Raw genomic sequence first — 108571 nt, 5'->3', positions numbered from 1 at the left:
CACCTTAATTAACACCCGTTTTCATCATGCTAAGTACGATCATTTATTATTACTATTATTATTATTATTATTTATTTATTTATTTATTATTATTTATTTTTTATTTTATTTTATTTTTTGCATTTGTATTTGCATTTATACAAGACGTCTGAGTTATGGAAACGTTTAATCTAATTTTCCTAAAATTAATCCAAAATTGTATTGGGTTTAGCAACTATTTTCGGCGACTATTTTTATCATATCTTCATATTCTCTTTACTAATTGCAGTGCATTTATTTACCCCCCTTTCGTTCTGACACATCCACGGAAAATAGATATTCTGTATGGACTGTGAGTGAAACCATCCGAGCACGGGACTCCCACTGTCTCCAACTGTTTCATAATGGGCCCACGGACTTGCAACATTTCAAATATATAGACCATCAATAACTTATTAGTTAAAAGTTTCCAGGGTTTGCAGAGTGTCCTGTAACCCCACTGTGTGTAGACCCCCGACAAGGCCATGGCTTTACACACTGTTGTCTCCGCATATTGACGAGCCGTGGGCAATGCGAGAGAGAATAAAGACTCCATATTTGTCTCTGATTTATGAGGTGGCAACGGGTGACGCAGAGCAGACGAAAGTGGTAAGCACACACAGCCAAACATCTCCAAATGTTTCTTATTCTTTAATTTTATCTTGGTGTTCCTTTGCCATCTGAGGCACTGGCTGTCTGGTTTAGGCCTGGCTCCAGACACTCAGAGGATAAAAAGAATAAGTGTTTGTGAGACCACAATTTATTTTGACATTTCGAAATTATTTAACAAAACAGACCACAGAACGAATTTCTTACAATTTTGGAATGGGAAAACTGCTAGGAATAAAGTTTTGTGGCGCACAGTTTAATAAAATGTGATTTCTAATTTAGATGTAACATTTATAAACATAATAAACACACTGAGGTCTTCCTACACGTGTGCTTGTTTATGCGCATATGCGGTCTTTAGGCCTTTAGGTATTTGGAACAAAAGAGCCACTGGACAGGCATTTTCCTTTTCAAGAACTTTACAGAATAAGTTACTATATTTCAGTGGTCTAATGCTGCTAATGTGGATGTTAATATTTTGCTGAAACATTTTTACCTTTTTCTCCATACTAATAAAAATAGGGCAGATTCACATGTCTCGAAGTTTCTGTCATTCAGTGACATTCAAGTGTGGACATCAAGACAAATTGTGATCAAGAGTGCCATCTTGTGGTGAAGACTCGTTATGTTCGAAATCTTAGACTGAACCATATATGTCACAATATATCACTATATATACTGTACACATACAGGGTTGGGGAGTAACAGAATATATGTAACGGGATTACGTATTTAAAATACAAAATATAAGTAACTGTATTCACTACAGTTACAATCTAAATTAGTAATTAGAATACAGTTACATTCAAAAAAGTATTTTGATTACTGAAGAGATTACTTTGCATTTTATTGTCATTGGTTTCATTTAATATTTAGTCTTTTCAGATGGAAAACATTTATACATATAAATGATGCAATCCAAAGTGCATTTGAACAGCGGTGAAACACTTTCTTATGATGTGTTCATTCATACGAGCAGACAGAGAAGTAAGTTTGAAGTAAGTTTGGAGCAAAAGAAATAGAAATAAACCTTGTGTAAATTGTCAGCTTTACGATAAGCTAAAATGCTATTTCTAGTCATTTTACATGCACATGTTACCAGGCACGATCATATTTTTTTATCAAGAAAATTCACATTAGATCATAATTTCTTTTTTTCTAGTAAGACCTGTGATATTAGGGCAAAAATCGTATTCTTGATAATCATTTTTGTATTGTTTTCCTGTAAAAATATCTAAAAATCCTTAAAACAAGATCAATTTGATTAATCTTGTTTTAGAAACAACACTGCATAAGATATTTAGGATTTTCAGAGAATGTATTTTTAACATGTGTATTTTGTCTTACTGTACTGGCAGAGTTTTTATAGTCAAAACAAGTGAAAAAATCTACCAGTGCTGAAGAGGTAATCCAAAGTATTTAGAATACGTTACTGACCTTGAGTAATCTAACAAAATACATTACAAATGACATTTTACAGCATGTATTCTGTAATCTGTAGTGGAATACATTTCAAAAGTAACCCTCCCAACCCTGTGTGTGTATATATACAAATCTTTATTTATTATATATATATATATATATATATATATATATATATATATATATATGTGTGTGTGTGTGTGTGTGTGTGTGTGTGTATATATATATATATATATATATATATATATATATATATATATATATATATATATATACAGTGGTGTGAAAAAGTGTTTGCCCCCTTCCTGATTTCTTATTTTTTTGCATGTTTGTCACACTTAAATGTTTCAGATCATCAAACAAGTTTAAATATTAGTCAAAAATAACACAAGTAAACACAAAATGCAGTTTTTAAATGAAGGTTGTTATTATTAAGGGAAAACAAAATCCAAACCTACATGGCCCTGTGTGAAAAAGTGTTTGCCCCACCTGTTAAAACATAACTTAACTGTGGTTTATCACACCTGAGTTCAATTTCTCTAGCCACACCCAGGCCTGATTACTGCCACACCTGTTCTCAATCAAGAAATCACTTAAATAGGACCTGCCTGACAAAGTGAAGTAGACCAAAAGATCTTCAAAAGCTAGACATCATGCCGAGATCCAAAGAAATTCAGGAACAAATGAGAAAGAAAGTAATTGAGATCTATCAGTCTGGAAAAGGTTACAAAGCCATTTCTAAAGCTTTAGGACTCCAGAGAACCACAGTGAGAGCCATTATCCACAAATGGCGAAAACATGGAACAGTGGTGAACCTTCCCAGGAGTGGCCAGCCGACCAAAATTACCCCAAGAGTGCAGCGACAACTCATCCAAGAGGTCACAAAAGACCCCACAACAACATCCAAAGAACTGCAGGCCTCACTTGCCTCAGTTAAGGTCAGTGTTCATGACTCCACCATAAGAAAGAGACTGGGCAAAAATGGCCTGCATGGCAGAGTTCCAAGACTAAAACCACTGCTGAGCAAAAAGAACATTAAGGCTCCTCTCATTTTTGCCAGAAAACATCTTGATGATCCCCAAGACTTTTGGGAAAATACTCTGTGGACTAACGAGACAAAAGTTGAACTTTTTGGAAGGTGTGTGTCCCATTACATCTGGCGTAAAAGTAACACCGCATTTCAGGAAATAGAACATCGTACCAACAGTAAAAGTGGTGGTAGTGTGATGGTCTGGGGCTGTTTTGCTGCTTCAGGACCTGGAAGACTTGCTGTGATAAATGGAACCATGAATTCTGCTGTCTACCAAAAAATCCTGAAGGAGAATGTCCGGCCATCTGTTCGTGACCTCAAGCTGAAGCGAACTTGGGTTCTGCAGCAGGACAATGATCCAAAACACACCAGCAAGTCCACCTCTGAATGGCTGAAGAAAAACAAAATGAAGACTTTGGAGTGGCCTAGTCAAAGTCCTGACCTGAATCCTATTGAGATGCTGTGGCATGACCTTAAAAAGGCAGTTCATGCTCGAAAACCCTCCAATGTGGCTGAATTACAACAATTCTGCAAAGATGAGTGGGCCAAAATTCCTCCACAGCGCTGTAAAGACTCATTGCAAGTTATCGCAAACGCTTGATTGCAGTTGTTGCTGCTAAGGGTGGCCCAACCAGTTATTAGGTTTAGGGGGCAATCACTTTTTCACACAGGGCCATGTAGGTTTGGATTTTGTTTTCCCTTAATAATAACAACCTTCATTTAAAAACTGCATTTTGTGTTTACTTGTGTTATCTTTGACTAATATTTAAACTTGTTTGATGATCTGAAACATTTAAGTGTGACAAACATGCAAAAAAATAAGAAATCAGGAAGGGGGCAAACACTTTTTCACACAACTGTGTGTATATATATATATATATAACACAAAGATTTTTAATCATATTCACTATAAATGTGAATTGCCAAAAGAAGAATGTGAAAGTTTAGATTTATGGTAAAAAAAAAAATAGGACTTAAATACTGATCTGTTTCTCACCCACACCTATCATATCGCTTCTGACAACATGTATTTAAACACTGGAGTCGTATGGATTACTTTTATGCTGCCTTTATGTGCTTTGTGGGCCTTCAAAGTTCTGGCCACCATCCACTTGTATCGAATGGACATACAAAGTGGAGATATTCTTGTAAAAATCTTTATTTAAGTTCTGCATAAGAAAGAAAGTCATACACATGGGATGGCATGAGTGTGGGTAAATGGGGTGAACTATGCCTTTAATGGGGTGGACATGTGGTTATTCTGCTAAGACACCTGTGTGAAATGAAGGTAACTGACTTCATCCAGTACAGTACATGCACTAATAAAAGGATGTATGGAGTCAAACGTTGGGGCCAGTTGGAAAAATCTATTTGCAAAAAGTAGTAAGAAATGTTAGTTTTGAAAAAAGAACAACGAATAGGCATATTTGCTTGCAGATACCACTTGGTTTGTGTTTTGTTATGTAATGCATTGAATTTAATTACCAGAAAAAGCAACTTAAGCAAATTAAGATAGAACTTATAGCAGATGATGTAAATTCTGCATTGATTTAGAACGGTATAATGAAATCAAAATCAAAAAAAATTCTGGCTGTGGGTTTCAGTCAGTACTATGCAGCTGCTTACAGTATTACAGCTTCATCATTTCCCCCCTGCGAAGCGTCATGACGTCATTGCAGTGTAACATTTATTTACACAAGACTCCAGCTGTTACATTGAGTCGTCAAACAGAGTGAAGTGTGTGTCCGTGTGGGTGTGTATGCGTGTGTAATCGCCACGTGATCCAGCTCGCCAATGTCCTTCTACAACCCACTCAGCATCATGGCTGCGGATGCTGCGGATGCTCTCCTCCCGCTCCGCATCCCTGGGCCATGCCTTCTGCCGCTGGTTCTCCTGATCCTCTCCGCTTTGCTCACACCGACCCACGGACTGCTAGGCTTCCGACCGGAGGACACGGGTGGAGGTCTGTCCGTGCAGGACGGGCTACTGAAAGCGACAGAGGGGACGCGGTTCATGTTGCGGGTGTACTATGCAGCAACCGCGCAGAGGCTCAACCGAACTGTCAGCAGCGCCACAGCCGCGCCGTGGATCGCGTTCATAGAGGAACCGGAGTCGGGCAGAGAGGGACAGGTGCATCCCAAAGGAAACTTGTGCGTGGAAGAGAGCGCCAGGAGCTCGGATATAGAACTGCTTGGGTCTTTCAAGTCCGCCTCCAGCCAAAATTCCATCCTGGTGGAGCTGCTCGCCAAAGACCTCCGCAGAGGAGAGAAAATCAAATATTACTCCATGTGCGCCTTTGATGGGGTCAAGTGGGAGCAATATAGAACGCGAGACTTCTTGCTGGCGGTGGTGGAGCGGCGGCCGCATACGGAAGGATGGTTGCAGGCGGGTCTTTCGGTGCTGCTGCTCGCGTTGTCCGCGCTCTTCAGCGGGCTGGTGATCAGCATGCTCGCGCTGGACCCGGTGGAACTCAAAGTGCTGCAGAACAGCGGCACCGAAAAGGAGCAAAAGTATGCTCACAAGATCGAGTCCGTGCGCAAACGTGGAAACTATGTCCTGTGCACCTTAGTTCTGTGCAACGTGCTCACCAACACTTTCCTTGTGGTGTGGATGTGCCAAATCCTCGGGCTGACGCCTGTCGCCACTGCGGCGTGCACTTTTCTCATCTTCTTCATCGGAGAGATCCTCCCACATTCCGTTGCATCCCGACACGGGCTGGCTATTGCATCCAAGACTGTATGGCTGACCAAGATTTTGATGCTGATCACTTTCCCCATTACATATCCCATTAGTAAATTACTAGACAATATGCTGCACCAGGAAATCAGTAACTTCTACACCCGTGAGAAGTTACTTGCCATGCTGCGAGTTACTGACCCCTATCATGACCTGGTTAAAGAAGAACTGAACATCATACAGGGAGCTCTGGAACTCAGGACCAAAACGGTGGAAGATGTTCTGACCCCTCTCAATGACTGCTTCATGCTGGCCTCGGATGCCATACTAGACTTCAACACAATGTCAGATGTGATGCAGAGTGGTTACACACGCATACCTGTGTTTGAGAATGAAAGGTCCAATATTATCGATATTCTGTTTGTCAAAGATCTGGCCTTCGTTGATCCGGATGACTGCACCCCGTTAAAAACCATCACTCAGTTCTACAAGCACCCCCTGCACTGTGTCTTTAATGACACCAAGCTGGATGCAATGCTGGAGCAGTTCAAAAAAGGTAGGCTGCCTGGAGTGCATTTGAATCACAAAGGTATGGGAGAATATAGTTAGTGGCATTATAATTTAAATCTCTGCAGTTCCAGCATAATGGTGATTGTTATGCATTAATATCTGGCTTAGTCCTGTACACAGGGCCATAGCTAGTGGGGTAAAAGGTGGTAGTGTTTCTAGGGACCCTAAGGTCCAGTGGGACCCACAACAAATTCGTAATATTTTAACAGGTAAGGGGCCCAGAGCAATATACTGTATATTCAGGGGGCCCAGAATCCCTTGCTGCGGCCCTGCCTGTACAGTACATAAATCTTCTGTTTGGGGTCTGAGAGACCTCAAGGCCCTTTTAAAGGAATAGTTCAGGTTCAATACAAGTTAAGCGTAATCAACAGCATTTGTGACATAATGTTGAATACCACACACAAAAAAAAGAAGAAAATAATGTTTTTAAAAAAAATAGCTTCGACGACTCCCTCCTTTTCTTTAAAAAAAAGAAAAGAAAAAAAAAGAAGCAAAAATCGAGGCTACATTGAGGCATTTACAATGGAAGTGAATGGGGCCAATTAATTCTTCTGTTAAAACTTATTAAACGTATTATTTGAGCTACAAAGTTGTGTAAATACTTGTTTTTTGCAGTCATTTTATGTTGTCATGGCAACAAAGTTGTAAAATTGAATGTAACTTTACTCAGAAAAGGTTAGTAAGCAAAGTTATTGCTCTAAAATCATGTAAACACACTTATTGTTTACATTTTGTGGCTATACTTTTAAAACTATAGGTATTGTAACATTTATGAATTGGCCCCATTCAATTCCATTGCATCATTGGAGCCCTTTATATATATATATATATATATATATATATATATATATATATATATATATATATATATATATATATATAAAATGAGGGACAAGTTGAAATAACAGTTTTGTGGCAATCAACATTATGCACAAATGAAGTAGATTGAGCTTAACTTGTATTGAACCCGGAATATTATTTTCATAGCTCAGAAATCATACAGAAGGTTGATACTTCATGCCTTTTCCTAATCCTGTAGGAACTGATTCTAAACAAAACATTAAAGGAATTTCCTTTCCTTAAAAATTACAATTCAAACAACTTTACAGCTCAAATAATACATGAGTTTTAACAGAAAAATGTAATTAAAAATTAAATACAAGTGCTTTTATAAAATTATAAGCTTTACATTTCTGCCTTTGAACCCCCCAAAAATTGGCCCCATTCACTACCATTGTAAGTGCCTCACTGTAACCTTGATTTTTGCTTTTTTTGAAAGAAAATTAGGGACGAATCGAAATTATTCTTTTGTGGTAATCAACATTATGTCACAAATACTGTTGGGCTTAACTTGTATTGAACACGGAATATTCCTTTCACTTAATAATTTTCTTTATTTATCACATATTATGCATTTGCACATATACAGTGAAATTCTTCTTTTTCACATATCCCAGCCAGGCTGGGGTCAGAGTGCAGGGTCAGCCATGATATGGTGCCCCTGGAGCAGATAGGGTCAAGGGCCTTGCTCAAGGGCCCAACAGTGGCATCTTGGCGGTGCTGGGGCTTGAACCCCCGACCTTCTGATCAGTAACCCAGAGCCTTAACCGCTGAGCCAGATGTTAAAATGTTACATCCCTTCTGTTTGGGGTCTCAGAGATCCCTGATGTAAAACATGAATACATTTTATACTAAGTGTTTTTGCTAATATCAAATTGATCCCAAACAGAAACAATGTTACTATAATGGTAACGGTCACATTTCTGAAAAGTGCATCCCCACTTTGTGATATAACACAAAGGTATAAATCTTTAATAATTAATGTCTGCTGGCTTTTGTTTCAGTCAGATGAACACATTAAAATAATTTTGGGGAAAAATAAATGGTATATTTTTATACTTTACTGTTATTATTCATACATGTACATCACTGGCGCCTGTGGGATACCAAAATATTAAGACAGCAAAGTCAGTCTCAACAGATAATGAGGTTTATGTGTAACTAAAATACTTTGGAAGGATTAGTGCATCATAGCTTTCCTTCTAAGCACTGACTGGGATGTATTCAAAATATAACTCTTTTGAGTCTTATTTGACGTCATACAAGCCTTTTACATTTGAGATTTAGTGTAAGCTTCATCTTTACAACTTCAGCTGACATCTGCATAGGGGCTGGAGGCTGGACTGAAATAATCAGAACTTGTTCCCATGGCAACAGCATTTATTCTGTCATCGTTACTTACTATTCACCATGAGAGCAGGTATTAGTCACTGTTTGCTTGAAGAAAAACATACTGTATTTTGACACACCTTCTCCAGAGAATCCATAAATTACTTATGTCATGCACTGATATGTGTGGAATGCAGGGAAGAATGGCTATAGTGTTTAGGTCTTGCTCTTCGCCTAGACACTGATCTGATGTATTCTGACTCCTGGCACGAAATCATACTGTGGCTTTTGTGACTGCATCTCAGTAGCAATTACGTAATAATTTTGTATTGAGATTTATGGAATTTTCTAAGGCACAGATTTAAAGCTGAGAGCAGCAGCAGGGTGCAGAGCACCATAATATAGCCTTGTGAAAGAGCCGTAATACAGCAACCCGTCAGATTTACCACTCTTGCAGGGCACAAGGTTTGCCAGATTTACCACCCCAACAGGGTACAAATGCTTATGAATGAATGATTGAATGTTACATTTATATAGTGCTTTTCTGACACTACACTCAAAGCGCTTTACACAGTGAACAGGGGACTCTCCTCAACCACCACCAGTGTGCAGCATCCACCTGGATGATGCGACAGCAGCCATAGTGTGCCAGTACACTCACCACACACCAGCTACTGGTATGGTAAAAGGGATAATCGAATCAGTGCCGGAATTCTGGACACATTTTAGTCCCTGACCAAAAATAGGATTTTGAGCAAAGAAACATAATTTATTGTGAATTTTAACTCAGGGCTGAGCTCAATCTATGTGTAGACCCTCAATTTATTTTCTACAGCAGAATTGTGCTATGTAGAACTGTGCTAGTGACTAAGGTCTAAGTTCACATACAGTAGTTAATTGCACTCTGAGTCCAGTAATCACACCATTCAAAACTACATTACTAAAAATCTCATCAATGTCTCAATGTCTATTTTAAGCCTTTAATTGCTGTTCATCCCTGCTGCACTCTTTCAGAACAAGCAGACTGGCTAACTTTTGTAAATGTTTTGCATCATTCTTGGGTAATTTGGTAATATTTCATCTTGGAATTGATTCTACACATACTGGTTATAAAATAAACATCTACCTACTATTGTTCATGTGTTCCTGATACCAGTTTAAGACTACAAAAATAACATTTATGACAGTTTTCATTTTTTTTTTTTTTTTTTTTTTTTGTGATGAAGCTATAAATAGGCAAATTGTGTGCCTGTGGTGTCATTATTTTTGTAAAAAATATTTTAAATTCGGTTTCAGATTTTCAACTGAAACCTCTACTTTTTTGTGCTAGCCCTTAACATACAAGGCTGAGCTCAGCAAACAATCCATTGATGTTTAATTGTGGTCCCATTTTAACTATCTAATATTGTCACCCTCGTCTCAACCCCGTCACAACTCTCCCATCACTAGGCTACTTGCACCAACATGTTTTTAACACTGTTTTATTCAAGTAAATATAGAGAATTTGTCATGAATAATATATGCACTATTCCATATTTTTGTTGCAATATTCATAAATATAGTGAATGACCCATCACAGGTTGACAGTGAAGAAATGTGTCAGGGTTGTGTGTGGCTCAAAATGACCACTGTCCCTCATGTAATGTAGGACATAAGGCAACAAAGCATACATTAAATTAGTAAATTCTATATATACTTATGGAATAAAATATAATTTCAAAAAGTACTGATTTAATATTTTAATTTCATGTGACATTGTCAAGTTGTGCTTGACAATACCCATCTGAATATATCACACCTTAAAATAATACAAATTATGATATTTCTTACCTGTTTCTGCACCATGCTGTTGAAGAAAGATTAATTATGTCACTTCTGGTTAATAATGTCACATATTGGTGGGATCAAAAAATTTTATGGGCTGAAAATGGTTGGTGTGACATGGTTGAGTTCAAACCAAGTGACAAAACTTTAAAGCCTGTTTTAATCTGTGAAGTGCACAGAACGGGGGCAGCAGGGGTGCAAGCCCCTGCCCCTTTCGTTCACAAATCTAAAGGTGCCCTTTTGGTCGTCCAGAAAAAGGGAGGACATTTTAATAGTTACATTTAAATAATTAAATAAAACAAAATTAAAATCTCATAATAATCTCACAATAACATTAATATGTGTTAATGTATTATTATTAGATTTGTTTGTAAATCGTGGGCGTTAATGAAAATTAAGCAGAGGTGCCTTAAAGAGCGCACGCTACAGCAGACCGGGGGCGTCTTCCAATCGCAAGTGATCCTCCCTATGCACTAAACTCGCTGCAAAGTGCAGAGCCCTTGAAGTGGGTACTCTGATGGAAACATGGCATTCCTGTATGAATGTACCCTTTGCAAACAGTCTTGTGAAAGGCCCTTCGAGAAAAGATTCATTTTCTCACTTTCGTTTTAAACGAGTTTCCGTCAACAACTTTGGGGGCGTGTTGAAGCGGTTTTCGCACAGGGCGCCATACAAGCTAGAACCGCCACTGGTACCAGGTCAAATAAAAAGTCCACTCCACGTGTTGTATGTTCATCAAAAGAATAATACTTGATTGCTACCGCATTTCCGACATGCAGTGTAGACAGATTTATTAATTATAATGGGAGCGGTCACATCACTTTCAGTGATAGAAATTCAATTAGTCTTTTATAGAATGCTGTCATAAACTGAAGGAGCTGTCTGGTCAGCCAAAGCCAGTTTGGTTTTTGTTGAAACTAATAAGCCATTAGACTAATCACTTTCAGAAAAATACCATAGTATTAACATTTTTTGGACATGTAGTCTACCATGATAACCATTAAAAACCATGGTACCATCTTGACACTATTATTGTACCATGGTTCCGCCATCTTATTGCTGTAAGGTCCTATATACTGTATTTATAAATATTAATGACAGTAAAATAACATTATATTAATATTAAAAGATATGAAGAGAAAGTAATATAAGAAGTGTCAATTATATAAAGAGAAGATGAAGTGAGGGAGCAGAGATGAGAGAAAGTGAAAAGAGGGATGAGACAAGAAAAACATTAGAGCCCTATAACAAAAAAGACACCGTGCCGTTACCAGGGTAATACCATGGTACTGAATGATTATTATATTAATTGATGATACCGTCATGGTACTCCAAGGTACTTTAAAAAAATCCATGGTTTTACTATGACACATGTCATAAACATGGGGTTATCGCAGACCATGTTGGAAAATAAATAAATAAACAAGTGTATTACCATAGTCATGTGAACTACATTTGTGCTACCCATATGGTGTTTTTGGAAGCTTAACAGCTGTGGTCCCTATGAACTGTTGTTTTATAGAAAAGAGCTGTGTGAATATTCTTAAAAAAAATAATAATTAAAATAATTGCAGAAATCTCATTTTGGGGTACTGTATTCCTTTAAAATGGAAGTTCCTCTCAGTGCTTGTCTGTACAGAAACATCAGGGCAGATTAGCTGCAGCAGTGACCTTTTGGTCCAATCAGCATCTCAGCTTGGGACCATATGGACAAAAAGAGCAGAGAGAAAGAGAGGAGGATCTGTTTCCTCACACTGTGAGCACCCGACCTGCCACTCTTTGAAGACTCTGCCTCCAGTGAACATATTACAGCTGAGATAATGAAATATGTAGACTCAACCTTCCAGTCATTGAAATAAGGCAGATGCTGAACAGCATGCAGGTAATGGTGAGGCTGGTTATTTGCAATATGAGATTTAAAAGGACACCCACCTGATTCTTAGCACATCAAAACTGTTCAAACATAGACTCAGTCTAAGCTCTGTTATTCGTTTAGAGACAAGAACCAAGTTGATTGATCATGGGCTGGCTGCTGACTGCTTTCATCTGTCTCCAAGTGATTTTCTGTATAGTGTCTGTATCAAGGTTGCCCAGGAAGAAGTTTTCAACAGTAACAAAGCCCTAAACAATAACATGTCTAAGGTTGAGTTGGTTTGTTTGGGTTTTAGAAAAAGTAGTTTAAAGGCTATGAGTAGATAGTACCATCATCTAGTAATCAGCATCATAATGTTCACAAATATCTTTTTTTTCTCCCATTTTCTCCCCAATTTGGAATGCCCAATTCCCAATGCGCTCTAAGTCCTCGTGGTGGCGTAGTGACTTGCCTCAATCCAAGTGGCGGAGGACGAATCTCAGTTGCCTCTGCGTCTGAGACCGTCAATCCGCGCATCTTATCACGTGGCTTGTTGAGCGTGTTACCGCGGAGACCTAGCGCGTGTGGAGGCTCACGCTATTCTCCGCGGCATCCATACACAACTTACCACGCGCCCCACTGAGAGCGAGAACCACACATTATAGCGACCACGAGGAGGTTAATCCAACGTGACTCTACCCACCCTAGCAACCAGGCCAATTGGTTGCTTAGGAAGCCTGACTGGAGTCACTCAGCACGCCCTGGATTCGAACTTGCGACTCCAGGTGTGGTACAAATATATTTTTTTAATTTAACACCAAATTGATGTGGTATTTCAAGGGCATTGTGAAATGACCTACAAAGTTTTGTGTCAAAATGCAAAAATGTTGCCGAGATATGTCCTCACTTTCTGTTTGATGTCTTCGCCAATTATTTTGTTTGGGTATATCTGAATGACATCAAAAATCCAATTGCTCAAGCTTGTGAGGCTTCGAATAAAAATGATATGAGCCAGTTTTGGTGAAGATCGGACAAACTGTGTAAAAAGAGAAAACAGTGCATTAATCCAGTGGTTCTCAACCTTTTTGACTCCAAGGCCCCCCATTGTCAGAAAAAATATTCGAAGGCCCCCCATGTAGGCTATTTGATATTTCTATTATAAGATATTACCTTAATGAGAATTCTTATTACCGTAAGAGTCATATTTTTCTGTATTGCAATAAAAAAAGTTGCTGTTGTACAATGATTTTCTTAATTAAAATCAGCAAAAATTAAAAGCAGTACCAAGAGAGAATTACTTTGATTTAAAATACTTTACAATTTGTCATGTTGCGGTAAAAAGAATATCATAATTACCTTTTTTTTCACATTGTGGTAATGAACATTGGGGGCTAAAATGTGTGTAACTGTCTTGAAATAATGTCTCAATTTAAAAAAAATAAAATTACTTTTCTATAGGCAAAATATAATTTCTTAATTTTTGAATCACCCTTAAAATGATTTGTCTGTTTTATGACGTTTTGATCTGTAACTGGAAACAGTATTTTTAAATGGGTGGAAATTTGAACCACTTTGTTTCTGTTTGTTATTAGCTAAAATGTACATTACATTTTTTAACTGTAAGTGGTGCAAGAAGGCTTGAAAGACTTACCCCAAAATTGTATCAAATAAGCAGATGGATAGCTGTATTTTATATATTTCTATCTGTATTCTGTATGAATAAATATGTATAACCAATATCTACAAATCAACCAGAAAGCTCAGCCTAAGGCCAAATGGATCCTTCACCACTAATAATCCTAAAACAATTATTTTCATATTTTTTAAAAGCAATAAAAAGGAAAAGCATGCATTTACTTATGCATTACATCCTAAAGTGCCTTTTGGTCAAGCTGTGGCATGTTGGATTCTTTATTAAATATGGTCAGGGATTTAAATTAAACTCCTTACACAGTGTCTGTTTTTAGTAGTGTGCTGTGCTTTATTTAGCATTTTCACTGCTCTGTTCTACCATGCATCACGAGTCGAGTAGTGCTAGCTTTAATGAGTTCATTTGCTGGCACTGCAGCAGAAGAGGGAATCACAGGGACATCCGTGTGGGCTCAGACCCCCTGGCTGTGTGCGTGTGTCTGTGTGTTATATAATAACGATGTAATGCAGTTCCCTGAACATCAGTTCTGAGGTGTTTCATGCTGCATTGCCCTTGTTCTCCACCTGACTACTGCAGAATTCTACACTATTTCTCAGAGTGTATCACTACCATGGAGACCAGAGAGAGAGAGAGAGAGAGAAAGAGAGGGAGGGTGGGGGTGGCTTCTGTCCGTCTGGATCTCTATCTATCCAAAGGTTGAGGGGGAAGGATTATATCAGTTATATCACTCTGGATGAAATGATATTCCAAATCTGATGATTTGATGGCATCTGATGATTAACAGAAATGCTGGCTCTATAGTGTGTTTATCTCATTGGACTGAGCATCTGTCTGGACATTCAATAAACAATACTGTATATAAGTAATACTGATCATGGCTTCAGATTATGAGATCTAAAGAACAACCTTTAAAGGAATCTATTTTCAAATTAATTTTTTTTATGTCCATTTTCCACCCACCCTCTGACCCCTAGTATTAAATGGGCAATTGTTTTGTAATAATCAATCTGTTTATTTTTTCTGCTGTGTCTTTAAGTGTTCATCATAAACATCCTCTTCCCATGAGACATGAGATACAAGACTTTGCTGTGCTTACAGTACGAGCTGCAGGTTTGCTGTCAGTCCAGTATAGATTTGAATTGCTTCATCTTTCTGGTGTGGGTAATAACTCTGTGGTCTCACAGAAACTTACTATACCTACATTTTTGAAGATAATTTTTAAGTGGCCCATTGTACATGGCAGTTTGCTGGTGAAATGAACACTGTAGGCACTAAAACAACAATCATATTTATTTCCTTTCACACAAATCATGAGGAAAAGACAGATTATCAGTTAGTATACACTTTTTGTATCTAAGACATTAAAACACTTTTACTAGCACATGACTTGTACGGTGATACATTTTAACATTTGTTTTGCATAACCAACTGCGTTTATGAGTTCGTTTAAATCCAGTTACATTGTGCTGTAGCTCAAGTATGTTACACTTGCAATACAAAAGACTGGGGTACGAGTCCTGAAGAGCACTCAAGTCGATGCACTATCCAAAAGTGTCATAGAAGCTAATCTAAATGGCTTGGCTGCTTCAGCAAGTATGTTTTTCATCTTACATTAGCTTTTTATGACACTATCAGTTGGGTTTAGGTTTAAGGTTTAGGGTAGGGAGGTAGGTAGGTAGGTAGGTTTTGTTTATTTAAAACTCGATTGAGTATTAACCTTAAAAACCTCATCTGTTTAGGAGAAAATGTAATTCGCTTTTAGCGTCAGTGGACAATTCACCTCAGAACTGCCACAATGCATGTGTGCAACATAGTCTCATAGAATGAATGTTACTTAAACTACTATACATTTATGCAAACTGAGTTTTACATGCCGCGTTCTATGTTTCGCCGTTGTTTCCTGGTGGCACTACAACAACTGTGTGATTCACTTTCACACAAAGTACAAGGGCTGATTATAAACACTTATTTTTCACTCTATTACTCACACACTGCTATTTTATGATATCGAAACACTTTTACTCTAACGCATCATTTGAAAACGATACATTTTAACGCTTGACCCACCTACATTTACACACTTATTCCTAGCTTGTGCGCTAGCTCACCTGATTTGGAAGACCGAGGCACGGGCCCAGCTAAGCACACAAGCTGACACGTGAAACAAAAATGTCATAGAAACGACACAAAATGATGTGGTTGCTTTAGAAAATCTGCTTTTCATGTCGCATTTGCTTTTGGGACACTAACAGTTAGGTTTAGGTATTGGTTTAGGGTAAAGATGTCTGTTTTATTCACCTCTCATTTGCTTTAAGGACACTATTGGTTAGGTTTAGGTTAAAGTTTAAGGTTAGGAAAATACATTTTAGTCATTGAAATCTAACATTCACCTTAAAAACCTCGTCTGATTACAATATTTCACTTGCTTTTGGTGCCCATTGCTGGACATTTGACTGGGAAACTGCAGCAAAATGTGTAAGCATGTAATTTCGTTTTGCAAAAATGTGCGCCATGATCACATAATGTTCATGAGATCAGGCACAGAATGGCCTGACAGTATCTACTGTATCCTGCTTTCTCCTTGATACAATATAGAACTGGACGGATCAAAAATCTGAATAGCAAACAGGTGTGTAAGTTATCAGTTCAGAATGACCCAATTTTGCACTTTAGTACCATTAAATGGAATTTTTTTTCACCAAAGAGAAAGTTTTGAGTTATGAAAGTTATAATATTTTGTCATGTTTCAAAGAACTCAAAAAAAAAAAAAAAAAACATTACATTTGGCAACATATTTTGTGAAAGGGGGCAACATGACATCAGAAAAGTCATTAATGCCTGAGCGGCTTGTTTCTAGAGACTCAAAAATAGCAGATTCTAGGTTTTTGGCACAGTCAGCTTTATCAGTAGAGCTGCAGGCCTTCTGAAACCCCAATGCATAATCCCTCAGCTCAGTTTACATAAGGCCAGGTCTGAATCTTCAGAGTTGTCATAGTTAATCTTCTCATGAGCTTTCATTTGAAACCTATTTTCATGGCAAGTGACAGTCATGCAAAGATCAACCCAATCAACAATACAGAAGACTCTCTCTGCACACACAAACATCCAAAGGGTAAAATAAATTGACATGACTTCCAACCCGATCTTATGAAAAGTCGTACATAATTTACGAGGTGGTTATTTCGTGTGATGTCGCATGATTTTGTTCGCATAAACTCGTACGATTTCATCATGTGCAAATTCCCGGATGTCTAATGCGGAAGCGCGAGTTTCGCACACGAGGCGTTAAGGACATGCTTATTAATATTATACCCTTACCCAAACCCCTTATCTAAACTTAACCAATCAGTAGAGTGTGTAAACATGATAGGAAGCTGTTGTAAGTGACAGAAGCAAGTCATTGTCGCAAATTAGATGTAAACAATGTCCAGTGACGTCATTGGCTGTAGTGAAAGTCGTGGGAATTAAAACGAGTGCAGTTGCACGATATCATACGAATTAGCCAAATTTAGAAAAGTCATTCGAATCCTGACGATTTCGCCATGAAAGTATGTTGTGACTTCATTGCTGGCTGCTGAAGTTATAAGACTATTGATAGTGTTGTCACAGAACCAAAATTTCAGTAGTCGGTACTGATACCAGTGAAATTTCACAGTTCTTGATACCAATTTCGATACCCAAAGAAAAAATGTGCTAATATGATAATATGCTATTGAACACATTCCTTTAGCCTATTTAAAGTTAAATTTCAATGTAAATAATAAATTAAAGGATATGCATGTTTCCTTCAAGTGTTTCTAACACTTGTTTTTTTTTTTTAAGCAGGGCCCTGCTGAAATCCCAAACTTTTATTCAGTACAAAAGCACTCTTGCTTGTGATATATTGCTTACTTTTTATTTTTATTACAATCATTATGCATTAATCATTAATTATTTTTATTATTATAATTATTATTATATCTACAGTGAGGATTACATTTTACTATACAGTTATAATATATTCCTGTTGCAATTTCTTCAATTTCAGGCGTTTAGCTTTTATTATGAATCGTGGTATTATTTTGATGTGTATTTTTGATGGAAGTTTAACTTCTGATAAAGAGTTCATTACAAGGCCCAGTGTGATCGTTAAACTGCAAATGCTGTTATTTAATAATACAAATTATATAAAAATAACACTTTAGAGTGTATTAATGCTCTGCTCTGTCATCTCTCATACAACGTGAAAGATTCTCATAGTCTGTGGAGTTTCCAGTGTGTGAGCGGTCTGGTTCACACATTCATTTAAAGCTCATGCAGCTCATACAGACTGCAGAATTTTGCGGTTTAATAATCACACTAGGACATATCACGATTTTCATTTGATTAGTTGTGCATTTCAGTGTAAAAAGAGTAACAGAGCACACGCTCAAATAAGCGTGTGAGCATTTGAAAGTAGTCGTGTGTCAGTAAAACTGTGCAGGTACCAAATGAAGTGAGAGGGTTCTCGCTGCAGACTGTAGCGCAGTGACCTAGTGGATTTTGGTGACATAGTGGATGTTTTGGTTTTTATGCATTACACTGAGTACATTATTACTTAGTATTAAAATATTACACTGAGACATTTGTTTAATATAGCATAGCTTTTAAAAATGGTCATAACCATGGATTTCGTAAATTACTTTTCCTTGTATTTCCTCTTCACCCACAGAAAACAAATATATAAATTAAGCAATATACTCACTATAATGTGCTCCTCATTTTAACATCTCCTCCGCTGTACATAAATGCCATGGGGTGAATTATTTGTATTTGTATATTAACATGTAGTGGTCAGGCATACTTGGAAGTATGTAAAAGGTAAATTAAAGTGAATCTGGAGTGCTTTAAAAATTATGTGCTCAGCACACGAACTGAATGGAGCACATTTGTTACTCTGAGCACAAGATGGAGCACAGAAAGGGAGGAATAAAGCAAACGAATATTATGAAATATGAAATTAAATAATGTAAAACACCTATTTTTCGAAAGTACGTTAACACTGTCCAACAGTTACACCAGTGGATAAAGTTTCAGAAGGGGGCAGTGTCTCCTTTGCCTCACTTGAACTCATTGCATTGAGGTCATTGAGGTTCTAAAGCATGGTGTAAATGTGAAGGGGGTAAAAAACTTTTAGTTAGATAAAACACCAATTGGCTGACTGTGTCAATACGATAATGCCTGCCCATTTTAGTAACTGGTCTGCATATCAGCATTAATGTGTCAAACTGGTGGAAATAGTTGGAATAATACAGAGTACAAACAACTCACCCACTCACCAAATCAACACTTTTGGTAACGTCCAAATGGAAATGAACTTGAAATGACACAAAATGATTTGCCTCCTCATTTCAGAAGTTCACTACCACTAGTCCACTACTAGAAGTCCAGGATGAGGATTATCTTTGAATTGTCTTTTTTTAACCAGACACATTAAACTTCATGACAAGAGCAACAGTTTCCCATAAATGGAAGCTTCTTTTATCAAGCAGCATTAAAACAACAGCTGCTAGCATATTCTGTCATGATCCTTGTTTTGTCTAATGTTCATGTGTTAATTTTATTTTCCTGGCACTGTAAAGGGAAATCACATTTGGCCATCGTACAGAGGGTGAATAATGAGGGAGAAGGAGATCCTTTCTATGAGGTCATGGGCATTGTCACGCTGGAGGACGTCATCGAGGAGATCATCAAGTCTGAGATTGTGGATGAAACTGACCTTTACAGTAAGTGTCTACTATTTCTGTGCTTTGAATCTTCACTCTAATTTTTAGCTCCATTTGCTTTTCCATATTTTGGTCAACGTAAACTGTTAGCTGAACATTTGAACACTTAAGAGTAACATACATTTTCTCTTGCTGGTGTATATACTCTTTTAATTGCTTCTTCTGTAGTTTAACACTTCTAAAGTCTTGGCATAGCTGACTCGGCGCACTTAGAGTGTTGGACTGAGTCAAAACTTGCCCTGTTCCCTGCTGCTTCTTCATGCTTAGTCAACTGAGAGATGATTTTGTGACCCCATTGCAAATAATTACTGCAAATAATTACCACACTAATTAGAACTCTAGAATTGGCAAAGCCAGTAATTTGCCATTATCAGATCACATTTAGTCATAACAAATAAAATATAGGGGAGACCAGGGCTAGTTACTTCTCAGGGTAGTTTATTATTATTATTATTATTATTATTATTTCATTTATACAGTGGTGTGAAAAAGTGTTTGCCCCCTTCCTGATTTCTTATTTTTTTGCATGTTTGTCACACTTAAATGTTTCAGATCATCAAACAAGTTTAAATATTAGTCAAAGATAACACAAGTAAACACAAAATGCAGTTTTTAAATGAAGGTTGTTATTATTAAGGGAAAACAAAATCCAAACCTACATGGCCCTGTGTGAAAAAGTGTTTGCCCCACCTGTTAAAACATAACTTAACTGTGGTTTATCACACCTGAGTTCAATTTCTCTAGCCACACCCAGGCCTGATTACTGCCACACCTGTTCTCAATCAAGAAATCACTTAAATAGGACCTGCCTGACAAAGTGAAGTAGACCAAAAGATCTTCAAAAGCTAGACATCATGCCGAGATCCAAAGAAATTCAGGAACAAATGAGAAAGAAAGTAATTGAGATCTATCAGTCTGGAAAAGGTTACAAAGCCATTTCTAAAGCTTTGGGACTCCAGAGAACCACAGTGAGAGCCATTATCCACAAATGGTGAAAACATGGAACAGTGGTGAACCTTCCCAGGAGTGGCCGGCCGACCAAAATTACCCCAAGAGTGCAGCGACAACTCATCCAAGAGGTCACAAAAGACCCCACAACAACATCCAAAGAACTGCAGGCCTCACTTGCCTCAGTTAAGATCAGTGTTCATGACTCCACCATAAGAAAGAGACTGGGCAAAAATGGCCTGCATGGCAGAGTTCCAAGACAAAAACCACTACTGAACAAAAAGAACATTAAGGCTCATCTCATTTTTGCCAGAAAACACCTTGATGATCCCCAAGACTTTTGGGAAAATACTCTGTGGACTGACGAGACAAAAGTTGAACTTTTTGGAAGGTGTGTCCCATTACATCTGGTGTAAAAGTAACATCGCATTTCAGAAAAAGAACATCGTACCAACAGTAAAATATGGTGGTGGTAGTGTGATGGTCTGGGGCTGTTTTGCTGCTTCAGGACCTGGAAGACTTGCTGTGATAAATGGAACCATGAATTCTGCTGTCTACCAAAAAATCCTGAAGGAGAATGTCCGGCCATCTGTTCGTGACCTCAAGCTGAAGCGAACTTGGGTTCTGCAGCAGGACAATGATCTAAAACACACCAGCAAGTCCACCTCTGAATGGCTGAAGAAAAACAAAATGAAGACTTTGGAGTGGCCTAGTCAAAGTCCTGACCTGAATCCTATTGAGATGCTGTGGCATGACCTTAAAAAGGCAGTTCATGCTCGAAAACCCTCCAATGTGGCTGAATTACAACAATTCTGCAAAGATGAGTGGGCCAAAATTCCTCCACAGCGCTGTAAAAGACTCATTGCAAGTTATCGCAAACGCTTGATTGCAGTTGTTGCTGCTAAGGGTGGCCCAACCAGTTATTAGGTTTAGGGGGCAAACACTTTTTCACACAGGGCCATGTAGGTTTGGATTTTGTTTTCCCTTAATAATAACAACCTTCATTTAAAAACTGCATTTTGTGTTTACTTGTGTTATATTTGACTAATATTTAAACTTGTTTGATGATCTGAAACATTTAAGTGTGACAAACATGCAAAAAAATAAGAAATCAGGAAGGGGGCAAACACTTTTTCACACCACTGTATACCTTAAAGGCTTGGGTACAAAAAGCTATTGAACATTTCCACCATTACTGCCAAGCAAAAATCTAATTGTATCTATGCACTATGCTATGCACGCAAATGCACTATGAGGAAAGTTTTCCCAGTGAGAACCATAAAACTGTAAAAGATAGCATACTAAACATTGAACTTGTTTTTTTTCTTTTTTTTTTTTTTTTTTTGGCAAAAAGAAATGGTCATTTATAAATTTTATAAAATTACCAAATATAAAACATGTGAAAACTTGCCCTGATTAAAATGTGACAACTTTCCCAACCTGACATTTATTAAAAATGGTCTTGTACCCTTGTCCACAGTTCACCTCTTTTGGTTAAATTCAAACTTCATGAGGTAATCCTTGCCTGAATGTATGCTAGTGTGGTTTTATTGTGTTCACTTGTTTAAAAGTGTGTTAGGGCATTTGTTTTATACAATCAAGTTCATTTGCTTTTTTTTGGGCCCAGCATTTACTGTTATGCCTTCTCTTTTTGGGACTAAAATCAGGGACTGAAAATGTTCCAAAGAACGAAATATTTTGCAGAACGTAACTGAAAACAGGAACAAAGTCCCTTTCAATTGTTCCAGAGTGAAAACATTATTTTTAAATGTTGGTAACCAATTAATAGCAAGTTATTTTCATTCCGATATTTATTTTTTTTCTTCATGGAACCAAAGTCTAAATGGTTTATCACAGTAAATTTTCAGAATTACACCACTTCCTGTTGCCCAAAGGCTTCTCTCATTTTGGTTGAACATGATATGCTGTATCACACATTTCTTTGCCTTAATGCACATTGTGGATGAAACCTTCTGTGACAGGCTGAAGACCTTTCAGACAACTATATACTGTATAATTAATATGTATACGTGCACGGTTAATCCAAAGTCTTTCTAGCAAGTCAGTCCACTGGTGGCCATCTTTGGAAAACTCCCGGGAGGCTATTTCCAGTCATGACAGTGCAGCTCCTATCTACTGGATGGGGGAACACCGAAATCTCAAACACTGCTTGCCAAGCTTACGTTTAAACAACATATTTCAAATCAGCAGTAAAATCTGGCAACACCAGTATCATAAATTGTGCTTCTTTACCTCATGTTCTCTGTAAATTCCACAGATACTATTTTAGAGAGTGGTCTAAACAAATAATAATTCCTTACCTGTCCAACAATAAGAAGCAACATGAGTATCACTACTCAGGTTTTTCTCCATCATCAAACCTTTCCACCTTGTGTATGCCATACTGATGTTTACTCTAGTTTTTCGCCTTTGCCGGCCTTTCTGTCTTCAGACATTTTTCGCTTCTTCGGCATAAACAGCTACTGAATCTCCTGTTGTCTCTCCTTCTAAAGCATGATAATAAATATGTTCCACTGTGTTCTTGTCACTCTTCGTATCACCAATCAACACTGCGCTTAGCATAGCCAAGCGTATGTACTGTACATAGACGAGAGCCAATGAGCGCGAGGATTTTCTTCTTGGACGTTTAGTGAAACACCACGGGTCATGAGATTTCAACATGGTGAAACACATTGAAGGGGGGGACCCACACCATGTATAATAAAAACACTTTTTATAGAAAACAATTATGAGTACAGTCTTCATCTCATCTGAGTGTATACCATTCAGATCACTCTTCACAAAAATGCAATTCATTCGTTAATGTGTAAAAAAATAAAAAAATTAGCCCCATATTTCTGAATGCACCTTTAACTATTACCTTATCTTTTCCGAGTATCCACAGACCCCAGTTATTGAACTACAGTAATTACATTCACCCAAAAAAAAATACAAACGCTAAGACGTAAACATAAGGAGTCCTCTTTTTATTTTCCGCAATCAAATGTATTGCTCTTCCGAAGAAATGTTTTCAATGTTTATTGTGCACACCTCCCGCAAGCTCGTAAATTCGCCCCTCCATGACGCTTTCTGCAACGCTTGTCATGTGGAGGGCAAAGCGCCGCTTGAGTGTTGACGCCTCGACTCAGCTCATGTGAAATGTGCTTTATAATGACGAAAGGACATTATTAAAACTCAAAATTATAATTATTAGGCTATTGTTGTCTTTTCTGATAAATGTCATGCTCAGCAGTTTAAATTCTGTAGGAAAATGATACAGTAGATCTGCTTTGTTCTTATAATGCTTAAACATTCAGTAGATTTGACATGCAAATTTTAATAAAGGAGAAGTTAAGGACGTTTTTGATACTCATTATTATTATTAGACTATTATCGTTGTCTTTTTGGATGAAAAGTCATTCTCGGCAGTTCACAGACTGAACGGAAATTACAGATCTTCTTTGTTCTTATAATGATTGAATACTATAAAGTCTCTTGGCAGATTTCAGTCGTGAACATCTCAAAATGATTCAATGATTCAACTTATTGCACATAAGCTCATTTGTCAACACATAGTGGCATCTCCAGAAGTGGTCACTAAACTAATCAATTAATGAAAATAAACAAATTTGTGAAACAGAAGCAAGCCACACCAAAATATCCTTTATTTTTGCATCTGATTCTGCACAATTGTGCAGATAATTTTCTATACTTGAATTCATAAAATAGCTTAACTTGGTGCTTTTTGCTTATTCTTTAAAAAAATAACCCTGGAAAACATGTCCGTGGAACAGTGATTTTCTCAACTTTTTCAACCCTCATGAGTTTGCATCCCTGTGTGTTATAAACTTCAGACAACAATGATAGTTGGGCCACTGAGATGCTATTCTTCTCACCACAATTGTACAGAGCATGACCTGAGTGACCGTTGACTTTGTCCGTTCGAACCAGTCTGGCCATTCTCTGTTGACCTCTCTCATCAACAAGGCATTTCCATCTACAGATTTGCCCCTCACTGGATGTTTTTTGTTTTTGGCACCATGGAGTAAATTCTAGAGACTGTTGTGTGTGAAAATCCCAGGAGATCAGCAGTTACAGATATACTCAAACCAGCCCATCTGGCACCAACAATCATCCATGCATTTATCTAATCAGCCAATTGTGTGGCAGCAGTGCAGTGCATAAAATCATGCCAATATGGGCCAGGAGCTTCAGTTAATGTTCACATAAACCATCAGAATGGGGAAAAATGTGATCTCATTGATTTGGACTGTGGCATGATTGTTGGTGCCAGATAGGCTGGTTTGAGTATTTCTCCTGGGATCTCCTGGGATTTTCACGCACAACAGTCTCTAGAATTTACTCCGAATGGTGCCGTAAAACAAAAAACATCGAATGAGTGGCAGTTCTGCGGATGGAAACACCTTGTTGATGAGAGAGGTCAACAGAGAATGGCCAGACTGTTTCAAACTGACAAAGTCTCAGATAACTGCTCTGTACAGTTGTGGTGAGAAGAATAGCATCTCAGAATGCTATTCTGAGATGTGGGTTGGTGCTGTTTGGCAGCACGAGGGGGACCTACACAATATTAGGCAGGTGGTTTTAATGTTGTGGCTGATCGGTGTAAATGGCATTAGCAATTCAACGCAGAATGTCATGGAATATGACATACAGTGGTGTGAAAAAGTGTTTGCCCCCTTCCTGATTTCTTATTTTTTTGCATGTTTGTCACAATTAAATGTTTCAGATCATCTAACAAGTTTAAATATTAGTCAAAGATAACACAAGTAAACACAAAATGCAGTTTTTAAATGAAGGTTGTTATTATTAAGGGAAAACAAAATCCAAACCTACATGGCCCTGTGTGAAAAAGTGTTTGCCCCACCTGTTAAAACATAACTTAACTGTGGTTTATCACACCTGAGTTTAATTTCTCTAGCCACACCCAGGCCTGATTACTGCCACACCTGTTCTCAATCAAGAAATCACCTAAATAGGACCTGCCTGACAAAGTGAAGTAGACCAAAATATCTTCAAAAGCTAGACATCATGCCGAGATCCAAAGAAATTCAGGAACAAATGAGAAAGAAAGTAATTGAGATCTATCAGTCTGTAAAAGGTTATAAAGCCATTTCTAAAGCTTTGGGACTCCAGAGAACCACAGTGAGAGCCATTATCCACAAATGGCAAAAACATGGAACAGTGGTGAACCTTCCCAGGAGTGGCCGGCCGACCAAAATTACCCCAAGAGCGCAGTGACGATTCATCCAAGAGGTCACAAAAGACCCCACAACAACATCCAAAGAACTGCAGGCCTCACTTGCCTCAGTTAAGGTCAGTGTTCATGACACCACCATAAGAAAGAGACTGGGCAAAAATGGCCTGTATGGCAGAGTTCCAAGATGAAAACCACTGCTGAGCAAAAGAACATTAAGGCTCGTCTCATTTTTGCCAGAAAACATCTTGATGACCCCCAACACTTTTGGGAAAATACTCTGTGGACTGACGAGACAAAAGTTGAACTTTTTGGAAGGTGTGTGTCCCATTACATCTGGCGTAAAAGTAACACCGCATTTCAGAAAAAGAACATCATACCAACAGTAAAATATGGTGGTGGTAGTGTGATGGTCTGGGGCTGTTTTGCTGCTTCAGGACCTGGAAGACTTGCTGTGATAAATGGAACCATGAATTCTGCTGTCTACCAAAAAATCCTGAAGGAGAATGTCCGGCCATCTGTTCGTGACCTCAAGCTGAAACGAACTTGGGTTCTGCAGCAGGACAATGATCCAAAACACACCAGCAAGTCCACCTCTGAATGGCTGAAGAAAAACAAAATGAAGACTTTGGAGTGGCCTAGTCAAAGTCCTGACCTGAATCCTATTGAGATGCTGTGGCATGACCTTAAAAAGGCAGTTCATGCTCGAAAACCCTCCAATGTGGCTGAATTACAACAATTCTGCAAAGATGAGTGGGCCAAAATTCCTCCACAGCACTGTAAAAGACTCATTGCAAGTTATCGCAAACGCTTGATTGCAGTTGTTGCTGCTAAGGGTGGCCCAACCAGTTATTAGGTTTAGGGGGCAATCACTTTTTCACACAGGGCCGTGTAGGTTTGGATTTTGTTTTCCCTTAATAATAACAACCTTCATTTAAAAACTGCATTTTGTGTTTACTTGTGTTATCTTTGACTAATATTTAAACTTGTTTGATGATCTGAAACATTTAAGTGTGACAAACATACAAAAAAATAAGAAATCAGGAAGGGGGCAAACACTTTTTCACACCACTGTATTTGGATGAAAATGAATGTTTGAATGTACAATTAATCAAATAAATTTGTGATATGCCCTAGTGTGATAATTAAACTAAAAAAGTCTCTGATTTAATTGAATAAATAAATAATCTGCAAGTGATGCGCTCTTCAAAATGAATGTGAAGAGATGGCCGCTCATACACTGAAAACACCTCATCATGATCGTCATGCGTGTGCTTGTGTGTGAAATGACAGAGAGCACTCTGAAGTGCGCAACACATACAGACTATGTATTTATTTAATTGAATCACAGCTTTACGGGGGTTAATAATCACACTGGGCATGGAGGAAACTGCTTATCTGGAGGTGAGAAACTACCATCAAAAACACACAGAAACACAAAAATAAAAGCTAGATTTAAATGGACGCATGTGGCGCATGTGTTTTTGCTTAAATAATACACTTGTTGGGCACATAAAATGTCCTGGAAATGTGTGCCTTGAAAAGAGTGGGAACCCCGGCCTGCTTCGCTCACTCCGATGACGATTCTTCCAGCATCCCTCCACCTCCCCATCTCCACCTATATATTGCACAATGCCTATACCAATTATTTCAGTTATCTTTCCATTTCTCAATTTAGTCCTATAGTACAGGGGGGAATCTCAGAGCTCAAGCCCAGTCCCGTGCTAGAGCCCCTCCGCTTCGGACAATAGCCAAATACGTTTACCTTAATTTGCTGAAGGACTATATGTACCTGCAAACTCCTAAATTGCTTATTGTCACTTATTTTGGTTAAGGAAAGTCCCTTATTTTGAGCTTGTTTTTCCAGACCAGGTCCCTTTTTTTTCCTTGAGAGATCTGGCAACACTGAAACTGGTTTATCACCCACCCTTAGCACTGAGTACTGTCATTTTATAAGGAACATTATTAATCACTCTTTAATTTAGTTCTCAAACTGGTTATCAATTGGAAAGGAGGCAGTGGAATGCCAGAACCGGAACGAAAAAATACAGTTTCTGCTCAGAACGTACCAAAAAAAAAAAAAAAAAAAATAGGATTGCTCTAAATTGGATGACTAGAAGCCCAATGATATGTAAAGAATGGTTTCATACATGCAAGTGTAGGTTTGATTATCCTGTATATTTAGTGAAATGTGGTGTATTGCTTAGAGATCAGTATAACAGTTCACTGCATTTGCTTTGAATCCTTTATTAACTATATTTTACATTATACTCTTTATGCTCTCAGTCATATAGCTTATTGGTTTAGGTCTGTGGTAGTCAAAGAATGGAAAATCCCATATAATGCATCTGCAGTCAAGGGTCTACACTGTTCTCTCATTATATTGTGTGTCTTGGCAGCTGATAACCGTACGAAGAGGAGAGTGTCTCACCATGAGAGGAAGCAGCAAGATTTCTCCATATTTAAACTGTCCGAGAGTGAAATGAAGGTCAAAGTTTCACCACAGCTCCTGCTCGCAACACATCGCTTTTTGGCCACAGGTACTCTCAATTCACAGTTGTATAATGGGAGAGAGTAATTTTATGTAATCTGTCATTTATTACAGATCTGTTACCACTTTTTTTTGCTTCCAATTGTCCAAGGATCAATTGAGACTGTTTCTCAAATTTTAAAGACCCCATGAACATCCAAATTGGAGTTTTGTGGCTTGCAGTTTTGAGGCCATCTACATGCTAGTGCACTTTTAAAATGTGACAAAATTATTATCTTCGATAGGGGTTGACCAATAGTGGATTTTCCCGCTAACAATAACTAAGATGGTGTTAAAGGCCAATAACCAATTAATCAGCTGTTTGTTTGTTTTTTTACTGATTTATAGAATGTTAAAAACAGGGCCGTCCAACGGGTGCGGTCGGTTCTACCGCCCCCACCCCCGGTCCCCTCGGAGATCACTATCGCAGGGGGCCCCGGCCCGCGATCACTTACGACGGGGACAGGAACGCTTTCCACCAACGTACCCCATTCATATTCTTATTTTAAAATGATGGAGACTTGGCTCCATTACAATGCTCTGTGTTTAAGTATTAACCAAATTAAGCTTTTTATAGCCTATATATTCACCCGATGAAGGGTTTTGTTTATATATCACCAGATGAGGTTTAATGATGAAATGGTTTATTATTATTCACAAGATATAAAGTTGAAGACACAATGTATGTGCAGATAGAGACATTTCCATATAGTCGCATTTTTCTTTGCATGCCCTCCCTTCAATTAAAAAACACTTGATTATCTAATCAAAATAACAAAACACGCATTGAAGTGAGAATACAAATTTGGATGAATACTGTCAATGACGAAAGATTTAATCCCCATGTTTTTATTTCACCTCTAGAGGCCACTGTTATACTGTAGAACAAAGCCATTTTAATGGTAGAATCCTCTTATATGCAGCTATCGGCATAGATTTAGCTTATAACCGATAGTTTCAAAAAGTGGCACGATTAATCTGTAAAACTGTTAAATCGGGCTACCTATAATCTTAGATATGCCCCAACTTCTCATTTTAAATGTATGAAATAAAACTTCACTTGTCAAGCCATTTCGTGGGGTTTTTAAATTTCAGAAAATGGAAAGTAGATTTTGTATTTTCGTTCCCATCTGCTTTTGCAATACATGAATAAATCAATGACGAATGACTAATTATTTAATTCTCAGTACTATTACTGTCTTATTTTGTCTTAATTATCTTTTTTCCGGTAGAAGTAGAGCCTTTTAAATCAACGCATCTCTCAGAAAAGATCCTATTGCGATTAATCAAGCACCCGAGTGTGGTGCAGGAACTGAAGTTTGATAAGAAAAACAAACGCTCACTAAAGCACTACCTCTTCCAGCGCAACAAGCCGGTGGATTATTTCATCCTCATATTGCAGGTAAGTGCACTTCGACAAACTCTTACATATAAAAATGTATGTATTTAAATGGAAGTAAAGATAAGTATGTACAGCGGGGTCCACAAGTTTGAGATCACATTGAATATCTGGGATTTGTTTTTTTTTGTTTTTTTTTTCATTATATAAAAAAGATAGATTAAATAGTTCAGATTCTGCAATATCTCTAGGTCACAAATCAAATGTAAGCAAATATGTGCCACTGACCATGCTAACATATATTTTAAATGTAAATCTCTTTCTGTCTGCAGGGTCGAGTGGAGGTAGAAATTGGCAAAGAGGGATTAAAGTTTGAAAATGGGCCCTTTACATACTATGGCTTACCTGCTATCATGACCACCCTACCCACAGGTCTGTGCTTTTAATTCATATTGCCTTAAATTCACACTGTGGTTAAATAATTGGTCTCTTTAAAAAAATAAACCTGATTTTCCATGGTATTCCTGCAGTAAAATATAATGAGCAATTAAAAACTGTGAGAGGCGTTGAGTGCACAGTGCATACGTGACATTTTGCTCTCCAGAGATAATGAAGATAGAAAATCTAACTAGAGCAGCTATGTAAATCTTAGGAGAGTAGAGTCGGGTAATTACAGCGAGGAGACAAACTCTCGTCTACCCACTGCCCACATGGCACGTTATTATATAAGGATTAAAATCTCATAAGCTTAGAATCACGAAAATGCCAAAATAACTTCAAGGATGGACCCTTTAGCCCTTGTTGAATAGATTAATTCAGAACAAGTGTGTGTTAAATCTAAGCTAAGGGTCTGGTGAGGTTGTTCTCTCAAGTGCTGTAGACTGACTCACACAATAGACATACAGAGCAAAGCCACACAGCAGATACAAACACACATACCAACACACACTGTCCAAAAACTCAGCCTCCTCTAATGAGATTTGGCATCTACATGGGCATGTAAATTAAAGCCGCAAAAAGATCCTGTGTAGCGCAGAATGACTTTTCTGCTCTCACAATAACATTGTCAGTATTAAACAGACACTGAAGGGCTACATTTTTAATTTAGTAAATCATATCAAGATGTCAGTTTTCCTAGATTTTTGAATATACAAGAGGTGTATTTCTCTCAATTAACAATAAATGGATAAAGGTTCCTGTAGCTCAACTCAAAGACTAATGACACCAAGGTCATGGGTTCAATTCCCAGGGAACAATAGCTTAAATGCACTGCATGTTTTCATAAAGGTGTATACCAAATGTTACTAAATAGACCAGCATAGACCATCAGAAATGTCGAGGCTAGTTTACAGTGGTTAGTCCTGGTGCGCCATTGATCTAGGTAATGCATGACCATGTTGTTTACCAGCAAAACTTGGTTTAGCTGAGAAAGTTGGTCAACCAGCATGGTCTATTTAGTGAGGTCTGGTGGCCAGTATCCAATACAAAATTTGCTTATGACCAGGCAGCTATTCTGGTCTTTTCAGCCAAGATTAATTACAGCAAGAATTAACTGAATCACTTTTATTGTCTGATGAAGTCCACAGATCACCATCTAGGAGCAGTGGTTTGAATCATTCGGACACAACGATCCATGGCGGCAGCCTGGGTCAACTGAGTATTAGCGGAGGACCATATTTACCAGACTATACAGTCCGTCAGCTGACCGATCTACAGATCATTAAGGTAAATTCTGACTAAGCTGAGAGAAATGTAAAATATCTCAGAGAGTTGGATAATTTGTCGATTTTTTTCTCTTGTTTAGATCCAAAAGTGATAAACCCTGATTTTTGGTTTTATAATACCATGCAAATATCTATTTTTAAAATGTCTTTAAGTAATCTTTTAATATTTACTTAATGTTGGCTATTTTACACCATTGATATAATGTATTAAGTTTTGGGGTTTTTGGCTTTTAACTCAAGTGTTATATAATACTGTGTGAGGCAGATTCTTTAGCATTGATGCCAAACTTATCATTTATTTGTTATGAATAATCTTATCTTTTGGTTTGTGGCCAAAAAGATTAAAATAAAATGCAGTACCTTTCATTTGTGAAGTACTTAATCATATACACCGATCAGCCACAACATTAAAACCACCTGCCTAATATTGTGTAGGTCCCCCTCGTGCCGCCAAAACAACGCCATCCCGCATCTCAGAATAGCATTCTGAGATGCTATCTTCTCACCACAATTGTACAGAGCGGTTATCTGAGTTACCGTAGACTTTGTCAGTTCGAACCAGTCTGGCCATATTCTGTTGACCTCTCTCATCAACAAGGCATTTCCGTCCACAGAACTGCCGCTCACTGGATGTTTTTTGTTTTTGGCACCATTCGGAGTAAATTCTAGAGACTGTTGTGTGTGAAAATACCAGGAGATCAGCAGTTACAGAAATACTACAACCAGCCCATCTGGCACCATACACTCCTGGTGAAAAAATTCAAGCAGCTCAGCTTTGTCTGATGGCTTGTGACAATCCATTTTCCTTTTGATCACATTCCAGAGGTTTTCAATGGGGTTCAGGTCTGGAGATTGGGCTGGCCATGACAGGGTCTTGATCCAGTGGTCCTCCATCCACAGCTTGATTGACCTGTCTGTGTGGCATGGAGCATTGTCCTGCTGGAAAAACCAATCCTCAGAGTTGGGGAACATTGTCAGAGCTGAAGAAAGCAAGTTTTCTTCCAGGATAACCTTGTACGTGGCTTGAGTCATGCATCTTTTACAAAGACGAATTTGCCCAATTCCAGACTTCCTGAAGCACCCCCAGATCATCACTGATCCTCCACCTGGTCGTCTAATGGTTAGATAGAGGCCTGGAGAGACCTTCAAGCCACAGTGTCTCACACCCACTGTGAAATTTGGTGGAGGATCAGTGATGATACATATTTACTACATATATAGTCATTATTGCATAGTTTATATACAATTCAAAAGTTCAAAAGTTTAAAAACACTATGACATTTTTGTTCTTGAAAGGAATTGATGCTACTCTTTACCTCAGATGCATTAATTTGATCAAAAACACTACCTTAAACATTAGTTTTGTTGCAAATCATTATTACTGTTTAAAATAACTATTATATTTGCATTTATTTTGAAATTTAATTTGACCTGTGATGGGTAAAACTCAACATTACTTCAGTCCACTAAGCAAATAATATGTCACGAAATCCTTGAGAAATTATTCTAATGTGCGAACTCGGTACTCAATATTCAGTATATACACTATATGGCCAAAAGTTTGTGTGCACCCCCTTCTAATTAATGAATTTGTTTACTCCATTAAATCCAGTAAAGAAAAATCTTAATGTTTCTTTATGTAATGGCTTGGGCTTTGTGGGCTTTGTGTGCTTCTAAATTTGTGGCAACTGTTTGGGGATAGCCCTTTTCTGTTCCAGCATGACAGTTCCCCTGTGAACAAAGTGAGGTCCATAAAGAAATGGTTTACTGTGTCTGGCGTGGAAGAAATTGACTGGCCTGCACAAAGCCCAGACCTGAACCCCACTGATCACTTTTGGGGTGAACTGGAACAGCAACTGTAAGTCAGGCCCCATCGACCAACATCAGTTCCTGACCTCACTGATAGCCTTGTGTCTGAATGAGAGCAAATCCCTGCAGCCATGTTACTACATACAGTATAGTGAAAGCCTTCCCAAAAGAGTGGAAGCTATTATTACAGCAAAGGGGGAAATTGAGGCCTAAGGTTTTGAAATCAAATGTTCATCAAGCACATATGGTGTCCACAAACTTTTGGCCATATAGTGTATGTATATATGTATGTATGTATGTATTCATGTATATATTTATATTTATTTTTCATTTTCATATTTATATATCATTTTGAAAATGCTTGTGCTACTTAATGAGGTACGGACATTGCAATCTTTTTTCAGTTGCTGAAATACTTAGTACATTTGCATTTCTTGCAAATTACTATACCCAGTTACAAGTAGAATTTTGGTTTTAAAAATGGCCAAAAAAAGAACATTTTCTCTAGAAACACATCAGTCTGTTGTTCTTTTGAGAGATGAAGGCTATTCCATGCACTACTGACTTGAAAAAAGAAATCAAACTGGATCTAACAAGGATAGAGAGGGAAGTGGATACCTAAATGCACAAGAAGACAAGTACATCAGAGTCTCTAGTTTGAGAAACAGGCCCCTCACTGGTCCTAAACTGGCAGCTTCAATGAACAGAGCACCAGTTTTATCTGCAACAGTGAAGTGAAGACTCGGATGTTGGCATTTTAGGCAGACCATGTAACCCTGATATAAAACTATTCTCATACCATTACATAATGTTACTCATTCTTTTTCTTTCCAGATCACTCGTAACCATTATCAGAATGCTCTGACAGCGACACGCATGGACAGCTCTCCTCAAACGCCCGACGCAGACACCCATGTGCCCGGGGAGAGAATGACCATCCCAGAGACACGTTCCAACAGCATCGCCCTTCCCCTGACAGAACCGCGGCCCTGTCTGACCCGTTTCCACAAGCACAGCCACCACTACAGACAGCCAGATAGCACCACAACACTTAACGAGAGAAACCGCATCGTTCGTGAGTGCATTTGTTTTCCATTTTTAGAGTCTCGAACAGCTCTTGACTTTCTCAGGCTGAGTCAGTCATTTACCTTGCAGCAAATAAATGAACTATGACGTTAAAGCACTGAAGAAAATGTAATCTTTAGCTAGCTGACAGTCAGAGAAGCCTTACAGATGATTTATAAAACAGATTATTTGAGCTCATCTCCAAAGACACTGATCTTTTCTGAAAGTTTTTGATAGCAGCGATTACATAATGATGGTCTGAAGCAAGTGTTTGAAGAACAGTGAAAGTTTAAGCATTGTTTTATGCAGATTAGATATATCCAAATATATCCGAAATATGGCATTGGCAGATGTTCTAGTCTTTGTGAAAACTGACATTGCAGATAATGCATGTAGATGATACATGACTCCAGAAATGGAACTAAGAAGTTGTTGTTTTCAAGTGCAAGACAAAACAGATGGCCAAACACTATTCCTCCTTCCAGAAAAACTAATCAGATTTAGCGTGAAAATGTCTCATTTTTATTGACTTCTTATATCAAAACACAATCACAACAAAGTTCAGTTTTCTCAGTTAAATCAGTCTGACCTAAAGGATACAAAGAATCAAATGGTTAATCAAATTACACTGCTAAATGAACACAACATTTGTATTTATATGCATAAGGTTTTATACTTAAAGGAATAGTTCACCCAAAAATGAAAATTCTTTCAACATTTAATCACCCTCATGCCATCCTAGATGTTTATGACTTTCGTTCTTTTGCGGAACACAAACAAAGATTTTTAGAAGAATATCTCATATCTGAAGGTTCATATAATGCAAGTGAATGGTGAGCAAAACTTTGAAGCTCCAAAAAGCACATAAAGACAGCATTAAAAACCCCATTTACACCTGGTATTAAAATGTGTTTCGGGTAATCCGATCACATGTGGTCAGCGCTAAATACAGGTTTAAAATGTTTTGTGATCATATCACAAAAGCCACATTCGAAGGTAGTCAAAAACGCATGTGACAACATCGCATGAGGTGTAAATGCTAATCTGTCCCGATGTGTCCCAGACAGCAGTGAAGCTCCACCTCTCACCTGTCAGTCAACCACTGTGCTAAAACAAGAGTATATGAGTGGCTTTAAAAGGGGGAAAAAAATGTCAGATCGGAAAATTTGAAAAAGCGGATACATATACAAGCACGAGAACTTCACAGAGCTTTTTCAGTATGTCTGATATCAACATGCAGGGACACAGATGACAAGCACACACATCTGAAGCTCCTTTAAATCTGGTAATCCACTAAAGTAATAGAGAATTCTGCTGGAAATGTTGCATTTGTGCTTACATTTCAGATGCATCAGTGAAAAACAGTGTGTAGTTTTTCTTTAGTTTTCTTTTTCTTTTCTCACTTTTTTGCAGTTTATTATCATGCAGCAACACACTGACATAGTGACTGATGTCTGATGTCATGAAATCAAAGACCCTCCCCTTGAAATCCAAACATAAGTGGTCATAGGAGACACATTTGATGCAACATGGTGTAAACAACCATATGCGATCGGATCACCCAAGACACATCTTAATACCAGGTGCAAACAGGGTTAAAGTAATCCATTCAACTCCAGTGGCTTAGAAAAAGAAACTCCCCCCATTATCCATTGGTTGTACAAACAGATCCATTGGTTGTCCTCACCCCAAACTGACATTATTATTGGAGCAAATGTTTGGTGTGGAGCTGGATGGAAAGCTCAAACAGAGGAATGTTTTGATAGTGCCACATTATTACACTTTTAGGTGAAATCAACCCACAAATGGCTTACATAATGCTCTCTGCGTATTAGGCTGGGATACATTAATATTTTTATTTTTTTTTTACATTAAACTAAATTACACACATCAGCTTTAAATGCACCCTGCCACAGATATAATGCTACAATAGTTAAAGCAGACCATTCAGATACATCAACGTCTTTTCTTGGCTTGAAATACAGTCTTAATCACCCACTGATTTCGGCAAGGTCTACAGTAGGGTGACCAGACGTCCCCATTTTTTTTTTTTTTTTTTTTTCTTTGCTGGGAAACAAGGGACTGAAAAGAAGCATCATAATGCAAATTTTGAGTTGATCAAAATAAAAGGTATAATTAAGAAAAACAGGTCCATATGAGATAACTGATAGAAACAGTTAGGTGAAATAGTGTAATAATAATAATAATTATTATTATTATTATACAATATACTGAATATCTTTGTGTCATGACTACAAATTGGAAAAATCCCCAACAATATGAGGCATCTAAGTGGGGCAATCCCCCCTTCAGAAATGAATTTCAGGCCCTGATATAATACATAGTGTAAGTGTTTCATATGATTTGTAATGCTGAGGGAAATGGTAGTCAAGTAAGCTAATTTCTTTTGAAAATCCTCAAAAAGCAAATTAGTAGCCTACCGTCTTACTTGTGCCAGGTAAAGGTGAAGGAAAAGAGGATAAGAGAAGGAATTTTAGAAGAGAGTGAGAAGAGTGATGTAAAGAGTGTGACCAAGGGCAGGTGTCCCTGTGCTGTGGAGTCAGCTGCAATAGTTCCTATATTCAATCATTGTTTATAAATGTTTGTTTAGTTCACTTTTATGCCACATTGTCATCTACTGTATACAGTGTAGAAAAGAATGAATTCATAACAGAAGACAATTAAAACTATCAACTTTACCTGCGTATCAGAATTTCATTGAGACATATTCAACAGAATATGATATACCATAGTTCATCACATTACTACATTCACCATGGTCAAAACACATAACATCCAAATTGTCCCCCTTTTTTAAATCATAGATAAGTAGCATGTGAAATTTCAATGACATATTTACCACTAAACTAGAAATGTCCCCGTTTTTCATTTCAGAAATCTGGTCACCTTAGTCTACAGGTGTAGCTGTACTGTAGATGGTGGCAAAAGATCCTTTACAGTAGTTTGCAAAGTGTCTTCATTGCTTTTGTCCATGGCACAAGCTGTGGAATGTAATTTTGCTAGCTATATTTGTTTATAGGACAAGCAATTAGACTTCCTCTCCTTCCTGTTTCAAAAGCTAACACATCAACACAGCAAAGTTTTTAATGCCAGAGTCAAAAGACTTTATTAAATGTCTTTGATTACTTGTGGTTTGTTAAGCAAACACTCCTGTAGCACAATGCTACAAAACTCATTCAGTGTAACCACCTGACTGTTACTCTCTGGCTCCCTCTGTAGGAAGTAAGTCAGATGGACAGAAAAGCCCCAGTGACTCTGTGTTTCTGCGGATGGATGACATCCCATACATAAAAGAAACTCATCTGGAGAGAAAAAAAGGAACTGGTGGGTGAATTGAAGGATAAACTCTAAAGCAGTTTTACTCAATTTTTATTTTTTTTACACATGTTCAATCACAACTGTTGTTGTATGGTAAAGATTTGTGAAAAATTCTATATTCAGTTTTTGTGTTCCACTGGGGGAAAAAACAAGGATTTGGAACAACTTGTGGGTGAATGAATGATGACAACATTTTTATTTTGGTGTAACCTACCCCTTTAAGAATGGTGGTGGGGTAAATCCAACACTCTGCTTTGTGAGTAAATGCACCTAAACTTTGAAACACTGGAGTGTCTGTTTGACAGTGAGATAGAAATTTGACAGACTGCAGGGAGAGGAAATGCATAAGCTGTAGTCTCTGTTTATATGACCTATAGAGGAATGTTGACACCAGGCTAGACCTGTCCATTTCAGCTCAGCTTGTTATGATTGGAGGTTAACAGGAATTACTAAATCAAACCAGGATAGAAAAGAGAAGAAGAAGAGAAGAGAAGAGAAGAGAAGAGAAGAGAGAGAAGAGATGAGAATAAAAGAGAAGGGAAGATATGAGGAGAAGAGAAGAGAACAAATGAGAAGAGAAAAGAACAAAAGATAAGAAGAGGAGAGGAGAGAAGAGACAATAACCAGTCACTTTCCAGCTCAGTTTGTCATGTGATCATGGCCCATTGTCCGACTGTGTCCAATCTATTTCAGATTCAATGGCCGTACCCGTGGAGATAGACCTGTCTACATCGCAACTCATCAGCTCTCACTCTCTGGCCGGCTCAGATGAGAATCTGGGGAAAAAACTGCTGCGAAAACTGAGTGTGTATCAGCTGCCAAGCACCTGCACTTGCACCTGTAACCTAGCTGCACACATAATCAGTTGGCAACCCTGACTGACACACAAATGTTAACTGAACACCTGTCCTACTGCAGTATATTTTCAGTATTCAGTCAGCGGTTTGGGCTTGCTGGGGCTTAGTAACTCTTTGCACAACCCACCACTAATAGTACCTATCAAATATCACTCACGGTCTCACGCAAATGTGGTAGAAAGGGAGAAAATGAGTTTCTCTGTTGTTTCCAAGTCTTCACTGGATGATTTGATATGATACTGTTGGAGTTTGATTGAAAACCCGGTTTCACATTTTAAAATGATCTACAGTTATTTTTATTTAGGTGTTATTTTGTGTTACTGTTCGCTTAGATGACCCATCCTCCTCTGGCTTTACATCATGAACATATGCCAATATTATTTATCCATGGTATGTGTAATACAAATCATGTATTCATTAAATAGATAAAGTGATAGCAATTGGGCAATTATCAAGTCATTTTATATATTCAGTTAAAATAAAACCACACTTGCATCCATTTAGGCAACTTTGCTCAGGACAGGTAATGCCAGGTCGTTCACATGTTTTTTAATGTCATACATTTTATGCAATAATATTTAATGTCATAAATAATTACACATTGTATCGATTACAATACTAGATTGCCCAAAATGTTTTTATTTTTTTATTCATTTTATTTTATATGATATATATATATACTATTTTAATAAATAATTATAATAATTTTCATAAAGAGCCATTGAAAAAAAAAAAGAAAGTGTGATAACTAGCCCTGGTGTTGCCTGAATTTCTGAAAAAAAAAAAAAAATCCCCCTTCCTCCAGCTGGAAAACAAAGGGTTACTTATTTTGGGCTTGTTTTCCCAGTCCAAGCTGATTGTTTCTCTTGAAAAATCTGGCAACACTGGTTTACCTCAAGAGGGCGCTTACCGCCTGTAAAAGCGGTAAGTCTTAGATAGGAAATATTTGTACACAAAAAGTATGCTTGCTTACAGTTGCACTCAGTCATTTTCCCCATTAAAAAAGTTTTACTCCTAAAGAAATTAATAGTAATTTTGAAACATATGTAAAAAAACATAAGCACTCACATGAGATGAGGACTCTAGTCATATCAGTTACCTTATAAAAGCTGTTTTATTCTATATGGAGAGGGTCCACACATGGGGACTGCCATTTTAAAATCACATGACCAACTGAATACTACTCGCTTAATATCAGTAACCATCTTGATATTGGACACTTTCACTCTTGGATTAAATAATCATGGCTGACTGTGAATAGTGAATTTCAACAATGGCATCTGTAACTGAAAACAGTTGATTTTGAATGATGCTGTATCCACACCACTAGGTGTCACTGAAAGTCCAAGATGACATGAGCAAAAAGTAACTGAGTGTACCTTTAAATCTATTTAGTTTAAAGGATTGGACATAAAATACAAATGGAAATCCGCCCATGTAATCTTTAGAGAATGATTAAAAAAGCCCTTGTACAGTAATCACTAATGACTGTGGTTGGTGCATCCTGAACAGAGCCAGGAAAAGTAACAAGTGCTGTGTGACAACGCTTTTTATGTGCTGCTTCAGAAAACATCGGACAATAATTTACACATAAATAATATTACTGAGAATTTTTCATAGTCATTAAAATGAAAATAAAAACATATTATAAAGTTAAAGTATTTTCTAAGTGGTAAAATTGCCCAAATGTTGGTCAGTTTTCCCTATCATCCCTACCTAAATCTACGCCTATGGCAGTAAGACCTCAAAAGCCCTCTTTAAACCCTCCCCAACACTCACATTTTAACTTTGGCCAGCTTTTACTCTGTATTTTCAGACTCAAACTGTTTGTTAGCAACCAGACATGCAAGCAGCAACCCACTCTTTTGTTTAATATAAAAATAAATCACTCACTCACTCAGAATGACATGATTTACCCCAGTAGAAGATATTCCTGTCAACATCATTTGTTGGTCCTGGAACAACATTCCTCTCAAGCAATCATGGCCATAACCCAAACCATAGCCCTAAACCAAAAAATCAGAGAATGATTGGTTGAACAGAATGTAATTTAAACCTCAGCCCTAAGTGTAACCCTAAGGCCATGTCCACACAATACATTTTCGTGTGAAAACTCTGTTTTCCATTTACTGACTTCATCATTTTCCAAAGTATATGGTACTAGAGAGCGTTTTTGAAAGTCTCCAGCGTGAGAGTCGTAAACGTATGTGCTTTCAATCAAAAAATTTATGAAGTGTGAAAGTGACCTAAACCAAACCCTAAACTCTACTATACTCTGATTGTTTGACAGGAATGTTGTTAAATGTTACTCGACATCATTGTTAGTCCTAGAACGACAGGCCTATTAAGCAAACTGATTTTAGGGTTAGGCTTAGGACTGGGCTTAGGGACTATATTCTCCTCAACCAATCATTTTACTCTCGTTTTAGTGGTAGGTTAAGGTTAGGGTAATGTTTGTTTGACAGCAACGTTGGTCCAGGGACAACAAAATATTTTGATCTAGGAACATATCAGCCTGGTTGTTGAGTAGTTTTTACGTCATTTAGAAAATTTAGAAGTAGAAAATTCCCTATTCTTGAGGTTCCTGGAACAACAATTCAGATTTAGGGATGATTTATTTGTTTAGGGTTTAGGGTTAGTCTTAGGGCTGACCAGCACCAGACTAGAATAAACCAGCCAAGACCAGCACTGGAACTCCATGACTTGGGAATGTTTGGCAGAACTTTTGTTCCACGACTAAAGGATGTTGATACAGGAACACTTTCTTTGTAAAACCATGGTCATCCATTGTTAGTCATACATGAAAAAGATGACAGAACTATTCATTAATTGGTTTTTGAGAGCTTTTCATCTAAGGATTTGGCACAGATGTTGGGGTCAAATCAAAACAAGTCATTTTACATGTCAATCTTTTTCTAATCTCCAGGCAACAAAAAACGAAAGAAGTCTCGTGACGGAGACAAACCTCTGGAAGACAATCCTGAACCTTCACAGGTGAAGACTTAGCATTTAGTGTGGGTTTGCTTCTCTCTCACTCTCTCCTGCTTCTCCCACAAATGTGAAATGTTCTCCAGCCCTCCTCTGGATCTTGTGTGAGAGAAAGCACAACCCAATCAACACAATCCAACACATGTAGCATTATGAAACCTTTCCTTCAACATTGCAGTGTGCTCCCACACCAGGAAGACACTTGCTACCGAAAAAATATTCTGTTACAACAAGCCTGAAATTTCCACCATCAGGCCTCAAACATGCAGCAAGACACATTACATTTTTTTTTAATTGACGAGATGCTACGTAACCATTGGCATACTACAGTTTTGATGGCGGTTTTATGATGATGACATCTACAGTCACTGTGGTAATGACACTCTGACCTCTGAACCAGGCAAAGCCAGCAAACACAAGCCTGGAGACCCGAAGCCAACCATCTGACCAATAAGAGGACAGAGAGTCCAGTACATCACATTATATGGTCATCTTTTAGAATTATCTGCAATTAATTGACAGTGTAAATTGTGTAGTTTTATATCATTAGATGAGAGATATATTTTAGGCTGTGCCTGAAAACCAATCAAGAGAATTTATCGATATTCATCTAAAATCAGACCCTTTTATTTGATATTCTGTTGAACAGATTTTAGCTTTAGAGGTATAGACAGAGAAACAAAATGCCTATATTAGGTAAGTGCTGTCAGAATTCTTTTTCTATTTTCTTTTTTAAAAGGTTTCATATTTTATGTTGATTCCACTTTAAAGTATGACCTAAACATTTTTTTATATATATGTTTTTTTTTTTTGTTTTTTTTTTTTGCACTTCTGTTCTGCTGAGAACACAGGGTACAAATTGTTTAGCTATTTTAGTCTGGATTTGAATACTTAAAAAAAAAAAAAAAAAATACTGTTGGTTGAGATGCCAGTGCTAAAACTCCCACATCTCTTTGACAAAAGATTTGTCTAAAATCAAAGACGTTTATTACATTGGCATGCTTTTCTCAAAGAGCAGTATTATTATTAGATCAGATTATTAGAGCGTTTACTGTATGAAGTTTAGATAGATAGGACATGCGCAAGCCATAACTTGAAAAAACTTGAAAGCTTTGATGGTAAAATATCACCTCAGACATAAAAAAAATCTTCTAGCATCTCTAGCTTCTCCATGGGCATGTTGTTATGAGAGTTTCATCTTTGGATCCAAGTAAGAGTGGCATTTATACTTACAATGACATCCGCAGAATATCTGAATTTCCATCACTGGTTCACTGCCATCACTTTTCCCAGCATGCCGTGATCGTGATAAAAATAACCAAACAGCTCGTCCCTGCCAACAAGTCACATGAATAAATGTTATCAGGGATTATAAATAGGGGCTTGGATGTGTTTTGCATGAAAAGCTTTTATATTGAGTATGTCAAGTCTATACCTCTCTCTTGCATGCATGCAGCAGACACTAATGATATACATTATGTCTATATAAATTCATAGATGATTGGACTTTGAATTTCAAACTGCAACAAGGGAGATTGGCTATATTCAGAATAGCATATTACCATACTATACTTACTTTTTCTACTTTTTCTGTAGCTTTGTTATGAATAGCTGTAGTATATCTCTTTTTTCTCATTCTTCGATCAGATGGAATTTTTACACAAAATTGTATTTAAAAAATGCAAAATAACCAACATGGTTAATAACTGCTACTATACATAAGGAGTTCATGTGACAACAATGTCGCACTGCAACAATAATCATTTTTGAATCCTTTTTTTTTCCAGTAAAAATATCTAAACATCCTTAAAACAAGATAAGTTAACTTGAAAAGTACAACTGTGTAAGAAAATAAGACTTATTATCAGAATAAGGTTTGTTTAGATTAAAAAAAATTGCCAGTGGATTAGAAGATATTCTAATTTAGTCTAATCCAAAATAAATCGAGTTTATTTTAAGGATGTTTAAATATTTCTATAAAAATATCTTTGTTTATTTATTTATTTATTGGGGTTAACTTGACATTAATGTTGGACTATAAAGGGGTCAATTAATGACTGATAATTCATTTACAAATGCATTATAAATCACTGAAATGTAGTTATAGCAACATGCATAAAAATACTGATTTATGCAATACCTGCCAAATAGTGAGCCATTTTGCCTCACATGTTATAAATGCTTAATAACATGTAGTAACATTAGTCAACAGTAGTAAACTTTGAAAATGTACCTTATTCCAAAGTTGACACCTGTTAAGCATTTAATAAGGAGTTGCCAACTTTAGAAACCTGTTTATAAAAGTTTACTATAGTTAATAGTCTTTAGGCTTTATAATGTGATACTGTTTGTAGGCTACTGTGAATGAGCAGGAAGACCTGAGAAGTGTTCTTGTAGAGGACTTTAGGTAACTAGGACTAGTTAAAACCACTCTTTTGAAAAGGAAAGTAAAATATAAGTGAGTCTAGACATTACAGTAATTAATAGCCTATAAACAAAGTGAACTGTAGCAAAATGACATGATCCCTCCTTTTAATCTAACTATAATAGTCACTATTATAGTATAATTTTGCTACATTTCTGTGACATACATCATGAATTAGGGCATTTTATGTATGCATTATATATATATATATATATATATATATATATATATATATGTGTGTGTGTGTGTGTGTGTGTGTGTGTGAGTGTACAGTATTTGTATATAAAAGTATTTATAAAATAAGTTATGTTATTTAGGATGGTAGTTAACATGCTCACTATTTGGCAAGTATAGGATTAAAGTTACCTTTTTCACATGTTGCTATAACTGCATATAAATTAATTATAATGCATTTGTAAATGACTTATTATTTATTAATGAACCCCTTTACAAACCCTTAATGAAGGTAACATTAATGTAGTGTTTCTTGCAGTGTGTTTGAAACATTAATCATAGAAATAATGCCTACTGTTCACCATTTAAACAATAATATAGTAGGCAGTAGCCCATACAGTTTGTGCAGTATTAAGTAAATAGTAAGCTAGTATTCCATTCGGAACTTAGCCTCTCTTTCCCTCTGAGCTGTTAGAATCAGCTAATAGTGACCTATGATACCAACATGGAGTCTACCACAAAAAGCACAAAGACTCAGGCTTGAAACCACTGGATGTCTGTTTTTCCTCCAATATTTATTACTAGTACTATTTAATAGCAATAACCAAGCTACAAATTATTACTCCCTTTTATAAAAGCTGCTTTCCATCTTGATAATCTGAAGTGAATTAAATGAGCCTGCTTGCTTTCAGGCCACATGGACACTTTGTTTTGTGCAATACTGTGAGCTAAACCCACTGTATGGAGAGCACATGCTGAGAGAGAGAGAGAGAGAGAGAGAGAGAGAGAGCGAGCGAGGGGGGCAGCACTTTGACATCACAGTACAGCATTGCAGAGGGGGAGGAATGAGTGATGCATTCTGATGTCTGGATCAGCCCTCCAAACGAACACATCCAAACAGACTGCTCTGTATCAGACTGACTCAGCTGATGTAGACAAGACATGCACAAAATCCACTCAAACCTTCATCACGCACAGACACACACACAGACACACATTCTTGTATGAGGTGTATATTTAAGCCTTAAACTGTGGGTATTTGTTTAAGACAGGGAGATAATCCTCTCCAGCACGCTCTGTATGGTGGGTAAGCAGAGGGAAAGAAATACTATACGTTTCTACAGAGTTTACGAAGACTTCTATTTAAAATATAATGAATTGTGTATAACTACTTTACAAAAATTATGCTCTGATGATATAAGGACAAAAATGTTATAAGGATATCAAATATTGATTATATTATATCTTGGTGTGGTATTTTAGAATGAAACCCTCTCAATAAAGTGAGCTTTGATGACCCTGACTTATCCTTGAACATCTTTCTTTTAAAACGGGCTTTTAAAGTTCAATCTTTGTTCATATACAACAAACATAGTTAATTATGATTACACAAAAGGGCTTTTATGGTGCACCTTCAAAAATACGTATACACAGAAAACCTATACGGTGGGTACTCAGTCCTGCTAGCTTTAGATGAAAATTGGCAAATTACTACTTTGCGAGTCATTATTATACTTCAGTTCCACGAGTGATAAAGTTCATTGACGTTTTACAACTGCTTGGCTATTTTAGGATGATAACCTCTGCTGGTTGTTATTTTGAGGCAGAACACATTCCTTGAATATGCTCATCATGGTGTGTGTTCACATAGGGCCTCTCAATCACTCAAAGCCAACTGCATTTAAGTCCAATTCTCAGCAAACAGTACCATTTGTGTATTAAAATTTCAGGATTTAAAAACATATAAACATATATTATTTGGAAAGTTTACTGCTGAACTATGAATGCATTGTGTTTTCCCATTATGGATATTGGGGAACCATCAGAGTGGACTCTTTCAAAATAAGAAAATAATTTGTGCAACGGCCATTCAACCATTACATCGGAAAAGTTTTGGGAATAAAGGTCAGAGCAAATATGGCCAATAATGGCTTTAACTAGGAAGTATCAATGCACCATACCACATTATTCACTGTCAATATTTATAGTTTTGTACTTTGTGCCAAGAAAATAAACTGATAACTATGATGTTTTCCATACAGAGTTGAAATATTGAGCTTGATGAGGCCAGTTGAAGTGTGAATTTAATGTTTACTGATAAAGACAGTAAGAGAATCTTAACAGGGTTTAAACAGAGGGACAAAGAAAAAATCTGTATTTTCAAACTAACAACATAGACAAGAGAATTCATTATATATATATATATATATATATATATATATATATATATATATATATATATATATATATATATATAAATGCCTCAAGACACACCATCCCTATAGTGAAGTATGGTGGTGGCAGCATCATGCTGTGGGGATGCTTCTCATCAGCCGGGACTGGGCATCTTGTTAGAATTGAAGGAAGAATGAATGGAGCAAAATATAGGGAAATACTGCAAGAAAGCCTGCTTCAGTCCACTAAAAAAACTGAAGCTTGGTAGGAAATTCACCTTTCAGCATGACAATGATCCCATGCAAAAGGCCAAAGCAACATTGGAGTGGCTCAAGAACAAAAAGATAAATGTCCTACAGTGGCCCAGTCAAAGTCCTGATCTCAATCCTATTGAGAATCTGTGGCACTATATGAAAATTGCAGTCCACAAGCATCACCCAACCAACCTGAACAACCTGGAGCAAATCTGCTGAGAAGAATGGGCCAAAATCACTTCATCACTGTGTGCAAAGCTGGTACATATGTACCCCAAAACACTTAAAGCAGTTATTGCAGCAAAAGGTGGCTCAACCAAATATTAATGTGAGGGGGTTGAATACTTATGCAAGCAAGATATTTCAGTTTTTTTTATTTTTCATAAAAATATTTCCCAACAAAAAACAATGTCACCTTACAATAATTGATTTTGAGTTTTAGTGTTTTAAAATAAAATATCAATCAGAATGAAATTTCAGTGTACCATTTGTAATTCGGTAATATGAGAGAATTGGTCAGGGGTCTGAATACTTTTGCAAGCAACTGATATATATATTATTTATATTTTAATATGTTTTCTGTTAATTATTTCAGTAGCAAGTCATGGGGACAGAAATGGCACTATTAAATATATCAATTGTGATAAAACATGACAGTCAACATGTTTTATTCCAATGCACTTTGATTAAAGTATTTGTGCACACAGAAATTCATGATCATATAGGTTTGATCTTATGAGACTCAGCTGTGGCAGAGTGAACTGTACTTGGTCTGATGGCTGGACTTTCATTAAAGAGCACTGCAATGCAGAAATGAGTTTGAACATATGAATACAGAAGTGAAAGCACTGGACCAGAATCAGCAGATTAAAAGACAGCTTTGAAAGCAGACACAAAAATAAAGTGCAAAACAATGCCTAGGGTCTTCATAACCCAGAGCTGCCAGCACAAACGTCATAAAAGATAAAAAGCCTTAAGGAATATTTTAACCCCAAAAGCACTTAATTTACCAAAAGAGCTTCCAAAGATGACATGGCTTTTCAAACTCTTCTTGACTGCTTGAATATTCTCTTTCTCTCATTTTTATGCAATCAACTTAATGAGACAACTGTCTCTGAACACATTGTTGATGTCCTGGAGCAATATTAAGCAGCATGACATATAATGAGAAAATGTGTGACAGTGAGTCTAAAGGAAAAGGATGATTTCAGGGTAAAATGTTACTTCTAACCATTTAATTTGAGGTATGAGCATCAGATGACAAGTAAATCACGCTGGAATTACCAGTGAAACACAGTCTAATGCCCCTGGTCATTCAAGTTCTATTCAAGCCGTCTTTGTAAGCATGTTTATAAGTTTTAAACAGTGCATATGGAAACATTCACCACAAAACACACACCTTATCCTTCAGTCATGCACTCAATACAATGAAATCTTCGGAGACATGACAATAAAAATGATGAGTTAAGACAGGGCTAGTTCTGCATTCTCTTTCCACCCCACCAGCTAAGGGTTGTCCATATAACTCTAATTCAGTCAAACAAACCTGCTTGAAATTAATTTAAGGAATAACGGACGATCTTAAAATCAGTCACAATGGACCTTTAGGTTACAGAAATCCAGAGAAAGTCATTCAACTGACTGGAAATTCCCTAAATACCACAATACCACCACAAAGTGCTTATTTATAAAAACAAGATTGAAATGAACACTTACAAGAATATTTAAATGTACTCCCTTTCTCTTAAACACAGGAAAAAGCTGAAGTGAAAATGACAATACTGTATATACCGTATATTTACCGTTTCATTGCTTTTTGATTAAAGGAGTTCAAACATAAATGTACAACTTCTGATCATTAAATTAGTGAAGGTGTGAACTAGGTGATGTGTGTGTGACTATGTTCCTGCAGACACATAAACACACACACACACACACACATACACACACACACAGGAAGTGTGAAACAGGTGCTTATTGGACTTTAGTGACAGCCTCATGAATGGACTCAGCCACATAATCGATGTTCTTGGTCGTAAGGCCGCACATGTTGATGCGACCACTCGCCATTAGATAAATGTGCTTTTCCTTCACCAGATAATCCACCTGCTTAGCTGTAAAACAGAAAGCAAAAATAGAATCTATGTTATAGTTCTATGTAATCTTAAAAACACATAAGTCATACTAAAAAATATCAATGCCACTGCAAAGAAATATCAAACCAAGAGGCATCTGCAAACAAATAGCAGACATTTTCTCACAACTAACTTGATTTTTCTTTGTCATTTTTGCTATTACTTTGAACCATGTGGTGTCAAGTTCATTTATCTTGACTTATGAAGTCAGATACCCTCAAAGTTCACACTTCATACAGTTGAAGTTCAACACAGTAACTATGGACATGTTCCACTAGCCTCTGACAAACGGAAAGTGTTCAAATACCATCCATGATTTGTTTTTTCTTTTAAAACCTGACAAACGTCTTTCTGAAATGGAAAGGTGTGGTTTGGCTAGTTTATTTTTTCTTCTTTTAAATAAATGTCACTTGGTTTAATTTTTGTTTTCTAAGGCAATGATATTCATACATTGTCACTGTGACTTAAGTTTCCAAATCTAATGTTTACACTAAGGCAACTAATGAACTGCATTATTTATCTTCAAAATCTTCAGTATATAAGGTCTTATTCTCTCTATCCTCTTTAATCAGACTACACACAAAATCATGCGAGATGATTATAATGTCTGAATGATCAGTGTCTACTGTGTTAAACAGATGTTTCTAGCAGTGGAATTGATGAATACACTAAGAGGGGAAGAGTTATAGATAGAGATGCTAACGATTGAGTCCTGTGAAGCTGAACATGCCGATCTGTTCAGTGATGTGCTCCCAGGTTCCTGGAGTTCCCAGGGCTTTTAGTTTTTCCTTCAGCTGAGCACGCATCAACAGGACCCTCTCTGCCATGGTCTTCACGTTGTCCTTCCTGAGGCAAGATGAAAAATTCCAAACTGTAATCACCCCTAACCCAAACATTAAGAGTAGTTACATATGCATGGGTGAAAATGTGAACATGTCCAGATCACAAAGATTTAAAAAAAATATGTATATATATATTTATATATATATAATATATATATAATTTATTCTGTATATACTGGATAAATAAAATGAAGCCTATTTTTAGGGCTATTAATATTTTTTTTAATTGTTACATTATTTTCAGCCACATTAAGCAAAAATTAGCAATGATTAAAAAGCAAATTTTTCCTTCCAAAATAAAACATATAAATGATCCTAAAAATAGGCCTCATTATCTATGCAATATACAGTATAAACTGCATGTATGTATGTGTGTGCATGCATATATATATATATATATATATATATATATATATATATATATATATATATATATATACATACATACATACACACACACACAGTATGTATATGATGTAATGTATTTGAATTATCTGAATTATTATATTAATTATATATTACATTTATAATGATTATATTCTACCTTTCTCAATAAATATTCATATGCGATTAATTAATTGGCACATCATTTACCGGTAATTAATTTGATATACATAATGAATATATATTACAATATACACTATACATACGGGCTGTTAATCAATTCAAATTTCTTTACCGATTACATGATGTGTCAATATTGACTAAGAAAGGCCCTCAAATTAAAGTAATTTAGAATAAAATAATTAATAGAACTAATTATAAATATTATATACAGTATATAGGTAATATATAATAAAATGAATTATATATATATATATATATTTATGTCATGTGTTTTGTTTTAGTTTTTTTTTGTAAAATGTAACTTGGACAAAAATTAAAACCTATAACATTGTACTTTTTTCATTTTTTTTATTAGAAATTAAATTTAAATTCCCAAAGCATCTGTTAAATAAATGAATACATTTGAAATATGAAATTAGATTCATTAGAATTTTCTTTTACACTTTACCATTCAGCAAAGAGCTCAGGGCTGTTCAGTGTGATGGCAACCAGGCGTGCACCCTGGGATGGAGGATTGGACCATGTGATTCGAACGATCTTCTCCATTTGAGACAGGACACGGTTTACATTCTCTTGGTCTCTGCCTACAACAGTCAGGTTCCCAACTCTCTCATCTGTGGATTCAGGTTAAAAGAATCAAATCCTTCTGCACACAGATACAGCAAAAAGCATCCAATTTAACCCTCATGTTTCCGTCGGACACACTTACTGTACAGGCCAAAGTTCTTGGAGAAGGACTGAGCACAGAACAATTCGAAACCCTGGGACACAAAGTAGCGAACAGCCCAAGCATCCTTATCTAAATTTCCTGAGGCAAAACCCTGATAGGCTGAATCAAAGAAGGCAAACAGATTCTTCCGCTAAAGAGACGGGAAATTAGAAAAAAGAAAAAGAAAATGAGCGAACAACATTTCTACCATTCAAAATGCTGATACTGTAGAAGGCAAAGATGTTTTTAGGGATGTGTTTTAGGGAATTACATCTCCACTGGTGAACTTTTCAGGGACTTTCAGGGTCCTGCAAAGCTCAACCACAATTATAATAAATAAATAAAAAATGTTGGCCTTCGGTAATTAAGCAACAATTTTCTCAGTATTTATAAAGTGGTCAAAAGTTCAAATTTGGACAACAGTAGGCTGTAATTGCAGGCTGTACCTAAATCTTAAATGTCTTATTACTAGTAGATTATGTACAATTAAGATCCATTTTTGTACCAAATGATACAATATTTATAAAAAGCCTGCTGTTTTTGTGGCCACACTTTCACAGTCAAGCGATGTTGGGTTGTTCGGAGTGTCTCACCTTCATGATCTCAGCGATCTGCTTCCATTGGTCCTGTGTGGGGTCTGTACCGGTGGGGTTGTGAGCACAAGCATGCAACACAAAGATGGAGTGTTCAGGTGCACTCTGACAGGGATTAAACAGGAAATACACAGTTGCAATCAGATGGTATAAAAAGAAAATATTCATCTTCAGACTGATTCTTGCGTTACGCCATGAACTAACCAGGACTAAGTTTCAGACGAAAAGTAATTTGTCTGTCCACACTGAAAGCGAAAATGCTGCATGACAGAACACAATCACAGCCAACTAGAAGATCTATTGATGTTTAATATACTTTATAGTCATGTATAGCAGGAATTTGGACATTTGGATTTCACTGTGGGCAGAGCTTCACAGCACAATGCCGCATAAACAGAACCTAAGAGACTGACAAAATGTTCTATTGTAAGTCACTTTTCATGGCTGGTTAGAATGTAAACTCAGATTTACATGGAAGTGATTTTCATTTTTTAATAGACTGTTTGCATTGCACTTGATAAGCACAGTGTTCCATGACACGGACCCATAAAAAAAAATAAAAAAATGTTAAGCGTAGAAAAACAATTATGCTAGAACCCAACCAAAGCCATTTTTACATCTTGGCAATGCTAACTGATTTCATGCACTTCTTTCTGCACATAATCAATGGATTTTATTTAACTTGTGTCAATAGCTGATAAATACACCAGAGAGGAGACAGAATGTCAAAAATCGCTGCTAACCTCCATGTCACCCAGAAAACCTGCCAGATCGAGTCCACGCTTCTCTGCATCCCAATATTTGTATGGCCGGATATCCTCAAATCCAGCGTTAGAGAAAACAGCATTGTGGTTCTCTAGAATAAAAGACAACATCATTTAATGTCAATTGTATGGGGGCTGATTTAGCAATAGAGATGTCATATAAAAGGACAATGCCTATTAAATCAGAATATTTGAGACAACTCAATTTTGGCAACATTTTACAATAAGGTGGTATTTGTTAACATTAGTTAAGTACATTACTTAAAATGAACTAACAAGGAACAATACTTATTCAGCACATAACTATCTTTTTTCATCTTTATTTAAACATATACTGATTCATTTTTAAAATTAGTTGTATCTTACTGTAACATTAGTTAAAAAACTTTTTTTTTAATCTGAATAAATAAAAGTGTTTATAAATTAACATTAGCCAAGATTAATAAATGCTGTAAAAATATATTGTTTAGTTCATGATAACTAATATATTTACTAATGTTAAAAAATACAACATTATTGCAAAGTGTTACCAATTGTTTTAAATATATAAATCAAATATCCTTTTAATTAACAGAACCTCATATTTTGAGGCTAAAATTGTAGCCAATAACATTTAAATATATATTATTTCCAAATAAAATTTCCACAATATAGTATTTCCAATATAGTGTAATTAGGTCCAGTCCTCACCCCATGTTGGTGCAGACACATAAACTTGAGTTTTTGTGTTGTCGGTTCCATTATACCACCGGCGAAGAAACTCTGCTCCAATCTTAAGAGCGCCAGTACCACCTAAACACTGTACAGCTCCAACCTGCGATAAAAAACATCAGAAAGATCATGGTTGAAACAAGAAAACATATGCTAACAAGGTCCAAAACTAAAATTTTGCAATTCCAATCAATGGCGGATGAAAAATCTTTCTTACAATATCATGTCTTAAAATGCAGTTTCTAATAAAGTTACTAGCCAACTCATCGAAGTCAATTTTGTCTACCATTTGGCACTTAGCGAGAGTTAATTTTAGACCCTGGCTGAATGTATCATACAGTATGTTAAGCATCTAAACTTTGCCTTAAGCCAATAATAAAATAAAAATTAAATTTGAATGCATGTTATTAATACAGATTATCAAATCAAGCATGTCATTTCGGACCCGGTTCTCCTTGATAGCAGGACTGTCATCACCCAGAGCAATCTTAGATGCACTGGAACGAAACTCTGGCAGGCCCAGGATGGGCAGGTATTCGTGGTTCAAACTATGATCCTCAGCGATCATCTTCTCCACTTTTCTCACCACAGGCAGAACCCAGGGTTGACATTCATCTGTCCTGTAAGCTAAAGAGAAGATGAGGGTGAGAATAAATATAAAAATGGTTCTATAATCAATAACTATCCCTCCTTAATTGCTCCTTTATATCAGTGTCATCTCAGATCAGGTCTTTGATCTATCTGAACTTTTACCTAAGGGCAACAGCTAACTTAACTCAGCATACTAAACACAAACGTGTATTGCTCATGTCCTAATGCAAAGGTAGCAGGAAAATCCCATACAAATCCTGAGAAAGTTCTATATAAATCCAGTTCCATATCAGTTTTTTGGACTGTGGTTGTATCAAAAAGTTGTTCAAATATTTTATATATAAGTTAATTAATATATTTATATGTTAGTAAGTTTGATGGATATACAGACACTACAGTAAGACAAACAGCCAGCTAGCAAGACAGTAAGATAAACCATCAGGTAGATAGACAGAAGACAGACAGAATATATACTAATATATATATATATAGAGAGAGAGAGAGAGAGAGAGAGAGAGAGAGCAATTTAATGCAGAATAAAGGCTTTATGTGGATTTGTTTACATTAAAAAATGTTGACAGTTGGAGTTAAAATTAACGAGCATTCCGTTGCCTCGTTTGAACATTCTGTCAATGCAAGTCTATGGGATTTTTCACCATTTTTGATTGTCCACTGTGTTTAAATGCTAAGTCTGATCAGTTAGAAAAGACAGCACGCTATTCCAGAACACTAAAGGTTTGTACCAAATTTGGTTGATGTACTGTAGCTTGAGATATGGATTTTGAAAAAACCCTAAACAAAGTTTGTAGAATAACAGTATGTGTCAAGCCAACATAATAATGTTAATGTTCTCAACTAAATTTATTTTAAAGTGTTGCACAGATAATCTTATGTAAAAATATGTGAAGCACAGAATTCCTGAAAATTCCTCATATCAGTACATTGCAATACTCAGCCAAACAACAAGAAAATACAGTTCTTCTGCAGATTTATGACCTAATCTCAACAAAACTGGCATGATTTAGCTGCAAACTGTAAATGGCTTTTGAAAGCACACGAAATCAGACTTCTCTGTGTTGCTCAGGAGGGATTATCATTTCAGCAACGTTGCTGAGAAAGGACCACATTCCAGGGGGAGGCGTTTAAAAACAGTCGACACAATCATGACTCAGGGATTTTTACAAAGATGTGACTCTTCATCCATGCCTTTACCATGGCTCAAAACCGCAGCAGTCGTGGTGTATGAAGGGCGTCAGGAAATGCAGAAGACAAAGATAATCTTTGCAGAATCCTCAGAGGTCAAGCTCTCCTAACACGGATCAGGAATGTCTACACAGCAGATGACAACTGCCCTACCACAAAAATACTGACATAACGCAATCTATTCATCTCCAGCTAACAGCAATTCATACGTGATTGGTCTACAATAGAAACAGCCAATGCCAGAAGAGTTAACTATAATCCCTGAAATACATATATAACCTTCGAATGAGCATTTCGTGGAGACCATTTTTAACAGATACCTTTTAAACAATCATGATCTGAAGATCAAAGGGTTTGAGACAGACTATATATTATCAGCCCATATATATGTATGTGTGCATACGTCTGACTGGTATTAAACTAAAGGCATTGCAGTCAGCTCTAAAGGCACTTAAGGGTTTCTATATATATCTATATATCTATATATCTATATATCTATATATATATATATATATATATGATATATATATATATAGATAGATATATATATATATATATATATATATATAGAAACCCTTAAGTGCCTCTGGAGCTGACTGCAATGCCTTTAGTTTAATACCAGTCAGACGTATGCACACACTTCTACATAATGACAAATTTTCACGTTGCAGAATAACAGTAAAGTCATCAAACGTATGTATAATATATGTAGTTAACTATAGTAATTTACACAAATAATTTCAGATCATTATGGATGACGTTATGTTATTGATGCTGTTCCATCTGTGATCATGTGCATGTGACCATCATCATTATCATTACAACAATACAATAAGTATTGTTATCGTATAAATACAATATAATTCGCCTTACTTTATTCCATAATGAAAAAGACTGGATTTAAATGCAATTGACAGATGGCATCAGGTCTCATGTTTGATCAATGATCATTCTTGACATTGAAAGAGGATGACCGCAATGTGCATGGGTTTAAAAAGAGAGATGTCTCATAAATGTGTGCGTCTATACAGTTTGACTCTGATATACGTGTGTGTTTATATAGGTATAAAAGGCGTCTCACCTCCGACTCCTAGATTCACCTTGTTTGGATTTTGATCTTCACGGAAATCTGCTGTCAGCTTAAATACTGCGACAGGGGCAGCCAGCGGGACTTCAGCAAATATCGACATAGTACTGTGTTTATGTCTGTGTAAATTAAAAGAAAGACAGTAGACTGATACGCGAGTAACGTTAGCTTGTTTAGCGATATGATGGACACAGACTGCCTTTAACCTTCAAATGTGGGATTTTGGCAATGGAGGACAGGCGTGCCGAAACTAACCAATAGAAATCAAGACGTCATGTTTGACTCCAGAATCAACTAATCATCTTCTAGTACAGGAAGGTTACGCCTCTACGTCATCAAAGTACGCGCTCGATAATGCCGATAGGACCAATGAAAAATCCCAAAGCTTTGAGTGACTTGAGTTCTGACCAATGGTAGAGCAGAAAGGGTGGAATTCATTCGCTGCAATGGGCATCCTTGTTTCCGTTCACACCCACCGCAATCTGTGGACCATGTGCACCTTATTTTAATGTGCAATTCATGACTGTTGTCTGTTCTTCAAGTAAGGTTTAATAATATCCTGTTTACTGGAATGTTATGATAGTAGTAGTCTGATTAAGCCTTTGTAAATTATTTTAGTGCTTCCAGAATATGTCGAAATCTATCTAAATGTTATAGTGTGTGTGTGTCTTTTTTTTACAACATAATCTGGAGGTGCTATAATAATTAACAATGTCTGGGTCAGACTACTACAATTATAACACTGAACTAAACAGGGTATTAAAATATATATATACACACACATACATACAGGTGCATCTCAATAAATTAGAATGTCGTGGAAAAGTTTTTCATTTATTTCAGTAATTCAACTCAAATTGTGAAACTCATGTATTAAATAAATTCAATGCACACAGACTGAAGTAGTTTAAGTCTTTGGTTCTTTTAATTGTGATGATTTTGGCTCACATTTAACAAAAACCCACCAATTCACTATCTCAAAAAATTAGAATACATCATAAGACCAATATAAAAAAAACATTTTTAGTGAATTGTTGGCCTTCTGGAAAGTATGTTCATTTACTGTATATGTACTCAATACTTGGTAGGGGCTCCTTTTGCTTTAATTACTGCCTCAATTCAGCGTGGCATGGAGGTGATCAGTTTGTGGCACTGCTAAGGTGGTATGGAAGCCCAGGTTTCTTTGACAGTGGCCTTCAGCTCATCTGCATTTTTTGGTCTCTTGTTTCTCATTTTCCTCTTGACAATACCCCATAGATTCTCTATGGGGTTCAGGTCTGGTGAGTTTGCTGGCCAGTCAAGCACACCAACACCATGGTCATTTAACCAACTTTTGGTGCTTTTGGCAGTGTGGGCAGGTGCCAAATCCTGCTGGAAAATGAAATCAGCATCTTTAAAAAGCTGGTCAGCAGAAGGAAGCATGAAGTGCTCCAAAATTTCTTGGTAAATGGGTGCAGTGACTTTGGTTTTCAAAAAACACAATGGACCAACACCAGCAGATGACATTGCACCCCAAATCATCACAGACTGTGGAAACTTAACACTGGACTTCAAGCAACTTGGGCTATGAGCTTCTCCACCCTTCCTCCAGACTCTAGGACCTTGGTTTCCAAATGAAATACAAAAGTTGCTCTCATCTGAAAAGAGGACTTTGGAACACTGGGCAACAGTCCAGTTCTTCTTCTCCTTAGCCCAGGTAAGACGCCTCTGACATTGTCTGCAGTTCAGGAGTGGCTTAACAAGAGGAATACGACAACTGTAGCCAAATTCCTTGACACATCTGTGTGTGGTGGCTTTTGATGCCTTGACCCCAGCCTCAGTCCATTCCTTGTGAAGTTCACCCAAATTCTTGAATCAGTTTTGCTTGACAATCATAAGGCTGCGGTTCTCTCGGCTGGTTGTGCATCTTTTTCTTCCACACTTTTTCCTTCCACTCAACTTTCTGTTAACATGCTTGGATACAGCACTCTGTGAACAGCCAGCTTCTTTGGCAATGAATGTTTGTGGCTTACCCTCCTTGTGAATGGTGTCAATGATTGTCTTCTGAACAACTGTCAAATCAACAGTCTTCCCCATGATTGTGTAGCCTAGTGAACCAAACTGAGAGACCATTTTGAAGGCTCAGGAAACCTTTGCAGGTGTTTTGAGTTGATTAGCTGATTGGCATGTCACCATATTCTAATTTTTTGAGATAGTGAATTGGTGGGTTTTTGTTAAATGTGAGCCAAAATCATCACAATTAAAAGAACCAAAGACTTAAACTACTTCAGTCTGTGTGCACTGAATTTGTTTAATACACGAGTTTCACAATTTGAGTTGAATTACTGAAATAAATGAACTTTTCCACGACATTCTAATTTATTGAGATGCACCTGTATATATACACATACATATATATATACACATACATATATATATATACATATATATATATATATATATATATATATACACACACACATATATATACACACACACACACACACACACACACACACACACACACATTATATAATTATAAATTTGATTTTACATTTGAAAACCAAAACATGTCCCGTGCAATGTCCTAGCAAGACCACAAGGTGGAGGTCTAAGCTTTGTTACTGTCCACAGTGATTCCCAAACTTGTTCCTGGAGGCTCCCAGCACTACACATTTTGCATATCTCCTTATCTGACACACCCACTTCAGGTCTTGGAGTATCTATTAGCAAGCTGAAGAGTTGAAGCAGGCGTGTTTGGTTATGGAGATATCCAAAATGTGTAATGCTGGGGGGCCTCTAGCAACAGGGTTGGGAACCACTGCGAAACCCTAATCACGATATGTTTTGAAGTCGCTAATGGAAACATAATTCAAGTCCAGGGGAGGAAAGAGGAAAACATGAGCTGTTCTGGTAGCAGTATTTATATCATTAAGGACTCTAAAACCGTATGTTTGGGCATCGCATGATGTTTTTTCCTTTGCTGCTTCATTTTTTTCTTTACATTTTCATCATGAATTTGTCAACAATTTGGCTAATTAATCTTTTCAGATTAATTAGCCAATTACTTCAAATTACAGAATAAAGAGTGGTTTTGCTTGTTTATATTTGTGATTATGTACTTTTGGGGTTTTATGAATTGTCAATATAGGTAGGCGTATTGTTGGACAGCCACACCTAGCTGTCTATCTTGAGTGCATCCTTAAAAGGGAAATGTTTCGTCAGCTTAAGAGATCATATTTACTTTTACTTTACCTGACCTGCTAGTGTAAGATATGAACCTGAAAAAGATATGAAAGTACCATCTTTTAGAGAGATAGTGACAGCACCATCAGCTAACTTATCAACCTCAAATCACTTAGGCCTACACACAAGCCAGACCTGTATTTCAAGTAGTGTGATTGTTTGGGAGAAAGCTGTGAGCAAATTATAGTTTGTGTTGAGTTTCACACTCCATCATAGCTAATGCTCATGGCAAATATTAGACGATTCAGATTATTTAAATGATACACAATACCTTTAAGGATATTATAATAACCCCATCTCTCTGTTGTCTGTAGGGTAGACCAATCTGTCGTGGATCTGTATGACCCCACAACCCCCAGGAGAAGTAGAGGGGCAACTCCTGCACCTGCACCACAACCTCCATCCCCCCCCCCCAATCGCTTAGCTGCATGGAGTAGATGTTTGCATTCTTTGCCAGTCAGTAAGAGTAGCTTACCTGTGTGTTAACTGTCAGCTTTGTAATTATGGGATTTGAAGCTTCCAGCACAAGGTTTGGCTCAGGCTGAGAGAGAGACAGGAGAGAAACGGAGACCACAGAAGTGTATGACACATTGCCTCCTGGGGAATCATTAGCTGCTTCAGTAAAAAAAAAAGTTGGCTAATACCATATCAAAGAGGCATGACCCAACAAATAGGCTAATAACATTGTAGCATTTTGCAATAACATTATATAGGCTACATATATATATAGAGAGAGAGAGAGAGAGAGTTACACATCTGTTCACTGCATTTGAAGATCAGCCATTTTCATAGCTGCGAGAAGTAGGAGTCCAACATCCAAAGTTCTAAAAAGATAATACTCATGCTAGCTAATACTTTAATATAAATAATCTTGATGTGCTATTATTTCAGGAGCTAAGGTTTTCACAAGGATAGTTTTCAAATAGCCAACTATATATTTTATGATCATAACTCTAAATCTGATTTTCATAGAAATGTTTCAATAAATGTTATTCATTTTTTGAAATGTGTGAATAATTGGAGTCTGTATATTTGACTGACACACTTTTGTCAAATTTACACGCATGCTTTAAATTATTAATCCCCCCCCCCTTCTAGATAGATAGACTAGACTGACTGACTGACTGACTGACTGACAGATAACTTTACACATAAGAATAGTAAGCGATTAAATCACACTATAACTGTGTATTTTTATGCTTATGGACTGCCCCCCTTGACTTCCATTGTAAGTGACTTAATGTAACCATGACTTTTGCTGTTTTAAAATTAAACAAAGGCAACTGAAATGATTTTCTGGTAATCAACATTATGCCAAAAATGCTGTCGATGAGCTGGACCTGGAACATCCCAACAGATGGCCTGCTATATTAAACAAAACCAAAGATCAGCTCTATTTCTGATGAACAACAACTATGTACACAACATACTGTAGTGTTCAATATTTTTTAAGTGTCCACTCAATTATTGTTCTATAAAAACAGAGCCAAATTGATCAGCTCTGTTTCTCTGTTTCAGATCTCTAAAAAAAAAAAACGACTAAAGTACACGAAGGTAGAATTTGAGAAGTCTTCTTGACTTCAAAAACAAGCATGGACCATGACGGAACATAAGCAACTCATACCAAACATGTACACAGAGCGACATTCCAGTGCAGGACCTTCTCGTGTTGTTCGTGTGTTACAAGCCTCTCTGCCACAGGTCAGCGCACCTCGCTAAGTGAGGGCCTTTTTTAAACTCCATGTCGGTTATTTTGTTTTCTGTTGCCAGTTTCATAAATTCTGTTTGATGGAGTTGAATGAAAGGCCACCATGTTTTCCTCCATTGCATTCTGAGTTATGTGGAATGTGTCTATGGGCCCAAGACATTCTCATAAGGAAGACCAACAGAGAACAGCTATAGGTGGAGCTCAGAAAGTAAGTAGGCCAGGTTAAATATCATGAGTCACTCTTAAGAGAAAGAGAGAGAGAGAGAGAGAGAGAGAGAGAAGATACTAGGGGAAAAAATTAGTCACAGACCCCCTTAAAGTTCCAAAGTGGACATGTTACAAGAGACACAATGGTAAGAGATATGCTGTTGGTGGGGAAATGGGCTAAATTGTCCAGCAACACATACAGTGGCCCCAAAATATCTTTGGACACTTAAGCCACACTTAAAAATGAATGAATGTATTGGCATTAGATAGCAAAATATCAAATCAAGTGGTATTATTTATTTTGAAGTAAGATAGCACAAGCACACTTTTAAAGCAAAGTATTTCACTAAAAGATGTTTGTTAGGTTTTAAAACATAGTACAATGTTCATCTAATGCAATGAAATTCATTCATTTTTAAGTGTGTTTTAAGAGTCCAAATACTTTTTTGGGGCCACTGCACTGTAAAACATCCTCTTAGATTTACTGAAAAAAATCTGCATTTACTACAAATATAAAGCACACATAATGTAAAGCTCAAATGTAGTTTTATAGCTCTAGCTCTTACTGTTATAGTACATTTCAGTATAACACCATACAGCTGCACAATGTATCAGTACAGTATTATGTTGTCACTTAAGTTCCCTGCATGCACTGCGGGCATGGATTTGTTTTTGTTTTTTTTTTACTATTTACTGGTTTATTTAGCTGTTTTTTTGTTGTTGTTTTTTTTTACTCATATTTCACTGTAAGCTCACCAAAAACAACAAACTATCACGTTGCTGAAATATGATGCATTGTTTTTAATAATATGATTTATCTATAATGACATTCACAACTGCCACACCTTGTGGCATTTGCAAGTTATGATCAGACTTACAGTCAGACCTTAAAGGGATAGTTCACCCAAAAATTAAAATTCTCTCATCATTTACTCACTTTCATGCCATCCCAGATATGTATGACTTTCTTTCTTCTGCAGAAGACAAATTTTGATTTTTAGAATAATATTTCAGCTCTGTAGGTCCTCACAATGCAAGTGAATGGGTGCCAAAATTTTGATGCTCCAAAAAGTACATAAAGGCATCATAAAAGTAATCCATATGACCCCAGTCTTTCAATCCATATTTCAAAAGTGATTTGTTAGGTGTGGGTGAGAAACAGATCAATATTTAAGTCCTTTTTTGCTTGAAATTCTTCTCCCAGCCCAGTAGGGGGTGATATGCATGAAGAATGTGAATCACCAAAAACTTCTGAAGACATTGATTTAACTACTGGAGTCTTGTGGATTACTATTATGCTGACTTCTGTCATTTTTGGAGCTTCAAAATTTATGGTTGAAAACATGACTAGCTTTCACCAATTCACAAATTTTCATTTTCCCATAATATCTTGCAAATAACAGCTATTTACCGTTAAACTAGTCACTTCACAGTGAGCCTGGTCTTGATCTCCCAGAATGCAAAATTTCTGACAGCACACTTGTATTTACCAAACCTTTTTGCAGTGTGTATTTCAGCTTACAGCACTGAAACTTGTTATCTCTCATCAACGATGTATTAGGAAGCAACAATTGAGCAACCCCAAAAAAGTACAAGTTTGAATATTTGGGGGGAATGAACGTATGTTTGAAGGAATAAATACAATTAAACATCTAATGCAAGTTAAGCTTAATCAACAGCATTTGAGGCATAATGTTGATTACCACCAAAATTAGTTTGACTTGTCCCTCCTTTAAAAAAAAAAAAAAAGCAAAAATCTGGGTGACAGTGAGGCTCTTACAATGGAAGTGAATGAGGCCAATCCATAAACGTTAAAATACTCACTGTTTCAAAAGTATAACCACAAGATGTAAACAATATGCCTGTTAATGTGATTTTAGTGTAATAAAATGACTTACTAACCTTTTCTGTGTAAAGAAATTGCCAATTTCACAACTTTGTTGCTATGACGACATAAGGCCAACCCTAATACGACCATAACATTTTAGATTTAATCAACTTTACAGCTCAAATAATTATTTTTTAATTAATTTCAATTAATTATTATTTTTATTTATTTATTTATTTATTTTTGATAATCAGCAATATGCCACAAATGCTGTCGACTGAGCTTAACTTGTATTGAACCCGGAATATGCCTTTAAGTGCTGTTACTGTGTGATTAGTGTGTCATTGCTCAGGGGAAAACAGTAATACATTATAGTTAAATACACACAGAACATGTCACAAAAATCGTAGCAAAATGCAGAGATGCATTAGCAGTTCATACAGAACAGATGGTTCCATACTTACAGCTGTGACAAGAGAGACCTCGACTACTTTTCCATTTTAAACAATAGGAGGAAGTATAACCTAATGTCTACGAGTCTGCTGCTACCAATTGGTTTACATCTTATTGAAAAGAACAAATAAACATACACGAAAGAGCAGCACAAACATTGTCTTAATTCATGCTTTACTATAAACATGGCATAATGTCAGCAGAAACACAGCTGATACACGCAGCTGACTATAGTCACCAGATTTAGACCCTTTGTAAGAATGTAACAAACGAACAATGTCTCTTAAAGAGATGTTTCTATAGTGAAATCAGTTGTATACTGTGCAATAGCTGCACCATTATGCATGTTTGCATTAGCAGCTCTGACAAATGTGTAATCGCACAAATATTTGCAAAGCAGATTTTACAAGGAACCAAGTGAATTATGGTCGCAGATATTATAAATGCAGCACCCTAATACTTCAGATTATTCAGTAATAAATAGAAAAGTCACGGCAGTGCAAGAAATCCATAGCAATCACAGCGCCTGGCAACTTAGCGCCATGGAATATTACAAGTTCTTACACGCCTGCTATGAATACTTCTGAGGTCTTCTCTTTTCGTCTTGCAAACTGATAATGTCACTGCCAATTTTTTTTTTTTTTTTTTTTTTTTTTTTTTTTTCCTCCTCCGTGAAAAGCATAACAAGTCAAGCAAATACACATTTAAGGTAATACATCAGATGTGAACAAGTGCACAGGCTTTTCAGCTTTCATATGATAATAAATGACAATCATTAATTGTTAGATGGAGCATAGATGTATGCATCTGCAATGCACTGTACGTATTTTACCCTTCTCTTTTTCAGAAACTATAGGGATTCCCAGAGGCTGGTCAGAATTGTATATTTCCCAGCAGAAATGAGGCATTCCAAAAAGCGAATCCCCCAGGAAAAAGTAAGAGCAGAAATTAACCTCCTCTTTATTTACAGCTGCGACAGCGTATGAATGGGAACTCACGGTTGAATAGAAACAAATTGTCAGTTTGATGGGAGACGCCACACTGGCTGCACTGTGTAACACAGACTCCCCGCTCGCAACATGTTTATCCAGTGGGAGGTCATGTGGTGTGCATCCAAAACCGAACAACATATAAATCTGAATAAAATTAATTGTATTATTGTTTGAATGACAATCTTTGTAAACTGTGCACATACCAGCGGTCAAATGAACTCGAAGCAACCTTTCCTTTTATTTTTGCCTCTCTGGCACAGCCCAGGGAATGTTTAGACAAAAAAATGGAAATCTAGCCTTTCACATCCCATTTTAAGGTGGTAGCTTCGTGTAGCGACACTGTATCTTAATCACCCCTGTCTGTTGTAATCGTTATTTAAGTTTCAGCCTTCCTCTCTCCCCACATTAACCACGACATATAGGTCACACACATTACGGGCAAAACGCTCAGTAATTTGCACACATGTATACAAACACACACCTGCAGGGTTAAGGCCATGAGGGAAAATGCAGCTGTCTAATTTATTAGTCCCAGGAGGGGGTAGCAAGCACTGTGGATTTCTCCTGGCCTGACTTCCGTCAGCGCGCTCCCAGACCAGACCAGACCTCCCTAACTCAGAGCTCTGCTGTGACAGGGAATGTCTGGTGTTGGAGTACAGGCCCTTGCCTCGCCTCCTCCTTTCCTCCCCGTCTGAGGCAGAAACAGGGAAGGCTATCACTCATACAGCTGGGTCAGATGCACAATGGTGCCGGCGAGGTCTCAAGGCCTGGCGTAGCACACAGTCTGAAACCAGGAGCTGATAAGACTCACCTTCCGGGACCTAACAGGATCTGCACCTCCTCAGATATGCGTTCTGTGTATATGGAAGGTTTTCTCGGTAGCGTTGAGAACTGTGCGAGGAAACTTTCTCCGGTTTTTAATTTTTTTTAATTTTTTATTTAACTTTTTTACCTGCAGTTGTTAAAGAGCTATGATATTCTGGGCAGAATTTAAAGGAATATTCCAAGATAAATTCAAGTTAAGATCAATCCACAGACTACAGCATTACTAAAATAAATAAATAAATCAATAAAAAATAATTAATCGAGGTTACAGTGAGGCATTTACAATGGAAGTGAATGGGGTCAATTTTTTTAAGGGTTTAAAGGGATAGTTCACCCAAAAATGAAAATTCTCATTATTTACTCACCTTCATGACATCCCAGTTGTGTGTGACTGTCTTTCTTCACTAGAACACATTTGCAGAAAAGTAGAAAAATATCTTAGCTCAGTAGGTCCTTAAAATACAAGTGAATGGAGATTTCTCTTTTGAAGCTCCAAAAATCACAGACAGTCAGCATAAACGTCATCCATACAACACCAGCTGTTAAATTAATGTCTTCCAAAGCCATACCATCACTTTTGGTGCGAAAAAAATATGTTTTAACTCTAATTCACGCTTTCACCATAATCGCATTGGCATTTGAAACAGAGAACTGAGGCAGGTGCCACAGCTGGAAGAGCAGCGCTGTTTACAAGTGAGAAGGAGGAAAGCTGTACAGTAGCTTGATTGGTTTTGGTTTAGATCTGTATTTATCTGTTTCTTTACTCACAATGGTGCAATGGTTTGCTTATCCTGGATGTCTCAACTGAGTGGAGAACGTGAGATTCAATGGGACACAACGGGAGATATCATGGCACACGAATACATCACACAAGAAACCACTTGGACTCCACCTTCTCGTGAAGCTTACACTCACATTGGATTATAGTTAAAAAATTACTTAAATATTGATATTTTTCGCACCAAAGGTGCGAAAGAAATGTCTTCTATCACTTTAGAAGTCATTAATTTAACCGCTAGAGTTGTATGTCTTTATCACTTTGCACTGGTGTGTATGATGAGATTAAATATTGCCTTTAAAATTGTAAGATTGTCGCTTCTGTGCATAACAGATTTATTTACATAGAATCAGAAAAGTATATTACAACAACATTATTCTAAATGTTATTCCAAGAAGCATAAACACAATGACGTTTATGCTGACTGTCTGTGATTTTTGGAGCTTCAAATGAGAAATCTCCATTCACTTGCATTTTAAGGACCTGCTGAGCTAAGATTTTTTGCTACTTTTCTTCAAATGTGTTCTGGTGAAGAAAGAAAGTCATACACAACTGGGATATCATGAGGGTGAATAAATGATGAGAGAGTTTTCATTTTTGGGTGAACTATCCCTTTAAAAGGGAGAAATCAGAAGCTTATAATTTTATAAAAGCATTTACATTATTTCTTCTGTTGAAAACGTGTGAGCTGTAAAGTTGTTTAAATCGTTACCTTTAAGGCAATTTTAGGGTTTTAGTGTTCACTGCGTTACGTCGTCATTGCAAAGAAATTGTTAAATTAAATATAACTTTGCACAGAAAAGGTTAGTAAGCGATTTTATCACACTAAAATCATGTTCACACATATTGTTTACATCTTGTGGCTATACTTTGGAAACGATTCTGGCCTCACTGTGACCCAGATTATTTTTTTCTTAAGAAAAGGAGGGACGAGTCAAAATAAATGTTTGTGGTAATTAGCATTATGCCACGAATGCTGTCCATTGAGCTTAACTTGTTTTGATCCCGGGATATTCCTTTGAATATGATATCATTTACAGAGCAAGATTGTACTCCGAAACATTCTCACTCAAGTCAGAATTTATAAACATATTTTTTGCGAAAGAAAAACCAGAGAAAGTCCATATTTCATAGAACAAATGAAGTGTTATTGGTTTCTTGTTCTGCCACTCCATAATCTTTTCTCGTATGACATGGGATATGAGCATAAACAGTGTCCTGATGTTTACAGTGTTCAGTGCTTGAGTTTGCACAGAATGCTGTGATCTAAATGAGCATTTGATGGTCAGAAAAGACGCAGGCCCTTGACCCACTTCTGGTACCTCCACAGCTAGCCTCAGTCAGTGTCCAGATGAAGATGATCTATTGGCTTCTCCCTCCCTCTGCTGACCGCCTCACTGTCATGGTGCTCAGGCCTGGGTTTTGTTAGGTCCAGGAAACAGGCTCTTCCTTTACATAAACATATGACTCAAAATTTGCATCTGCATCGGACTGGCATCTGCACGCAACCATTTTAGTATCTCTCTAAAATGGGGGGTACAAGGCTGAGGGCCAGTGGAGACAATGTTGTGCTTCTGTTTATGAAAATGAAATTATTTGTAATGATACAGAAATCTGTGGCCATATAGATCGTACTGTATGTAAAATTTTAGTTCATATGTTTAAGCATATATGTACATAGAGTCCACTATTATTTAGGAAAATATACTGTATGTCATATATGTGGAAATTGTCTTTTTTTTTTTTTTTTTTTTTTTGTATTTTGAGCTATACAGTATGTTGCATAAATGTACTTGCAGTGAAAATAACACATGAACGTAAAGCCTTTTATGTGTGTGTTTTACATACTGTATCTCTATACATCAGATTTAAACATAAGTGAATATTTTTGTGGTTGTTTGGGGAATTTAAGATAGGCCTAAATATAATTTGATGGATAAAGCGCCTATAAGGGTTTGCTGTGCTGTAATAGCCGCTATAGCCGAAATGCATAATCCAATCCAATATGGGGGGGGGGGGACTAGACGGATATGTGCAGAATGAATAAAAATCGTAGTATGACAAAATGAGCGAACCATGGAAAGAAACATTATTATTAACATGCAGCTACGGGGGATGTGTGTGACAGATAATGACTAAACTGACAACAAGTGGTTCTGCACAGTAAAACTGTCAGTTGCACCGGAGTCTGGACAATATGCCGTTAATTTAATGACTACTAAAGGAAATGCGCCTCTTGCAGATACAATAAATGAATTTAGAACGTATGAGCATCTGAAAAATGTCGAGAATCATACTTCGCACAATAATTTAATTATTAAAATGAAAAGTGTCAAGAAGTGATTAAAAGGCTGTAGCGTCATGTTTAGATAGCCTATACATTTTCTTGTCTTACAGCCTCAGTATACTCGAATTGTTAGATCCTTACAGCCTATATCTAAAATGAATAGGCAACGTCAATAAATTCTCTAGTGCCGTTTATTTCATTAAGGCAATGTGATTTAATAGAAAGCGGAATAGATAGATAAATTATAGGTTTAATCAATTGATGTAGGCTATTATTGGAATATAAAAATGAAATATAGCCTATCCAGTAGTGCTAAAGCCTATCAAAAAAAGGGGGGGGGGGGGGGGGGGGGGGTTAAGTTTTGAGAGTGGACCATTTTTCTTTTTTTCTTTTTCTTTCAGGCACAATCAATCACAAGAGACGAAAAACAAGTAGTGCGTTCACTTACAGATCATAGTTATTATAATAATAATAATAATAATAATAATAATAATTATAATAACTATGATCTGTAAGTGAACGCACTACTTGTTTTTCGTCTCTTGTGATTGATTGTGCCTGAAAGCAAAAGAAAAAAAAGAAAAATGGTAATAATTATTATTATTTGGTCTAATTTATTTTTCCATGTAGGCCTGACGGTGTGACGCATGTTGATAATAATAATGTATCAACAGTGAAATATGAATTATTTTGTATAATATTTGTATAACATCCATAATATGAAACAATGGATAAAGCAGTAAACGGAAGCGTTTCAGGAGGTGGTTTATTGTAATTTTCTTATGTTGATGTCATCAATATGTCAATCCAGACTGGAGACTCCAAAAGAGAATCATGTGCAGACATGCGCTCTTCACGGTCAGCTTGGCTTCATGCTTGACTGAGACTCTCCTCATCCTAATGGTGCTATTAACCAGTCAAAACACTAACACACTTTAGTCGTGTGTGGGGCAAAGATCAACCCCTGATCAGATAAAAACACGCGACTGCATCCAAATTCAGTGATCGAACATTATCCCCAGCTCTAATAATGGGTCTGAAGAATTATTAGATATAGGCCTAGTCATCTGTCTATATTAAAATGTCGTTATTATTTATTATTATTGTATTTTCCCTCTGTTCTCTGTGCATTATGCAGATGATGGCCGAACAAGTCGGATGTTATCTCACAACATCCAAAGCCAAGAGTCTTGACATTTGTTTCAGTGAGAGCAAGTGTTATTCATGTTATGCCTTAAAACCATGACCAAATATGCCATGGAGTTTCTCCACTTTGTCATTTTGTCAGCACACGTGGAATTATCATGATATATGGAAGGAGTTTTTGAAAACCGTGACTCAAAAAATAAATAAATAAATAAATAAAATGAGCTGATCTTTCCGAGGGTAGCTCTATCTAAAGCATTTCATGAACCTGCAATAAATCACACCAGAACAAAATTCATAATGGGTTAGGCCCACTGCCTGTATGAATCTACCAATAATTAGACTGTCATATCAGGCTGTGTAGTATGGCCGACACCCATGAGCGGATTGCTCTCCAACAACAGAGATAAGATAACTGCATCAAATCCTTATTGTAATAAATCAGGGCCACGATTACTGCTCAAATGACAACAAATACCATGAAAATAATGTACCTTCTCATTCGGTTAGAGAAAAGCTAGAACCCGTCCACTCCGACGTTCCTTCTGAGCCATTCGTCTTGGGACGGGAGGACACAAAGCTGATCTAAACAGCTCTGTTGATAGCTAACGGATGAGATAATCTCGTCTCTCCTTCCTTTTCTTTTTCCTTCTTCTAAGTCTCTGGCTGGCTTTTGTCTCTGGCGCCGGAGTAGGAGCTCAGAGAGACACCGTTGCGCATCATTGCGCCCTCAAACATGTTTCCTGCGCGTCCACCTCAAATAAGTGATCGATACCTGAGATACAGGATGGAAAAAAGGAATATTACAAACATGCTGTTTTATTTCTTCTGGTGCTTTTCGGAATTCCACGGCCTAAATGATGCAAATGAGCAGACTTTGTGATTTCCGATAGGCCTCTAAATTTGCTTTGGATATCTGCAAAATTCAAAACAGCAAAAGGTGTTTTTGAATGAAAAAGTCGTATGAGGAGGTCAGGTTGAAATGTTACCAAAATTGGTCTAATTGTAAACTGAAATGGAGCAAACAAAATGTGAAACAGGTGTATGTTTTCTGGAATAACATGTTGTTGTAAAATACTTTTCTGATTCTATGCAATAAATCTGTTATGCACAGAAGCGACAATCTTACAGTTTTAAAGGCAATATTTATTCTCACCATACCCACCAGTGCAAAAAGTGATAAAGAACGCAAAGGTTAATATTGCGATTGATTTACCACGATTCCAAGTATTGGAGATGAAGAAATAATTATGTTCTAAGAACTGAAAATGAAATCAAGTTTCGAAACTTTCATCTCTGGAACCAAGATTCATCTCGATTAAAAGGGAATCGAAAAGTTCTCTAAAGTTCTTTAAAGTCTCCTTACATGTAGAACTACACAGCTCCTTTTAGATTATTTTTATTGGCATTTTTTTTTAATCATAATTAGCTCTGAGGGTATTGACAAGGAATATTTCACAATGATAACAGCAATAAGCAATAAGGGCAAAAAAGACATTGCAATCAAATCATCAAAATTATGATACTAGTGGGTGCATAGTGAACTTATAACAAATACCAAGACGTTTCAAAGGATCCTTATAGATTTACCTTATAAAATTCAAAAAAAAATAATTTTTTTTTGAATACCCAGAAACTTTTTTCATTATTTTTTCTTCATTATTATTTATTTTTTTACAGTAAGTCTGATCGCCTGAAGGAAGCGTGTAAAATTGATTTTAAAATTGATTTTCTTAACTATTTAAAATATATATATTTTGAAAACTAATCAAAGCCTCATATATCCATAGACACACACGCGCGCGCGCACACACACACACACACACACACACACACACATACACAAAGAAACGCACACTAAGGGTGTTCTAAAAAGTTGTTTAAATCCACGTTTTGCTTTGTCAAAAGTTTGCTGCTGCTTTTACTCCAGCTGTCTTCTGGCAAATAAACGTGTGGTGCAGGTCAGCTCTAAACAGAATAATAGCAGTTAAATCTCAAATCGACAAATCTAAAATATGTTTACATGGTAAACAAAATAAAATAAAATAAAATAATAAAAACATATTCAGGCCAACCAAGAACGCATATATTTTCGAAAAATGATTTTAATATTCTGGGCAGATGAATTGCATTGAACACAAGCTTTAAAGCATGACACTTTAAAAAAGTCTTCTTTGTGGATGAATGTATCCTTTGCTCATCAGGTAGGCTACATTTACAATTAATCAGACCAATATAACGAACATCGCTACTGAAAAAGTATCGTGTGATATCGGGGCTCTTTTTTAATGCTGGTATGAAACTGTATATGTGTTTCCTTTGTGGATTGTGGGAAGGATCGTAACATTCCGCCCCGGTCATGTGACATCACCAGAAGAACTGCCTTGTGCTGCCGGACTCAAGGAAAAACACACAACGGTTTCACACCGACGAGTGGCGGTCCTCACCTCTCTTCATGCAAATCAACCAGCCATGACAAAATGGGAGATTAATCGACACATTTAGGTATGTTTACATAAAATTGTTGCTTATCTAAACAATTGTTCAACGGGGCTTAGTTCTCGAGGCTTCCAGTTGATTTAGGAATAATATTGTAGATGTCATCCAACAGCGCCTGATGATGCTTCCGAGCCCGGTTACTTCAACCCCGTTTTCTGTGAAGGATATACTGAAACTGGAGCAGCAATCTCGCCAATTTCAATCTTTGCATCCAGCGCAACACCACGCGCAACTGCATCCGGAACTGCAGGAGAGATTTCAGGCACCATCATCCTGTTTTCTTGGAGGTGGAGACAGCCCCTGCTTCTCAGACAGCGAGGAGAAGATGTCTTTTCTGAACTCGCTCTCCATGCAGGATAGTTTAGTGGAGAGCAGCCTTTCCCCTCCGATGTTCTCCCATCCGGCACTGGGACACGTCGACAAACTTGAAGATGATCTTGAAGACCACGAAACGAGTGGGTGATTTGGATTTTAAAACTTGAAACCGAAGAGAACATCAAATTGCATGTGTCTCTGAATATTGGACGGTGAAAGAAAGAAAGATTAGGCCTGTTGTAGTGACAGAAAACGAAAGAAAACTAATTATGAATTTCTTATTATATTAAATGCTTCTATAAATATGAAATATTACATAAATCATACAGATTTATGATATAGAAGTTGACAAACAGAAACACTGGTCTTTTAGATGTGGACACGCACACCTAAAATTAGGCCTAACAAATTCTAATGTTCGGGATAGTGACAAATAATTTACTTTGAATAGAGAAGACAGAAATCACCCTGTATATTTTTAGATTGCAGGCCTATATATATATATATATATATAAAAAATTTAAAAAAAAATTTTAATTTAAAATATAATGCTATTATCGCATTTGGCTAAAGGCCTGTCTAGGATTAGTTGCATGCAATGTGCAGTGATTTTTTTCCATGCATGCAAATGCATAAAATGTTTAAGTGAGAGTTGCAAGTCAGCATATGTGACTTTTGTTTTTCTCGTGTTTTGTGTTTTTTAGAAAGCTGCGGTGCGATCATCAGATCCCCCGAGTGTGATGGTGATGTGCACTCGGACACGGAGCGGGCGCAGCGGCAGAGGACGCGACGGAAGCCGCGGGTTCTCTTCAGCCAGGCGCAGGTCTTCGAACTGGAGCGGCGCTTCAAGCAGCAGCGCTATTTATCGGCTCCCGAGAGAGAACATCTAGCTAACACCCTGAAACTGACATCGACGCAGGTCAAAATTTGGTTTCAAAACCGAAGATACAAATGCAAGCGACAGCGTCAAGACAAAACACTGGAAATGGCAGGACACCACCATCCGCCGCCACCCAGGAGAGTGGCAGTGCCGGTGCTGGTCCGGGATGGCAAACCGTGTTTAGCGGGATCACAGAGTTACAACGCTTCCTACGCTGTGAACCCTGGCCCATACAGTTACAATGGTTATTCATCTTATAATAATGCCGCTTACACAAACCCATACAGCTGTACGTATCCAAGCCTTCCACCTCTTCCGACAAACACATCCACCAATGCGCTGATGAGCATGAGTCTGAACAACCTCGGAACATATTCTCAAGCTCAGACAACACAAGGGACGCCCGTGTCAGCGTGTCAAGGGACTTTGCAGGGTATTCGCGCATGGTAGTGACATTACAACCCTTCCCTCTGTACATAAATGACAGCTTTACAGAATTATCAGACAGTTACCCATGTTTTATAGGCCTGTAACTTTTATCATTCGAAACATATGCAGGGTTGTGTATAGTCTACCTTTTCAGTATAAGCTTCTGTGAATTTCTTCGAGCAACCTTTCCATGATGCCATAACGAATACATATAAATTCACAGCAGATGAACAAATTAAGATGTGCATTGAAAGCAGACTAGATTACAGCACCGACATCTCACGATAATGCTGAATAACAGATTCGCATCCTATCCACGCAATGCGTGGTAAGACCAGGTTTTTGAAGACATTCCCTGAACATTTATGTGGGTCTTTATGTTGGCATCCATACTCAGAGACTTTTGCTTTCTCAGTCATTGCACTTAGTAATGAACGTTTATTAGGCCTACCAAAGAATGTTACGAAAACTGACAATGTGTGATGTTGTGCAAACCTACCTTGTAAAAAAATAAAACAGTAAACTTTATTTTAAACTCATCATGCTCAAATATTTACAGTTTGATACATGGATATAAGAGTCTACACGAAAATACATTTTCCCATTTGGAACTCAAAATTATACTTTAAATTATACAGGAAGAAAGAGACTGGTAGAAATCGATGTCTTGCAAAAGTTAATATATATATATATATATATATATATATATAAATGGAATCGATTGGAGTAAAGAGTGTCATGATTAACAGTGAACATGCAGTTCCTCGGTTAATAATCGTCATTACATTATAATAAATATTTTAAATGTAAGATATTAACAAAGAAATTAGATTATTATTCTTATTATTTTCTTAACAGTCTGGTATAGCTAATGACTAATGATCACATGAGCAGTCATGAACTGACTAACTTTAATTTTTTTAGGCAGTTTTTAGTATATTCTTCATGCATTACAAAAGTTATAAAATACATTTAACGGAAAGCCTTCTCCCTGACCTACCTAAGTTTGAAACAAATTGGCGTTATTTAATGTAAACATTTATAACATTTACGATCTTACGCATTTTTAAAGCAATTGTCAGTTTAGCATGCTAAAAAAAAAAAAAAAAACACCTCACAGAAATATACACAAATCATGGCCAGGGATACCCGTATCTCCTACTGGCCCGTAAATTAGCTGCTTAACCTCTACGACACGTTTTTCAAAAGCATCTGTATCTAAAGTAATAAGTAAAAACGCTCGTACATTAAAGAGAGCCTCAGATCGCTCGTATAGGCCTACTTCCATTGAGTGCCACTCAAGGAATATTCTGGGTTCAATAAATTAATCTCAATCGACAACATTTGTGGCAATGGCATAATACTGATTACTAAAATAATAATAATAATAATAATAATAATAATAACAATAATAATAATAATAATAATGATTTCGACTCGTCCCTCCTTTTCTTAAATATAAAAATAAAAATAAAAGAAACAAAAGTGGTACAGTTAGGCACTTTCAATGGAAGTGAATGGGGCCAATTTTTGAAGGGTTTAAAGGCAGAAATGTGAACCTTGTAATTTTATAAAAGCACTTACATAGCTTTTTCTGTTAAAACTCGTGAGTTATTTGAGCTGTTAAGTCATGGTTTTTACGGATTTACGGCGTTACCTCGTCGTGGCAACAAAGTTGTAAAATCATAAATAATAAAAAATAACATTGTTTAGGTCTTGTGGCTATAATTTTGAAACAGTGAGTATTTTAACGTTTACAGTGTCTCACTGTTACCCAGATTTTTTTTTAAAGGGTGACAAGTCGAGAATTAATTTTTGTGGTAATTAACATTAATCAGGCATGCTGTTGATTCAGCTTAACTTGAGTTGAATCCGGAATATTCCAAAGAGAAAGATTCGTTTATTAGAAACAAAGAGACACGAAATAAATGATATTCACATATTATTTACACGATAGGCTATACAGTTTGTGCATTCCACGTAATAACCTTGACTTACATGACAGTCAAACCTAGCAAAATAATTTCAGCTAGGCCTAGCTATAGCCTACTTTTATTAATTAGGTTATATTAATTTCAAGAAAAACATGACCATATACAGTTGCCACTGAAAAATAAATAAATTCCTACATAAACAAAGCATCTCCCTCCCTCTTTCTCCTCATCCTCTTCTTCCTCCAATAGCAGGCTCAAATCTGCTGCATGACAACCAAATATTGCATATTACAGTCTGAGTGTAATTGCATTATACCTGAGTTTTTCTTGTGACCCTTATTTTTATTTATTTATTTTTTTTCTTATTTTTTATTTTTTATTTTTTTTTTTTTTTTGGTATAGCTGAGCATTACAGTTCTGAAAATCCGGTCTTATAAAACCCCAAATTGTTTCTTTTTATGTATTTAATAATGTTCAATAACTTTCAACGCCTCTATAAGATAGAATGCCACATTTAGCTTTCGCATATTTTCGTGTTGGTGAGCAAGAATAACATTTTGCGTAAAATATAAAAGTTCTAAGCACCTGCAGACTGATGAACTCGTAAATCAAAAATTACGAGATAACATATAGGCTTATCATGATTATTTGATTATTGCTGTTACTTTTAAAACATCAAACAACAAAAACCACAGTAGAAATCAGACATTTTAGCTAACTGAAATTCAGGGGGAAATCTTAACGGATAACAATAGAAATATTGATTTTACTTTTCCTTTTTTTATTTTTATTTTTATTTTTTTTTTTTATTCCTTTAATAGCCTACCAGTTTAATTAGATTTCATAGTAATACAAATAACACTGTTGGGACTAAAAACAAAGTGAATGGTTTTATTGGTTTGTGGATTACCTTTGGCCATTACGAAGGGACAACCAGTTTGCATGCAGTGCTCACACTCTTATAATGAAGATTAATAGAAAAGTAAACACAGAGTCATCGGGGGATTGTCTCTCTGCTAACAGCAAGGATGAACAGCTCCCCTCGCTACTGCAAGGCCAGTTGGACATACCTGCTGTCAGGGTAAGTGGCCCAGACACTTCAGTGTAAATACTCATGGCGACGGAGCGGCGATGCCTCAGGACGCGTTGTAATAGAGAGTGCTGGACTAGAGATATGAATCTATAGAGAGGATTTCTGGACGACTATCAGGAGAGGGCGTGGTTAGTTTCCCAAAACGGTGTGTCATCACAGGTTTGGATATGGCCTAGCTGTTATGAATCAAATAAAACACTGATGGAAACCTCTGCTGGACTGCAAAATTCTTAAAATACTACAATAGTTTTAGAATTCTGAAACCGAAACCTTACTTGACCTAAGAGGAAAATATGTTTAAAAAGAAGAATTGTTTAAAGATTTTAGATTTGATTAATTTAGTTAATCTTATAACTTTGATGGCTCAGACTTGAAATTCCTAAAAAAAAATATAGGCCTACAACAAACAGAAATTAATGTGACAAGTATTTAAGGAATATATATATGTAGGCCTACTGGTTATCTGTAGAGATATAAAAACGGAAGGAAAAAGGATAAGTTGGAACACAATAATTATTTCAAGAGAGCATGGGTCAAAGCTATAAGGCCACTGGATTCAGCTTCTGAACTGCAAAGACAACGAACAATTTTTTGGATGTCAAGTCAAAAATAGGCAGGGGAGGAAGCTGAGTGAAATTGGGAACACATAAAAATCTCTAGCACAAATCCTTCTGATACCCAGCAATAAATAAATAAATAAATAAATAAATAAATAAATAAATACAAATAAATACAGTTTTTAATTGTACTTTGTATAGTGTCATAAGGCATAAGAAACACACAGTAATTGTTTTTGAAAAAAACAAAACAAAAAAAGTATTCCTATTTTATTTAAGGTCCTCTGTAGAGGGTGCAGGACCCAGTGACTATAAAAATGAAGGAAAGTTTTTTTCCATTAGAAAATTAAGTTTTAAGTTTAAGTTCGCTCCCGGACCACCGGGAAAACTCCCGGTTCTCCCTATGGCCAGTCCGCCCCTGGATGTAACCACAGCTGATGAACGCCACTGTATTTACCACAAATATGCTCTTAAGTGGGGAGGAAAGACACATTTCTAGGTAACGGGCTATCAGCAGCACTAACGGGTCATAACCTACTGATATTTTCACAGATCTCCCACGCTATGTGATATATGACATGTTTTACAATAAAAGTCCACTATAGTTGAGTGCCAAAGCTCATATGTAATTTATACTGTCAGCACCTCTGCACTAGAAGCAGGACGATGGAAAACGCCCCCTGGTGGTGTTGACCTCCCATCCAAGCACGCATTTTGCACACCCAGCTGTTTATGGCTTGGCTGCAGAGCGCAATTACGGCAGATCAGTATTTGAGGAAGAAGAAGAAGAAGAAGAAGAAGAAGAAGAATTGACTGACCTGATGAAATTCAGCAGAATGTTTCTCCAGCGTCAGCGTGAATAACAGAAACAACACTTCAGACCTCCCAATACGGTGATATAACTTACTCATCATAAACAAAAGCAGATAACTGTTTATTTCGCTGATCGTGGTGTCTAGTGGAAGTGCAAACAAAGGAACCGCATCCTATTAAAGTAAAATGGTTTAAACATGAACCACTTATAAGATACGAGTCATTTTGGTTTATGAGCTCTATGTGAAATATTACACTAAATATACAAGTGGCACATATTCTTGTCATATTTTTCTCTTAAGAAATTATGTTTAGATTATGGGGGTGTACACAGATTTTTAAGACGCTTTTTGCACAGGTTTTGCAATCAGACTCTGCTAAATGATCTTTGTTGAGCATTAGCTCACAGGATATTAATCACTTACTATTTGACATAAAATTATAATTTATTTATAACCCAGTGGAGGTAGAATGTAATAAGTTCACCACTCCCAATAGTCTTAATTTTCTCATATTGTAAGCTATAGTGTTGTTTGTCACAATGCTGCCTATGTCAATTTGCGGTAAAGAAGTTGTAAAGGAAATAACTTCCTTATGATATCACAAAAGAACATTAAAAAAAACAGTAATTTATTTAGGAACTGAATAAACGAAATAGCTATTATCCCTAAGCCTAACAACAAGGCACATGGCAGGTGATGGATGGTCCAATGCAAAAAGAACCACAACAAAACACTGCTGCAACACAACTGTTGAGCCTTCAAAGTCAAAGTGTGAGTGGTGGTGGCCTAGTGGGCTAAAGCACAATACTGGTAATCAGAAGGTTGCTGGTTCAATCCCCACAGCCATCACCATTGTGTCCTTGAGCAAGGCACTTAACTGTAATTGTCCCTGTAACAAGTGCACTGTTAAGTCGCTTTGGATAAAAGCGTCTGCCAAATGCATAAATGAATTGTATCCTAGCCCAAGATGCAACGTTTAGCCTACAGTATTGAAGTAGGCCAGAAAAGAATCACCACATTAAGTTTCGAAGTCATCAGATCAAACTCTGTCGCAGTGATTTGCTTACATTTCACCAGGCCTAAACTTGCACCCAAACGAATACAGATCAGACGTCAGCTTACGGTGTCTTTGAAAGCCACTTGGAGGCGCTACAATCGTATTTCTTGAAAACACAAACGGAGCCTATAGGTGCAAAGTGGCTCTGACGAAACATGCACAACAAACTCAGAATATGTGACAAAGCAATGCGCACACTCACAGTAACTTCACAGTAACTACTTAGCTTATTAGAATACCAAACCCAAAAGCATGCTGTGTTTATGCACTCGTGTACGCGTTATACATTATACAGGTAAATATCGTTTACATAAAAAACCCATTTATATTCAACTAAACACAGCGTTTTTTTGTGCTTCACAAATGATCGAATAGAACGCACATGTGAATTTGCATTTAAAACAACATAATTAGGCCTACATATCGCAAAAGTGGAATTTCACCCAAAACTTCCAGTTAATAATAATAATAATAATAATAATAATAATAATAAATCACATTAAATTAAAAACGAACATACTAGTCTATATAAATAGCTAACATCCGTTTGATAAATAAAGCAGTGCACGATCAGTGCAGAGTATTTGAATATTATAAATACAACTCGAGGGAGAATGAAATGCAGAAGAAAATCGTCACACAAAAAACTGCGGAATTTCTAAAGATAAAAATGAACGTTTGACACAAACTCGCTTTTTTAAGTAAAAAAAAAAATACACATTTATTTTAGAAAAAATATAGCAAAGATCACATTGAAGAAAAACATAATAAATTGACATATCTAATGCAACATCTAATTGCAGCACTGATAGGTCATTTGTATCCTTTTGTGCCACCTTAAGTTCATCTGATGGGAAACATAAGGTAATAGTAATTTGTTTAAAAATAAACATCATCTACTATTTAAAGGAAACATCTAAATTATGACTTAATACGTAAAAAAGGAGAGAAACACGAATATGAACAAGAATGTGTGTTTTTTTTTTTTTTTTTTTTTTTTTTTGCTTGTCTATATAGGCTCTTTAGATGTTTGTGGGGTTTATGCTCCTTAACATTTAAAGTGTTGAATACATAAATACTGACATATTGACTATACTTTACTGGACCTTGGTTAAACAAAAGCATGAATAAAACAATGCCAAAGAATTGAATTAGCCTTGTCATAATTGTGCAATAAGAAGAAAGATTTAAACTGAGTTTTGTGGGTATTGTCCATTAACCATTTCATCGAATGTCTACATTAAGCATAATTGTTAAAAAAAAAACATCTCAGTATAGTAATTTTCTGTCCTGGTTTCACGAGAACAAAACATAAGTTTTGTATGGAACGGAGGATTAATGTGGGGGTGTGTTTAAAGGTATGTTTAATAAATGTCCTCAGTCGGGAAGATTTTAAAAACCAGTTCGGCAAGCACAATATTTTAACTTATTAGGCACATTAATAAATGAAATATTAAATACTAAGTATGGTTATGAAAGTACAATAATTTGTCTTTGTGGATATGTGATTTTGTTGATTTTCTTTTTTGGACACACGATTTTAATCAGTGCTTCCTTTTAAATTGTGACCCCACCAAGATGTCAATGCTCACTTAATAGCCTATATAAGAATGTCCACATAAACTAACAACATTTCATCCAGTAGTACATGTGGAAATAAACACATTTCGATGGGGCTTAAATTCGACACATCTACTTTACTGTACACAGGAATCCGAGGGCGGAGCAAAGCGCACCAGAAACCCAATTGGCACCGCGCTTGGAAAGGGAAGAGAGGGAACTGATGCACACATGATATTTTCTGACACTTTGCCTGTTGATTGGGTCAGAAGACGTTTTGCCGCAATTAACGAGAGAAACCATTACACTGTGGACTAATTCATCACCATGAAACAGTCTCCCAGATAGAAGCGTATCGGAGAAGCATAAAACTTCAGGTCGTCCTAATTTGGCGAGCAAGTTACGTAAATGTTTTAAATGGCGAATAACCGCACCTCATTTTCCATTCATAACATCTTAAACCGTGATTCTGAAAAAAATGTCCGTCTAAATGAGGAATACGCTGAGGTAAATGGAGAAACAGAGGCACAGGATTGTTCCAGTTCATCTCTGTCGGTCGGAAAGACTGCAGTGGAGAGCGCAGAAAGGCGCATCTCTCCCTGTGTGTTCACGTTAGACTCATTCTCTGATCAGCATTCATGCGAGGAAGAATCAACGGGGGAAGACACTTCACAACTAGATAGACGACACGGTGAGACATTCTCACAACTACACAGTAAATGAATGCGCAACCTGTTAAAACTTGTTATTTTGAGCGCAAAATTAAGAAACACTCACTATAAATTCAAATTGCTAGCCAAAACTGACGAAGACCTAGCTATACACATGTTGTACACCTAAGATAGATTGATAGGATAATTGTGACTTTGTCAAGAAGACAATAATTCAATAAAACAATCGAATGATTTCTTATTAGGATTCTATTTGTCAAATAATCTTCACTCTGCGTCATATTTTGGTCTGTTTAGTTCTTTGTTAGTTCTATGTAAGGTTATAGCTGCAATAACTGGTCAATATTAAATCAGGACTACCATTAAACAAAATGCACTACATTTGCAAATGTTGGAATCTGATGGGTTAACAGCGAGTTTGTCAAGGCAATTAATATGCAACTCATTTGGCATAATACGCAATTCATAATTTAAATGCAGAATTTCTCGTTATGATTTTAAATATCTATCCAAAATAGATTTTACGCGTCAATTCATATTGTATTTTGCTGTATGAAATTATTTGTGAGTTGTAAGTTGTTTTAGCGCATTGAATCGAGACTATTTTAATCTTGGAAATATGCAGCAGCACAAGGCCGCCGATTTGCCAGACATAGCCTAATCCTGTGCATTGTCCATCTACAGATTACGATATTGACCGAGGGAAGCCACAGAGCTGTAATTTTGGAGATAACTCCAAATCGAGCAAGAAAAGGTCTCGGGCGGCGTTCTCTCATGCGCAGGTGTATGAGCTCGAGCGGCGCTTTAACCTGCAGCGGTACCTGTCCGGCCCAGAGCGCGCAGACTTGGCAGGTGCGCTCAAACTGACGGAGACACAGGTGAAGATTTGGTTCCAGAACAGGAGATATAAAACCAAACGGCGACACGTGGCGACCGAGCTTGCGACAACTCCCACGGCAACGCTGGCTAAGAGAGTGGCGGTGAAGGTGCTGGTAAAAAACGACCAGAGGCAATACAACGCCGAGATTCTACCCAGTTCGTCCGTTCCTCCCTTATACCAGTCTTTCCCTTACTATCCTTACATGTTCTGCTTCCAGCCGTGGATCTCAGGGGACACTTTAAGTGGTGGCTTGTACTGATCTACTGGGGTTACGGCATCAGTGGACAGTGACTACGGAGTTTTGTCAAACACAAACAGACACCAGCCAGCCAGAAGTGAATTTATGCAGAAGGGAACAGAGAAAACACAAATCACATTATTCCAGCAGGGCTGTAAATACCAAACATATCTATAACAGACTGTAGAATGGCATACTCACTCTAACTGCCAAATCGTAAGGATTCATACGACTTTTCTAAATTTGGCTAGTTCGTATGATATAGTAGGACTGCACTCATATGAATTCGTATGACTTTCACTACAGCAAGTGACATTGCTGGACATCGTTTCCACCTAATACACCACAATGACTTGCTTCTGTCACACACACACCAGCTTCCTATCATGTTTACACACTCTGCTGATTGGTTAGGTTTAGATAAGGGATTTGGGAAAGGGCATAATATTAATAAGCCTGTCCTTAACGCCTCACTTATTTCCGCATTAGACATCCGGGCATTTGCACATGATGAAATCATACAAATTCATACAATGAACTCCTACAAAATCATAGGAAATGGCCAACTGTAAAATATGTACGAATTTTCATGAGACTGGGTTGAGAATGGTCTAAAAATCCAAAAGGAAAACCAAAGTGGGATGTGATATACTGATGAAATATTGTTTTATATTGATGATTATAGCAGAGACAATTCACTCTATAGAGATTTTGTCAGGTCTGAAGTAGCCTAAAACTGTTAATGTTGCACAGTAAACTCAAAAAAAAAAAAAAAAAAAAAAATTTAGACACTTAATCCACATTTAAAAATGTATTCTTGTCATTGCATTAGATTAGATGACAACCTATCAAACCAAAAAGTGTCATCTGCAAAGATGAGGTTAGGTTTTCAGAATTCAATTTTTCCTAGTCATTTGTTCTTTGCATTTATTTGTAACTAACTGGTCCAAAGTTAGCTTTTTGTGAATGTACAAAGTCAGTTACCCTCATGTACAGGTGCCTTAATAATCTTTGCATTAAGAACTTTTTACTTGAAAAGTGCTTGTGCTGTCTTTCCTAAAAAAATAAATGCCACATGGTTTGACATTTTGTTCTCTAATGCAATGATATTCATAAATTTATAAGTCTGGCTTAAGTGTCAAAATACATTTTGGGGCCACCGTAGCCTATATAGTTTAATATACAGATTGTATCAAGTTTTGGGATTAAGGCTAAGGGTTAGGATCTTCTCATTCTCATTCATGGCACATACCCCGATCCTGTAATACTCAAGGGCAAAACAAAACAAGTTAAACAACTTATTCTTTCATCAGTAAAAAACACATGAATGGCTGTCTGTTAATAATCCTTTGTTAGCCTTTGTTGTTGATTAAAGTTCTTCTTTATTTCCATCACCATGGGACATTTAAAATGAATCTTCCATATGCTGTAATACAGGCTACCATGTCTTAATATGTGTCAAGCAGACCCAGTGTTTTAATATAATATCTAAATTACATTTATTCTCATAGCCACTGACAACAGGGAAATAATACAAGTCTAAATAAGATATAACATGTTTTAGAACAAATAAGGAAATAATGTGGCATGTCTGAGAAAATCTAGCCACAAGAGCACAAGGCTTACAGAAGGTTTGTCAACATGAGTTACTGAGATTAATGACTTTAGGGCAACAGTTTAAGAGGAAACAATGATTAAAAGATCTTTTGTGGATATGGTTTGACAGGCGATACAGTACAGGTCAACATACAGAAATAAACTCCAACAATCCACAAAAAAAGTGTAAGTCTTTTTTATTTTACGTAAATAATTCAAGACCATTTTAGATTAGCAACCATCACAAATCTTTTAGGGTCATATTTGACTGCGCACTACAAGGTTTTTGGGCTGCCACCTGAACATTTTCACACTCAAATTTAAAAGCTCCCTGTTCACACATACAGTGGACTAATTTCATAAAAAATGTTTCATTTTACAGATAACCCCCTATATTTTAAGAAATTATTGACATAATAAATAACATTGTATTTAATTTTATGATAAGTTTAAAAGCATGCCATTTCAGATCTGTGTCCTCAATTTTCAAGCAAAAAGTCTTATTTAATTTTGCTGGATGCCAGGAAGTACAAGAAATTTTTTTTTTCCCTCTATCACCTTCCATCACTTTATATTGATCTGAAATGTAGGTGGTGCTCACCCATAGACAACAAGTGTATTTTTAAAGTGCTGAGATCTTCCACGTTTGGTTGAATATCTTGGCTTCTGAGTTGTCTAGAAGCCCAATCTAGGTGTCATTGGAAAGCAGAGAATCCCAGCTTTACAGTGATGTACATTTCATCTTCAGTAGAAGAGAAACAATTTTCTGATGATTTTGTTCCTCATACTTTTTCTACCAGACTTCATATTTTGTTGTAATTTTTTTTACACAACTTTGGATTATTCACCCAAGCAAACTAACAAACAAGTAAACAAGTAATTTCTTTAACTCATTTTAAAGCTAACGACCCAAGGTAAGATGATATAAAGTTTGGCATTGGCGCAATAAAGACTTCTTTCTGGCAACTCGGCCATGAAGCTCATTTTTGTTCAAGTATTGTCGTATTGTGCTCCTTGAAACAACCACACCGTCTTTTTCCAGAGCAGCCTGTATTTCTCCTGAGGTTACTTGTGGGTTTTTATTTGTATCCCGAACAATTCTTCTGGTAGTTGTGGCTGAAATCTTTCTTGGTCTACCTGAGCTTGGCTTGGTATCAAGAGATCCCCAAATTTTCCACTTCTTAATAAGTGATTGAACAGTACTGACTGGCATTTTCAAGGCTTTGGATTTCCATCTTTATAAAGTTTCATTACCTTGTTACGCAGGTCTTTTGACAGATCTTTTCTGCTCCCCATGGCTCAGTATCTAGCCTGCTCAGTGCATCCAAGTGAGAGCTAACAACTCATTGACTATTTATACACAGACACTAATTGCAATTTAAAAAGCCACAGGTATGTAACAGACAGTAAACTAATTCAATGTCTCCCAAGCTCCTATTCTTGTCTTTTGTCTGTTTTCTCATTTAGAATTAGATATGACTTTTTTAATCAATTAAATCTTTACATGATGATTGATTAGTAATTTACAGTACTATCATCCTCTACACAAACATCAGCACATACATCAGCTTCTGACAAGGATTTGAGCCATAGTTGAGCACATTATGGATGTCTGTGTTTATACAAACAAATATAGTGAAAAAGTATGTAAAGTTTGACGCTATTTGGGGTTTACAGATCAGTGGTCAGCAAAAAAAAAAAAAAAAGAGAGACTTTGCATTTTATGCCTTACCGAAATAAAATTTCACTTTGTGATATTTTTTATATTAATTCAAACTGTGGTATTATGGCAAAAACATAAACTGTACAGTCCTGTTAAATACCTTCCTGAGAAAGAGAGCTTTCATTTGATATATGACTTGTCTATTTAAGTGCTATGTGAAGGACTTTTATATTCATTATAAAAATTTCTATAACGTAACCTCTAGGTGGGGCCAATTTGCGACACAAATGTTTTAAGGCCTTATTTTGTTATTTTATGTAAATAAATGCAAAGGTGATGTGGCTCTCTGAAAAGCACAGATTCTAAGCTTTCAAATGATACCACATACAGTGCATCCGGAAAGTATTCACAGCGCTTCACTTTTTCCACATTTTGTTATGTTACAGCCTTATTCCAAAATGGATTAAATTCATTATTTTCCTCAAAATTCTACAAACAATACCCCATAATGACAATGTGAAAGAAGTTTGTTTGAAATCTTTGCAAATTTATTAAAAATAAAAAAACGAAAAAAAATCACATGTACATAAGTATTCACAGCCTTTGCTCAATACTTTGTTGAAGCACCTTTGGCACCAATTACAGCCTTAAGTCTTTTTGAGTATGATGCTACAAGCTTGGCACACATATTTTGGGCAGTTTTTCCCATTCTTCTTTGCAGGACCTCTCAAGCTCCATCAGGTTGGATGGGGAGTGTCGGTGCACAGCCATTTTCAGATCTCTCCAGAGATGTTCAATCGGGTTCAAGTCTGGGCTCTGGCTGGGCCACTCAAGGACATTCACAGAGTTGTCCCGTAGCCACTCCTTTGTTATCTTGGCTGTGTGCTTAGGGTCATTGTCCTGTTGGAAGATGAACCTTCACCCCAGTCTGAGGTCCAGAGCGCTCTGGAGCAGGTTTTCATCAAGGAGGTCTCTGTACATTGCTGCATTCATCTTTTCCTCGATCCTGATTAGTCTCCCAGTTCCTGCCGCTGAAAAACATCCCCACAGCATGATGCCGCCACCACCATGCTTCACTGTAGGGATGGTATTGGCCAGGTGATGAGTGGTGCCTGGTTTCCTCCAGACATGACGCTTGCCATTCAGGCCAAAGAGCTCAGTCTTTGTTTCTCATGGTCTGAGAGTCCTTCAGGTGCCTTTTGGCAAACTCCAGGAGGGCTGTCATATGCCTTTTACTGAGGAGTGGCTTCCGTCTGGCCACTCTACCATACAGGCCTGATTGGTGGAGTGCTGCAGAGATGGTTGTTCTTCTGGAAGGTTCTCCTCTCTCCACAGAGAAATGCTGGAGCTCTGGGTTCTTGGTCACCTCCCTGACTAAGGCCCTTCTCCCCCGATCGCTCAGTTTGGCCAGGCGGCCAGCTCTAGGAAGAGTCCTGGTGGTTCCAAACTTCTTCCATTTACGGATGATGGAGGCCACTGTGCTCATTGGGACCTTCAATGCTGCAGAATGTTTTCTGCACCCTTCCCCAGATCTGTGCCTCGATACAATCCTGTCTCGGAGGTCTACAGACAATGCCTTGGACTTCATGGCTTGGTTTGTGCTCTGACATGCACTGTTAACTGTGGGACCTCATATAGACAGGTGTGTGCCTTTCCAAATCATGTCCAATCAACTGAATTTACCACAGGTGGACTCCAATCAAGTTGTAGAAACATCTCAAGGATGATCAGTGGAAACAGGATGCACCTGAGCTCAATTTTGAGTGTCAGGGCAAAGGCTGTGAATACTTATGTACATGTGATTTTTTTTTCGTTTTTTATTTTTAATACATTTGCAAAGATTTCAAACAAACTTCTTTCACATTGTCATTATGGGGTACTCTTTGTAGAATTTTGAGGAAAATAATGAATTTAATCAATTTTGGAATAAGGCTGTAACATAACAAAATGTGGAAAAAGTGAAGCGCTGTGAATACTTTCCGCATGCACTGTATGCCTAACTTATGCATACAATGTTAGTTTGCCTGTTCTTTAACTGCAATGAATATCCTCAAAGTTTCCGGTACGGTTGTTTATCTAAACAATTAAATGAATGTTGTTCCACGTGACAGAAAGGCTGCGCTGCCTATCACACTCCACAAGACAGCTGTTTATCGCAATAAAAAATGTTGCAGCAGAAAAATATACTTTCATTTCAACCATCACAATATAAAGCAGTTCACATAAGTTTAAGCAGGCCTTTCGTGATATCTGCATGATTCAGATACTGTCAATAGACCATATCTGTGTTGCACAACAGAGTCTGGCTAAAGTGCAGGGCACATTAATCATGTACGCTTGAGGAGACAACACCCTCATAGAAGCAAGTGAAAAAAGGTCCAGTATCACCAAAATATAGCATCCATCTGCAATCGCACCCATCTCAAACCTGCATCCACAGATTCAGTGGATGAAATCTTAGTAACACGTAGTTTATCTTTGTTCATTGTGTGACACCATCAGTACATTTAAGGGCAAAACACTGATTTCGGTTTCAGAGTTGGGTGTCACTCAATATCAACCCAGTAATACATTTTAATTTTGATATTCATTTATTTCAGAGATAATGATCTGTGCAGTAAGGAAATGTAGCCTATCTCTTTTTTTTTTTTTTGTTCTGTTCAAAATAGATAAAAACATAGCAAACCTGCATAAAAACATCATCCTGGGTCACCTATATACTGTTAGCTTGGAAACTGCTTGGACAGGATGCCGACTGTATCAAGGCATCTAGAAGAAAATAAATGAAAAAATTCAATATGCTACAGGTATGTTTTATAATGTAAGATTGTATTCTTTATACACTGTACAACCACAACACCCTTGGCAACACAAATATTTTTGACTTAGTAACAGTAAGGCACTTATATTGGAAGTGGATATGGCCAGTCCATAAACATTAAAATACTCACTGTTCCAAAAGTATAGAAATAACGTGTATTTTAATGTTTATGGACTGACTGCATGCACTTCCATTGTAAGTGCCTTACTGTAACCACATTTGTATTTGTATTTTTTTATAAACGAACGAAGAGTTAAATATTTTTTAATCAATATTATCCCACAAATGCTGCTGATTGAGCTTAACTATATAATGATTGAGCTATATACAGTTGTGCTCAAAAGTTTGCATACCATTGGAGAATTGGTTATATATGTACCATTATTAAAGAAAACATGAGTGAGCAGGCAAAACACATTTCTTTTATTTTTTATGGGATTCATATTCAGCTGTAGTTTAGAACAGAATGGCACAATCATAAAACAAAACATGGCAACAAAGAAAAAAATAAAATGACCCCTGTTCAAAAGTCTGCATACCCAAAATTCTTAATACCGTGTATTGCCCCCTTTAGCATCAATGACAGCGTGCAGTCTTTTGTAATAGTTGTCTATGAGGCCCCAAATTCTTGCAGGTGGTATAGCTGCCCATTCGTCTTGGCAAAATGCCTCCAGGTCATGCAAAGTCTTTGGTCGTCTTGCATGAACTGCACGTTTGAGATCTCCCCAGAGTGGCTCGATCATATTAAGGTCAGGAGACTGTGATGGCCACTCCAGAACCTTCACATTTTTCTGCTGTAACCAGTGGAGGGTCAACTTGGACTTGTGCTTATGGTCATTGTCGTGCTAGAAGTCCAAGAGCGTCCCATGCACAGCTTTCATGCAGAAGAATGCAAATTGTCTGCCAGTATTTTCTGATAACATGCTGCATTCATCTTGCCATCAATTTTCACAAGATTCCCCATGCCTTTAGAGCTCACACACCCCCAAAACATCAGTGAGCCACCACCATGCTTCACAGTGGGGATGGTATTCTTTTCACTATAGGCCTTGTTGACCCCTCTCCACACATAGCGCTTATGGTTGTGACCATAAAGCTCTATTTTGGTCTCGTCACTCCAAATTACAGTGTGCCAGAAGCTGCGAGGCATGTCAAGGTGTTGTTGGGCATATAGTAACCGGGCTGTTTTGTGGCACTGGCGCAGTAAAGACTTCTTTCTGGCAACTTGACCATGCAGCTCATTTTTGTTCAAGTATTGTCGTATTGTGCTCCTTGAAACAACCACACCGTCTTTTTCCAGAGCAGCCTATATTTCTCCTGAGGTTACCTGTGGGTTTTTATTTGTATCCCGAACAATTCTTCTGGTAGTTGTGGCTGAAATCTTTCTTGGTCTACCTGACCTTGGCTTGGTATCAAGAGATCCCCAAATTTTCCACTTCTTAATAAGTGATTGAACAGTACTGACTGGCATTTTCAAGGCTTTGGATATCTTTTTATATCCATTTCCATCTTTATAAAGTTCCATTACCTTGTTACGCAGGTCTTTTGACAGTACTTTTCTGCTCCCCATGGCTCAGTATCTAGCCTGCTCAGTGCATCCAAGTGAGAGCTAACAAACTCATTGACTATTTATACACAGACACTAATTGCAATTTAAAAAGCCACAGGTGTGTGGAATTAACCTTTAATTGCCATTTAAACCTGTGTGTGTCACCTTGTGTGTCTGTAACAAGGCCAAACATTCAAGGGTATGTAAACTTTTGATCAGGGCCATTTGGGTGATTTCTGTTATCATTATGATTTAAAAAGGAGCCAAACAACTATGTGATAATAAATTGCTTCATATGATCACTATCCTTAAATAAAAGACAGGTTTTTTGCAATGATCGGTCATATTTTCAAAATCAATGCCAAAATTTCACAATTTCTGCCAGGGTATGCAAACTTTTGAGCACAACTGTATATATATAACATGCAGTAAACTAATTCAGTGTCTCCCAAGCTCCTATTCTTGTCTTTTGTCTGTTTTCTCATTTAGAATTAGATATGACTTTTTTAATCAATTAAATCTTTACATGATGATTGATTAGTAATTTACAGTACTGTCATCCTCTACACAAACATCAGCACATACCTCAGCTTCTGACAAGGATTTGAGCCATAGTTGAGCGCATTATGGATGTCTGTGTTTATACAAACAAATATAGTGAAAAAGTATGTAAACACATTTTTGGAGTACAGCAGACGATTTGTGCAGACTAGAGTGAGCAGGCTTATAAACCCACACAAAGAAAACAAATGTGCTGGATGGGAGAGTTCGCCCAGTGCACATTCATTTTTACCTGCTACAACAAAGCCCCACATGAATTAAACCACACTTTGATGGGCAAAACACATTGTTATTATTATTATATTGCTGTGTTGCATTACAACCTGTATTACATTGATCTATGTGGAAATTTAAATGGGTGGGACAAAGAATTGATTCAAGACACATCAACCGCAAGTTGGACTCCCCCAGCTACTGTAGCTCAGCTTCTGACGACTGAAGAACAAAGCGTTGATTTTGAGCAAAGACACTGATTGAGGTATTTCACACAAAATGCTGTAAATACTTCCAGAATAACTTGGATTAGTGCTCAATTTCCTTGATGAACAATTAAAAAAAGATCACAGGTTAAGTGTTTCTGTGGTGTCGTTCTCATAAGTGGTTTGTGTAGCACAATATATCGGCACAACAAAACAAGTTCAACAACTTATTCTTTCATCAGTGTACAGATGAAGTGAAGGTTCAGTGATCTTTAAAGTTGATGACATTTTTTCGATGTTAAAATACTTTCTCTATTCCAGCTTAGTGTGCAGAGACAACAATGAGTAAACCATTAGTAGGTTGATCCTCCCGAAAAGTGTGGTGCTATCAAAACAGCGTAGTCTAATAGAAGGAACGTTATTATAACTTCATTTTTGCAAACTGAGTTTTATGTGCCGCTTTCTGTTTTGCTGCAGTTCCCTGGTGAAATTAACACCGGATGTGCTACAACAACTGTGTGTTTTATTTACTTCCACACAAATCACAAACACAGTGACTGATTATGACTTTATAAACCTTTATTTTTCGCTCTATTACTCACACATTGCTATGTTAAGATATCGAACACTTGCATTACGCATCATTTGAAAAACTACATATTTTCAAGCTTGTATTAATGACCCACCTACATTTTCACACTTATTCCAACTTGATTTGCTTGTCAGTATCTCACTTGATAGAGTGCTGAACTTTGGACTCAGAAGACCAAGGTTTGATCCCAGCTAAGCACGCAAGCTGATACATGAGGAGAATGTGTCATAAAAGCAACATGAAATGACATGGTTGCTTCAGAAAATGTGCTTTTTATGTTGCATTTGCTTTTAGAACACTATCGGTTAGGTATAGGTGTTGGTTTAGGGTAAGGATGCCTGTTTTGTTCACCTTGCATTTGCTTTTAAGACACTATTTTCTATGCTTAGGTTAAAATTTTCGGTTAAGGAGGTACGTTTAACTCATTTAAACTAATCTTTAATGACAACATTCATCTTTAAACCTTGTCTGATTATGTCAACATTTCACTCACTTGTGGCGCCCCTCACTGGACATTTCACTGGGAAACTGCAGTGAAAGGTGTATTGAAGCACGTAATTTCGTTTTGCAAAAATGTTGCCACAAAAAAAATCATAATTTTTGCAATTCTGTTTAGTGATGCTAGTGCCACAAAAATTACACACTTCACTTTTAAGAAACAGACCTGAATGCATCAAATTGCATGTCTTCAGTACCACAGACCCAGTAGATGTTCAAGCTTCAAGCTGAGAGGGTGTAATATAAAGTTAGTTCTTCACATTGTACTGTGAAATGAGGCATTAATGTGTTCACCCAGGCTATAGAAAGGGCACGATAGAAGAACGAAATGGCCTACAGTTAATACCTTTGTTTGGAGAGAGCACAGCTTCACGTTGACCTTGTCTCATCAGCCGAATCTCTCCCCCCTCCAACACCACCACCAATAATCCGACCCACAGAACTCCTCAGCCTCTTCCAAAAACTATTAGCTGATAACATCAAGGCATTCTGGAATGTAAACATTTACAGTAAAACCATAAGAGATGAACTCTCCTCGAGCATGATACATCTATCAGCCATCAACTCTGCTTCTTTTCTCTGAAAACCCACAGTGAGCATTTTAACCACAAGCAAAACTATGTAACTCCACAGAATTAAATATAAAGGGTTTTACGGGTGTGTGGTTATGGAAAACAATGTAAAGACATGCTCAAAGCATAAATGTTTTATGGGTGTTTTGGGGGGCAAATATAGATGCATGTAAAGATATTGTTTATGATAAAATTACCCTATTGTGCCTTTCAAATCAGTCAAGTCACAAAAAGACACATTTCTTTGTAGCCCTTTATTTTTTAAGGAATTCAGGCAACTTTTGAAATCTGGCCCATAAAATCCATAATAAAATAAATAAACAAATGGGCCTCATTTATGAAGCACGGTCATTTCTGTATAAATCATGTAAAAAACATTCTGATTTAAATCATCATATTCAATGTAATGTTACTATTAACCAGCCTGATCTCATGAAAATGTGTCTGTGGTGCCAATTTTGCAAAAATATGTGATTCATTATATAACAGGCCAGCTGGTCCGTGATAGCTAAGTGGTATGTGTAAACCTCACTCCCCTGGGCTCAAGAGGTGCACTAGCGACTGACGCAAGGGACTTTAGCCTTCTCGTTAGCGCACCCGCCTCCCATGCCGGCTGATGGCGGTTCAAATCCCACTCAGAGCAGGTCAAGCAGGACTGGTAACAATTACATGTATCACAGCACTTCTGATGGGGAAATGTCCACTGTATTGCACTAAAAGTGAGCCAAATATTCTCCCAAACAGATGAGGTTTTTAAGGTTAATTCTCTATCGAATTTTAAAACAACAAAACGTACCTCCCTCCCTAAACCTTAAACCTTTCAAATACTGTCACCAGGGGAGGACTGGGCATAGGGAGAACCGGGACTTTTCCCGGTGGGCCGGCTGCGAAACGGGGCCAAACAGGCTGCGAAACGGCGCCGCGATATGCCGAAGGGGGCCCCGACATGCACCTACCATGCTTATTAAAAAAAAAAAACATGCACACTTGTTTACCATAAAAAGATGGAAAAAGTGTTTTCTCTTTTTGGATGCATGATGAGTTTGTGAGTATGGGAACATGGTGTTTCTTGGCTCCAGTCTGTGAATATCTTTGCACTCCTCTTGCCATAAATGGGCTGCTAAAAGCTCTGATATGCTCCAACCTGTTACATTTCCACACGATGCTTCCTAACAGGTCAGTCTCTCACTCCCTGAGCTCTGTGAAAGGAATTTCAATGTTTTAATTTTCAAAGATAAGGAAAAACAAGGAGTGCATTGAAAAACACTGACACAAGGCAACTTCACTTATTAGAGCAGAGATAGGACCTCCACTTAGAACCTCTTAGGCTGCTCACCAGTTCTGATTTGGCACACATCCTCTCCTCCACTGTCTAGAATTGTGTCCCATTGTCCTTGCTCTCCTTGGATCATGAGCTTTATTGTCAGGCAGGTAACACAAAGAAATTCAAGGACTTCACTATTGCCAGCCTAGAACAAAAACTACCTGACCTTGAACTCTCATGATTCAGTAGAAGGCCTGAGAAAAGGCTTAAAATTTGTTAGTAATAACATCTGCTTCAAGACTACGAGGCTACATGTACTGTAGTTTTACTGCAAACAAAAGCAACAAACCACATACATTATAGTGATTACAACAGTTACAGGTGTTGTTCTGAGACATGATGCAAAGTACTTTAAAGGGAGTAATTAATTTCTCTTATCCCAGATTAATGAGTAAGCCATTCGGAAGATGCTTACTCTGCAATTATTGCAATTTCCTTTTCTTGCAATTCCATCTGAGTGGGGGTTCTTAGCTAGAATAAGCTTCAAACTGGATCAGACTTTATGCCGCAAGGCAAAAGTCTGGCTATGCAAGACTGTGTATGACCAGTTGAGGCAGGCAAAGATATTTCTGAATGTAGAACAACCTCTATTATGTTCCATTAGGATCAGACATTTCTGCCGGGTGCACTTTTGTTCTGTCCAACCAGCTGAAACTCCTGTCCTCAGCCCTGTCCACACCTGTGATAGAGAAGTCACCTGAAGATTGTCTCACTGCATAAAGAGGGTAGGCACCTTTCCTTTCAGGGCTTTATCGGGAGATTTTATGTCCTTGTTTACTTTCTGAGAGGCATTTGTCAAGCAGACATAGTAGAAGATAGAAACAAGAAACAGAAGTGAGATGGTTCTGGACACCTGCACCCAAAATCAGCATACAGTTTACCATCAGACCTTGTGTGGCCTTAAAGGAACAGAACACACTAAAACAAATCTTCTGTCATCATTTTGCCTCATGTGGTTCCAAACCTGTATGCTGAACACAAATGAAGAGTTTTTGAAGAATCTTTACACAACAATTCATAATGACCATGGCTATCAAGCTCCAAAAAGTAATACATGTTTTTTTTTTTTTATATGCAACAGACCAAAATTTGTTGTTATTCACTTGCGCATCCATTCAAATGACTGTAAAAAATAGTGTATGCATCGTGCCATTGATTTAATTACTTTCAGTCATTCATTTCAATTAGTTCTTCTTCAAAGCAATTTGTTTACTTTTTTGAATTTTCAAAAGTCAGCATGCAAGCAGCACATTTACACTAAGATCTTACCTTCAAACAAATTCTGTCTTATCATGTTTTCTTCTCAGGGATTCTGTGTAGATATTTGATCTCAAATTAATAAGACCAGTACTCCAATCCCTTCTTTCATTTTCACAAATGTCTTCATGCAGAAATGCCAACACTCTGTGTGGTATAAATATATCACGTTTGTGAGTCCAAGACCGTGCACTGTGTTCTCAAGACTAGAGGCCATTAAGAATGTCTTCGAACTATAAACAGCTGGATTTATTAAGGGAAGCTCTCTGTTCACAGCAAGCATTGCATGAGTTTCTTTTATTTCATGAAAGGTATTAAGTATCCTGTTTCACATGCCTAAACCAGTGACACAAAACAACACAAGCCTTCATGTATACACACACTGAGCAAAAACATAAGAAAACAGAATCCAAATACACACATTAAATGTCAAATGTATTTCAGATAAGAACCCATATTTCTCTACAGAAAATTCCATGAGTCCTCATATCCTTGAGGTTTTCCTGATCCATACCATCTTCACAGTGATTAAATGAACACTTTGCCAAAGGAAAAATGATTTCGAATTCCATCATGCGAAAAAAAAAAAAGGTAGTTTATGTGTGGACCCTAAAAAGTAATTTGGACACTCTAGCCACACTGAAAATGTATGAATTACAACGTAGATAGCAATATATCAAACCAACTGGTATCTGCAAACAAATGAACAAACATTTTGCTTATCCATTTTCCCAGTTACTTCTAGCCAAATGGTCACAAGGTCATTTTAAGGGGATGTACTGTATGAAGTCAGTTACCCTCAAATTCACACAGGTGCCCTTGTCAAAATCCCTTTCAAGGCAAGTCAATCCATTTGGCAGTCATCTTTGTAATGCTCTCGGGCAGCTTTTTTCTATGAATACAAGCAGCATACGTACAGCTCCTATCTACTTGAATGGGGTAACACAGAAATCTCCAAAATGGCTGGTCAAGGTTATGATCAAAGAACATATTTCAAATCAGCAGTAAAATCTGACGACAATGGTATCATAAATCGTGCTTCTTTGGCTCAGATCACACTTAACAAATGCTATTTTTCAGGCTGTATCAGCTAATGCGCATGCACATTCCCGAGTTGACTGATACCTGTATGTCTGTATGTGAAAGGTGACTGGCTCTTATACCTGTAAGGTGGGACTTCCTTTTCTACACCCGCCATATTAGGCATTCATATTTCTCTCATTCATTTAAATACAAATAGTCCATCTTGGGCTAAACAATCTCTGCCACATTAAAGGAATAGCTCACTTAAAAATGAAAATTCTCTCATCATATACTCAACCTCATGCTATCTCAGCTGTGTATTACTTTCTTTCTTCTGCTGAACACAAATAAGGATTTTTAGTAAAATATCTCTGCTCTATGGGTCCATAAAATGCAAGTGAATGGGTACCAAATGTTTGAAGCTCCTCAGCATAAAAGTAATCCATAAAACACCGGTGGTTTAATCCATAGCTTCAGAAGCAATATGATAAGTGTGGGTGCGTAACAGATCAATATTTAAGTCCTTTTTTACTATAAATCTCCACTTTCACTTCTACATTGTTCTTCTTGTGTTTCTGGCAATTCGCATTCTTCATGCATATCGCCATCTACTTGGCAGGAAGTAGAATTTATAATAAAAAAGTACTTAAATATTGATGTGTTACATCATATCGCTTCAGAAGACATGTATTTAACCACTGGAGTCTTATAAATTACTTTTATGCAAAATAATAAATGCATTAGTCTCTCCTTACGTTTCAGAGAACATTCTCTCTTTCTTAGAGGTGTATAGTAAATAGTAACGCAGATCATATAAAGGGAGGTTTTCATGAAGACACGAAAATAATGCATCATCACACTCTCAGTAAAGAAAGAAGCAGATTTTATTATCATCTCTTTAAAGGGGTCATGACATGCCTTTTTTGATTATTTTAATATGTTCCTTGAGGTTTACATATAATATTAGTAAAGTTTTTGCATAAAAACAGTAATTTGTTTGTAAAACATAATTTTCTGCCCTTATTCTGACCCTCTGTAAGAAATGCTTGGTTTTGGTGCAGTTTCTCCTTTAAGACTTGACAGTAAACGCCCACTGTTATGATTAGCTCTCTGCTATTGACTTACCTGCTCTCTCCTTGTCATCTCACTGCTCACCACTACTGGGCGGGGCAGCAGAAGTGATAAGGTTATTGATATGTTGAGGTGGTCAGATGCAAATGTCTACCACAGTGTGATATCACAATGTGGAGGAAGTAGAGAACGAGCCATTTTGGCATCTTGGTTTCAACAAATGCTCTTTTTGCAGTAAGGAGGAAGTTAACCTTAGAAAAAAATAACCTTGGTTTTACAGCATGGTATTTTTTTGTAAATTTACAGTAACCAAAAAAATTAACCATGGTTACTCTATTACCACAATATTATTGTACTAACAAAATAGTTAATTGCATTAAAACTATGGTTTCTGCCAAAAAAAAAAACATGGTTGCTGCAATATTAGTAATCAGTGATACAATCTACACACAAGTGACGCTGAGCCGCGGGAACGAGTGCGATCGACAGACCACGCCTCCGGATAAAATCCTTCTCTGCACTCCCCGACATTCACAATGACCAAATCACTGCAATGAAATATTTATATTAATTTTTTATCTATTATTTTAAGTAGTATTAAAGGAAATATTAAAAGTGGAAACAGGAAATCGGATGGGAAAAAGAGTGTGACAAAACATGGATTCGAACCCCGGTCGCTAGGACAACACTGCACATTCAAACACCGTCTTTACACCTCATGCAACAGCAGCAACACATATTGTTTAGTTTGTCGTATATTTCTGAGGTTCCACTAGACTATTGGGGTGTAAATAGCTGCACTGTGTGGCAGATACTATTTACACCGGGGTGCAAATAGACAATCCGTAATTTATAAGCTCACATCACTAAATTCTATTAATCTCCTAGATATTTATAATGTGGCTAATAACAACGGAACTTTCTCACACCTGCTGGAAATGCAACCGTTTGCTAACTTCTGCGTTGCAAAATAAAGTGCCATGTAAGTGTCTGAAAAAAGAAACAGTCTAAAAGATTCATTAACCTAAATGACATCAATGCACAAACTGAGACAACTGAGATGTCTCTCGGTTTGGCCAGGAGGTTCATCAAAATGAAGAGAAGTCAGAGACAGGCAGATAGACAGCAGCCTTCAGCACAAGTGGATGGAAGGGAACAGAAAGGAAGGCCAGGTGTGCTTTCAAACAGCTTTCAGGGTTTTTGTCTGTCTCAAGTGTGTACCTACACAACTTACAGACCCACAAGGCTTCCAGGTAATCTGTCAAAATTAACTGAAGACTTGTCATCAGCCCCTCTCAGCTGTAAGTATTGAAGGTATGTCAGGGGCTGTTCACACAGGACACATTTTCATGTTCCGTCTGCACTATTTTAGAATTGCTTGCCTATGTACACATGCCTTGACAGATTTTTTCGGCTGTTGTCTTTTTTTAGCATCTTGCACTATGAGCATTACATTTCTGTGTCAAGTTGATATGTGTAGTTTTTTAAAAACTTTTACAATACTTTCTCCTTTGCCAGCATAAAATGCAGAGACAACTATAAATAGCCTAAGCCATTCATGTGTTGATGAAACTGTAAGCTGCTAAAACTGTAAACACTGTTTGCTCTGTGTCACTTTCAGAATATTGCTTGGTTTGTTTAAGCATCACGACCAGCTGGACATCACAATATTAGATCAATTAATGCTGCGAGTTTGGGGTAGAAATATCCGCTTGCTGGCCAATGGCCAACAGGGTGAGTTTTTGCAGTTCGCTTTGGTAATACTAGTGGAACAGAAATGAACTTTTAAAGGGGACATAAATGCCTTTTTTTATTATTTTAATATGTTCCTTGTGGTTCACTTATAATATTAAATATTTGCACAAATGCAGTCAAAAATTTGTAAAACATAATTTTCCACCCTCATTTTAAAATGTTTGGTTTTGGTGCTGCTTCTTTAAGACTTGACAGTAAACGCCCACTGTTTTGATTAGCTTGTTGACTGACAGCTCTCCAATTGTCATCTCACTGCTCACCACTATTGGGCAGGCTATGGAACTGATCAGGTAAAGTAGGTGTTGATGTGTTGTGGAGATGGTCAGATGCAAATGTCTACCACAGAGTGGCATCACAATGTGGAGGAACTAGAGAACGAATCATTTTGCCGGCTTGGTTTAAACAAAAGCTCTTTTTGCAGTAAGGAGGAAGTTTTGAGTTCTAAAACTTACAGTATGTTTTTATAGTACAATGACCTCTTATATGTCAAAATATCAAGGAACATTTGATTTCTCATGTCATGACCCCTTTAAAAACACGTCTCAACTCGAGACCCCTGCATACTTTTCTATTTTGTTGCACACATGTATTATTTTTAACCCAAGAGTGTGTCCTGTGCTGTGTGAACAGCCCCTTACAGTGGGACTTAGAAACCAATTTGTCAAGTTGAATCTTAATATTCCCTGAAATCATTCACTGTCCCTTGACTGTCAACTGTATAATAGAAAAGTGTTTGACTACTAGTGTGTAAACAAACGGAAGAACTACAGTTTGCTTAAAGTAAGTATTAAAGTCTCAAGCCAATACACATAAGATGGAACAGATTGTCTGTCAGCAGAGATCCTATAAAGCAAGGCAACAGTATCATTGGGGGATTATTTTAGGACTAGACCCACGCAGTGTGTTTTTTGCTTTTTTGTGTGCGAACATGTTGTCAAGGGGTCCGACTCTACCTGGGCTGACAATGCCCTCTTCCACAGGTGCACACACAGAGGGGCTCTGAACTATAGATTATGTTTCCAAAACATCGGTTTATGCACACAACAGAAGATAGAGAGGAGTTGAGAGAGAGAGAGAGAGAGAGAGAGAGAGAGGAGAGAGAGAGAGAGAGAGAGAAAGAGAGAGAGTGTGGTTTATATACTGTAGAAACTTATTGCTAAATGGTTTCCCAAAACACATTTAAACACTTAAGCCACAATTCAAATGTATAAATATTATTGTATTAGGTATCAAAATCTAAATCAAATTCAAACCAAGTGGCATCTGCAAACAAATAATGATACATTTTCTAACTTTCCTTTTTCAGCCATTTTTGCAATTGCTTTAGATTGGTTTTAACTAGGGATGCACCAATGTATCGGCCACCAATATATATCGGTCAATTATTGGCCATATTAAAACCATCAGCATACTGGTCATAAGTGTGAAAAAGCTGAAATGAAAAACCAGTGGTTTATTTATATGTAGCCGGTGGGTTGTAAAGAAACAACACAGAATACAAAAATATCTTTTGGGGTTTTATTTTGATGGCTGTTTATAAAAAAATTAAATAAAAGAAACTGCGGTCAATGGGGCCGTATTGAATTAAAAAATAAAAATAAAGAAAATACAGAAACTGAAATAAGGTAGAGACTAATGTAAAAAGAAAATACAAACAGGGCATAAGCCTACCCATATACATCAGCATACATCACCTTATTACATGCTTATATCATTCACAGCATTTTATGCATTTAACACATGCTTAAATCACTCAAAGCATTCTATGCATTTAACACATTCTTAAACACACAGTATTTTATGCATTTAACACATGCTTAAATCACTCAAAGCATTTTATGCATTTTTAATCAGGCTTTAAGGACATGTATAACAGTTAGTGTTAAACTAGACTAGGGTTAGACACTAGAATCTCATTAGACATGTGTTCACATATAACACATATTACACTTATTCACTAAATTGAAAAACACTCTGGGCTATAAATCATTCAATAAGATATGATTTATTCTAAATGTACATACCCAGTCCTTGCATGTGCACCAAAACGTGGTCAAACTCCACACATGCAGTCCATATGCATCCTTCAAAAATAACCCATAACAAACATTTTAACAAACAACTCTTCTGAACACATACTTAATGAAATTTATCAGCATTTTGTGTCAAATTTGATATTTACCCAATTAATTCTCAACCGATGAACAAAACCGGGAGCTCTCTTGTGCAATACAAGTTCTCACATCTCTAACCAGCACACATCCGCAACACAAGGAGTACCAGAAAGCAGGTGTCACAAAACTCTGGTGTCGGAAATCTCCGGTTCTTAAAGGTGCCACGTCCAATTTATGACTAGAGTTAAATTACATGAAATTTCTCCACTTGGCTACATATAATTAATTGCGTAAATTTGTTGCATTGAATACGTTTTATAATCTTTGTTTCTGTGTATTAGAAAGAAATCCCTACCTAAATAAATAAAATTAAAAAGCATGTCGATATGCATAATATGAATATGTAATGATCTATAATAATATGTAAAATGTGAGTTCTATAGATTAGAACTGCAAAAACAGAAATGTAAAAATGTTTTAGAAGTGCAAAATAACTTTTTTCTCCACATCAATTGTCATGTTATAACATATTTTTTAATCTTTTTATCTTGTATTTCTTTGTGGCTGTCTTAATTTTGGCCTGTCATGTTTTCAACAGATCTAAGCAATTCAATGGAAATGCTTTATTGTTAGAACAATAAAATATATTTTTTACCTCTCATAATTGCTTAGCTAAACAGTGAATTGATGAGTGTGAGGGAATGAGGTCACTGGGACAGGAAGGTTCAGGCCTCAGGTGAGCTTTTAATCACAAACTTAGGGATAACACAGTCACAACTGGCACAGTAACTTCTTCAGCTTCACAAACTCTTTAGCATCACAGGCTCCTAGTCTCAGCCTCTTAATCATCACAAAGTCTTTATCACAACTCTGTAGCATCACAAACTCAGTAGCTTCACCGTGAGACTCTCGTGCCAGACTCTCTCTCTCTCTTCTGGCGGTGGCGTGGCTGTTTATATGCCGCTCTCCCCAAGCTCACTGAATTAGAGACAGGTGTTAGACATAATTTAGCTCAGGTGTAAGCACCCTTACTGCTTTCTCTCTCTCCGGACGGGCGCTCGACCACGCCCCCGCTGCCACATACCCCCACCGTCCGACTCAGGCCGGGGAGCCATCCGGCCTGTCTACCACTCCCCCCCACATTTCTGGAAAGGAAGTCGGCGACAGCCATCTGCGCCCCCGGTTTGTGGACCACCTTGAATTTAAAGGGCTGGAGAGCCAGATACAAACGAATGATCCACGTGTTGGTATCCTTCATGCGGTGGAGCCATTGGAGTGGGGCATGGTCCGAGCAGAGGGTGAAGGCCTGCCCCAGCAGGTAGGAGCAGATGATGAGGACTGCCCACTTGATGGCCAGACACTCCTTCTCCACAGTGCTGTACTTGGTCTCCCTCAAGGAGAGCTTGCGGCTGATGTACAGCACCGGGCGCTCCTCCCCCTCCACCACCTGCGAGAGTACGGCCCCCAGTCCTCTGTCTGAAGCGTCCGTCTGTAATAGGAAAGGGAGAGAGAAATAAGGTGCATGCAAAAGTGGCCCCCCGCAAAGTGCGGCTTTAATTTGCGTGAAGGCCTGTTGGCACTGCTCCGTCCACTGGACCGCATCTGGAGCCCCCTTTTTAGTGAGATTAGTCAGTGGGATGGTAACGTCCGAATAATTAGGTACAAACCTCCTGTAATAGCCAGCCAGCCCCAGGAACTGTCTCACCCCCTTTTTGGTCTTGGGTCGCGGGCAGGTTGCAATCACTGCAGTCTTGTCAATTTGGGGACGCACCTGCCCATGACCCAAGTGGAACCCCACATACCGTACCTCCACCTGCCCAATCGTGCACTTCTTGGTGTTTGCTGTGAGTCCCGCCTGCCGCAGCGATCTCAGGACCACCCTCAGATGCTGCATGTGCCACTGCCAATCATTACTGTAAATGATAATATCTTCTAGATAGGCAGCGGCATAAGCTGAATGCAGTCTGAGGATTTGGTCCATGAGACGCTGAAATGTGGCCGGGGCCCCAAACAAACCTAAAGGATGCGTCACAAATTGGTGCAATCCAAACGGCGTGGAGAAGGCAGTTTTATCGTGGGAAATTGGTGTCAAGGGGATCTACCAATAACCCTTTGTCAAATCCAATGTCGAATAAAATCGAGCAGTACCTAACCGATCGAGCAACTCATCAACGCGGGGCATCGGGTATGCATCAAATTTAGACACCGCGTTGACTTTTCTATAATCCACACAGAACTGTACAGACCCATCATTCTCAGGCACCATAACAACCAGGCTGGACCAATCGCTGTGGGATTCCTCTATTACCCCCATATCAAGCATCGCATCCAATTCCTCCAGAACTATTTTCTTTTTGTGTTCGGGCAAGCAATAGGGACAGCTACGTACCACCACTCCCGGTTCGGTCTCGATGTGGTGCTGGATGAGGTTCGTATGACCTGGTAGAGGGGAGAACACGTCTGCAAATTCCTGTTGCAAGTTGGCAACTCCTGCGAGCTGGTATAGTGAGAGGTGGTCTTCGCAAGTTATGATTAGGTTTTGTATTCACCTCCGGCACGAGCTCTGCCCTCTCTGGAACTACCGTAGCCAACGTCACAGGGACCGCCTCCCTCCATAATTTCAGGAGGTTGAGGTGATATATTTGACATGCTCCCCCTCTATCGGTTCGCTTTATCTAATAATTGAGATCCCCCACTCATCGTGTGACCTCAAAGTGTCCTTGCCACTTGGCGAGTAATTTGGAGCTCAACGTGGGTAGTAACACAAGTACCTTATCTCCCAGTGCGAATTCCCGCAGCCGAGTACCCCTTTTATACAGTCAGCTCTGCCGTTCTTGAGCTTGGTAGACACTGGTGCGTATCGCCTTAATGTCCAATAATTCATAAAGCTCGCGTAGTGCCCATGACATAAAAGTTGTGCCCTGGTCGGTGAGGATTTCTTTCGGAATCCCCACCCAAGAGATTATCTTGAAGAATGCCTCCGCAACACTACGTGCTGAGATGCTGTGCAGAGGCACTGCTTCCGGATATCGCGTTGTATAATCCACTAGGAATAATACAAAGCGATGTCCGCATGCTGACCGCTCTAATGGCCCGACGAGGTCCATGCCAATTCTCTCGAAGGGGACCTCGATCAATGGAAGGGGGCGCAATGGCGCTTTTGGGGTGGCCGGTGGATTCACCAGCTGACATTCACGGTATGCTGCACACCACCTGCAGACATTGCCACCAATGCCCAGCCAATAAAAATGGGCTATTAAGCGGTTCAGTGTCTTCCTTTCCCCTAGGTGTCTCGCCATCGGATTACAGTGAGCCACCTGGAATAGCATATCCTGGCGTCTCCACAGTATTAAGAGCTGGGTTGTATCTTCTTTTGTTTGAGTGCCCTGCGTCACTCTATACAACTGCTCATTTATAATTGTAAAATAGGGATATGAAAGTGTGACACTCGGCCGGAGCGGCTGACCATCAATTACTCTCACTTGGTTGAAGGCGTGCTTGAGAGTCTCGTTTCGCTACTGCTCCAGAGGGAAATCCCCTTCGGGAAATCCCCTGAGGATGGGAGGGGCGGGAGCCTCTCCCCTCACGTCATCTTGATGTGGAGCTGTCGAAGACAGCCCTGGCTCCGCCTCCGCCTCCCCTGCCAGAGCATCGCACACTTCACATTTCCACACTCTTGTGCAGGACCCATCCACGCATATTCCCTTTAATACGTTTCCAAATTCAGGCCAATTAGTCCCCAAAATCAGCGGATGGGTGAGGCGGGAACTAACCGCGGCCTCCACTCTATGATTTGTTCCCCGAAATGTAATCACCAGGGTCACCATAGGGTATTTGTGAATATCCCCATGCACACACCGCACCCTCACTTTTTTAGCGGTGCCCAATGCCTCGCATTGAACCAAGCATTGGTGGACCATGGTTTGATTACAACCTGTGTCCAGCAATGCTTGGTGAGTACCCCCCTTGATTCTTACTGGTATCCGATACACTCCGGCTCGGTCGGGGGCAGCCTGTGGGGTGTCGGGGAGGAACTGGCCTTGGTGGCAGAGCTCCCCGCCTCCACAGGGCAGGAATGGGCTCTGGGGAGAGAGCAGAGTGAGAGGGATGGGGGGAACACACAGGGGGAGGGGGAAGAGAGGGAGAGAGAGAGGAGGGCTCTTCCGCCCTTGGGTACACCACCAAGTGGTCCTCCGTAAGCTGGACAGCTTCCTCCAGCGATGCCGGGTGGTGGCACTGGACCCACTCCGCTGTCCCCTGCGGTAGTCAATGAATCAGCTGTTCCAGTACCACCTGGTCGAACACTCCCCCGATGTCACGATTCCCCGCCAGCAGCCATTTCCGGCACATGTCTTGGAGCCATTGGGAAAAGGCAAACGGGCGGTCAGTCTTCCCCAGCTTCAAGGTCCGGAACAGTTGGCGATACTGTTCCAGGCTACGACCCACCCACTACAGGATGGACTCTTTGAGGTCATCATAGGCCAGGAGATTAGCTACCGGCAACTGTTGGGCCACAAGCTGGGCTTCCCTGGACAGTAGTGGGAGGAGCCTGGCCACCCACTGGTCACGCAGCCAGGCCCAGATCTCCATGGTCCTTTCAAATAAATCAAGGAAGGCCTCGGCATCGTCCTCCGTGCCCATCTTCAGGAGTGTGGGGGGAGGCAGTTGGCTGTGGTGGTCCAGGGTCGCCGCTTGCTCTCTCTCCTGGCCGAGGAGGCTCCAGATCATGAGCCAGTTCTCTGCTTGAGCTCGCAGGATCTCAAAAAAACGTTTTTCCTGGTCTTGGCGTAGCTCAAGCAGGGATTGCTGGTTGGACTGATGCAGGCTGGCGAGGGACTGGAGGATCTCGGCCACATGGGAGGTCTCCATGGGGCGTACTACAATTCCCGGGTTTCGGCACCAGTGTGATGGAATGAGATCACTGGGACAGGAAGGTTCAGGTCTCAGATGAGCTTTTAATCACAAACCTAGGGATAACACAGTCACAACTGGCACAGTAACTTCTTCTTGCTCCTAGTCACAGCCTCTTAATCATCACAAAGTCTTTATCACAACTCTGTAGCGTCACGAACTCAGTAGCTTCACCGTGAGACTCTCGTGCCAGACTCACTCTCTCTCTTCTGGCAGTGGCGTGGCTGTTTATATGCTGCTGTCTCCAAGCTCACTGGAATTAGAACAGGTGTTAGACATAATTTCGCTCAGGTGTAAGCGCCCTTACCGCTTTCTCTCTCTCCAGACGGGCGCTCGACCACGCTGCCACAATGACAAAATATAAAGCGAGTAATTTGCAAAATCTAGGTATTGGCCCATAGATTTTTGTTAAAATATGTATCGGTATGTCAAAAATTTTCATATCGATGCATCTTAGTGGTAGGTCATAACATTAACTATAGACATGGCCCACAAAGTTTGACAACCAGAAAGTGTCCAAATACTTTTTGTCTTCATTTGGAAGATTACAGCTATTATTTTATCATTTAAAACCTAATAAACACATTTTTGTGAAATAATTTATATATATATATATATATATCCTTATACATTTATATATATATATATATATATATATATATATATATATATATATATATATATATATATATAAATTATTTCACAAAAAGACGTTTATTAGGTTTTAAATGTGTATATATATATATATATATATATAGATAGATAGATAGATAGATAGATAGATAGATAGAAAAGTGTGCTTGTGCTATGTTTCTTTAAAATAAATGGCACATGAAATAGGAATATTTTTGGATATTTTGTTATGTAATGCAATGACATTCATACATGTTTAAGGGTGACTTAGGTTTACAAATACTTTTTGGGACAGTATGTCTGTAAACTACATGCTGAGTTATGCAAAGACTGGTCACTCACATATATATATGTAATTGGAGTTAACACAGTAAACTTCTCTGCAGAAAAATGTGTGGCCAAGTGCATATGTAATGCTGATTGCTCTGATGGTGTGAATGCTCCCTCTGTTCTCACTCTATCAATTTTACAGGATCATGATGGTGTTGAACAAAATAGTGCCAGTTTTGGAGAGAGTGGGAGTAAACCATGACATTACAGATTAGGCTGTGTGACAGAGAGACGGCACTGGTTTGTGTTGAAAGTGAGTCTGCCAGAGATAAGTAAGTCAGAGGGGCTATTGCAGGAGGGAGTCCACTCTGTCATGGCTTATTTAGACAAGGCAAGTCCTGGGAACTCACTGGAAGCCAGACAATGGGATTCCTTTCAGAGCAGCTCAGAGAATCCAGATCTACCAAAATCGACGCCCGATATAGGTCTCCTCTCAAAGCCAAGAACTTCGTGTCTGTCCTTAATGTACACAGAGGCAACCGGGCGCCATTCTGTCTATTCAAACCTCTCTCTCTGAGAGAGAGAGAGAAGGAAAGATATGATCAAAATCTTTGCCAAAGAAAATACCGCCTCTCACCCATCATGTTTAACACGAAAGCTAAACATTATCCAGCAGCTACTTTACCATATGAGTGTATGTGAAGGATTTCATTGGTTAGTGAAGAATGCACATTCATAGACAACATACAGTCCATAGAACAAACAGTGTATTTTGTGCCTAATGTCTTGTTCTATATATCTATCTATCTATCTATCTATCTATCTATCTATCTATCTATCTATCTATCTATCTATCTATCTATCTATATATATATATATATATATATATATATATATATATATATATATATATATATATATATGTGTGTTTATATATATATATATATATATATATATATATATATATATATATATATATATATATACATACTGTTTATACAGTATCATTTTATGTGAAAATGTTAAAGCTGATCATCATCATCGGCGTGCCCACTAAAGGAGCGTAGCCTTTTCCACTGTACACTGCCAACTCTCTCTGTCCTGAGCTTGCTTCCAGGCAATAAGAGACCGAAACTGAGTGGGGCAAGATCAGATTCGATAACTATTGTCCTCATTGTTCTCGGTCTGCCCAGAGGCCATTTCCAGGTCTTTGGGAGACCATTTATGATGGTGTATAGTGCTCTTGCATGGTCCTCTTTGGATGCCGATTGAGCGACACGTCCAAAATATTGTAGTCGCCTGCTACGGCTATTGACTGAAATCGGCCCTTCTCCTGTGCATCTGAAGATCTCGGTGTTTGTTGTACGCTTGAGATGGGATATCTCCAATATTCTTCTCAAATACCACTGGTGAAATGCATCAAGTTCCAGTTAAGTGTTGTAGTTAAGGACCATTGCCCAGTTGCATAAAACACCTAAAGTTTTTCCCTTAAGTATAACACTTTAAGTGTGATTTCCCCTTACCTGAGGGAATGACTTGAGGGTGTTGCATATAATCCCTTATACACTTCTCTTAGGTAAGGGAAACCATTAAGGGATTTCCTACAGTAAGCAAGGTTTTACTGTAATAAAATTCTGCTGTTACCTTGGACACGACCTGTCTCTGCCAACTTTCAGAAGGCCGGAAATGTCCCGACCAACACTTGGGCAATTTTACCACACAGAAAATACTTTAACTTTAAAATTAACATAAAAAACATATTATAAAGATGTTTTAAATTATTATAAAGTTTCATTTTATTTTATTATAAATCATATCATAAAGTTTCTCAGTATCATTATTAATGTGCAAACTGTTGTCTGACCTCATCTGAAGCAGCACATAAACGGCATTGTCACATGTCACCTGTTAGTTTTCACAGCACCTTTATGATTTTTGCCAAATATTTTTCCAACC

At 37.6% G+C, this 108571-nt stretch overlaps 4 protein-coding genes across 4 annotated transcripts; 3 read left to right on the top strand and 1 right to left on the bottom strand.

The window, feature by feature from the left end:
- The first annotated feature begins 4873 nt into the window (after positions 1–4873).
- On the top strand, positions 4874–42108 carry LOC127413723 (metal transporter CNNM1-like). The gene is made up of 10 exons (XM_051651099.1): positions 4874–6311; positions 19422–19565; positions 28128–28268; positions 29491–29660; positions 29930–30029; positions 31177–31322; positions 33965–34205; positions 37436–37540; positions 38228–38338; positions 41318–42108. The coding sequence occupies exons 1-10, from the start codon at positions 4874–4876 to the stop codon at positions 41395–41397; spliced, it is 2676 nt and encodes an 891-aa protein (XP_051507059.1). The 3' UTR covers positions 41398–42108.
- A 4656-nt stretch (positions 42109–46764) lies between these two features.
- LOC127413726 (aspartate aminotransferase, cytoplasmic-like) lies at positions 46765–55848 on the bottom strand. The gene is made up of 9 exons (XM_051651103.1): positions 55604–55848; positions 53174–53355; positions 52708–52831; positions 51997–52109; positions 51254–51358; positions 50661–50811; positions 50400–50565; positions 49246–49388; positions 46765–48521 (listed from the first exon to the last, which is right to left on the bottom strand). The coding sequence occupies exons 1-9, from the start codon at positions 55710–55712 to the stop codon at positions 48382–48384; spliced, it is 1233 nt and encodes a 410-aa protein (XP_051507063.1). The 5' UTR covers positions 55713–55848; the 3' UTR covers positions 46765–48381.
- A 15601-nt stretch (positions 55849–71449) lies between these two features.
- LOC127414016 (homeobox protein Nkx-2.3-like) lies at positions 71450–73714 on the top strand. Its single transcript, XM_051651658.1, has 3 exons — positions 71450–71563; positions 71670–72012; positions 72577–73714. The coding sequence occupies exons 2-3, from the start codon at positions 71676–71678 to the stop codon at positions 73200–73202; spliced, it is 963 nt and encodes a 320-aa protein (XP_051507618.1). The 5' UTR covers positions 71450–71563; positions 71670–71675; the 3' UTR covers positions 73203–73714.
- A 6703-nt stretch (positions 73715–80417) lies between these two features.
- On the top strand, positions 80418–82769 carry nkx3.3 (NK3 homeobox 3). The gene is made up of 2 exons (XM_051651660.1): positions 80418–80888; positions 81553–82769. Exons 1-2 carry the CDS (start codon positions 80615–80617, stop codon positions 82005–82007), a joined length of 729 nt encoding a protein of 242 aa, XP_051507620.1. The 5' UTR covers positions 80418–80614; the 3' UTR covers positions 82008–82769.
- The last annotated feature ends 25802 nt before the right edge of the window (positions 82770–108571 follow it).

Source organism: Myxocyprinus asiaticus, chromosome 23, assembly GCF_019703515.2.
Source record: "Myxocyprinus asiaticus isolate MX2 ecotype Aquarium Trade chromosome 23, UBuf_Myxa_2, whole genome shotgun sequence".
NCBI lineage: Eukaryota > Metazoa > Chordata > Actinopteri > Cypriniformes > Catostomidae > Myxocyprinus > Myxocyprinus asiaticus.
This window is presented reverse-complemented; position numbering and strand designations above follow the sequence as displayed.

Coding starts and splice junctions, on each gene's coding strand:
- LOC127413723 (XM_051651099.1), top strand. CDS start 4,874: ATGTCCTTCTACAACCCACTCAGCATCATGGCTGCGGATGCTGCGGAT. Junction 28,269..29,490: donor ACATCGCTTTTTGGCCACAG/GTACTCTCAATT, acceptor TTTTTCCGGTAG/AAGTAGAGCCTTTTAAATCA. Junction 30,030..31,176: donor CATGACCACCCTACCCACAG/GTCTGTGCTTTT, acceptor TGTCTGATGAAG/TCCACAGATCACCATCTAGG.
- LOC127413726 (XM_051651103.1), bottom strand. CDS start 55,712: ATGTCGATATTTGCTGAAGTCCCGCTGGCTGCCCCTGTCGCAGTATTT. Junction 50,812..51,253: donor AGATCGCTGAGATCATGAAG/GTGAGACACTCC, acceptor CCGTCTCTTTAG/CGGAAGAATCTGTTTGCCTT. Junction 48,522..49,245: donor CAGCTTCACAGGACTCAATC/GTTAGCATCTCT, acceptor TCTGTTTTACAG/CTAAGCAGGTGGATTATCTG.
- LOC127414016 (XM_051651658.1), top strand. CDS start 71,676: ATGATGCTTCCGAGCCCGGTTACTTCAACCCCGTTTTCTGTGAAGGAT. Junction 72,013..72,576: donor TCTTGAAGACCACGAAACGA/GTGGGTGATTTG, acceptor TGTGTTTTTTAG/AAAGCTGCGGTGCGATCATC.
- nkx3.3 (XM_051651660.1), top strand. CDS start 80,615: ATGGCGAATAACCGCACCTCATTTTCCATTCATAACATCTTAAACCGT. Junction 80,889..81,552: donor ACAACTAGATAGACGACACG/GTGAGACATTCT, acceptor GTCCATCTACAG/ATTACGATATTGACCGAGGG.